The sequence below is a fragment of the Dasypus novemcinctus genome, chromosome 11, assembly GCF_030445035.2.
Source record: "Dasypus novemcinctus isolate mDasNov1 chromosome 11, mDasNov1.1.hap2, whole genome shotgun sequence".
Lineage (NCBI taxonomy): Eukaryota > Metazoa > Chordata > Mammalia > Cingulata > Dasypodidae > Dasypus > Dasypus novemcinctus.
This window is the reverse complement of record NC_080683.1, coordinates 52,213,162-52,357,340: the sequence shown is the minus strand read 5'-3', so window position 1 is coordinate 52,357,340 and position 144,179 is coordinate 52,213,162. Positions and strand designations below refer to the sequence as shown.

At 37.3% G+C, this 144,179-nt stretch overlaps 1 protein-coding gene and 1 pseudogene across 3 annotated transcripts; one reads left to right on the top strand and one right to left on the bottom strand.

Moving 5' to 3' along the window:
• Nucleotides 1-33,042: 33,042 nt before the first annotated feature.
• LOC101419404 (dnaJ homolog subfamily A member 1-like) lies at nt 33,043-34,214 on the bottom strand (annotated as a pseudogene).
• Nucleotides 34,215-48,963: 14,749 nt separating this feature from the next.
• On the top strand, nt 48,964-89,464 carry LCA5 (lebercilin LCA5). 3 transcript variants are annotated; one of them, XM_012522243.3, is made up of 9 exons: nt 48,969-49,213; nt 50,181-50,277; nt 53,031-53,417; nt 59,245-59,774; nt 79,154-79,291; nt 80,190-80,283; nt 80,995-81,137; nt 84,051-84,174; nt 86,597-89,464. In XM_012522243.3, the coding sequence occupies exons 3-9, from the start codon at nt 53,222-53,224 to the stop codon at nt 87,445-87,447; spliced, it is 2,076 nt and encodes a 691-aa protein (XP_012377697.1). In that variant the 5' UTR covers nt 48,969-49,213; nt 50,181-50,277; nt 53,031-53,221; the 3' UTR covers nt 87,448-89,464. The 3 variants fall into 3 exon arrangements, with proteins under 3 accessions (XP_004450637.1, XP_012377697.1, XP_004450636.1); XM_004450579.5 differs by having other exon boundaries at nt 48,988-49,213; nt 50,128-50,277; XM_004450580.4 differs by lacking the exon at nt 50,181-50,277 and having other exon boundaries at nt 48,964-49,213.
• Nucleotides 89,465-144,179: the final 54,715 nt, after the last annotated feature.

Below are 144,179 nucleotides of genomic sequence, written 5' to 3'. Positions count from 1 at the left end.
CCATATGTTTCTAAAGACAGTGTGGGGAAAGTTGTAAAACAGGAGTGGGGGAGGGGATGATATTTTTAAATAGTAGTCACGCAGTCCATGGCCATTCAACATAAAGGGGACATCTCTCTATTCCTGTACAGGGCTAATATAACACATTCTAGCCCTCAATTTCAGCAGAGCTACTCTCCCTCCTTTCTGCATGTTCCTTTTGATTTTCCTATTCCATAGAGTTTAGGTAAAAATTCTCTATGAAGGAAGAGAGAGCTGAAGTGAGGTAGGTTAGTATAGGGAAAAGAGGAAAGACGAGTCACAGCGGGGACCTGGCAGAGAACATGGCCATGAGACCCTGCCTGGAAACTCCCAGAGGGAAGGCCATTACTAAGAACCAAGCTGGAAAGACCCTGCCAAGACCCCGGCCACAAGGTCCCATTTGGAAGTCCCGGATAACTCCAAACAGGCCTCCCCATTGGCCCTGGTTGACCCTAAACATTCGTCTCATCATTCTTCTCCTGAGAGTCTCATCATTCGTCTCCTGAGAGCTAACAGGTGGGGACTGTAAGGCAACCAATTAGAATAGCAAACAGCTAGGGCTCCTCTGCAACATTGGGAAAGGGGAGGAAAGAAGAATGGCACAGGTGCTCCTCTTTGCCTGAACATTAGGAAAGGGGAGGAAAGAAGAATGGCACAGATGCTCCTCTTTGCCTGAACGTAGCCAACATCCATGTCTGGGTGTGTGCTTATCTATTGTTTCTCTCAGTAAACTTATTTTACAGGCCTAATTAAACCGGCATGTTCTTAAATTCTTTAATGTGGCATAGTCTAGAACCTAGAGTAATCCTGCACCGTCCGACTTCAGTAGAGAGCAAATTCTCTTTACAGTCATTGCAACCATGTATATGAAACAGACATTTGTGCTTACATTGTAGGTACTTAACCAGACAATTTAGACGAACAAATAAACACACTTTAGAATCTGGATACAAACTAGAAGCAGAGTCATTTAGTGAAACATCTATCCCCTACAGTAGCCAAAAAAAAATCATTTTGAATTATTTCATATATAAAAAGAATATATAAAATACCTAACTACAGTATAAATAGGAAAAAATAAAATGAACATGTTCATGACCACCACTCAGCTTAAGAATGCAAACCCAAGCATATTTTTTATACCATCTATATGTACCAACCCCCTAGCATCACCAAACTTTTCATCTCTCCCCATTTCTTGCTTCTAATTGTTAAAAAAAAAACATTAGACAATACAAGATATTAATTTTGGTAGTTTTATTTGAGCAGTTTATGAGTTATGAATTGGGCAGCACACGGAAAGGAAATCCAGAGAGGGTGAATCGGGAGAGCTTATACAGGGCAAATGTGGAAGCAAGTGAGGAAATGTTCTGATTTGCTTATGTTAGATTTTCATTTTACATAGGGGAGGTCTCACAAAGTGGAGAGCAAATATACATTGATGAGTGTAGTACACTTGTCCTTTCTGACAAGCTATCTCTACTGGAAAGAAACTCGGTTATCACCAGTTTTGCTTATCTGCAATTCCATAGGGTGCATTCCATCAGTCAGTTTTCTCAGAAAGCTCCTGCAGGTCAATTGCTTTTGTCTTCTAGAAAATTGTTTCTCATAAAGAGGTCCCTTCCCTTCAACAATGCCCAATGCAAGCTGGCATTTTGTTTTACTTAACACTAGGTAAACATTATTTTAATTTATGGGTTTATGATTCCTTTATTTTTCTTGGTAGTTTTTAAAAAAATGTATATATTCCTAAATGATGTGTTGCTGGGGTTTCACATGTGTTTTAATTTTATATAAATGAAACTGCAATCTATGTATTCTTCTATCACTTTCTTTTTCACCAGCATGTTTGATTCACTCAAGGGGATGCATGAAGCCATAGTCCATTCATTTTCCCTGCTGCATATTCAGTATTCTATTGTATGAGTAGACCCCAATTTAGTTAGCCAGTGTCCTGTCAATGTTCCTTTGGGTTGTTTCCAGTTTTTTACTATTAAAAATAGTGCTGTGATGGATATTTTATTACTTGTCTCCTGTTGCACATATATGAGAGTTTCTCTAGTCAAAGGTAATATCTAGGAGTGGAATTGCTGGGTATTTGGTGGGTCCATTCAAATTTGCTAGAAAATGCTAAATTATTCTCCAAGAGAGTTTGACAGATTTACCCTGTCATTAGCAGTATAAAATTTCCTGTTGTCCCTTTTCCTCACTAACACATCAATCCACCAGGCTTTAGAAAGTTTGCCAATCTTATGGGTATAAAATGGTATTTCAGCCTTTTCCTGATTACTAGTGAAGATGGATATCTTTTTGTATGTTTACTGGTCATTACTCTTCTACGAAATGCATATCCAGCAGCAGAGCTCAGAGATGTATTCACCAAGTGCAATGAATGTCCCATGAGGATGGAGGAGGTTGTGGTTATGGGAGGAGTGGGGTGAGGGGAGGGGGGTATATGGGGACCTCATATTTTTTATGTAACATTTAAAATTAATTAAAAATAAAATAAAATGCAGAAACTCACCAGAAAAAAAAAAAAAGAAACATAAGACTGTATAGCACCCTGAATCCTGTTGTGGTCAATGAGTGTGGTCAACAGTAGAAATATAAGAACGTTCATCCAAGAATTAGAACAACTGTATGTTAGGATAACAAGGTGTAAATAATAGGTTAGTTTATGGACAAAAATACACCTAAAGCAAAATGCAGAATATACTGAATAGTAATATATTTATATTATTCAATCAATTGTAAATAAATTAAAACAAAAACAAAAACACCATGATGTCAGTTAAAGAACCAGACACAAAGTACTACATACTGTTGACTACATTTATAAAATGTAAATAGAAATAAATTTATAGAAATGGAATTAGATTAGCAGTTACATATGGCTAGAGAAGGATAGAGGCAGTGAGAAGTGAATGGTAAGGAGTGGGGGTGGTTCTTTTTGGAAAAATGAAAATGTTCTAAAATTGACTGAGGTGATGAATGCACAACTCTGTGATTATACTAAAAGCCACAGGTTGTACATTTCAGGACAGTATTATATGTGAATATATCTCAAAAAGTTTGCTTTGAAAAACAAACTACAAAACACTCAGAAATTTAACAAGACCTAAATAAATGGAGAGACCTAATTATACAAAAAAAAAAAAAGAAGAAATTCATACCCATGTTTCTCACCCATTTTTCTATTGGTTTGCTTGGATTTTTACTGGAATTCTTTGTTGTTGTTGTTGTTGTTTTAGTATTTGGCTTGTGTGTTTGTGGAATATTTGTGGACTTCCTGAAATTAGCAATCATGTTTTGGTTATCTCAGTCCCATGACCTAAATCAGAGTCTGACTCATTTATGGATGTCCTACTGATATTAATTGGATAAATGAATAAATTAATTTAGAAGCCAAATATATATTTAAAGACTTCATAAATAATATGATTTTAATCCCTCATTTCTCAGTGTAAATTCTTTATTTAAATTTTTACAAATACTCTTCCTGGGAAGTGGATGTGGCTCAAGTGATAAGGCTGCTACCTACCACATGGGAGGACCAGGTTTGATCCCTGGGGCCTGCTGGTGAAAAAGAAGAAGAAAAAGAGTGCCTGCATCACAAGCCAGTGCCCGTGTGGCTAGCCAAGTGCCCACACAGTGAGCCAGTGCCCAACCACGTAGGCACTGGCTTGCTGCACAGGCACTGGTTCACCATGCGGGCACTCACATAGGCACTCGGCTAGCCATATGGGCACTTGCATGGGTACTTAGCTCACCATGTGGGCACTTGGCTATTGTGAATAATGCTACTATAAACACTGGTGTACAGGTATCTGTTTGCAACCCTGTTTTTTGCTCTCGTTGGGAGTAAACCTAGAAATGGGGCTGCTGGGACAAATGATAAGGTTATATTTACCTTTTTGAGGAAACACCATTTTGCTCTCCAAAGGGCTGTACCATTTCACATCCCTACCAATAGTGCCCTAGAGTTCCAGTTACTCTGCATCCTTTCCAACACTTATTTTCTGTTCTTTTAATAATAGCCATCCTTGTGGATATGAAGTAGTATCTCATTGTATGTTTGGGTTTTTTTATGATTTATTTATTTATTTATATTCCCCCATTCCCCTCCTCCTGCCCTGCTGTTTTTGCTGTTTGTGTTGTCTTCTCATTTTCTCTCCTCTAGGATTCACTGGGATTCGAACCTGGAGACCTCTGATGGGGAGAGAGGTTCCCTGTCAACTGCACCACCTCAGTTCCTGGTTTCTGCTGCACTTTACCTTGACTCTCCCCTTGTCTCTCTTCTGATGTATCATCATCTTGCTGCATGACTCACTTGTGTGGGGCACTGGCTCACCATGCAGGCACTTGCACAGGCACTGGCTTGCCATGTGGGCACACTTCCTCTTCTTCTTTTTCACCAGGAGGCCCCAGGGATCGAACCCAGGTCCTCCCATATGGTAGGCAGAAGCTCTATCACTTGAGCCACATCTGCTTCCCTCATTGCCGTTTTAATTTCCCTAATGAATAATGATGTCGTTCAGGAATGACCTATTTTCAGGTGTTGGACTTCTTTATATATATATACAGATGAACAATCTTTTGTTCCAGTTAATATATGTTGGAGAATATTCTTCTGTTTTTGGCTTGTCTTTTCACATTTTTATGCTGTCTTTCAATAAATAGAAGTGGTATTTATTCATCTTTTGAGTGGTATTTATCCATCTTTTGAGGATTCTTCCCTTTTTTTTTCCTTAAGAAATCCTTTGTACCACAGGTTGCCGAGATAGTCTCCTATAATTTTTTCAAAAAGTTTAAAAGTTTTATCAAACTTAATCCATTGGGAATTTATTTTTCGCTTACTATGTCCATATAAAAATTAATCATCCGGGCATTATTTATTAAATTGTCCATTGCATTCACATTACTCTAAAATTCTGACTTCTGACTACAGCTTTGACTTTGATTAAATTTTAATATACATAAGGGTCTTTCTCTGAAATTTCTATTTTTGTTTCATTGGTCTATCTCTGTACCAATAACACACTGCCAAACTAGTGACATTTCAAATAATCTTGAAAGTAATGGTGGGCAAATTATTTCCACCCTCGATATATACATTGATTCTTTAAAGGTGTATAGGCTATTCTTTTTTCTTCTTGGCTATTTTTGGCCTTGTGATCTATCATATACATTTTAGAATTAGTTTATCTGATTCCACAAAAGTAATTTGATAAAATTTTTACATGGGCTTACTTTATTATTTTTTATAACAAACTGAGTCTATACAAATAAGTGTTATATTATCTTAAAGGAGTACTAAGAGAATAAGGAATGAATTAACTCATGACAACTATTCTAAAAAACGTAATTAATGAGATATCTTTTGGTTTAAAAATCATGAAACATAATGGCCTATAAGAAACCAGACAAGTCAATGAATGGAGATCCTATATATTCTATTGCAGCTGGGTCATTTAAAAAAAAATCAGGTCTATCTATCTTGGACAAATCTAAGCTTTTCAATAAAATCAGTGAATAAATATTTTTTCATAAGCAGTTCCTATGTACACAGCCCTATTTTAGATACTGTAGAAAATATATAAATGGAGTAAAATATTATTTCAGTCTTCTAAGGATTTATAATTTATTGTGAAAATGATAGACAATTTCAAACTGCAGTTTTTGACTATAAATGTTGTGTAATAAGGCTTAGATAAAGCAGAGAATGGTGTGGATTGAAGTAATCAGGAAAAACTTATTAAATGGGTAGTATTTTAAAAATGAGTACTCATAATAATAAGCAGAGGAAGTGGAGGGGGAGAGGGAGGAAAAGCAAGGTAATATACATAACAGACATTAACTAAATATTTTTTAAATGAACAACATCAAGGAATGGTTGGCCAAATAGAGTCAGAAAGTATATATGGTGATCTGATGGAAAATTCATTTGGATAGGTTAGGTGGAAGGCAGAATGAATCAGAGAAACTGATTCACAAGGCAGGTGATTGATCCAAAAGCCTGAAAAAAAGTGTAATGGCAACATGAAGAAAGCATAATTTAGCAAATTTGTAACAATATGTATAAGGGAATCAGTGAAATTGGTGATGGTTTAGGTTACTAAAAATGAATTCTTAATATCTAATAATTCATACCTTATACGAAATCAGGAAGGGAATAGTCAAATATTACATCAAATTACTTCAAATGTCCTCACCTGGGATATATAAAGAATGATTATACTACTGATTCATCACCCTGCCCCCACAAATTAAGAAACTGGGAAGACTTTCTAGCAGATTTGAAGGGAAAGATAATACTTTTGTTCTGGACATTTTAACCTTGAAATAATAGAAGAATATAAGCATTTGGAATCAAGAGATGAGAATAGATTTGAGAGTTCAACCAAGTTTTGTGTTGTTGTTTTTTTTAAAAGATTTATTTATTTATTTAATTCCCCCCCTTCCCCAGTTGTTTGTTCTCTGTGTCTATCTGCTGCACCTTGTTTCTTTGTCCGCTTCTGTTGTCGTCAGTGGCATGCGAAGTGTGGGCGGCGCCATTCCTGGGCAGGCTGCACTTTCTTTCGCGCTGGGCGGCTCTCCTTACGGGGCGCACTCCTTGCGCGTGGGGCTCCCCTATGCGGGGAACACCCCTGCGTGGCAGGGCACTCCTTGCGCGCATCAGCACTGCGCCTGGGCCAGCTCCACACGGGTCAAGGAGGCCCGGGGTTTGAACCGCGGACCTCCCATGTGGTAGACGGACGCCCTAACCACTGGGCCAAGTCCATTTCCCTCAACCAAGTTTTGAAAATCTAAAATTATAGTAAGATCTCAGCTTGAGAATTTTAAAAATAATTTTGTTTTAAAGAAGCTTTAGATTACATAAAAAATATTGGGAATCCCACATACCCCACCCCTCACCCTCCACCTCTTTTCCCATTAACAACATCTTTCATTAGTGTGGCACATTTGTTACAATTGATGAACACAAATTGAAGCATTGCTACTACCCACGGTCTATAGTTTACATTATGGTTTACAGTTTGCCCTGTACAATTTTATAGGTTTTGACAAAATGTGTAATGGCCTATATACATCATTCCAATGTCATGAAGGACAATTCCCCCAAAATGCCCCATGTTATACCTACTCTTCCCTCTCCCTCCCCTCAGAACCTCTGGTGGCCACTACCTTTATATCAATGATACAAATTCTTCCACTGCTACAATAATAATAAGTTTACACTAGACCTCCTTATGTTTGTTCATTCCTCAGTATTGAGGATTTGGCGATGATGATGCCCACTCTGTTTCTACTGATAGGGGTGTTAGATCCCACGGGGCAGAAGGATGGAACTGTCTTGCTTGCAGTTGTGGATACTAGCTGGAGAATTTAAATAGGGCTGCATTTGGATTAGGGGCATATTTTCAACTACCCAGAGTTCCCATAGGGACTGATGCTCAATTCAAGAGGTTTAACAGTTGATTTCAATTTAATTCTAAGCTACAAAAATTTGAGTGCCTAGGTTTTGTGCTTCAGAGGCCCTACCCTCATGGAATCCCTAATCTGTAGGAACTGAGATGCTCATGGGAAGTAACTCATTCTATGAGACGAATGTATTGAACACAAATTACCTTTTATCCTCCTCCTACACAGGGAAGGAATTTCTTATCTAGTGCTCAGATTCCCAGACAGTGACCGGGCTATGCTTCACAGAGATTGAGATCACTCTGCAAAAATTCATATATTGAGTTTTACTCTTTCTTAGTGTTTCTAAGGAAACTGCTTCCTCCTCCCCCAATCCCTTTATATTTTGGGCCTTGAACCATGTGCCCCAGACCATTTTCTGTAAAGTTCTTCATTAAGGGTTTCAGGAACAATTCCAGTTAATGAAAGTGGTTCTGTGATCTAACATTGCGACGGTTTGCTCGGTTGGTAGAGGTGGGGTCTGGCTGCGGACGAGGCGTCGGTCCAGCTCTGGACGAGGGGTCGGTCCCGCTTGGGACGAGGGGTCGGTCCGGCAGCAGACGAGGGATCGGTCTCACAGGGGTTGCACGGTTTAGCTGACGGGGTCGCCCGGCGAAGCCGGCGACGAAGGGGTCGCCCGGAGAAGCAGGCGACGAACTGGGGACAAGGGAGGCCAGGCCCTTGTCAGGGGCTCTCAGGACTGGAGGGCGCATGGCAGAAGAACTACCGCGGAGACAAGGTAAACACACAAGTCCACTTTATTGAGGGAGAGGCAACAGTTTTATAGGGGCTGGGGAAGGCTGATTGGTCGAAGCCACGCCCTGTTCTGATTGGTTGCCGGAGAAAGGTCAGTGGGCGGTACTGGATGGGGGAGGGGTGGTGATTAGGGATTGGCTGTTGCTGTTGCTGGGGGAAGTGGCAGGGCTTAGTGATTGGTGGCTGCTGTTGCTGGGGTGGAGGGCAGACTGGATTTTTCCGCCCACGCCTGGCTGTTGCTGCTGTCAGGGGAGGGGAAAAGGGCAGACTGGAATTTTCCGCCCTGCGCCTGCGCAGGGAGAAAGAAGAAGGGTGCCGCCCCACAGGCATCATGTGGCGCCATCCGGGAGGAGGGGCGGCCGCGGAAGCATGGCTGCCGAGAAGGGGAGACCCGAGGGCACTCTGCGCCCATGCCGAGCTCCCTTCAGGGGTGGCGGTGAGTCCGACCAGCCACCCTATTATGGGGGCAGCGGCTTGGCCTGCCGCGGCCGCTCCCCCGCCAGGCCAGCAAACCACACTTCAGCCCGAGGGGTGACCGCATAACATTGTCTTCTTTGGCTTTATCTCTCCCGGAAACTCAGGAACAAAAAGAATGCATGTAGGCTGGGAGAGAATATAATCATTCTTGATTCTCCCAGTCAAATTTTACCATCTAAAAATACCCCAATCCCATCATAATCCCTAACAATCATATGTATCAATACAACCTAACAATATGGGCAGTGGTTAGAGGAAAAGGATAATTTCAAGAAAATATCATAGCTGCCACATATATTTTCTCTTTACAAAGCTCCAATAGTCTCCTGGATTTCATGTGTGTATGTGAACATGTGTGTGCATGAGTGTGTAAGTGTGCTGGGAAGTGAAAGAGTCTTCAATGGTAAATAAAGAGCCTATTACTAAAATCTCTGTGAGACATTATAAGAGCAAGGCATACCACTCACTTAATTTAATACTAACTATAGGAATTCAGAGGGAACATGTAGGTTCTGAGCATCAAGCAAGTTGTACCAATCTGTTACCATTGAAATTGTGCACCCCACCCCCCAAACAAAATGAAAAAAAACAAACATATGTTGAAGCCTTAACTCCTAGTACTTTAGAATGTGACTTTATTTGGAAATAGGGCTATACCAATGGAATTAAATTAGGGTGTAGTCACACTGGAGGGGGGTGGGCCCTTCATTGTATATGACTAGTGTCCTTATAAGAAGGGGAAGGGAGACATGGACACAGGAGAAAAGAAGGCCATGTGTGCACATTGGCAGAGATTGGAGTTAGGCTGCCACAAGCCAAGAAATGGCAGGTATTACCCTTACCCATAACTCCAGAAACGAAAAAGAAGTAAGGAAAACTTCTGCTCTACAGGTTTCAGAAGGAGAATGCCCTTGCTGACACCTTGATTTCAGAATTCTAATCGCCAGAGTGGTATGATACTACATTTCTGTTGTTTTAAGCCACTCAGTTTGTGATACTTTGAACAGGAACCCTAAGAAACTAAAACACAATCTAGATCTGGAAAGAGATGTAGCAGGAAAAAGTACCAGCAGTGATGAGCTGGACATCATCCTAAAAAATTGAAGTCGTATGGAAAATGAGAGGACTACTTCATGAGTACAAATGAGACGTCCCTGAGACTCCAATAACTAGTTGGGGGAAATTTGGAGGTGAAGAGAGTTTTGGATTTCTCAAATTTGCACTAGACCACTGAATCTCTACTGGGGATAATACCATACCCCCCAAGGGTGTCTGTAAATGTGTGTAGGCATTTTTTATCTCAATCACTGTGATGCTCTACAGGCATTAAGTGGGTTAGGCCAGGGGTGATAAGCTAATGCAGAGCTCAGACCAATTCCACACAAAGGAATTATTTTCCTGCCCAAAATGCTAATAGTGCTTCTATTGAGAAACCTGGAACTATGACAATAGTAAATTTTATGATGAACTACAAGGTTGTGCTCTAATTCTTTAACTTTTCCAGCAATATTTAAGACACTTGATTAGTTTTTCTAATAAAATATAATGATTAAAGTAGTATAAGACAAAGAATTTACAGACTCAAATAAATTACAAACTAATATTGAATTTTAAAGAATCTAAAAACTGAGCAAAACGTTCTACAATTTTATATCCTTAAAGTTTCTTATGCCAGGAACAAAGGTCACTGTAGGCCTAATTATTATTGAATACATGTTTTAAAGAGATGCAGAATTTTCTCTTTTCCACATCCCAAGAGGATGGATATTAGTGTGGAAATTCAGAGAATAAATGACTTAAAAAGAAATTCTCTGATTTCAGGGAAGCTAAGACATAAAGCATTCTAAGAATAGAGTCCTCTTCCTTTGCAAGAGAAAAAAACAAAAACAAAAAAAACACAAAGCAGAACAAGGCAAAACACAACCCAAAAAAACCCTAGCAATTATCTTAACTAAATATATTCCCTCCCTTCATAAGTAGGTTTAGTATTATATCCTCCTATTGTTAAAGACATATTTTTTCTTTGTTCTCTTGCCAGGGAAAATTCCATTTCATTAATCTAAATGGGAATTCTCAGAATGAAAAGAGAGAAAAGGCTTATTCAGAAAAAGAGGAAGATACTAAGCCAGAAACAGCAGGAGATGTTTCAGGAGAGAATTATATATAGGTCAGATATCAAAGAGAGAATCCATGTTCAATGACAGAAACTTCTGGATCCACAAAAGTGCAAAAAATATTCTCTCCCTTCACATATAAGGTATCATCCTATCACTCATCTTGAATATTTAAAAGAGTTCAGTCCTGTGCAATTCTTATGTCTTTTTTGAAAATCGTTATGAATGAAAATACATAATTTCCTTTAAGTTACACAAGTCATTGTAAATTGGAAGGCTCTCCTGGTGTAAGAATTTGGTAAACAGGGAAGAAGGAGAGGCATTTTGGAAAGAATGCTAGCTTTGAAGCCAGAGAGCTCAGGAACTAATCTGGGCTCTACAACTTGCTGAATAATTGGGCAAATTTCTTAGCTTTGGTTACCTCCTCTGTAACCTCAGAGCTGTTAAGATAAGATATAATGTATAGGAAGCACTAACCATAATGCTTGGCTCATTGTAGTCATTTAATAAATGATAATGATGATAAACAGCTTATAAATTTTTAATGCACAGAAAACATCTTAGCTTCACTGCATTTGTGCTTCACTGAGAAATGCTTCCATGAGGGAAATTTAAGACCAGCAGGAAAAGAATTTATGGCAGCCACTGTGCAAATAATCTGCCACAGTCTGCCTTCTGGTCATAATAATTCATACCTCTCTGACATGTAAAATACACTCACCTCCTCCCCTGAAAGTCTTGTCCCACTATGGTATCAGATTCACAATCCAGGATGTCATCATATACAATTAGATCCAGGTGTCAATACTTGGATAAAACTACGTGGGTGTGACTCCTTGTGTGAGACTTCTTTTGAATAAGAGACCAGTAAAAAAAACTAAAGAATAAGTTATCTGTCTCCAATATACCCAGCATACAACGGTATTACAGAGATGAGATAACCACAAAACACATTCCTACTGGAAAAAGGGTGTATGGAAGGTATATGGAATCATTGGTCCATAATAATTCTGAAATCCAGCTCAACACATATTGCCAGATGCCCCTATTCTGAAGGAAGGGAATGCTTCTTAATCTTGACCTAGTTCCCCGTCTTAGGATTGGTTCCCTAGTTCATTGTTCTCTATGGCTCCACCCTCTCAGTTTTTAATTCTACCTTCTGTGATGGTTTTCCTTTTTCATAGGACATGGCCCATGATTACTATTTAGGAGCTTTCTCAGCCTACTTCATATAGATAGAAAATAAGTTCCAAAGATCTCTTCAACCACAGCAATTAGTCTCTTTTTAATACAAGTTAATACAAAGGTCCTTAAAATCTGTATGGGTTTTCTATGTACTGAAGTATAGTCTACTCTGTCAGTCAAAAGATACCCCTACATCCTTTTTGATAAAGTCTTCTCTCTCCTTTAGATTCCATGTCAAGTTTCTGTAAGACAGTGCTGTCAAGAGTCTTGGAAAACAGTTTATCTAGCTGGCAGAATAAACTCTGCACCAACTTAAAATTTTCCAAAGGGTCTTACAAACACAACCTTGATTTGATCTTTGAATTCAGCCTTCTTTTTGAGAAACATTTTTGAGAAAAATTTTGAGAAACATAACCTGGGGATGCTGGGGATGAGAATTGTCTCATTTTTGAACCCCCACAAGTGTTAGGTTCTATATTTTAGTTTCCTGGGCTGCTGAAACAAATACCATGAAATGGGTTGTTTAGCTGCAGGAGTACAAAATTTTGTTACAAATTTATTTTATGATACTGACAAGGTGTATGTTTTTCAACATTTTACCTCTGTAACCTAGCTGATGAAACAGTTGCTCCAAACAATCATAATTCAACTTTGTGTGTCTTAGATCTCTCATGACCTGTGTGACACAGTGAGAGTTTTCAGAAGAATGTCATACATTGAAAAATCAGTGAATTACTAAACTCTTATACCTGGAGACCTACAAAATTATGATTATTTTTTTGGCAGGGACATGGAGAAATAAACCTTAGAGTATTTGCAGATTGGAAATACAGGTTGACCTTTCATTTTAGAGCTGCAGGAACTTATCCTAATGTGCTAAAAGAGTTAATTGCAGGGCTGAAACCAGAACCCAGCCCACCCCTCTTAGTCTACATCATACAGCCCCTGATCACAGTAAAGTTTATGGTAAAAGTAAATCACCATTTTGTAACTATTTCAAAAAGTTACTTAAATATTAATTTGGTGCTTGGGAAGACAGTGAACAGGAATATAGTCCCTGCCTTCATCTAGTTGATATCTAGTTAAAATAATCACATAGCTGATGATTTTGACACCAAGTAAACTTTTTGCCTGTGCATTCACTCATTCAACAAACATTTAATGAGGACCTAGTAGCGGCACTTTTCTATGCATTGGGGAAATGTCAGCAAATCAGAAAAAAAAAAATGTGCTTCCATGGAGCTTATACTGTAGCATTTATTTTAAAACATATGATTTTTTAAATAAATAGATATTATACACATATAGATAATATGGTGTACTGCACAGGGCATTTTCTAGTAATCAGGAGATGATTTTAATCTTGATTTTGCCTCTAAGGAACCATATGATCTTGGAAAAGTTACATAACTTCCCTGGATCCTAGTTTATTGGTCTTTAAAATAAGACAAATGAACTAAATCTGCACTGTTCAATATAGTAGTCACTAGCCACAAGTGGCTATTTAAATTAGTCACACTAACCACATTTCAAGTGCTCAGTAGTCACATATAGGACCTTTCCATCATCACAGAAAGTTCTGGTGGGTAGCAGTGGAGTAAACAATCTCTAGGGACTATTCTAACTCCAAAAGTTAAAGATTAAATAATATGAGCAGAAACCAATCATTCTGTCTCTTAGATGCCCAGCAGAGAGAGAAATTTTTGTGTGTATAGAAGAAGACATTATTTGGAAATGATCTAATCTAATCATGCATTTGCTAATAAAAATGAAAGGGAAAGTCTCAATTCCTAATGTCCTGAAATCACAAGCAAGTTAAACAGAGCATGCTTGAACAAAAGGAGAGCCAGGTCATCTTCACCAAATGAATATTTTATAGCTATGATCCTTCCATTTTCCTACTGAGGATTATCCAACAAAACACTTCAGAGGAGGAGTGGAAGCCTCACTCCTGGTGGAAAAGTGGCTGGCTCCCTTCATTAAAACAAAAGCTGTTTTGCAGGAGTGATACTCTGGTGAAATAATAATTTTGGTTAAACCGTAAGTCTTTTACTTTCCTCTCAATGTAAATTTGAAGCTAGTTTCCATGTAAAGCTGAACTTTTTCCTGTTATGCTTGGAACTTGGTATAGACAAGATGAAAAAGACTTCTGCAGCCTTTTTTCTGGAACTCCTATATTTGAGAGTGTGAGAGAATGAGTGTGTGTATGTTTATGTTTCCAATAGGGGAGGAGGATAAGGCATAATAAAGATAATATTTTAGGGAAGAAAAAGCAAAACAAAAATCCACAGTGATACAGTTAACTACCTTCTCCCTATCTTTCAAACTATCTTGATCTTTATAAATCTGAATCTTTATAAATCTGAAGCTAAACTACTACATCTTTACCTAGAATATCCCAGATTTCTGACCTGGGGCAGGGGTAGGTGGTGGACTCATACAGGGACCAAGTTGTTTAATAGTTGGTAAATTATTTAAGTGAATCTAAAGAGAGAGATTCTATGTAGCAATAGTTTTATAGTATTTTTTAAGTTTAAATATGCTTTGTAATAAAGGGAGATAGGAATAATTAATAATCAACACTTATTGAAGACTTAGCATATGTTAGGTGCCGTAGGTGTATTCTTTCATAACAACCTTACAAGGTGGGAAATACCATTATCTTCATTTCACAAGTAAGGAAATTCAAGTTTGGAGAAACTAAATAACTTGCACAACTGGTGGATCTAAGATTGAACCCCAGCAGTGTGAGGCCAGAGACCATGATCTTGGTTACATCTCCTTTCTTTTGAGCGTGCTTCTGAAAACTACACAACTGCCTTATTCTGAGTATGTTTGTGACAAGGTCCAGACACCTTAATAAAAAGCAGGATTGTTGGACAGATAGGGGACAACAATACAGAAAGTAATCCCAGGAAGTAACCGTGACATGTAAATGAGAGTTGTCAAACCAGCTTCTCTTCAATTTCTTATCCTCTTCTGTAAATTTCTTAAGTTCTCCTTCCCCAAAGAGTCTACTTGCAGGTACCTGTGACTTGTCATGGAGTTGACTCTAGCCCCCTTCTCGAAGTGCCAAGACCCTAAATTATCTGTCTTTAGTTTAAATTCTCTATCAGAAGGGGGCAGATGTGACTTAAGAGGTTGCCACATGGGAGGTCCTAGGTTCGATCCCCAGTGCCTCCTAAAAACAAAAAGCATAGTTTAACAACAGGTTGTTTAAATTTCCTTGCTAGCTAAGGAGATATTTTGGATATTAAAAATGTCTTAAAAATAAATAAATATAGTTTCAAAACAAAAAGCAAACAGAAAACAAACAAAAAAAAAAACAACTCAGGGGAGCCAATGTGGCTCAGTAGTTGAGCACCAGTTTCCCACATACCAGGTACCTGGGTTCAATACCCAGGCTCAGAACCTAAAAAAAAAAAAAAAAAGACTAAATTCTCTATTAGAGAAGAATCTGATTAGCTGAACTTGGGTCAATGTCTATACGTGGTCCAATCAAGTGAATCCCTTCGTGGCAACTTGTCTTGTGTGAGGGAAATGTCATGGCAGGATATGTGAGGAGCCCATGGCAGCCATCTCTAGCACAGCAATGAAACTAAAATACCTCTTGCCTGATCCAAGTCCAAAGCATGAAAACTTTTGTTGTAGTTTTTTTGGATGCACACTTGCTTTCAAGAATAACTGGAAACAATAACTTAAAGTAATCCCATTTGTTGTGTATAATGTTATAATCCGTAATACACCTTTTAATTGTATAGCAGTTTCACAAGCCTTTTTGTAATTCAAAAGCTTATGCTAGGCAATTAAGAACATATGGTTGGTGATTATAATTGTTCCCTATCTAATCAACTTGATAACAGATATACGAAAAGAGACACCCCATCAAATGTTACCCTGTTTACATATTGATGACATGCTGAAATAAAAATATTTTTGATATATTGGATTAAATAAAAAACATTATTAAAATTAACTTCTCCAGTTTCTTTTATATGGCTACTTGAAAATTTTAAATTATATATGTGAACTGCATTGTATTTCCATTGGACAACACTGGCTTAGGCATTATGAGTTCAGTTCTTTGTTTCTTGCAGTTTTAAAACATGTAAACAGATATACTTGCTGAACTGAAAAATTTTAAATATTTATTATATCTTATATTCTCATATACACAATAAACCAAAGTTCTGATATCTTTTCCTTTTCCCATTTCATTAACACTTTTTTCCACATTTCTGTAGGTGCTTCTAGTTACCTTCATGCTGTTTGATGCTATTGCATCTTCAATAACACTTTACTATTGTTAGGTTACTTACTCCTTCTAGACTAATTCTAACCATTTTATTTCTTTGCCTTTATGTACCTTTCCACTAGTCTCAATGTCTATACTTCTCCCTTCCTGATTTATGATTTATGTCCCAGTCCTGCAATCAACCCTCGACGCTCTGGCTCCTAAGATCTGGGCACTAGGGGTACTTGGTGTTAGTGAATGTCTTTGCTTCCAGGCCCTTTCACTGGACAGAGCTCTCCCTATCTCTTTTCCTTGGCAGTATCTGTCTTCTCCCATTTATTTCACTCATCCCTAGCTACTTCTGATTTCTTCATCCTGTTTGCCCTGTCCCCACCTTTTCTTGCATCTACTACACACTAATGTTATTCTGTCAATCAGTGCTCATTCCTGATTTGCCCTTACTTTACAGATCTGAAATAAATTCTGTTTCTCTTTGGAAAGTTGATAGTTGCTGAGTTGTTTCATTTCCCCTTTTATTCTCAACCCTAGAAGGTAGATCAACCTACTTTTTTTTTTTGGTGGGTGAGTGATTAGATCTTGATTTGTTTGTTTCACACACTCTTTTCATCAGTTCTTACATCAAATTGGTCTACCACTTAGAGTATAATATTCTTCCAGCTTTAGTCTTTTTCCCTGTTATATTTTTTCTGGATTAAATCCTTTTATTTTCTTTTATCTTACGTTTGCTCATCAAAGCATTTATTCATCAAATATTTATTTAGAACTTTGATGTGTTAGGATGGTGATAGTGTGACAGATAACACAGCAAGAGAGAGACACACCCTACAGTGATAAAGCTAATCAAATTCAATGCTATCAAATTATCAATAATTGTTTTCATGGGGTGATAGATATGTGGTAATTCATTATATTATTCTATTTTTCCACATGCTTGAAAAACTCACATAATAAAAAAATATCAAGTACCAAGAATGCATCCTTCAAGTTCACCTCAATTTATCATCAGAATCTTTTGCTGAGTAACGACTGTCTCACCAATAGGTCTGAAGGTCAGTTAGGGAGGCTCTTGTGGTACATTTTCTCTGTTTCACAGAGAAAATACGTAGCATTTTCATTTGTTCTAAATCAACATTTAACTATGTTTAATTAATGAATTTTGCAGTTTAAATACCCTCAAACTGCCTCCCCCTTTCCAAAAAGATTTTTAAAAATCACACTTATAGAATGTACTTTATATAACCATAGAAAGCTGGACTCAGTGCCAGGATCTAGTACTACCCTGTGGATGCAACATCTTAAGCAGTCACCTACTTTATCCTGCAGTGGTTGACACTTGTGTGTATAGATGACCTGAGCCCAAGCTGTGCTCTCTCTGCATTCAATCCATCTCTGGAGCCACTTATCTGCAGGAGGTACAGTAGACCCCACACCTGTCCTCTTACATGTCATCCATTCTCCACATCCTTCCCAGCATGTCACTAATTCAAGTGAAACTAATTTGACTCCCAGAGCAAAATATAGGAGATTCTCATTTATGATGTACATTGCGTTGCAAATATTTTCTCCCTTGATGGTTCAAAGGAAAATAATAGCCCAGTAAGATCTGAATGATCCTAAGTCTTAAATCAATGAGATTCAAAATAGTAAAGAGTATTGTACATAATAGTCTTTCTGTTCTAGCCTGATTGATTCCAAACTCACTGCAATCAGGGTAACTTTTCTCCTGTAACATTTCTGGAGAAAGTTTTCCATGCCAAATGAGAAATATAAATGAATAATTATCTCATAGCAATTAAAATTTACTTAGGAAAAAGCATTTTTTGGACATCTAATATTTTCTGGCTGAAACAAGGTTATGTCCTAGCAAGCTAACCCACTAATTGCAACGTACTTTCTTCTAGTATTCATTTAGTCCAAATGTAAATATTCCAAACATAATTACCCTTGGAAGGCTTTTGCATGGTAATAGTTGCTACAATCTAGGAACAGTCCCAATGGATTAGCTGCAGTTTTCTTATTTCTCTATTAATAGTTTCCCATGATTTTTCTTCATGTTACAGATGTTCTTTAACAACCTATGCTAGATGTTCTTTGTTATTTAATAATAATTTAAATCTTTTATATTTTAATAATAATTCGGAAAATTCAATATCTTCCCCAAAATTACAAATTTTAATTTTTTCTTGTCATGAACCACTCAAATGATCATGTGTTAAAAAGGCAAAAAATAGATTACAGATATTAATTTAATAAAAATTGAAGTATGACCAACGGTAACAATCCTGCATGACTGTTTCTTTCCCAATCATTTTATCACTTACTTTTGAAATGATCTATAAAATTTATAAAAATATAAGATGCAGAAGCTCTTTTAACATGCTGAATAAATCTAAGAAATTTTCCTGTTTTTTAAATAAAAGTTTTTTGAAATGTATATACTATTCTACTTGGGCACCTAAGAATTTAAACTTAATGCATTCAGTTCAGGGAAAAAATATAAATTGACAATTTTTATCTTGTATTTTTCATACAGGCAGAAAAGTGTGAATAGTAATAAAAAATAAAGATATTATTTTTGGCATTTTCAAAAGCACCTTATTTTCTTCTAATCATAAAATTTAAACATATTCATGATAAATGAATCAGAACATGTATTTTAAAAAGAAATATAAAAAATTCCCATAGTTTCATCATCCAAAAAAAAGAGTTAATGTTTATGCATATTTATTTACTTTTACATTAATTTGCATCTTTGATAAATTATATTTATTTTCCCTCATAATTATAAATTTTATACATATTTTTAACACTAACCAATATTTAATCATATGCCATAATATAGTAAATTGTATTTATTAGTCACCATATCTTTCATTTCTTTTTATAAACAATTTTGTGATAATTGTATTTTTAAATATTATAACTTTCGTATTTAAGAATTTTTTCAAAGAAAATAATCCTAAAAATGGAATTACTGCTATAAGGAAAACAGCAATTTAAAACTTTTTGATATATTTATATATCAAGGTTTAAACCAAGTTATACCCTAGAGAGTGAGGGCCCGTTTTATGAAAATTTTACAAGCATTCAGAATTTTCATTCTTGAAATATGAAATAATTGGAGAGATGAAAGCAGAACCTAGTTGTACCTTAGTAGTTTTGCTTTGAAAAATTTTAGAGGTTTCTAATGACAGACTTGACCACATTTGTTAAGAACCTGTCAATTTCTTGTTGGGCAATTGTCTGTTCATATCCTTTGTTCATGTTTTTAGTGAAGATTTTGTATTTTTTTGATCAAATTGTATTATCTTTTTATATTAAACTTTTGTCATATTTAATATGTCCATTTTCCTCTGTTGTTTGTCATTTAAAGGTGATTCTCAACTCTTTTGGGTGACTTCATCACTACTTTTAATTTCAGAAAATTTTCCTCCTTGCACAAATTTAATAAATATTTACTGTTATTTTTTTCTTACATTTTATATTTTTGAATTTTTACATCTAATTCTTAAATTCCCTTGGTATGTGTTTGATGAAATGGTATAAGGTACAGATTATAAACAAAGATGCCCACATCCATAACTTCTCCTAGAGTCATTTAATAACTAATTCTTTCTTTATTCTTTGATTTAGGAAGTTTTCTTTATCATGTATTTTTAATTTTTCTTTTAGTATTAATTATTTTTAAAATTTTTGAGCTCTATAATATTTTAATATTTGGCATGGTAAATTTCTCCTAATAATTATTATTTTCCTGTTGATTTTGCCTACTTACTCTTCTAACTATATTTTAAGTTAAAAATATGGTTTTTGGAATGTCAAATAAGCCTATAATTCAGTTTGGGGTGGCTTACCTTTAAATGAGGCAATTTCCACTTCTAGGACATGTTATATTTTTTAGTTTTTTCTTTATGTTATGGTCACAGACTGTGACTACTGTGAATTAAATATCTTGTCTTTTACATTATCTGTCTAGATATTGCTAGACCCAGCCATGATAATATTTACCATAAGTGAACTATCTTGCCTTGTCTAGTTAGATATTGCTATATTCATTGACTATATTGTTTAACTGAGCAGTTATCTAATTTAATCTTCAAAGCAACCTGAGGAAGTGGACAGCATGGTTTATATTTTACAAATAAGGAAACTAAGGCTCAGAGAGTTTGAAAACTTACCTTGAATTGCAACTTCTGCGTGACAGAGCCAAGTTTCTCTGACTTCAAAGTCTGTGATCTTAACCACGCCACTCTGCAAAATGAAAGCTACTGAATTTTATATTTTTACTTATGTTCAGATTGAATTTTAGGATTTAGAGAAAAGTATATTTGAATTACAAATTTTTAAAATCTTTATTCCCTGTTACAGACCACTCGATAAATCCTCTATTGAATTTCAAAGGACACTACAGAAACAAGAACTCTCAAGTGGCTGTCAGCAGATTTTGCTAAAAGAAGATTAGAAAAGCTCTATTAATATTTTTGCATTACATTATATCATTTAACACAATCTCTATAATTTAAAAAGTATGTCATCCCCGCCACCCTGCCTCATCACCCCTGGAATATCTTATACAAAAAGACTTTTTAAAAGTCTCTAGAAACTCATACTTCATTTTTAATACATTAGTCAATTAGAACAATGATATAAGTATTAATTCACCTACTGTGGTCAAGACAGGAAAAATAAGAGGAAAAGACGTGTCGTTTGCCTCTTCCAGGACCACTGACAATCGTCTCATGAGCTGGAGTTTCTCAACCACTCAGCTCAGGTGATTACAAAATAAAATATAATCGTTAAAAAGTGGTTTGCAACATATCCATATCAAATAAAAGCTTATGAACAATACTGCAGCATTTACTCAGGATGAAGAAAAGTCCTTACAAAATGGGACCAGACCATAAAATTTTGTGAGAAAACTGTAGATTATCAGAGATACTTAATGGAAGAGGAAGGAAAATGGTTCTGTTTTACCAAAACATGTCCTAAATATTGTTTGTTTTTGTAAGATAAAACAATTATCTAACCAGGCAACAGTTAGTTTTCTTGCACACAAATATATTGTCAACCCCAGGATCTTTGGTGTTCTGCTAGTTGCTGTCCATGATGATTGTAAGAGTCACTCTACTTGTTTTGCTGTATCATGTTTGCATGTTTGTGCAAGTGGTAAAAAAAAAAAACAACCACAAGCAGAATATTTGGGTCCTTGCTATTCACAGAGGGCACAACATGGATTATTTACATTGGGATTATGAAATCTTTATACCCATTAGTTAAGCTTGGAATGTGTGTATCTGGTCTAAAGCTGTGGTTTTCTTGTGATTTTGTAAAAGGTTCATCAGAATTCAGTCTTGCAACGAATTTCTTTGTGTAACAAAACACACGCCATCTTCCTTAATATTCTACATTTTAAAAAGTCAGAGTATTAGGACCACAGGTACAAGCTCAAAGATATGGCAAATGAGATGGTAAAGTATAAATTTGTTTCTTAGCTTACATTACTCTGACATTACTCTTACATAGAACTCTGTTGTTTAGTTCTGCATTTGGATGTATAGATTACATAAATGCTTCTCACAGAAATAATCCAGCAATAACTACAAAGCAATTTCCATACTAAAAATTGAATACCCTTTGGTAGATGGAATCCTTGCTAGTCTACTGCAATCACAGTTAAAATGTTCTAACACCAAGGCAATGAATAGATTGATTCCAAACCATGGAGAAAGCTAAGTTTGAGGCTGTCCAAGTCAGAAAGAGGCTGGGAGCCGCCATCTTAACTCCGTGCCTGGGACAGGGGGAAGCGGGGCGGACTGAGAATCCCAGTGCTGGTGGGGACCGGCTTCTTTCCATCCAGATCATATTGCAGCTCTAGCCTAGACCCCAGTGCCACCTCCAGCAGGGAGGAAGCTGTGGGGACCTGTACCAGCCTCTCCAGGAAATTACCGGCCAAGCCGTGGAGGCTGGTGATTATCCTACTCTGGCGGCACTAGCCGCCCCAGGAGCTGTTCTGTGACAGGAATTGGAAGCTCCATTTCCCAGAAATAGGGGAGGAGAAGACGGTTGGCTGCCGATTTCAGCTACTGATTGGTAGACTTGGCTGGCTAAGAGATAACCCTGGGAACAGCTGGGGTGTGAACCAGCCCAAGTCAGAAAGAGACCAGTAGCCACCATTTTTACCCCACCCCCAGCCTGAGGGGAAGCCAGGCTGACTGAAACTCTCAGTGTGGGCAGGAACCAGATTCTTCCATGTAGATCAGCCTGCAGCCCTAGCCTAGGCTTCAGCCCGGCCTCTGACCGGGAGGAGGCTGAGGAGCCCTGCACCAGCCTATATAGGAACGTGCAGGTAACTTTGGCTGGCATAGACTGAAAATTCAGAAGTCTTCCAGGGCAACTGTGGTCATCTTGGACCCGCACTGCATAGATTGCTGCCCACACTTGCAACTCCATCCCAGCCCAGGCAGGGGAGAAAGGGATGTGAAGTTTCACCAGTCTCTCTGGGCAACTACAGTCTAGGCCTGCACGTGGATTATTCCGCAGAGCTGTAACTCTGTCCCTACCCTTGGCAAAGGAGAAAGTTGGAAGAAGCTTCATTGGTCCCTGGTGCAATGATGGCAACTTGAGCCTCCACAGCTTGCAGCACCAACTACGTGCTTGGCTCCGACTGCACAACCAGCAAGGGAGAAAGGATAGGGAGCCCTAAGCTAAAGAGAAAAACTGCACCCAGAATAAATAGTCTAGTAAGCCACATGTGAAGACACCAACGAAAAATTACAATCCACACCAAGAAACAGGAAGCTATAGCCCAGTTAAAGGAACAAGATAAGCCTCCAGATGACATAAAGGGATTGAGACAACTAATCATAGATGTTCAGACAAATCTCCTTAATAAATTCAATGAGATGGCTCAAGAGATTAAGGATATTAAGAAAATATTGGATGAGCACAAAGAAGAATTTGAAAGCATACAGATCTTATGGGAATGAAAGTTGCAATCAATGAAATTTAAAAAACATTGTAATCATATAATAACAGATTTGAGGAGGCAGAAGAAATGATTGGTGAGCTTGAAGAAATGGCTTGTGAAAGTGAACATACAAAAGAACAGATGAAGAAAAGAATGGAAAAAATTTAACAAGGTCTCGGGGAACTAAATGACAGCAAAAGGCATGTAAACATAACGTGTCATGGGTGTCCCAGAAGGAGAAGGGAAAAGGGGCAGAGGGAATATTTAAAGATGTAATGGTAGAAAATTTCCCAACCCTATTGAAGGACATAGATATCCCTGTCCAAGAAGTACAACATACTCCCATCCGAAAAAATTGAAACAGACCAACTCCAAGACACATACTTATCAGAATGTCAAAGGCCAAAGACAAAGAGAGAATTCTGAGAGCAGCAAGAGAAAAGCAATGCATAACTTATATCCAATAAGATTAAGTGCCGATTTCTCACCAGAAACCATGGAGGCAAGAAGACAGTGGGCTGATATATTTAAGATAGTACAAGAAAAAAATTCCAGCCAAGAATCTTATATCCAGAGAGACTGTCTTTCAAAACTGAGGGTGAAATTAGCATATTCACGGATAAACAGAAACTGAGAGAATTTCTAAGCAAGAGACCAGAATTTCAGGAAATACTAAAGGGTGTGCTAGAGCCTGAAAAGAAAAGAAAGGAGAGAGAGGCCTGGAAGAGAGTCTAGAAATGAAGATTATATCAATAAAAGTAACTAAAAGTGTCAAAAGAGTGGTGAAAATAAAATATGACAGATAAAACTCAAGTAGTCGGGAATAAACTTAACCAATGGTATAGAGCACTTGTATTCAGAAAACTGTAACTCAATGTTAAAACAAATTTAAAAAACCCTAATCCCCTAAATAACTGGAAGAACATTCCATGCTCATGGATTGGAAGACTAAATATCATTAAGATATCAGTTCTACTCAAATTGATATACAGATTTAATGCAATCCTGATAAAAATAACACCAGCTTTAAAGAAAAAATTGAAAACACGATCATTAAATTTATTGGGACGGGTAAGGAGTCCTGAATAGCCAGAAACATCATAAAAAGGAAGCGTGAACCCTCATCTCCAGGCTTTAAATCATAATACCTACCTATAGTGGTAAAAACAACGTGGTACTGGCCTAGAGACAGACACAATAGACCAATGGAACCAAATTTATGGTTCAGAAACAGACCCTCACAGGTATGGTCAAGTGATTTTTGACTAGCCTGTCAAACTCACACAGCTCAGGCAGAACAATCCATTCAACCAATGGTCCTGAAAAAATTGGACATCCATAGCTGAAAGAAGGAAAGAGGACCCCTATCTCACTCTTTTTCCAAAAATTAACTCAAAATGGATCAAAAAACTAAAAATAAAAGCAAGAATCATAAAAGTTCTAGAAGAAATTATTGGAAAATATCTTCAAGACCTGGTGGTAGGTGGTGGATTCTTAAAGGAGATAAGAGAAGGACTGAGTGGACTACTGATGTTTAATGTATGTAGAAGTTTTAATTAGCTTTACTGTAAAATTGTGGAAATGTATAGAGTAGATGGTAACACACAGTGAGTAACAGCTAGTTTATAAATGGGGATGTGAGTGGAAATGGTAGACTAGTTATGTAAATGCCAGTTGAAAGAATGCTTGAGAATAATCTAGGAACTGGATAGCACAGTAAACCAAGAGGTAGGCGAGAATTGTGGTTGATGATACAGATGCAAGAGTGTCCTTTGTTGGCCAGAACAAATGTATATCACTACTGTAGGGTGATGGGAATGTGGAGAAGCATGGGAAAAATACAGCTGGAGTGACCTATGGACTGTGGTTAGTAGTAATAATATAATATTCTTGCATCTATGCTAAAGAGGTAGTGCGTTGATACTGAGGCAGTATGGAAAATGTGAGCCAAATGTACAATATGGACATGGTAACAATCAGATGATATTATTTTTCCTGTAGCAAATGACACACCACATTGTGATGGAGGGGTGTTGTTTGGAATTCTGTACATGTGCATGATTGTTTTGTAAGTTTACAACTTCTGTCATAAAAAAATATATTAAAAAAAATAATAGGGTGGTTTGGGGGAAAACACACCAAATGTAAGATAAGGACTATGATTAGTAGTAAGATTTTGACAGTGTTCTTTCATAGTTTGTAACAAACATCTCATGACAATGCAAGGTGTTGGTGGAGGGTTGATGTATGGGACCCCTGTATGATGTTATGCATGTTTGCTTTGCGAGTCCACAACTTTTACTACACACTTAATTGCTTATGGATGTTTACTATACACTTAATTGTTTACGTATGTATGTTTATGTACTATACACTTAATTGTTTATGTATGATATAAAGATAATAACAATCGGATTGGTTAGGGGAAAACTACTTTGTTTAGTAGTAATATTTTGATAATGCTCTTGTCAAAAAGAATGAAGTTGGAGGACTCTCACTTCCAGACTTTAAAGCATATTACTTAGCTACAGTGGTAAAATAGCATGTTACTTGTATAAAGATAGACATATTGGCCTATGGAACCAAATCAAGAACTGAGAAAGAGATCTCCACATATATGTTCAAGTGATTTTTTACAAGGTGGTCCAGCATTCCAGATGAGCCAGATCAGTCTATTGAACAAATGTTGCTGGGAAAGCTGGATATCCATATCCAAAAGAAAGAATGAGGCCCCCTAGCTCATACCTTATATAAAAATTAACTCAAAAAGGATCAAGGATCTAAACTTAAAAGTTACAAACATAAAACTTCTAGAAGAAACTGTGGGGAAACATCTTCAAGATCTTGTGTTAGGTGGTAGTTTCCTAAAACTTACACCTGGGAAGCAGATGTGGCTCTAGTGATTAGGCTTCTGCCTACATATAGGAGGACCCAGGTCTGATCCCTGGGACCTTCTGGTGGAAAGCATGCCTGCACAGTGAGCCAAGTGCCCGCATGAGTGCCCATGTGGTGAACTGAGTGCCCACATTGCAAGTCAGTGCCTGTGCAAGTGAGTCACGCAGCAAGATGATGATGTAACAAAAAAGAGACGAAAGGGAGAGTCAAGGTGAGGTGCAACAAAAAACCAGGAACTGAGGTGGTGCAAGTGACAGGGAACCTCTCTTCACATCAGAGGTCCCCAGGATCGAATCTTGGTGAATATTAGAGGAGGAAAATGAGAAGAGAAGACAAAAGAAAAAAAAAAAGAAATAGATAACAGAAGATCACACAGTGAATGGACACAGACAGCAAAAACAGCAGGGTGGAAGGGGGAAAAAATTACACGCAAAGCATGAGCAATGAAGGAAAAAATAGAGATAAATGGGACCTCTTCAAAATTAAACACTTTTATTCTCCAAAATACTTTGTCAAGAAAGTGAAAAGGCAGCCTACTCAATGGGAGAAAATATTTGGATACCGCATATCTGATAAGGATTTGACCTACATGCCATATAAAGATATCATACAACCAGTGATAAAAAGACAAGCAACTCAATTTAAAAATGGGCAAAAGACTTGAATAGATATTTCTCCAAAGAGGAAATACAAATAACCAAAAAGCACATGAAAAACTGTTGAACATCACTAGCTATGAGGAAAATGCAGATGAAAACTACAATGAGTCACAATTTTACATTTTATAGAATGGACATCATAAACACACACACACACACACACACACACACAGAGGGCTACTAGTGATGGAGAGGATGTAGAGAAGTAGGAACACTCCATCATTGTTGATGGGAATGTAGAGTGGTATAGCCTCTGTGTAAGAATATTTGTCAGGACCTCAAGAAATTGAATATAGAACTGCCATATGATCCAGTGATCCCATTACTAGGAATACATTCAGAAGAACTGAAAGCTAGGACACGAAATCACATTTGCATACTGATGTTCATAGAAGCATTATTCATAATTGCTAAAATATGGAACCAGCCCAAGTGTCCATCACCTTTTGAATGAATGGCTAAACAAAATGTGCTATATCTATACAAAGGAATACTATTCAGCTGTAAGAAAAAATGAAATCAGGAAATTTATGACAACATGGATGAGCCTTGAGGATATTGTGTTGAGTGAAATAAGCCAGGCAAAAAGGACAAATATTCTATGGTCTCACTAACATGAACTAAATACAATGAGTAAACTCATGGAGGTAAACTCTAGAGTATAGGTTATTAGGAGATAAAATGTGTGGTGGGAAGGGGAGCAGGTGATTAATATATGTAGAATATTTTTTCTTTTTTTAAAATTTATTGAAATATATCACTCATACATAAACATACATAAACAGTAAGTGTATAATAGTTGTGAACTTACAAAGCAAACATATATAACATCAAACAAACATATATAACATCTCACCCTACCACCAATAACTTGCATTGTTTTTAAGCCTTTTTAATGAATGATTAAAGAGCATTGTCAAAATATTACTACTGAACAAAGTAGTTTTCCCCTAACCAAACCGATTGTTATTATCTTTATATCATACATAAACAATTAAGTGTATAGTACATAAACATACATACGTAAACAATTAAGTGTATAGTAAACATCCATAAGCAATTAAGTGTGTAGTAAAAGTTGTGGACTCGCAAAGCAAACATGCATAACATCATACAGGGGTCCCATACATCAACCCTCCACCAACACCTTGCATTGTCATGAGATGTTTGTTACAAACTATGAAAGAACACTGTCAAAATCTTACTACTAATCATAGTCCTTATCTTACATTTGGTGTGTTTTCCCCCAAACCACCCTATTATTTTTTTTAATATATTTTTTTATGACAGAAGTTGTAAACTTACAAAACAATCATGCACATGTACAGAATTCCAAACAACACCCCTCCATCACAATGTGGTGTGTCATTTGCTACAGGAAAAATAATATCATCTGATTGTTACCATGTCCATATTGTACATTTGGCTCACATTTTCCATACTGCCTCAGTATCAACGCACTACCTCTTTAGCATAGATGCAAGAATATTATATTATTACTACTAACCACAGTCCATAGGTCACTCCAGCTGTATTTTTCCCATGCTTCTCCACATTCCCATCACCCTACAGTAGTGATATACATTTGTTCTGGCCAACAAAGGACACTCTTGCATCTGTATCATCAACCACAATTCTCGCCTACCTCTTGGTTTACTGTGCTATCCAGTTCCTAGATTATTCTCAAGCATTCTTTCAACTGGCATTTACATAACTAGTCTACCATTTCCACTCACATCCCCATTTATAAACTAGCTGTTACTCACTGTGTGTTACCATCTACTCTATACATTTCCACAATTTTACAGTAAAGCTAATTAAAACTTCTACATACATTAAACATCAGTAGTCCACTCAGTCCTTCTCTTATCTCCTTTAAGAATCCACCACCTACCACCAGGTCTTGAAGATATTTTCCAATAATTTCTTCTAGAACTTTTATGATTCTTGCTTTTATTTTTAGTTTTTTGATCCATTTTGAGTTAATTTTTGGAAAAAGAGTGAGATAGGGGTCCTCTTTCCTTCTTTCAGCTATGGATGTCCAATTTTTTCAGGACCATTGGTTGAATGGATTGTTCTGCCTGAGCTGTGTGAGTTTGACAGGCTAGTCAAAAATCACTTGACCATACCTGTGAGGGTCTGTTTCTGAACCATAAATTTGGTTCCATTGGTCTATTGTGTCTGTCTCTAGGCCAGTACCACGTTGTTTTTACCACTATAGGTAGGTATTATGATTTAAAGCCTGGAGATGAGGGTTCACGCTTCCTTTTTATGATGTTTCTGGCTATTCAGGACTCCTTACCCGTCCCAATAAATTTAATGATCGTGTTTTCAATTTTTTCTTTAAAGCTGGTGTTATTTTTATCAGGATTGCATTAAATCTGTATATCAATTTGAGTAGAACTGATATCTTAATGATATTTAGTCTTCCAATCCATGAGCATGGAATGTTCTTCCAGTTATTTAGGGGATTAGGGTTTTTTAAATTTGTTTTAACATTGAGTTACAGTTTTCTGAATACAAGTGCTCTATACCATTGGTTAAGTTTATTCCCGACTACTTGAGTTTTATCTGTCATATTTTATTTTCACCACTCTTTTGACACTTTTAGTTACTTTTATTGATATAATCTTCATTTCTAGACTCTCTTCCAGGCCTCTCTCTCCTTTCTTTTCTTTTCAGGCTCTAGCACACCCTTTAGTATTTCCTGAAATTCTGGTCTCTTGCTTAGAAATTCTCTCAGTTTCTGTTTATCCGTGAATATGCTAATTTCACCCTCAGTTTTGAAAGACAGTCTCTCTGGATATAAGATTCTTGGCTGGAATTTTTTTCTTGTACTATCTTAAATATATCAGCCCACTGTCTTCTTGCCTCCATGGTTTCTGGTGAGAAATCGGCACTTAATCTTATTGGATATAAGTTATGCATTGCTTTTCTCTTGCTGCTCTCAGAATTCTCTCTTTGTCTTTGGCCTTTGACATTCTGATAAGTATGTGTCTTGGAGTTGGTCTGTTTCAATTTTTTCGGATGGGAGTATGTTGTACTTCTTGGACAGGGATATCTATGTCCTTCAATAGGGTTGGGAAATTTTCTACCATTACATCTTTAAATATTCCCTCTGCCCCTTTTCCCTTCTCCTTCTGGGACACCCATGACACGTTATGTTTACATGCCTTTTGCTGTCATTTAGTTCCCCGAGACCTTGTTAAATTTTTTCCATTCTTTTCTTCATCTGTTCTTTTGTATGTTCACTTTCACAAGCCATTTCTTCAAGCTCACCAATCATTTCTTCTGCCTCCTCAAATCTGTTATTATATGATTACAATGTTTTTTAAATTTCATTGATTGCAACTTTCATTCCCATAAGATCTGTATGCTTTCAAATTCTTCTTTGTGCTCATCCAATATTTTCTTAATATCCTTAATCTCTTGAGCCATCTCATTGAATTTATTAAGGAGATTTGTCTGAACATCTATGATTAGTTGTCTCAATCCCTTTATGTCATCTGGAGGCTTATCTTGTTCCTTTAACTGGGCTATAGCTTCCTGTTTCTTGGTGTGGATTGTAATTTTTCGTTGGTGTCTTCACATGTGGCTTACTAGACTATTTATTCTGGGTGCAGTTTTTCTCTTTAGCTTAGGGCTCCCTATCCTTTCTCCCTTGCTGGTTGTGCAGTCGGAGCCAAGCACGTAGTTGGTGCTGCAAGCTGTGGAGGCTCAAGTTGCCATCATTGCACCAGGGACCAATGAAGCTTCTTCCAACTTTCTCCTTTGCCAAGGGTAGGGACAGAGTTACAGCTCTGCGGAATAATCCACGTGCAGGCCTAGACTGTAGTTGCCCAGAGAGACTGGTGAAACTTCACATCCCTTTCTCCCCTGCCTGGGCTGGGATGGAGTTGCAAGTGTGGGCAGCAATCTATGCAGTGCGGGTCCAAGATGACCACAGTTGCCCTGGAAGACTTCTGAATTTTCAGTCTATGCCAGCCAAAGTTACCTGCACGTTCCTATATAGGCTGGTGCAGGGCTCCTCAGCCTCCTCCCGGTCAGAGGCCGGGCTGAAGCCTAGGCTAGGGCTGCAGGCTGATCTACATGGAAGAATCTGGTTCCTGCCCACACTGAGAGTTTCAGTCAGCCTGGCTTCCCCTCAGGCTGGGGGTGGGGTAAAAATGGTGGCTACTGGTCTCTTTCTGACTTGGGCTGGTTCACACCCCAGCTGTTCCCAGGGTTATCTCTTAGCCAGCCAAGTCTACCAATCAGTAGCTGAAATCGGCAGCCAACCGTCTTCTCCTCCCCTATTTCTGGGAAATGGAGCTTCCAATTCCTGTCACAGAACAGCTCCTGGGGCGGCTAGTGCCGCCAGAGTAGGATAACCACCAGCCTCCACGGCTTGGCCGGTAATTTCCTGGAGAGGCTGGTACAGGTCCCCACAGCTTCCTCCCTGCTGGAGGTGGCACTGGGGTCTAGGCTAGAGCTGCAATATGATCTGGATGGAAAGAAGCCGGTCCCCACCAGCACTGGGATTCTCAGTCCGCCCCGCTTCCCCCTGTCCCAGGCACGGAGTTAAGATGGCGGCTCCCAGCCTCTTTCTGACTTGGACAGCCTCAAACTTAGCTTTCTCAGGATTACACCGTAGCCTTCTGAACTTTCTCATCAGTAGCTAAAATTCGTGCCCAACTGTCTCTTCTTTCCCCGTTTTGGGGAAATGGAGCTTTCAATTCCAGCTGCAGAACAGCTCCCGAAGCGACTTGTGCCTCCAGTGGAGGATGGGCACCGGCCTCTGGGGCGTGGAGTACTCTACTTATGAGTCTTCTCTGCAGATGTGCAGTCTCCTCCTTCCACTCCTTCAAGGATGTTGCAGGATGCTCTTCTGGTCTCCTGGAGCCCCCAAACAGGTGCTTCAGCTAGTTTCAGAGAGCTCTGGGTATTTGCTAATTGCCCTGTAGCAGGAGTTGACTGTAGGAGCTTCTTACTCCGCTGCCATCTTCCATTGTTCTTGTATGCAGAATTTTTAATAAGGTTTATTGTAAAATTATGGAAATGAATAGAATTGATGGTAACACATTATAGTGAATATACTTAACACTGTGAAAATATAATGAGATTGTGGACATAAATGTCAATTGAAAGGAAATTAGAGAATAATCTAGGGTATGTATAACCGTGATTTCAGTGGTAGATGAAGTTTGTGAGTAATGACATAAATATAAAAATGTTCTTTCAAAAAGTGTTAAGAATATGGTGATACACAGGAAAATTACAACTAATGTAACTTATGGACGATAGTTAATATTGTAATATTTTTGAAGCATTGGCAAAGAAGATTTTTTGTCAATTCTAAGAGACAACTTTAGGGAGGTATAAAGGTATATGGGTTTTTCTTTTTGGAGTAATGAAAATGTTCTGAAATTGAGATGATGAGAGAGCACAACTCTTTGATGAAAATGAGAGCCTCTGTGGATCAGGTGTAAGCCAGTGGTTGAGTGCCTGCTTTGCACGTATGAGGTCCTGGATTCAATCTCCAGTACCTCCTAAAAAAAAAGTGAAGGCCACGGAGTGTACACTTGGAACAGATTGTACAAGACAGGCTGTATAATGCAGGGAATCTGGTGGTGGAAGATGGACTATGGTTAACAGGACACATCTGAGAATATTCTCTGATGAACTATAACAAATGTATAATACAAATACAGGGTGTTAATGATCGGGTGGCTTGGGGGAAAATACACCAAATTACAGCAAATACATCAAAATACTATAATTAGTATTAATATTTTGATGATGCTAATTCAAAGTTTATAAAAAACATTTCACAACAATGCAAGGTATCCATGGTGGGGTGATATATGGGAGCCCTGTATGTTTCATGTTTGTTTTTTAAGTTTACAACTTTTACTATACAACTTATTGTTTATTTTTATTCATGTGTGAATGATATACTTCAATAAAATTTTATTTTAGAAAATAAATCTGGGAATCATTGCACAAAAATCCTCAAATGACCTTCATTCATGTTCCCTGAAATGGTGGATATGTCTAAAGGGCTCTTTCCCCATGAGAGGTTGGCACACTATCCCCCCCCCTTTTTTTTTCTTTTATATTTGAGTTTATTCTTTATTTTACTGTTAAAAACACTAATATATTTGAATATTAAAACAAAAAAAAAGAGCTAATAGTGAGCATGTTATGATTACAATCCTTCACTTATTCACTACTGCATTTAAATACCAGTAATGAGTTAGTCGCTGGCCCCCACTAAGAAGTTTGACACTGAATACCACCTCTGGGTACTGTTCATCATCCTCATATGCTTTTCCATTGTAATGGCACCATCTTTCATGATTGGGATCAAAGTCCACCAGTTTTACCTGATCCATTTCATCAGTTTCTTCTACTTTCCTCTTAGGTAGAATTTTTTCCAGCACAGACAGTGTATCAGGAGAGAGAAAACCATTCTTAGAAAAGTTTACCTTAAATTCTATGATTAGGCAATCCTTTTTCCATGGCCTATGATAAACTAGCATGCCTTCTTTTAACACACACTTGATATCTCCATGCTTGACAATCTGACCTGGAGGAGAGGTGATGACAATGGTACAGTTGTCAAGAGTGGATATCGCCTTTTGGAAGCCACACAGTGCTTCAACCAGCTTATGTCCATACACATGAAAAGGTCTTCTCCTCATCTAGTAAAAACAGCATGATCCTTCTGATCTAAAGCAATAATAATATCTCCTGGCTCAGGTCTTGGTTCTTGGTCTCCTTTACCATGGAATATTATCTTCTGGCCATCTTTCATGCCTTTATCCATATGAACTTCTAGAATCTTCTCTTGAACTATCTTCCTTCCATTGCAACCTTTACATCTATCTTTAGGACTGATCCAGTTAGCACTCCATGCAAACAGACTGAATTTGCTGAACCATGCTATATCCTATCTGATGAATTCTTATTTGCATTCCAGTACCTCAGCAATTGGGACAGCACTCTACTCCTCCTTTCTTACCACCTCAGCCTTCACATTTGTCACAAATCACATTCTTCTGCAGAGCTAGTTTTCTGGTTGCAGTTATATAAATCTCCTAAGGTTACTGACAACTGATGTACAACATTTTTACTTCTCTTTTCTCTCTGCATCCTTCCAGCACCTCCAAAAAATATATCAAAGGTGGCCACTGGGAAGCCAAAACCCCCATCTGCTCCACCCTCTTTGATGGCCTGTTCTCCTCCTTTGTCATATAATTCTCTTTTCTTTGCATCAGAAAGCACTTCATAAGCTTGAGAAATCTGTTTAAACTTCACACCTTCATTTGGATTCTTATCAGGGTGGTACTTCAAGCCTAGTTTCCTGTAAGCCTTTTTCAACTCCTTCTGGGTGGCATTGGGTTTGACCCTAAAACATCATAGTAAGTGGTTTCTTTCACCATTTTCTATATAAGGTGAGCAGGCCGAGGGCGATGATGAGGAGCTGGAAGGAGCGTTCTGGAAATTTCCCAGCATGCTACCCTTTTGATCTTTAAGTAACACTACATCTTTACCCAATGACTTTAAATTAATTCTTTGCTCAATTTTACATGAAAGAATGTGCTCTTCTGGGGCACTGGCAGAAAAAGTATGAAAAGAAAGGCAAAGAGACAAGCTGCCATGGATATGACATTGAAGTAAAAGTAAGGCAGGTTTGCAGGACACTAATAGTTAAGCCAGCACTGAGGCTGCTATGCAGAGGAAGCTCCTACAGTAGCCAGGACTTTCTGTTAATGTTCTGTACCAACCACACTATATATGTAAGCACAGTAGGCACCGCTACTGGGGTGAGCATCCCATAGAAGATTTCAACAGCCTGCACAGCCCTGAATCACAGAACAATTAAGAGCAGCAGCCAAGTGAGATCATGAAAGTCAACTCTCCATGAGATCATACCTGGTCTGTGGGGGGCATGATCAGTAAGTCCAAAAGCAGGAAGCAGTACCTCCAGGCAGGAGGAGGTCCTAGTGGGAGGATCTCATTTGTGAAGTCCCTGTTGGTCAGGATTTTATATAGATGTGATACATAAGGAAGGAAAAATGGATCAGAAGTTCTCATGTAGAAAAATGCCCAGATAAACAGAAGATTACAGTGGGGTGGGGCTGAGGTGGGGCATCCAGGAGCAGCTCAGTGGGTGGTTAAACTTTCCATTCCAGTGTACAGCCAGAATTTATTTATTTTTAGAGCCCTGCCTTCAGTTCCCACTCCTGCCCCTTCCTGTTACCAGTAGCTGCGAAGTCTAGGCTTTCTTATGGCTTCTTTAATGTTCTTCTGCAAAATATCTTTTAAAAGTCCTTATTTGCTTATACAATGTTTTACAAAAAATGTTTAAACACACGGTTGTAATATTTTCTTAAAATTTTTCTACTATGAAAGTAATGGAGATAGAAAACTTGGAAAATATAAAATTGTAGGAAAAAAAACAACAACCCCTAATTCCTACAGTAAAAAACAACTGCTATTAACATTTTAGTGCATTTCCTTGTTTTCATACTAAGCATTTAAAAATTAATTTGTTTTTATTAAAGTAGTATAAAAGCATAGAAAACCTTCTAAAATATACAAACATGTCTGTATAATACTCTCCTCCTCTCCTCCCAATGCAAGTCTCACTCCCCAAAGATAGTTATTTTCATCAGTAGCCCACTGAATGTTTTTAAGGGATTTTTGTTTGTTTGGGTCTCATGGTGGTTGCTCTTTGACCTCAAATAATATATTTCACTTCTATTTTTTTATTTATTAACTTTAGACACATTTATCAGCTTTTTATGAAAGATGAGGAAATTAGGGTACTTATTCTACTTCCTTCCTGTCCAACAAACGAGCGTCTTAGCAAAGCAGAGTATCTCTGTCACCTTCCTCCTTCCTTCTTGATTTTTGTTGCATTTTTTAGTTGTCAAAGTTCATACTTTTGATATTATTTCAGATTGTAAGTATCTCTTCTATGCTGTGCTTACAGTTTGATTGGAAACATAAACCCTGGGGGAAAATGGGAAAAAGGAGTGGGGAGAACTGGATTGTCTCAACACTTATTAAAATAATTACCCTGATGACTGCCCCATCCTGGGCTGACCCTTTTGCAAATGTTACCTCTGAACTTGGAATTGTTCTTCACCTCCTATATGAAGGATTCTTCTTACCTATGAAGTCTTGGGTTATAGGTTTTCACTCCACAGTTTCTTCTTTTTGTTTGATTCTATTTAATTTCTATCTTTCAGAATTTCCTCAAACTTTTGCTAAGCTGCCGTCTCTATTCCATGCTCCTCTCGCCCTTAATGTTATGCTTTTAATCCTTAAAAATGTTTTCTATTTATTTAATGGCTATTCTGTTATTTCACTGGGTCTTTGGGAGGCAGGGGTTAGACATATGTGTTCAGTCTACCACTTGGCAACACTAGGACTAATTTCCTGATATGGTCACTGTTTGGTTGCAGCCTTACTGTTGTCAGCCTACTATCTTATTAACTGAATTAAATAATTTAGCTCTTAATAAGAACAAAGCTATATGGTCAAATGGATATTTGTTCAGATGACAGGGTCCTGAAGTTTGCTCTTCCCCGTTATCTCTGTCTCTTTTCAGTGTTTCTCCTATTAGATCTATTCTTGCCCTAACCAATGTCCTTTGTGGTTCCCATATACCCAGTCTACAAAACCAGAAGGGAAGTTTAGGATTAATGGTGTCCCACTCCTACTTAAAACAACTTTCATTTATGAAGTTACATAATGCCTACCCTGTGTTGGGGCTCTATTCTAAGTGCAAGGCATATATTGGAGGATGAAACAGAGAAAAAAAACTTGCCCTCGTAGTGCTTATATTCTAGAAGACAGGGACAGGCTATATCCTATAGGACTACAACCATCAGCTCCACATACATTTACAAACAGTGGAAGGATCAAACCTTGTGTAATGCTGTCAGCATAGTAAACACATCATCAAAAAACTCTTGGCTGACTTACCAATACCACAAACTGTCTTCTAACGAAATATGGGTAGTGAGACCTTCTTGTCCCATGGACTGGTGTATATTTAATAATGATAATAATCACATTTAACGGAAAAAATAGATATATTATAATTCACATCTTAAAATTTAACATAACATCAATGTGTTACAATAGAGTAATGGTTAAATAGATTATGGTATATCTATAAAATGGAAATATGAAACTATTATATATTATATTTATGAAGATTTTCTAAGCTGATGAGAAAATTGTGTTATTACTAAGTAAAAATCATGATATAAAACTATGTATATAGTTAGACTCTATAGGTTAATTGGATAATAGGGTATTAACATAATATCCTTTTTTTCCCAATCCGTCCTTCACTTATGCTTTGCTAAATTCCAGGTTCCCAACATTATAACATCTTGGACAGATTCCATAACATTCCAAAATATTTCAGTTTTTGAAGCAACACAGTTTTATTTAGAGTTGAATGTCCACTCTAATTTTTATTTTATTTATTTATTTTTATTTCTATTTATTTATTTAGGAGGTACCGGAGATTGAACCCATGGGAAATTGGAGCTCTAACCACTGAACGATACCGGCTCCCCAAAACAATACAATTTTAAAACCTCAGTCTTTTTTCTGATTCCCCATGCCACACAGACCAGAACTGTGAAGACGACTGTTTAAAGAAAGAGGACCAGTGCTACAGCTACCTCTGGTGGAGGGAGAGAGAAGCCATCTGCTTTTTCACATGAATGGCCCATGGGCCAGAGGTGGGAGATATCACCTGGTACAGCACGTTCAGGTGTGATGCCAGTGCTATAGTGGGTGAGATGGTTTCCAAGCAGCTTAAGTGTGGTTCCCATGGACAATGCTGAGCTTTCCCCAGGTCCCCTCTCTTGCTGTGAGGAAGAGAGGGGTAAATTAGTTTTCCCTCAGCTCTACCAGCAGTCCATCCTCCGTTTCTTCTCTGGGTTGTGCATTCACCACACAGCAGCCTCCTGGGCAGTCCTATTCCCTGCTTCTACTCTAACTCCCTGCTCCTTCATATAGAGTCATGAAACCTCTGAGATCATTTGCATGTTCTAAAAGGGTATGGAGAATGAGACTGAAGGCAGGAGCCCTCTTCTTATTCTCAGGCATACTATATTTTCAAGGTTTAATGGCAGCAGTTTTTCTAGAGGAATTCCTACCTACAGAGATTTCTAGACTAGAAATGGAAATTAGTCTCTATGGACACCCCAGGGACATACAGAAAGCGCTCCCAAGAACTGTCTCAAATGCTTTATTCCAAGGGCAGCACAACGTTACAAGGGGCTGCATTAGGCAGGCAACAGAGAGTGAGATGCCCATCTCCCTTCTTCAAAGCACCTTATGAACTCTATAAATAATGATCTCGGATTTCCTTCCCTGTGGGCCACTCCCCAACCCCCATTTACTAGGCCTTGGGAAAGTTAAAATCCTTTCCAGAAGAACATTTCTTCCCTCCATTCCGCTACAAAATTATCTCCTTTGCAGAAATACATGTGAAGAGGGGAGTTTGCTAGGATAGTGGTTGATGGTAGTAAGGTTGAATCTGCAACATTTAATGAGTTCTGGTGGAAGAAGAATTAATTACGGCTCTTTAGAGAATGATTTCTGTTTTGGACAATAGCCACAATTCTGGGAAAGCAGGAAAACTCCTACTTAACATTCCACTCAGCAGGAAGTGGGAAGGGGACCTCTGCAGACGCTTTCAAGCATAATAATTTTTACTCCACTATTTGTATTGTTTAATTTGTATTACCTGAAAAAAAAACAACCCTCTTCTTAATTAGCCAACTATTATGGTTTCCCTAAATATCTTGGGTAATGTTGTAGTGTTAGGGTCTACCTGGTTTCTTTTCCCAGTTTTTAATTTTGGTGTTATGAACAGGACCAAGGACATGAAATTGCTGCCCTGTTCTCCCTACCCTGCTAGTTGGTATAGATTCTAAGATCTCGATCCTGCACCTGTCTTGAGTCAGGCACTAAAAGCAAGCAGTTGGTCACCATGCCCTTGATATGAAGACATAGAATTCATTTACATCAAGTAGGACAAGTGGGATATTGCTTCCCAATATCTGATTTCTTACCTGCCTATACAGCCAGATCTTTCATTCTTGTGTCAGGATGCCAATGTAGGGAATTTCACCTTTCATGATACTCAATCACAACTTGGACTTGTCACAGGTTCTGTTTTGTGCCTGATTTTTTCAGGTAGGGCATCCTGTGCATGTCAGCTTTTCTAAACTCTGATACCAAATTATGACTCATCAGTAGCTTCTGACCATATCAATCCATTAAAATTTCTTTCCAAGGGTAACAACAGACTATGTATTTTTTTTCCTCACTTCATCCACCTACAAGGAACTATTAAGGTGCCTATGACATCTAAACTGTAGATTCAATTAGATAATTGTTTAATTGACCTTTCTTTGTCTCCATCAGTCATCTCTTCCTTATTTTAAATGTTTTCATCAAATTTTCTTCTCCCTTGTCTTTCAGGACCCAACACTTTCTCCTATCTCTGTGGATATACTTACTAGGCCTACTTCACAGCCCATTTTCTTTCTTTCTCCTCCACCTTGCAATTGAGATTCTCTAGTGCTCAGTTCTCAGTTCTTTAATCTTTTCCTTCATTAAACATCTCCTCCATCAGTGGTCTCCAAAGTGAGAACTACTGCCCTAGATGACCTCAACCAGGACAGGCTATATCATTTCAATACAAAATGAGAATGTAGGACCCTTGTTCAAAAATTATTAAGAATTTCAACATGATCACATTCCTTCCTTCCCTCCCTTCACTCCTTCCTTCTGATTAGCAAGTGTAAACAAAGAGCTATAAGACTACCACCTGGCTGAGATTTTCCCTCTCCTGAGTTCAGTAAGATCTGAAGCCAATGTTACTTAATAGCCTATCTCTAGACCATTCAAATAATTTCAAGTACCACTAGTGGTAAGCCGCCAACCCTTTTTGGCAACACTACTGCTGGTAGAAACCTCTGGGTTCTGGGTTTCTAGGTTCTTGGCTAAGCCGCATAAAAGAAGTTAAAGACACGCCATAGGGTAGGCAAGGGAGTAAAGAGCTGATTTAGAAATAAGAAAATGAGAAAAGTACAGTCTGAGGCAGGGACCACAGGTGTGCTGCAGGGTGAGATGTGCACATGGGGGCCCCAGGTTAAGTCTTTTAAGACTTTTACTCCTCCCTCTGCATAATGTTGGGGAGGGGCCCCAGTTGTTTGTTGTTCTGAATAGTTGCCCCACCTGTTAGTTCTCAGGGTGCCAATGGTGAGTTCTTTTGAGGGTATCTGGGCCTTTCCCTTGACACTGAAAAGGATCTCCTTCCAATCTTGTTCCAAATGGGATTCTCATGGCCTGGGTTTTGCAGGATCACCCCAGCTTTATTCTTGACTGGGTCTTTCCCTCAGGGGGTTTCCAGGCAGGGTTTCACCGTAATTTGTCTGGTGTCAATATTTTCTGCAAGGTCTGAGCTGCAACTCATTTCCCTTTTCCTAAACTAACCTGCCTCAGTATTTGTAAATGTTTTACAGTTTTTGTCATGCTTTACCTGGTCTAACACAAGTTACTTATATTTATGTAATGAGAAGGAACTTTAAATAATATCATTTATAATTTCTTTTCCTTTGGAATTTTATTTCTGAAATTATTTTCCTATTGATTTAATAATTTAAAAAAGTTTAGGCATTGAGATAAAAAAAAGATTATTTGAGTTTAACAAGACATAAATAAAAGGTTAAAAAGAAAAAAGTAAACATGTTAATTTCTTTAATACAAGATTTCAGTGACCTGAAAATATTGAGGGGGGAAGGGAGAAAGAAACCCCACCTGAGTAAGAAAGCATTCATCATTTGACTGGAAGAAAAGCAGCTTATTTTGCATCCATCACCATGGAGACAAAAGGACAGCTGAAGTGCAGGCATCTGACATCACAGGCATGCCCAAACCGGCCCAGAGGAAAGCCGCAGTGCTATAAAGGATAAGAAGAAAGGCAGCAAAGGAAGGGAGGTATAGGCAAAGGGAAACGGGTCATTGTTAAGACGATGAGTCAGAAGCTCAGTTGGGAGGGATTAAATACAAGGAGACATGAGACCAACAGAGAAGCTTTAAGACTTCAGCAGTTGTTTATGCTGACCTTTTAACACCTTCTTAGCCAGAAATAGAACCCAGAGGGAGACTGAGAGAGAAGGTATCAGATCATTCCATATTCAAACAGCAGTTTCCGTAGCTTCTGCTATTTTCTCCTTATTTTATGCTTAGGCTTTACTTTTAATAATATTCAAAGGGTTTGATTTTCCTGACTCACCTAATATTAAAAATTAATCCCCACAGCAGCTGGATATTCCAAATACCAGCTTGAAAGAATCAAAGGAAACAGTACCCATTTGACAATAGAAAATCATAAATATTGAGAAAAACAAATGATATTGTAGCTATTAATTTCTTATTAACAGGTACAATTTCTAATTTGTCCTTAAATTAAAATTTTGTTTCCTAGTGAAAGGCAGTGAGTGCATCTATTGTCAAGTTTCTGTACAGTATATAAAGATCTGGGCTCAGAAACCTTTGGTTCAGAGGTGTGCTGGTAAAGGTTTAACAAGCGGCTTTATCAGGGAAAGGCTAGATTTGTAGTACTTGCTTATTTCCATGGTGTAAATATTTTCATCTTGGCTACTTTCAAGTTCCTAAAAGCAGTATGTGAATGGGTTTATAAAATTTCTGAAAATGAAACAATTGCTCTTGTGAGCTAGTAGGAGGAGGCCTTAGCATATCTCTGACGTTTCATCTCAGCTGTGACAGTCTTGCAGTGGGACTTTTTGTACCTCATCAGGCCTCGGTTTCCTCTTTTGATCACTCAGTCTTTGGTTGCTGAAATTGTACATCAGGTTGCCCTAGGCATTTGAGAAAGGAATCTTGAAAGTAATTTACAAAATAGGATATTTGAGGAGGTTCTACCTCCATGTATCCACTTCAACTATGCAGAGCAGCTCTGATTTTAACCATCAGAGTATTTCGGTACCATTTAAAGAGAAGGGTATATTACTAACAGAAAAATTGGAAGACCCCTCAAACATTTGATCTTAAAGGCCCCCTTCCAACAGTAAATTCTGATGACTCTTGAAATTGAAAATGTGAGTTAAACACCAATATCCCAATGCCAGTGGTCATTGCATTACAATCTTTCTTTCTCTTCCTTACACTTTAAACTAAACCCAGGCTGAAAGAGGCAGTCATACTAGCGTGAAACTGTGTTCACAGAAATAAAAACTTTTTGAAAATGAGGATTTTAAAGTTGATTTATTCCAAGAGTTTTCCATCATGCCCAGAGAGTTCACAGGGCCCAGAGCTTGCCTCTGTGTGGCTGTGTGGCATGTGCTGGCTAAAGAGGCTATACCACTTGTGCCCCCTCCCCTGCCCACTGTTATGCTGCCTTCAACAGAGAAGCAGTTCTGCTCCCTGTGTTTTAAATATGGGGCTTTCATATAAGATTTCATTTGAAGAAAGGGTCTGTTGTGGGGCAAAAGGAGGGGGAGGAAAAATAACTGATCTATGCCATTTGCTTCATTTAACAAACCCAGATGCCAAGCTTTAAAGAAGAATGCCTTGTCCACTGTTCTACAAAGTGGCACAGTCATTTCTGGAATCAAGATCTCTAGATTTCCAGACCCACGTTATTTTCCTTTTCTGAAACTGGCAACATGGAGTCACTATTTCCTTTTATGTCTCTGGGTAAATTATCTAACTCTGTGCTGTCCAACAGAGTAGCCACGAGCCACATGTGACTACTGAGCACTTGATATGTTACTGGTCTAAATTAAGATGTGTTCCAAGTGTAAAAGATTCACTGAGTTTTAAGTCTTATTACAAAAAAAAAGTGAAATATCTCATTGGTAATTTTTAAATATTGGTTACATGTTGAAATGACAACACTTTGGATATATTGTGATAAATAAAATATATTATAAAATTAATTTCATCTGTTTATTAATATGGCTACCAGAAAATTTAAAATTAAACATGTGACTTGCATTATATTTTTATTGGACAGCTCTGATCTAAGCTCAAGATCAGTTTCCTCATGTATTAAAAGTGAAAAATATCTGCCCTTCCTATTTCTCAGGGTTGTTTTAAAATCAAATGAGGTAATCTCTGTGAAAGTGTGCTGCAGAATGCTAAACAACTATAAAACTATATTCCAAGACTATTTTGTAGCTTATTTGGTCACCAATTCTATTAGTTGCCCCCTGAAAAGTGGAAGAGTTTTGAGGAGGTTTTTCTTTGCTGTTTTTATATGTTTTTGGGTGGGTAGGTAAAGTGATAGTGTCAGCTTAAAATACAAGACATATTCATTTGGTTTTCTCATTTATATTCTGTGGGAGTTCTGACTCTATTAACTCAATAGCCTCAGTACTGGGCCTTGTAGGTGCTATTTACTTGCAGTGAGGACCTCAGTTCGAGGCATAGACCTGAGAATACTCCTGGGAAAGAACTTTTCTGTAGGAAAAAGAACCAAGCACAGCTATCCTGACCAAAATCTGTCATTGCTCTCCAATGTAACAGAATTAGACTCATTTATAATATTCCCTACACATGATTCTCTTGCCTCTTTTATTTGAACCCGTAATTAGCACTATACTCATTACATATATGGCCCAGAGGCTTAAATCTTCGGTCTGTTCACATGCTGGTTGAGCCCTAAATCTCAGCAGAGCTGTATCACCTACTCTACAGTTAAATGGATAACTAACAAAAGGATGGTGATGGACAACACCCATCCCACAAAACAGAATATCTATAACTGTAAGCAAGACAGTGCCATCCATCTGTCCCATGCGATTTAAGACCCCTCTCAATTAGAAATAAAGTGAGCATCACCATCCCCAAATCCTCAAGATTGAGGAATGAACAAAAATAAGGGGGGAATGCAACTATGGACTAAAGTAGACTTACTATTATTCTAGCAATGGAAGAACTTGTATCACTGATATAAAGGCAGTGGCCGGGTGGCGGACTTGGCCCAGTGGTTAGGGCATCAGTCTACCACATGGGAGGTCCGCGGTTCAAACCCCGGGCCTCCTTGACCCATGTGGAGCTGGCCCATGCACAGTGCTGATGCGCCCAAGGATCCTGATGCATGCAAGGAGTGCCCTGCACGCAGGGTTGTCCCCTGCATAGGGGAGCCCCATGCGCAAGGAGTGCACCCCGTAAGGAGAGCTGCCCAGTGCGAAAGAAAGTGCAGCCTGCCCAGGAATGGTGCTGCACACACGGAGAGCTGACACAACAAGATGATGCAACAAAAAGAAACACAGATTCCCGTGCCGCTGACAACAACAGAAGCGGACAAAGAAGACGCAGCAAATAGACACAGAGAACAGACAAACGGGGGGGGGGGGGGCGGAGGAGAGAGAAATAAATAAATCTTAAAAAAAAAAAAGTGGCCACCAGAGGTTCTGAGGGGAGGGAGAGGGAAGAGTAAGTGTAATACGGGGGCACTTTTGGGACATTGGAATTGTCCTGCATGACATTGCAATGACAGATACAGGACATTATACATTTTGCCAAAACCTATAAAATTGTGGTGCAAAGTGTAAACCATAATGTAAACTATAGACCATGGTTAGTAGCAATGCTTCAATTTGTGTTCATCAATTTTAACAAATGTTCCACAATAATGAAAGATGTGTTAATGGGGTAAAGTGTGGAAGGGGTAAGAGGTAGGTATATGGGTATCCCCTATATTTTCGATGTAACATTTATGTGATCTAAAGCATCTTTAAAAATAAAAAACTTAATAAAAAGGTGGTTACAAGCCATAAGGTGATTTCATGATTCATAAATGAGTCACAACCACAGTTTGAAAGGCAGGTGTTGAAAGCTCAGTTCTTGGAATCAAATAGATAAGGGTTTACATCCCTACTCCTTTATATCCTAAGTCTAACTGTGGGTAATGTAATCAGCCTCCTTAAGTCCTAGTCTTTTCCTGTAACAAAGAAATAATAATACTATATCATAGGGTTGTAGTAAGGATTAAAATGGGTTACGGTAAGGATTAAAATGAGTATGTAAAACTCTGAGTTCAGGGTCAGGAAAAGAAGCTGCTCAGGCTTTCATTTGTGTCCTCCCCAGCCATATCTCTGGCCATACCCTCTCCCAGTAACCCTCCCGCCCCAACCCCCCCCCCCCCACATCTTCCCACATCTTATCTCATCAAACAATTTGCCCAGCCTGTCCAGGATTAGGGTATATACTGACTTTTTCTATTTTATGTATCTTCCCACTTCTCTTCTGGTTAGTGCTTAAGTAACATAAATTCCAACTCAAGTGTTACTTTCTGGGCCACCAGGCTGGGAAGCATGCCTGGGCCCTCAGGCTGAGTTAAGAGCTACTTTCTAAGTCCTCTTAGCACTCTATGTATACCTTTATAATCACCCTCACTACATGATCCCTGGAATCAGGGTTTGACTAATGTTTTTTTATTCATTTGGCAGTGAGTTGATGAAGGACAAGGACTTTTTTTCCTCTTTGTATTCCCCAAGGGTACCTAATAAAATATTTGATATATATATTTACTTAATGAATGAGGTTTTCTAACTTACATATTCTCCATCACAATTCTGCTATGCCATTTTCCTGTTTGCACCAGAGAAATAACTCTTTTAATACGCTGTAACACCAAAGTAATAAAAACATTTTTCCTTTACCTAGCATATTTATTGTCAATTAAAAATGTTGTTACTCATTTTAACAGAAGCTCCTGTGGATTATTTTCAGTAGAGAAAAGGCAGCTGTCTATAAATAAAAGTCACATTGACATTCTCCCTTCCAAATCTAATGCTGTAAATTCAAACAGAACTACTATGATTTTCATCAATAGGGTTTGATCTATGGGTCAACTTAAAGATGTAATTGTGGAGTAACAAAACCTGAAAACATGCATTAAAAATTAGCTTAAACCAACTTTTGATTTTGTTCTTTCTATGTAAAATAAAAGCAAAACTTCACCCAACTCAAATAAGCTCCATGAAATTCACCCAATTATTAAATAGAGAAATATAGTAAACACCACAGTTGTTTCATTTCTTTCTCCACTAACACAATTACTAATTTCTAAGTTTCATCAAGTGATCAAAAAAAGATTTAATTCCCAGCTAAAGAGAGCAATAATCAAAGGGTACCAGCTTTCTGTACTGCAAAGGCAAACAACATAATCAGATTAGACTAAATTTGCTTTTATAAGAGCAGACCACTTTTTGTGTTTTCAATTTTACTGCTGTTTATAGGCAGCTCAAATTTTCCTAAGCCTTTGATTTATTTTAAATACCTGGTATATTAGATAATGTTTAAAGTTAATGTTATATCCTGACAACCAGCTATTTACCTGGAATCTATTAATACATTGAAAAGTTTCTAGCAATTCTAGCAATATGGATACCAAGTTACATTTAAAATTGTTGAATTGTTTGTATTTATCACATTCTTCAGTAAAAGATGTAAAATTGTGACAGTGCTTCTCCTGTGTGTTTACTTCCCAGGGTTCCAACATCCAAAACTCCAATCTCCTTTCTCTGGTGCACAGTTTCTCTGTGAGGCCCTACCCACTGTGGGGGTGAGGACTCAACATCCTATTAACATGGCCCAGTCAAAGCCCTAATCATAATTTAATCACACCCAGAGGAAGAGACCAGTTTACAAACATAATCCAGTATCTATTTTTGGAATTCATAAATAATATCAAACTGCCACATACAGCAATTGTAATTTCTGGACTGTCAATAGTTGTAAAGTCCGCTGAATATTCTGCCTATTAATTTTTATGAAACTTCTAACAAATCATGCAAACTCTAGTTTTCCCATAATGGGGAAAGATTTGTAGGGTAGAGAGATTTTTAATTATTATTGCCTGCATCATTACTAGAATGTACTAAATAAGACAACCAAAGTTTTGTAGAAAATTTACATTTAGTTAGCAAGATAAAAAATCTGGAGGTACACCAATATCAAATTAAGCTCAGGAATATTAAAAATAAAACTCTGAAGTTCTTAATAACCATTAGTAAAGTTGATTTCATAAATATAATCTTTAAAAATAAGAAGCATGTTTCCTGTTAAATATAATTTTAAGTGGCAGTAATATAACAATGTGGTTTTATTAGCTTTCCTTTTTCCTGAAAACAGATTTCCTCAAAATCTTATATAGTACCTAGTGTAATGAAATGGCAAATGGTATATAATCTTAGAAAATCTATTCCTATAAAAAGAATATAACAAAATCATGTAAAACTATATAAACACTTTTGAAATTGAGATCTCGTATTTTAGGCTAACCTATTAAAAACTATTCAGTAAACTGGTTTTTATTTCTGGTCTTGTTTTCAAGGTCAAATAAATTGATAGTCACTTATTCTTAATATGACAGGGTGAAACATACTGTAAGAATCTTGAAAAAAATGTTAAACAATTTTTTTGGAGAATCCCACCTTTTAATTAGTTTCTTGCTTATCAGCAACTGTATTATTAACCTGTATGTGAAACACATTAAAGACATTAAATTTAAAACAGTGAAATTTGGAAATAGGCAGATCTAGGCTTGAATCCTGGGGCTATAGTACCTTGTGGTAAACACTTTAACCTCTCCGAATCTGTTTCTCAAGTATAATCAATGAATAATAATTGCTGTCTAGGGTCAGGAATGAAGATGGAATGAAATTACAATGGCTGGCACATTTTGAGTGCTAAATAATTACTTTCATTTCAGTTGTCCTTGAGTGCCAGCAATCATATTTTGCCACCGTGGAGAGACATTTGTTTTACCACGTATATACAGTGTATTTCTTGACTCTACTTTTCCACGTATATACAGTATATTTCTTGAATCTATCTAGAAAATTCCTCTAAAAGTAATCCACTGGTGTTTATTAAACTATACAGTGCTCACTCTAACGGAATTAGTAACCAGTGAGCTATTTTAACAAAGAGTCTTATGAGCAGAGATAGATCAATAAACTGGTGAAAAATTACTTCAGTGCAGTTTAAGGGATTACTCACCTTAATTTATTTTCACTAACATAATTGCTATCTTTCACAGACATTGTGCATACAGAAAATTACCTTTGATTACAATATTGTTTAGGTAGATGAGTTTAACTTGAAGTAAAATATACTGACCGGATAAAAGGAAAACATTGGCAATAGGGTAAAGTTGGAAAAACGAGGTCAAGCAAACAGGAATTACCATATTTCATGGTCAGAAGATTGATTAGAAGCATGTCTTCAAAAATTAGATTGTCTGCAGAATGGCGGTAAAAACTTGCTCTCGATAAATGAACAATGGTGAGAACAGTGGAGAACGGTGTTAAACCATTTTGATAATCAGAGGCTCAGAGACACTTAAAATAACCGTCATCAAAGAGAAGATGTTCGTTTTCTCTTCACTGGCCCCCTGCAATTAATGTCATTCAATGCAGGTCGATTTTTAAATGTATCTTACTTTTAACTGTATCTTAATTCGTTAGTGATATGCAGCATGGAACTCTTCCTTTTTAAAAAATTGTGTGCAAATGTGTTCCAAATATTCCATTCCACCCAAACGCTGGGCATTCAACACCTGTTCCAAAAATCTAAAAATCACTGTTTAGCCAAAATCAGCGCGATCGCGATTCATGAAGGCCAGGACTACGAAGCAAAAGCTTTAGTGCATCGACACCAGCAATTTCAGTGTTAAGAAAGCGAAGCAACGAGCTATTTACTTATACTTTATAACATGAAACCAAGTTATTTCCAAAAGGAATTCGAAACAAGAACAAGGGGCTTTGTTTCAATTACGGAATTGCCAAATTCTACAGTTCTTCTCACAAACCCCTTCCCTTCCGCCCGCGTCCTTTTTCTTCACACGAGGCCGGGGCCACCCCGCTGCCGAGCCTGGCTGCGCACAGCCAGAAGGAGCCGGGCTTCCTCCACCAACATCTCGAGGGACAACTCCCCTTCCCCTACCCCTACCCTAGGCCGCCACTACAGCTAGAGCGGGCGACCAATGGCCGCTTCCTCTCTGAATAGTCTTCCGGCCTTCCAGTTCTCCTGAAGCCAATAGAAAGGGCTATCTGGTGACAGGGGCCAATGGGAGCTGGGGGAGAGGTGTCATTGGCCGCCTTCTCCCGCAGTGCAGTCTGGGTCTCCGCCTCCGTTACCCTGGAGCCGAAGCCGCCGCGCCGCTGCCACTCTGGAGCCACCGCCCCCGCCCCTGTCCTGGCTCTGCGTTCAAACTTCCCGCAACCCGGCAACCTCGGCAATCCGCCCGGCGGCCACTTTGGGGGTCAGTCACTCACTCTGGCGTTCAGACGTCGAGGTCCTGGCAGAGAGTTCCGTAGGGGAAGAGATCGGAGGGAGGCAGGACGCCGCCTGAGCTTAGGTGAGGGGCCGAGTGGCACTGGGGGTGGGTTTTAGGGTGGGCGTGGAGACTGTCGGGGAGTTTGGGGTTCGAGGGGAGGCTGAGACTACAGCGTGGGGAAGCAGGCGATGGGATGTTCGTGGATAGCGGGGCATGTGATTGGGCCGTTAAAACTGGGAGGACGAGGAGGATGAAAGGATTAGGATGGAGAAGGATTTGGAGGCGGAGGCTGGGGCGGGGGCTGGGAGTAGAGGGAGAAGAGAGTTCTAGGGAAGTTAGTCAAGAACCCGAAACAGATGGAGGGCTCTGAGGAAGGGAGGCAGACTGACAGGTGGGGATTGGGAATTCTGAAGTAACTGGGCAAGGGTTACTGGTTTATTGGGCCCGCGAAGAGAAAGAAGGGAACGCCGGGGAGGCGGATCTAGAGAAGGGGTTGGGAATTATTAGAGAACTGTGGCAACAGGAGGTAGGAGAAGAGGGACGGGCTCAGAAGGGGAAGGGGGATATGAGGATTTTAGTAGTTCTGGGATAATAAAAAGCGTTTAAGATTGTGATTGGCAAAACATGTGTCTCCTTGGCATAGGAGAGTTGCCCCGGGTGCTTGGATTCTTTTGTTCACCTTCTGGTTTTGGGCAAATTACTCATTTACTTAACCTGGCGTCATCCCCTCTCCCACCCACTCCCTTTTGGGGAATGGGAATAGTAGATTTATTGTTGTGAGGATTCGTTTTATTGAGATGTTTGTATACACTGGGAGAGCTAAATGGAAAAAAAAAATGGACAGCTTTGTTGAAGTAGATTTGTTAGTATTTGGTTTGTGTGAGCTATTCATTAGGCTGCATTAAAGTTTCCTGGAGATAAAAATTAAATTAACTGGTGGTTTTCCTAATTTGGGGAGTCTTGGCCCTGAAGTAAGTTTTGGCTTCTCTCCCTAGGGAAGCCCACTTAAGCATATACATGTATGCTTGTATTCATCCTTTACCTTCAGGTTAAGAGCTTTGGATTGGATATCTCTTTGAGATCAAAAGTCATCATTTAAGTGATTTTTTTTTAATGAGGAGTGTCTACATGCAGTCTGGAAAAAGGTAAAACTGAAAAAAAATTTTCTCCTTTCTTAAGGAAGCATGGTTGTTATTGTAATCTGTATTTTTCCCCGTTGTAGTTTTACATTTGAATTTTATATTGCTAGTTTAAATATTACTCTTTGGGATTTGGCTACTTGTTGACTTGTATGTTTACCCAAACATTTAATAGGAAATAACAGTTTTGATTCTACAAATTGACAGAGTGTTATTTCAAATATCAACAAGTAATTGGTGACTGTTTTAGTTTCCCAGCTGCTAAAACAAATAACATACAATGGGTTGGAATAAAAACAGGAAATTTTTGGCTCAGGATTTCTGAGGCTAGAAGTCTTATTCCTCCTGGAGTCTGTATCTTCTGGCTTGGGGGCAATCATTGGGGTTCCTTAGCTTTTCTGTCACATGGCAGTGCACATGGCATCATCATCTCTTTTCTCTTCTGGGTTCTATTGACTTCCAGTTTCTTGCTTACCTTGGCTTCTCTCTTTTGCATCCAATTACCTTTGCTTATAAGGACTTTATAAACACAGTTTGGGCACATCTTAACTAATAATATCTTCAGAGGTCCTATTTACAAATGGATTTACACCATAGGACCAGGGGTTGGGACCTGATTATGCCCTTTGTGGGGAATGTGATTCAGTCCCCAACAGTGATCTTGGAAAAGAGAGTATTTTCCATTCATTAAAGGCATATCTCTTCTGTTGAACAAGTCATGGAACCATTATTCCATAAGCACAGAAGAAGCCATTGCAGTACAGATGCTCTCCTCTTGGTTTTTCTGCCTGCCATTCTTAAACTCCTTTCCTCTGTCCACCATTTAATTATTTTTGTTTTTTCTCATAATTCAGTCTTCAGCTGCCTTCTCTTTTCACTCTGTGTTTTTTGCTTGGCTGAGTTCATCTTTTCCCTTGACTTTTACCATCTGTACTTTATTAATGCACTCCCAATTTTTTTTTTTTTTTCTGTCCTGGAGTTCTGGAGTTAGCTCCAAATTTATATAGCTAATTTTTGGTATTTCCACACAGATTTCACACAGCTATACCAAACTCAGTATACCCCATATTGAACCTATCTCCATTTTCCACCAAAACTATCCTGTTGTATACCAAGGTACCCATTGTATCAACCCCACACTTTAAAATTCACCCAGTCTCTTTTTTTCCCTATTATATCTGACATTTAATCTGTTATCAAGTCCAGTGTATTTTACTTGGTAAACAATTCTGAAATAGTTCTGCATTTTATAGCTCTCATTTCTACTACCTTAGTTTAAATTACTGTTGCCTATCATCTGACACCAAGACAAACTTGTCTTCTTCCTCCAGCCTTATGGCCCTATAATTCTTGTGTAGGAGATTGACCTTTATATTTAAATGTAAGATCTGATCATTTTTAATTACATGTGCAGAGTTTCCATTCATTCTTCCATATTCCTCTTTCTAAAATATCAATGGACAACCAAAAATTACTGTCAAATAAAACCAGCAGTACATAAAGATAAAACAAGAACAGAATCATTATTTTAAAAAACTTTCCAAGAAAAAGGTCTTAGAATGAAGACTGTGTTTGCACCACACTGTGCAGGCCAGCACTCCTGCATGGACCAACACCTGTGCAGGCCAGCACTCCATGTGGGCCAACACTCCATGTGGGCCAGCTCTCCACTCGGGCCAGCTTGCCTTCACCAAGAGGCCCTGGGTATCGAACCCTGGACTTCCTTTATGTTGGATGGGAGCCCAATTGCTTGAACCATGCTGCTTCCCTGTCCAATGAACTTCTGACCCCACATTTTTCTTATGGGGTGGTAAGAGGTATTTATTTACATGTTAAGGATACTAACCATTTTTCTGTCATATTTGCCAATGTTTTTCATCAAATGTTTTTTTTTTCCTTTTAGTTTAGTTGTGTTTTTTTTTTTACATAATTTAGTTTGACATTTTTAAGTAGTCAATCTCAGATATTTTTCTTTGTTCTTAAATTGTTCTTTTTTTAATTTTTTATTTATTTCTCACCCCTTCCCCTCTCCCCCTCCCAGTTGTCTGCTCTCTGTGTCTATTTGCTGTGTGTTCTTCTGTGACCGCTTCTATCCTTATCAACAGCATCGGGAATCTGTGTTTCTTTTTGTTGCATCATCTTGTTGTGTCAGCTCTCCATGTGTGTGATGCCATTCTTGGGCAGACTGCACTTTCTTTTGTGCTGGGCGGCTCTTCTTAAGGGCACACTCCTTGCATGTGGGGCTCCCCTACACGGGGGACACTCCTGCATGGCATGGCATTCTTTGCGCGCATAAGCACTGCACATGGGCCAGCCCCACATGGGTTACGGAGGCTCAGGGTTTGAACCGCGGACCTCCCATGTGGTAGGCGGATGCCCTATCCATTGGGCCAAGTCCGCTTCCCTTAAATTGTTCTTTATTGCCCTCTCCTCTCCTTAAAAATCAGCATTTTTGTTTATTATAAATCTTGTTTCAAGGGAGTCAAATCCAGTTAACGTTTATTGAGGAGCATTTATTTGTCAGGCACTTTACATGGTATTTTATTTAACATTGCTATGACAGAATCTGTTTTTTTTCTCCAATTACTGTAAACAATTAGGTGAAAATACATATAAATTAAATTATAGCTTCTTGTAAAAAATGTATGCAACGTATTATTTTGCTTTTAGTATCTTTCTTTGTAATTATCTCTAGAAAACTACAGATGAACTATTTTATGACTGTATGATAAGTCTTCTTCCCCCTTCCTTAATTAAAGGGAAAAAGTATATTTTGTGGTTGCCAATGTGAATGTTGGACTGCTGGATATGTGGAGAAGACAAATTGCAGAGAGATGAATATTATCACCAGAACCTGAAGATTATAAAAATGTGCTTCAGTGTTGTCATGGGCTCTTCTGGAGAAAAGAATCAGTGAAATTATGTGTGAATAGAAACATTTTTCAGAACAATGGGGGAAAGAGCAAAAAGTCCAGATACTGATGATGAAAGTAATTCAGACAAACGCCACTATTATGAGTCACCTGATTTTAGAACTACACCACAATCTTCTCGCCAGTCATCACTGACCAATCCTTCTTCACCTACAGCTATTAAGAGAAAAAATCGTAAAGGACAGATTTCAGATAGCCAACTACTTCAGCAAAGTAAGTATTCTTTCCAAGAGTGTGGTAGTCTTAGAAGACTCATTTAGAGTGCTTAAGGAAAACATGTGCAAATGAAACTCTTCTCTTAATTATTACATGCTTGGAAATGAATAAAATATATTTCTTATAAATTTATGTAAACATTGTTTATGGTGCTATATGTATTACTCTTTGCGATATTTGAAGTCATGCAATGTAAAAAGAAAGCAACACAGCTAAGGCTTATCATTTTGTTTTCTCTCTCTAAATAAATACTTGTCATGGGGTTTCTGAGGTATTGACCAAAAAAAGTCAAAACATTTGTACCTTTTTGTATATTCATTTTGAAAAACTAGTGAAATGCATTCATGTGAAGTGGTTAAGAGGCATTTTTATAGATTGCATAAAATTACTCTCCATAGGTAATGTAGTGCTTACTATAAAGTACAAAAGCTCAAATTAAACATTTGAGTGGAATTTGGTACTTGGAACCACCAGTCTAATTTATTTTCTAGCAAACTCTGTTTTTTATGGAAATAGATTCAATCATTAGAAGTAATTTTTCTTATTAAAATATTCCTGGTCTGGAATGAGATATTATTATATACTTGACTATGTAATGTTCTCTACAGCACTTCATCTTAAATCACTGGTCAAGAAAACCCCAATGATAACAAATGTTCCATGCCAATGCAAGAAGTTAGAATCAGGGTGGTGTATGGGAATACTATATTTTATTCATGATTGTTTTGTTAACCCAGAACTTCTCTAATAAAGAAGAAAATAAGAAAAAAACCTTTATGTAATTAGTAAGCAAGTATGTAAGAGCTACAAAAATAACCATAGAAAAATAAGCTAAGGTAAGTGAGGTAATTATAGTATACATTAATAAATGGAGCATGTTTATAACAGCAGGAGCTTAAGAATGGTGGGAGTTTAAGTCATAAGGCAGGAGTAGGTAAAATTGGGAGCTGAAAGGGAAAACAGGGCCGGGTTATGAACTCCTTGCATCCTATGCTAGTATACTGACTATTCTCTTTCTCTGAGGGAATAGTTAGCCATTGAAAAGATTTAAGCAAGAGCATAATTAGATTTGCCTTTATAAATTTTACCTTGAATACTAATTCTTATTAAAAATCTACCAAGAATATGTATACATTTTCAGGGACCCCTGTCTTCCTTCCCAAGGATGTCCATACTATTAACAATTAGGTGTCTTTTTTTTTTCCAAAGGGCAATGCTGCATGATTTTTTTTAGTGTCGTGCTCCAGATCTCTCACAGTGAAGGCCTCCTGTTCTGATTTTGTGGTTGAGAGCATGATTTTATATTAAAATTTGCTGTATAATTAATAACAAACAGACCTTGAGGTTTGAACCTTAGAAAATGCCTATTTATTCCCACGAAATAATTTACATATCTAGGGTATTACTGGTAGGAATATTTTAATTTTAGTCTTTCCCCAGAAGCAAACTTAGGAATCTTTCCATTTATAGTCAGGACCTCTTAAACCTTGCCTTATTTCATTAGACAGTTGGAAAAAAACTGTGAAAATTAGTTCCAGCGTCACCCAGAAAAACTTGTTACTGTCTTCACTCTGATTTGCTCTGTGTTCTGCTTTGCATGGTCTTCTGAGTTAAACTCTGTGGTAATTTGTCTGCCTTAGATCAGCTCACAGGACCAAATTAATACCTTTCCTTAAACACAAAGTTTCTCTTGGTTTAAATTATAATAACCAGTGTAGATTAGTCTAAGGAAAGAATACATGTGATTAAAACATTATCCTGAATATTTGAATTTGTCTATTTGTATGTTAGATATCACACTCTTCCCCCTCCTTTTTAATATTCTACATATTTTATTATTTTTAAAAATTGGTATTCTTAGCATTTATATGTATAAAATTTAATAACAGTTTAGGTTATACATGTTTGTATATTACACATTTAATCCATTCCCTGTTTTATAAGTAATATAAACCTATCTTGATTTTGTGGTAGATATATAGTTTATCTTTACTATACATTTTTAAAATGAATCATAGTTTACTTTTAATACCTGAAGGAAGAAAAATAGTATTTTTCCACCTACTTTTGGGGGAGATGACAGCCAGTCATCTTTCTTCTTAATCCTATTAGCACTATATTTAATCTTAACAGTGCTTTAAATGAAAATTAAAATGGTAGTCAAAACATGGGAAATATTTTTGAGTTTTGTTTAAGTGCACTTTTATTGATCAGTTCTTAGTCATCATAATAGAATATGCTAAAACTTAAACGTTCAGATTTTTAGGGTATATAAAAGTTAGTTGCAGAAGCCCTTTTGCATCTGATTAATTGCAGTAAAATATTAATGGAAAATTGTGATCTTGATTCCTATATTTTGTAGGAACTATCTTTTTCAAATAAAATTAGTCAGTTCTATGAAATCTTATTCTCTGAGCAATGCAATTTTATATATAAAAATCAGAGATTTGGAAAAATTAGCATTCTTCTTTATGAATAATCACTTTTGTGTATAAAGTTTCAGTCACTGCAAGAGCTAATATATATTCCAAAATAGCATATATATACCAAAACTTTGTTAACGCAAAATGTTGGGAAAGAAAAAAATTAACATAATGGATTCTCCAGATTTTAGGATTACACTCTAAATCATTGGTATCCAATGGAAATATAATGCAAGTCACAATGCAAGCCACATATGTAACTATGTATTACATGTTTTCTAATAACCACATTTTAAAAAGAAATAGATTAAATTAACTGTAACGATTTATCTCGACATATCAAAATGTTATTTCTACAATAGTTAATATAAAATACTGTGAACTATTTTGCATTCTTTTTTTTTCATAGTAAGTGTTCAAAATCCCGTGTGTATTTCACATTTACTGTGCATCTCATTTTGGATTTCTCAAATTTCTCAATAGCCACATACAGCTAGTTGCTACCATACTGGACCATATAGTTTCGAAGTTGGGATTAGGTATTCCCGAATTGCTTTTTATTACCAGTTCCTTTCATGTATTCGAGCATATATAAGCTGGAGTCCTAAATCAATACACATTAAAAATAGCTTCAATAAAATAATTTCTTTTAAACGAAAATTTATAATATGAAATTGTAAATATTGTTATTCTGTGCCTATTTAGATAATGGAATCATGGTATCCATAACTGGTGAAGTAGGTGGGGAAAGGTTATATCTTCTCCTTTTTCTTCATTTTTTTTATTCTGGAATATATTTCCTCCTTGAAAAAACGTAGTGGGAAACGGACTTGGCCCAGTGGTTAGGGCATCCGTCTACCACATGGGAGGTCCGCGGTTCAAACCCGGGGGCCTCCTTGACCTGTGTGGAGCTGGTCCATGCGCAGTGCTGATGTTCATAAGGAGTGCCCTGCCACGCAGGGGTGTTCCCCGTGTAGGGGAGCCCCACGCGCAAGGAGTGCGCCCGTAAGGAGAGCCGCCCAGTGCGAGAGAAAGTGCAGCCTGCCCAGGAATGGCGCCGCCCACACTTCCCGTGCCGCTGACGACAACAGAAGCGGCCAAAGAAACAAGATGCAGCAAACAGACACAGAGAACAGACAACGGGGGGGGGGGGGGGGGGGGGGGGGGAGTGGGGGAATTAAATTAATAAATAAATCTTAAAAAAACAAAAAAAAACGTAGTAACCTTGGAGATTATTCTAGCTGTGGCAGACTTCCAGATGTTTCTTTTAAAGGGCAGGTACTGTGTTAATTAAACTTAAGATTAATGAACTTTTAGCAACAATAGTAACATTATTTAGAATTTCCATGTAATATGATTTGATATATAGCTTTTAAACATTTCATATCCTTATATTTTTAGGGTGTGATTTTTTCTGTCCTGTTCTCAAACTGTGTCAAACATTATTTTATTTGAATGGTCACCAAAAAAATCTCCTGAGAAAGCATTTTGAATTGCATCTGTACTGCTAAGTGCTTTCCATTTTCATGTACTGATAAATAGGATGTAAGCTCTTATTACTAACAGAAAATATTTGTGTAACACTTTGTTTTACAAACATACTTCATTTAATCCTCACAAAGGTCTAGTTTTATAGGTGGTGGTATCCCGTTCTATGGGTGGGGAAAATAGGCATGCAAAGACTTAATCGAATTGCCCAAGGAGTTATTAAGTGATAAATCTGCGTGTAAACTTAAATCTTCTAGCCATATGTATGCTATCATCTTGTTTCTTCAAATAAAGAAAAGAATCATGATTAATTTAGAGAAAACAAATTTCCATATTTCAAATAATGTTGCTAAATATCTTGGCCAAATGACTTAAATATCTCTTTGTTTTAATCTGTTTTTTTAAATGCATAATGCTAATGCTGCTGGCCCATGTTTGAATTCTGGTTTGCCATCTTATATATATATAAAGTTAAAAATGGTTAAACCTAATACTGCCTTCTTCTTTAGATTTTTTAAAAGGTTTATTTTATTTGTTTATTCTCCCCACCCCCCCACCCCCCACACACACGGTTGTTTGCATTTGCTATGTCTGTTTGTTGTGTGCTGGTCTTCTTTTTCTTTTTTAGGAGGCACTGGGAACTGAACCTCGAACCTCCCATGTGGGAGGGAAGCAGCTAATCATTTGAGCCACCTCTGTTCCCTACTTTTTTAAAAAAGATTTATTTATTTATTTTTTATCCACCCCCCGCCGTTGTCTGTTCTCTGTGTCCGTTTGCTGCGTGTTCTTCTTTGTCCACTTCTGTTGTTGTCAGCGGCATAGGAATCTGTGTCTCTTTTTGTTGCATCATCTTTGCATGTCACTTCTCCGTGTGTGCGGTACCATTCTTGGGCAGGTTGCCCTTACTTTCACTCTGGGCGGCTCTTCTTACAGGGCGCACTCATTGCCCGTGGGGCTCCCCTACGCGGGGGACACCCGTGCATGGCACGGCACTCCTTGTGCACATCAGCGCTGCGTGTGGGCCAGCTTCACACGTGCTCCCTACTTTTTTGTGTCTCTCATTATGTTTTCCTCCTTCTATCTCATGTTGCATTATCTTGTTGGGTCAGCTCACTGTCTTGCTCATCTTCTTTAGGAGGCACTGGGAACTGAACCCAGATCTGCCATGTGGTAGATGCGAGCTCAATCACTTGAGTCATATCTGCTTCCCATACTGCCTTTGTTAAAGAAATGTATAATAATTCTGTTCAAACTATTTAGATATATTTTTTAAGATTTAATTTAATTTATTTATTTCTCCCCTTTCCCCTGCCCTGGTTGTCTGCGCTCTGTGTCTATTTGCTGTGTCTTTGTCCACTTCTGTTGTTGTCGGCGGCACAGGAATCTGTGTCTCTTTTTGTTGCATCATCTTATGTCAGTTCTCCATGTGTGCAGCAGCATTCTTAGGCAGGCTGAACTTTCTTTTGCGCTGGGTGGCTCTCCTTATGGGGCACACTCCTTGCATGTAGGGCTCCCTCACGCAGGGACACCCCTGCGTGGCACGGCACTCCTTGCGTGCATCAGCGCTGCTCATGGGCCAGCTCCACACGGGTCAAAGAGGCCCAGGGTTTGAATCGCGGACCTCCCATGTGGTAGACGGACGCCCTTAACACTGGGCCAAGTTTGCTTCCCTAGATATCACTTTTGATGGATTAAAATGTTCTTGATCTTCCTTAAAAGGTAGCAACCTTTTTAAAAATAGAAATAGATTATATTAAAAACTCTGAATAAAACCAGTATTAAGCTAAATACTATAAAATCCTTTCCTAAGGAAAAAAATGACTAAAGAATGCTAAGAATCTACTTGTGTTAGAATGAATAAGTGCTACATTTGGTACAACTTTCACTTTGCATTATTACTGTTTCTTTTTTAGCCTCTAGGAAACCAAGCCCTAAGGGTCTACCAAACAGAAGGGGAATCCAAGTGGGATATCGTTCCCAGAGCCTCAATAGGGAGCCACCTCGGAAAGATACCGATCTTGTTACAAAACGGGTTCTTTCTGCAAGACTGCTAAAAATCAATGAGTTGCAGAATAAAGTCACTGAACTCCAGGTCAAGTTAGTTGAGCTGCTAAAAGAAAATAAGGCTTTGAAAAGGCTTCAGTACAGACAAGAGAAAGCCTTGAATAAGTTTGAAGATACAGAAAACGAAATCTCACAACTTATTGCTCGACATAACAATGAGATTACAGCACTCAAAGAACGCTTAAGAAAATCTCAAGAGAAAGAACGGGCAACTGAGAAAAGGGTGAAAGATACAGAAGGTGAACTATTTAGGACAAAATTTTCCTTACAGAAACTGAAAACAATTTCTGAAGCTAGACACCTACCTGAACGAGATGATTTGGCAAAGAAACTAGTCTCAGCAGAGTTAAAATTAGATGACACCGAGAGAAAAATTAAGGTAAAATTTCTGCAACTTCTAATTGTGCTGTCTTGTGTTGTTTCTCATTGGGCATTTAATGTGCTTTGTTTCAGCTGTTTATTGCAGTTCGGCATTTACTTGGAAATTAAGCAATCTTTAGTATTTCCTTCCTAAGTAAGAAATTAGAAGAAATTTAGGATTGTATGAGCAAAGGCTTGTGTACATTAACTGACCACATATTGATGGATTAATGCTTAACTCCACAGAACTTAGGCATTTTGGGAAAATATGCTATTTGATTATTTGATTGTTTCTTTGATATTGAAAATGATGCTATAATTGCCATAATGTGTAAAACTGAAATTTTGGGACCATTGTATAAAAAATGCTACAGGATGTATTCTGTTTTTTTATTTCTTTGAATGTTTGTGAATGGCTAAATTGGTTAAGGTACATTTTGGGGGGCAATGTATGCCCCATTCCCCAAACTACAAACTCATATGGGGGAGCTGATATAGCTCAGTGGTTGAGTGCTGGCTTCCCACATGCAAGGTCCCAGGTTCAATCCCCGGTTCCAGTACCTCCAAAAAAGAAAAAAATTCTTGTGTGAGGGATGAGTTGGAAAATGTAATGTTGAATAAGTAGTCTGAGAATATAACAGATCTTTTAAAAGTATATTTTTCTTGATTTGGAGAAAGGTAAAGAGGACTACCATGTGACTCTTTCATAGGGAATTCATAGTAGATGTCACCTGCTATAGATATAGATATAGATATAGATATAGATGTAGATATAGATATCAAACAGAAGCCCTGAGTCAGCTTCTAATGACAAGTAGTTTGGAAAGAAAAGTTCGGGAAATAAGTATAGGAATAATGCGTTCTGTGAGAGTTGTCTGAACAAGGGAAGCTCAGAACTATAAATAAATCTCAGCTTTCTGCACTATAGTAATTAGGTGGTTTTAAAGCATGGTATGTTACAGTAATTTTTAGTCTGTATCGTATAGTATTCCTCATATACCAATGTGAGGCCCAGAGCAGTGGCTTTTTAAATTCAGTGTACAACAGTGGCAAGAAAAAGTACATAACTTATTCTCCAAAGTTTGCAATCATTATCTTCTGTTTAATTGCACAGAAGGTATCCTAATCTATAGGCTCTAGCAGTGATCCCCTCAAACATTAAAGCAAACATATGGAGACATATTTTAAGGGCCATGTATCCGGGGTGGGGTGGGGATAGAAGCTGGAAGCAGTTAGTAATCATAAATAACAAATAACAGACATTTTAATTATTTTTAAAGAGCGGTATTATAATGTGCCATACAATGTCTTTTAAATTAGAAACAGCAGGATGTGAGTTAAAATATGGTAAATAACTACATGTCTCTGTGTGTAACATGGAACTGCAATATATACATGCAAACATTTATATACATATACTGCAGTTATCTATTATAGCCCGTTATAAGGGGATTGGTGAGTGGGATGCAGGTAGGAAGGAATAAATCTGTCCAGATTCTGAGTTTTAGGTTTAGGTAAGTTGTGCAGCTGCTTATTTGGGAACATAAAAATCAGTTTCCTGTAATAAATCTTGGAAATACTTGTTAAAGGCAGTTTGGCATTTGTTTGGAAATTAAAATGTCCTCAATTCTTTTTTTTTCCCACAATAAATTTAAAATTTTTTTCAACTTTTTATTTTGAGATAATTGTCAATTGACGTAGAGTTGTAAGAAAATAATAGAGTCCATATACCCTTCACCCAGTTTCCCCCAATGGTAATACAGTGCATAAATATAATACATCATCAAAACCAGGAAATTGGTATTGATACAGTCCACCAACCAATCTCATTCAGATTTTACCAGTTTTACATGAACTTACTTGAGTGTGTGTGTATGTATTTATTAGTTCTATGAAGTTTTATTGCATGTATACGATTTGTATACCTGCCACCCTAGTCAAGATATAGGACAGTTGGATGACAAGGATCCCTTGTGTTAACCCCTATATCATCATGATTACATCCATGCTTCCCCACCTCTAACCCCTATTAACCATTAATATGTTCTCCATCCTTATAATTTTGTCATTTCAAGAATGTCATACATATAATATATAACCTTTTGAGATTAGCAGATTTCAGTTTTTTCCTTGAGCTCCATCCAGGATACTGTGTGTACCAATAGTTTGTTCCTTTTTATTCCTGAGTAGTATTACATAGTATGGATGCACCACAGTCTGTTACAGTCCATCCTGTTGAAGGACATTTGGATTGTTTCCAATTTTGGGCTACAGATTTTGATAGGAATTGCATTAAATCAATTTGTAGAGAACTGACATCTTTCCTATGTTGAATCTTTCAATCTTGAACACAGTATCTCTCTCCAATTATTTAGGTTATCTTTGGTTTCTCTCATCATTTTGTGTGTACAAAATTTTGTAATTTTGTAATTTTTAGGATATAGATCTGTACATGTTTTGTTAGGTTGATACCTAAGTATTTAATTTCCTTTGGAGAATTTTAAATAGTCTAAATTCTGTCTGGATCAGAAATTACTCTTGATCTTTTATTTTTAAATTTCAAAGCTTATTTTTTGGTAATAGTTGTTTTCAAAAGAAGTTATGAATGTTTTATGTACATGAAGGAGTGACTTGATTTTAGAATTCTCATTTGTAGGAATGTTGGTTTTAATATACTTACAGAAGGCTTTGGCTTCTTAATTTTTTTTTTTTTTAATTTTTAATTCCGCCCCCATCCCAAGATGGCTCCCTTTTCTCTCTCCTCATTGTTTGCTCATCTTCCGCATCTGCTGGTTGTGGTGTCTCCTGGTTGTGGTGTCTGCAGGTTGCAGTGTCTGTTCATTAAGACATCTGCAATGTCTGCTGGTTGCAGTGTCTGCTTTAGGAGGCACTGGGAACCCAACCTGGGACCTCTCATGTGGGAGACAGATGCCCAGTTGCTTGAGCCTCACCCACTCCCAGTCTTTGGCTTTTGACCTGTTATGTTTAATTGTATGTTTCATAATCTCAATAACCAATCTAGAATTTGACATACTTACTATTGAGATTCTTATTTAGTGTGAAATTTGACTTTTGTTTTTATGCTTCATTCAGAGATCAAATTTTAGTTCATCAAACATTAAATTCCTCTTTTTACTTCTCAGTAGATTATAATCAACACCACTGATAGGTTAAGGGAGTGATCTCAGAGCTTGATTGTGATTTTGAAAATTAATTATTTTGCAAATTAACTAAGGCCCAAGAAAGTCACAGGTAGTACTTGAAATTGAAATTGCAGTAAAATCCTAGTGGTGCTATCTTCAAGTTCTGTGCTGTTCTTTCTTAATGATGGCTGCCTATGTGGTGTTAGTGTTTTGCTTTTCTTTTCAAGTAGCTTTTTATTTTAGGCTTTTTTTTTAAAGATTTATTTTTATTTATATCCCCCCCTTCCCCCCATTCTCCCCGTTGTCTGCTTTCTGTGTCCATTTGCTGTGTGTTCTTCTGTGTCTGCTTGTATTCTCATTAGGCAGCTCGGGGAACCAATCCTGGGACCTTCTGGAGTGGGAGAGAGGCAATTATTCTCTTGGGCCACCTCAGCTCCCCTATTCTGCTAGGTCTTCTTACTTTCTCTCCTCTGTGTCTCTTGTTGCATCATCATGCTGCACCAGCTCTCTGCGTCAGCCGGCACTCCTTTGCGCGGTGGCTTTTCCCACGCATGGTGGCATTCCCACACAGGGTGGCTGTGCTGCGCAGGGCTGCATTCCCACATGGGCCAGTACTCCACTTGGCCCAGCTTCCCCTCACCAGGAGGCCCTGGGCATTAAACCCTGGACCTCCTATATGGTAGACGGGAGCCCAATTCGTTGAGCAACATCGTTTCCCTTTATTTTGTTGAAAAGAACCTGTCCTTAAGCTGGAACTTGCGGTAGGCAGCTTTTTTAAATTTGTTAATAGCTTGTCTCATTCTGGAAAAGATTTCAGGCCACAATGTTTATTCCCCTTGTTAGTTACATTTCCTTCTTACGATGAAAAAAATTCTTCAAGGTTACTATAAATAGTTGAGCAGTGAAAACTTTTCCCCCAGTTATCTTAACAGATAACTTATCTTAAGTTATCTTTAACTTGTAAGTTGGGTGCAGGCTCATTTTATTAGTTAGTGGAATAGACAGAACACGCAGAACCTCAGTGATTTATGCTCGAAGTGGTTTGGAAATGAATACATGGCTGGGGAAATAAACAAAGGTTTGAGTGCGGAGAAGTGCCTGTGACAGTTGTCTTTTCCTTTTCAGAAAGAAATCAGATGACTGTGCATTATGGTCTCACTGGTCCCCGCCCTATTGCAGAAATGGAGAACTACTTAATGGGGTTAAATGCTCTGCACAAAGGGAGGGTGTTCAGCTAAATTAGACCCATATTTACTTCCTTATTTAGAGGACACTTTATACCTTTAATTTGACTTTTACTTCAATACATTTTTTGAATACAGTTGTGTCAAAATAGCAGCTCCATTTTAATGTATTTATTTAATATTAATCATACATATTATTAATTTGAGATTAATATTTAACTAAAACTGCAACATATTCACAAACTAAATTTTATAGCAGAATAACGTTCTTAGTCTTATACTGCAACAGTTGCCAAACTTTTCAATATCAAGGTACCTTTATGCTCTTAAAAATCCTTGAGGATTTTCCCCCTATATTAGTTAGGGTTCTCTGGGGAAACAGAATCAGCAAGAAATATATGTCAATAGTAAGAGGTCTATCACGTGACCGTGGGGATGCACAAGTTCAGGTTCCACAGGCAGGCAGCAACCAGGGGCTCCAATCAAAGTCCAGTAAAGGTTCTTAATGTCCAAAGACAAGCTGGGAAATTTTCTCTGAATGCTGGAATCACTTCCCCTTTTAAGGCACTCAACTGATTGGATAAATTGTCACTCATTGCTGATAGCAGTCTCCTTGATTGATGTAATCAGCCATCTATGCAATAAAGTCAGTGATGACTAAAGTCCATAAATGCCCTTGTATTACAGTTAGCCCAGTCCTTGCTTGACCAAACAACTGGGCACAGCTACCTGGCCAAGTTGACACATTAGCTTAACCATCACAGCCCCCATCCTAGAATTTTACTTATGTGGGTATATCTACTGATATTTACTATATTATAAATTTAAATTGAGACTCTTAAAAAATCTTTCTTAATTCACTTAAGAACAATAAGTCATTACACCTTGTCATAAATAAATTCCCCTTATTAAAAAAAAAATCTAAATTTTCCAAACAAACAAAAACTCAGGACAAGAGTGACATTGTTTCATATTTTTACAAATCTCTTTATTTTTTTTTAAATTTTTTTAAATTTTTTTATTTTATTAACTTTGTAATAATATTACATTAAAAATATATATGTGAGGTCCCATTCAACCCCACCCCCCCACCCCACCTCTCCCCCCCCCAGCAACACTCCCTCCCATCATCATGACACATCCATTGGATTTGGTAAGTACATTTTTGGGCACCTCTGCACCTCGTAGTCAATGGTCCACATCATGGCCCATACTCTCACCCATTCCATCCAGTGGGCCCTGTGAGGATATACAATGTCTGGTGATTGCCTCTGAAGCACCATCCAGGGCAGCTCCATGTCCCAAAGACGCCTCCACCTCTCATCTCTTCCTGCCTTTCCCCATACCCATCAGCCACCATGTCCACTTTTCCCAATCCAATGCCACCTCTTCTATGTGGACATTGGATTGGTTGTGTCCATTGCACCTCTATGTCAAGAGGAGGCTCAGATTCCACATGGATGCTGGATGCAATCCTCCCCCTTTCAGTTGTAATCACTCTAGGCTCCATGGTGTGGTGGTTGTCCTTCTTCAACTCCATCTTAGCTGAGTGTGGTAAGTCCAATAAAACAGATTGTAGGTGCTGGAGTCTGTTGAGGCTCAGGACCTGGCTATCACATTGTCAGTCCAGAGATTCAAATCCCCTAAATATATCTTAAACCCCAACATTAACTGCACCTCCAGCACATTAGCATGAAAGTCTTATGAAGGGAGATCCCATCTGAGTCCAGATTCATCACACATAAACACCATTTCCAAAGAGGGGCCATCTGACGTGGTAGTTAACCCCATCGGCCATGACCATAACTCCCATGGGTCTCTTTAGCCCTCAAAGGAACCAATATCTGGGGGTTGTATCTGCTTTATCTGTCTCTCTGACTCTGCTCAGTTGTGCATAAGGGCAATCCTTCTGCCAGCCTCCAGACTCTTTTTTAGAAACTTGTAGCCATATAAACTCATTTCTCCTTCCCATTTCCCCCTTACTATAGGTCAAACAGCATACAAATCTCTTTAATGTCTGGCTTAATAGAAGACAGATGGATCCTTATATCTACTTCTGTGTTCAATTTGTTGCAGTATATTGTTTAGGTTAATAAATATGAAGAAAATTCAGCCTCACACAGCTGTGTACAGTAATTCGAAAATGGTATTTTAATATCCTTTTCAGCTAACTGGATATTTTTCTTTAATACTACACCAAAACTTAATAAGTGGAGTTTCTTAAAGATTAATTACAATTAATTACAATATCAATGAACTTTTTGTCCTCTGTTCCAGTAAAATCCACTGGTCTTTCTTGCCCTTTGAAATGGATGTTACCCATGCATGATTTTATAACGTTATGCATTGGTCATCTGGAAAGTATTGTTTCATCAAATTATGTAGATTTTCCATATGTTCACACATTTCCTTATATAATATATCATGTAGCCTTTGGAAAACTCCACTGTACACTCAGGGGAAAATAAGAGTGAAAACAGCAAATAATATTGCATTATTGTATTACTATAAAATATCGTAGACCCCAAAAGTGTCTCCAGGTCCTTTCTGGATCTTCATGCCACTCTTTGAAAATTACTGATTTAATATTCCATTTTCAGTTCCATTGTTAGCAATTTTATTAGTGATTCCCATGCACACCCCCATGTGTCTTCTTGTAGTGGCTACCAAACCGTACCAATGCTTACTGAGCCTGGAACTGACCTCTATTAAGAGCTGAAATTAGAGGTACCAATTCTGTCCTAAACCCTCATAAAGACCCAAAAGATTTACAGTTGGGGTTACATTCATGCCAAGGATGCAGTAGTGGGCTAATCATTGGTGTGACCAACAGTATACTATAGAGCAAATATCATAAATTGCAACTATCATTAGAATCTATAATCTTTAAATGGAAAATCATTTTCTAATTTTTATGGAAAGACAATAAATGTAACAGCATATACATGATTATTAAAAAGACTGCAGTAAACTGTAATGTATACATGTAGCACATAAAAATAAATTCAACTCTAATTTTTTTAAAAAGATTTATTTATTTTTCTCCCCGTCCCCCCCACCCCAGTTGTCTGTTCTCTGTGTCTATTTGCTGCATCTTCTTTGTCTGCTTCTGTTATTGTCAGCGGCACGGGAATCTTTGTCACTTTTTGTTGTGTCACCTCTCCGAGTGTGCACACCATTCCTGGGCAGGCTGCACTTTCTTTCACACTGGGCGGCTCTCCTTATGGGCGCACTCCTTGCGCATGGGGCTCCTCTATGCAGGGGACACCCCTGCTTGGCAGGGCACTCCTTGCACGCATCAGCACTGCACAGGGGCCAGCTCCACACGGGTCAAGGAGGCCCGGGATTTGAACCGCGGACCACCCCTGTGGTAGATGGACGCCCTAACCACTGGGCCAAGTCTGCCGGCCCCAACTCTATTTTAACATCAAATTGGTCAAGTGAATTACCTTGTCAGGAAAACTTAATGCAAATACCAACAAGAATTTCTTTTGCCATTTTAGAAATTCTAAGATTTGGGGGAATGATTTAAGTAGCCTCAGAATCATGGGGCCATCAAAGAAAGTTTGAATAGACTTCTTTTTCTCAACAGATTTTCCTGTGAGAAACTGGCATTCAAATTCCCTTGACTTAGAGCTGTCCTCAAGTCGGTATTTGAAAGTGTTTCTTATTGATAAAGATGATTTCATCCCTCACTGTAAACCATTTTCAAAAGTAAGCATTAATTCTGTATTATCTTAGTAAAAGTCATTAGGATGGAATAATGGTCTCAAACCAGGAGGTCAGCTCTGAGCTTGTCCTACCCTGACTTTGTGCAGCCCTCTTAACTCTCAGGTTTCAGTTGCTTGACTTGAAAAATTAAATTGAACGACTTTTGAGGCCCCTTTCAGTTCTGAAATCTGACAAGCCTTTTTTTTTTTTTTTATCTGAGAAGTCTTAAATCATACTTTTAAGTCTTTTATGTGCCAAAAGTATTTTTACCATGGTTAACCATATTTATCCCTCCAAAATATTAAGTCCCTTATTATGTCTAATATTCAGTATTGGAAAGATGAAAGAGCCCTAGCGTTGAAAAAGAAGAACTTGTAACATAAAATCTCATTCATTTAAAGCTACTGATTTTTAACATATAATAACCCAAAGATTTAGCTAGATTTTATTTATCATTTATATATATACATACATATATGCTACCATTTCTTGAGTGAGAAGATTTAAAATGAACTTAGGAGATCTATGATTGAAAGGTAAAAGTTTAAAACCATTTCAGAAAATAAATTTTGCAATGTCCTTAGAAACTACCCATTTAGATAGAGTAATTGTTAAAACGATTTTTAGTTGATATTTAAAATAATTTTTCTATTGAAAGAGTAATACAAGCACCAAAGATTTCAAGGAATACAAAGAGGTACACAAGGAAACATCAATTATCCTTCTCTACTGTACTTGTAGGCCCCTTCCCAAGAAGCTACCACTGAAGCTTCCACATGGAAAAGCACATATATGTATGTGTATGTCCTTTTTTTTACCCTCCAACCAAAACAGGAAGGTACTCAATATCTTGCTTTTTTTATTTTCCCCACTAAAAGGTGTATTATGGCACTCTTTACATATCATTGTATATGTATACGTAAGTGTGTTTATATATGTATGTTGTACTCACATAAAATCTGTTTCATTCTTTTTTAAAGACTGCATTCTATTCTATTGCATAACTATAGTGAATTGAACTCTTCTTTATTAATTTAGGTTTCTTGTTTGGGGCAGTATAAAGGATGCATGGCATTAAACTTTGCATACATATGGAAGTATACTAATGGAAAATTTCTGGAAGTAGAAGTTCCTGGGTCAGCAAAACATTTTTAAGTCATTTTTGGCTATTGGTTAAAATAAGGTTTCTAAAGAATTCGACTGGATAATGGTTTTTCTTGGAGTAACTAAAGTTAAATTCTATTTTTTTTAAAGAGAAGTATTCCCTCCTTTTTAATTTTTTAGAAGAATTTGAGCAGGTGTTAATTCTTCTTGAAATGGTTGGTAAAATTCACAAGTGAAGCCATCTGGTCCTGGGCTTTTCTATTTTGGGAGGTTTTGATTACTTGATTACTGATTCAATCACTTGTTATTGGTCAGTTGAGAGCTTTTATTTCTTGTTGAATCAATGTATGTATTTGTGTGTTTATAGGAATTTCATCTAAGTTATCTAATTTATCTAATTTGATATAGAATAGTTTATAGTATCCTCATTAATCCTTCTTATTTCTGTGGGATTAGTAGTATTATACACCCTTTCTCTTCTGGTTTTAGTTATTTGCTACTTCTCTTTGATTTCTGTCAATCTAGACAAGAGTTTATCCATTTTACTGATCTTTTCAAAGAACCAATTTATGATTTTGTTAACACTTTTTATTTTGTTTTTTGTTTTCAATTCTCTGTTTCATTTGTCTTTGCACTTATCTTTGTAATTTCCCTCCTGCTTGCTTTGGGTTTAGTTTGCTCTTTTTTTTTTTCCTAGACCTTCCAGTTTTGAGGTTAGGTCTCTGATTTGAGATCTTTCTTCTTTTTTAGTCTAAGCATTTAGAGCTATTTATCTCTCTTTCAACACTGCCTTTGTTGCATACCATAAATTTTAGTAGGTTTAGTATGTTGTTTTTTCATTTTCAATTGCCTGAAGATATTTCCTAGTTTCCCTGGTAATTTCTTCCTTGACCCCATTCTTTGTTTAAGAGTGTGTTATTTAATTTCCACATATTTGTGAATTTTCCATTTTTCCAATATTAATTACCAGCTTCATTTCATTGTGGTTGTATGATTTCAGTATTTTTAAATTTAGTAAGACTTGTTTTGTTACCTAATATATAATCTATCTTGAAGAATAAGCTCTGTGTATTAGAGAAGAATGTATACTCTGCTGTTTTTGGGCAAAATGTCTTTGTTAGGTCTAGTTGGTGTAGGGCATCATTCAAATCATCTATTTCCTTATTGTTCTACTATTTAGATATTCTATCCATTATTGAAGTATTCTATTAATGTAGAACCATCTATTTCTCCTTCAAAATGTCAATATTTGCTTCATATATTTAGGTACTGCAACTCTACCATTAGTTGAATATATATTTATTAATTGTTGTTTTCTTATTGAATTTGAACTTATTGAATGTTGTTTTCTTATTGACCCATTAGCAGTATATAATGACCTTCTTTGTTCCTCCTGATTTTTACTTAAAGTTCATTTTATCTGATAATACTCTAGCTACCCAAGCTCTCTTTTGGCTATTACTTGCTTGGTAAATTTTTTCCACCCTTTCACTTTCTTATTCCTGTGCCTTTGAATTTAAGGTGAGTCTCTTGTAGACAGTGTATAGTTGGGTTATGCTTTTTTAATTCATTCTTCCAATCTCTGCCTTATTTACTAGAGAGTTTAATTCATTTATATTTAAAGTAACTACTGATAATGCAGGGCATCCTAAATCTATAACAATCATGTTTGATTTAATACCAACTTAACAGCAATAGCACATACTTACCCTGTTTCTGTACCTCTGTGTCTCCCACCTTTTTTTGTACTTGTTATAAATTACATCCTTATATGTGTCTTCCCTAAACCATAGATTTATCTTTACTATTTATGCATTTGCATTTTTGAACTTGTAAGAAGAAAAAGTGGAGTTATCTAACCAAAAAACAATACAATAGTACTGGCATTTACAGTTACCCATATGTGTACCTACTGGAGGTCTTTATTTCTTTCTCTTTCTTTGATCCCTTGTCTAATGTCCTTTCCTTTCAGTCTGAAGAATTCCCTTTAGCATTGCCTGTAGTGATCTAGAGGCGACAAACTCCCTCAGCATTTGTTTATCATGAAATATTTTAATTCTTTCCTCATTTTTGAAAGATAGGTCTCACTTGGTTGGAAATTTTTTTCTCTCAGCACTTTAAATATTTCATCCCATTGCTTTCTTGCCTTCAGGGATTCTGATGGGAAATTAGCATCGAATCTTGTTGAGACACCCTTTTAAATAATGTTGCTTTTCTCTTACAGCTTTCAGAACTTTCTCCTTGTCCTTTACATTTGACAATTTGACTACCATGTATCTCAGCATATTTCTCTTCAAGCTTATCCTGTTTGGTGTGCTCTGGGCTTTTTGCATGTGCATATTCACATCTTTTGCCAAGTTTGGGGAGTTTTCTATCTATTATTTCTTTGATTATTCCTTGTGCTCCTTTTTCTCTCTCTTCTTCTTAGACTCCCATAATGTGTAAATTAATATACTTGATGGTGTCCCACAGATCTCTTAGGCTATTTTCACTTTTTCTAATTTTTTTTTCTTTCTGTTCCTCAGCCTAACTCATTTCAGTTTTCTTGTCTTGAGTTCACTGATTCTTCTTACTGCCAGGCTCATTCTGGCAGTTATTGTGATCTTCAATTCCAGTAGTTCTCTGTGGTGATTTGAATCTCTATGTACCCCAGGAAAACATGTGCTGAAATCTAAATCATTTCTGTGGGAGTGAACCCATTGTACATAGACCTTTTAGGTTACTTCAGTTAAGGTTCAGCCCAGCCCAATCAGGATGGGCTTTAATCCTATTACTAGAGTCCTTTGTAAGCAGAATGAAATGTATACAGAGAGAAAGTCAGAGGAAGTAAGAAGCTGAACATCATTGGAACCTGGAAGAGAAGGGAGAGACTAAGAGATGCTGCCATATGCCTTACCACGTGACAAGCTAAGGACCAAGAATTGCTAGCAGCCAGCCACAGATGGCTACAGTCTTCAGGTAGAAAGTATCACCTTGATGATGCCTTGATTTGTGCTTTTTCCCATCCTCAAACCATGAGTGAATAAATTCCTATTATTTAACCCAATCCATTTCATGCTTTATTTGCTTGAGCATCCCAGGAAACAAACAGATTTTTATACCAGGATAGAGGTGTGCTGCTATTGCAAATACCAAAAAATGTGGAAACAACTTTGGAATTGGTAATGATCAGAGGCTGGAAAATTTGTAAGCTAGATTGCTTTGTAGAGACTATTCGTAGACAAAAGCTTTCTAAAGGTACTTAAATGAGGACTTTGACGAAAATGATTAATGTATTTTAAAGTAGCAGAGAACTTGGTGAAATTAAAGATGCAAGGCCACATCAAAACTTAATCCTGAGCTGGATGGACCCCAGAAAATCGTGTTCTTCATGCTAATCCATTCCTGTGAATATAAACCAATTGTGAGTAGGGCCTTTTGATTATGATACTTCAGTAAGGTGTGGCTCAGAGTGGGTTTTAGTCCTCTTACTGGAGTCCTTTAAGAAAATGAAATTTAGATGAAGAGAAAGAGAAAACCAGAGGAAGCCAGAAGCTGAAGAAATGAATCCTGGAAATGAAGAGAGAGATGAGTAGATATCACCATGTGCCTTGACTTGTGACAAAGGAGTCCTGGATCGCTGGCAGCTGGTCTTCAGGTAGAAAGCATTGCCTGATGATTTGGACATTTTGCTCAGCCTCAGAATTGTAAGGTTGTCAGCTAATACATGCTCATTGTAAAAGCTTTTTTACAATGTATATTGCTTTTGACAGCTTGGCAGACTAAAACAGATTTGGGTAGCAAGAGAACAGGGTGCTGCTATTGGAAATACCAAAAATATTTTAAAAAGGTTTTTCAAATGGGTCAGGGGTAGATTCAAGAAGAATTGTGAGATGTTTAATAGAATAGCCCTAGACTGCTTTGAAAAGACTGTTGGTAGAAATATGGACAGTAACGGTAACTTTTGATAAGGCCTTAAGTGGAAATGATGAATGTGTCATTACAAACTGGAAGAAAGGTGATCCTTGTTTTAAAGTGGCAGACACTGTGGCAAAATTGTGTTCATATGTCAGATGGAACACAGAACTTGAAAGTAATGAGCTTGGATATTTAGCTGAGGAGATTTTCAAAGTAATTGTGGAAAGTGTAGCCTGGTTTCTCCTTGCGGCTTACAGTGAAATGTGAGAGGAAGAGTTAAGCTGAGAAATGAATTCTTGGGCACAAAGAAACCAGAAAGTGATGGTTTGGAAAATTCTGTGAAAGTGAATTCTCAGAGAATAGTGCTCCACGTGAGAGTTTAACTGATCATAGAACCAGTTAGCCATTTCAGTGGAACTCAGGACTGGAAATGCGATTATGCAGGACAGCTCTATGGAAGTCCTTCTTTCTGATGTACTGTACCCCATGTGAAGTACATGCAAAATTGTCATGTTTTTTGCAAAATTTGTCTGAACACAGCCTCCGCCAGCCTGGAATGAATAGAACAGAGAAATGAAAATTAAAGGAAGAATAACTTCAAGTGCTGAACCATGGTATCCGAAGTCTGGACCAAAGAGATCTTCTTGGGCCAAGAGAGCAGGCCCAAGTATGTGTGTGTGTAGGGTGGGTCTACCTCAGCATTTGTAGAGTGCATGCTTTCCACCCCTTTGTTTAGGAAGAGTGCGGCCACCCCAGTGCTTGGAGATGGTGTGGCCTGTACCTCCAGCATTGTGGAGAGCCTGGCTGCCATCCGATGCACCCTTCCAGATCCCCTCCTCAGGGCATTATGGAGCTAGTCTGCACCCTCTTCATGGGCCCCTGGCCATATTTTGACTGGGAAAGACAAATATGAAATACTCTCCAATTTGCCCCCCTCATTCCCTAAACGTGCCTTCCAAACAAAAGCAGCTTGGTACAGCTAAAACAGTGTAAGAAACAATTAACTTTCTTTACCTTGGGCTGTTTGACTTAATTGTTTCTTACACTGTTTTAGGTCATCTGGAAGGGTGCCAAGAGCTTCTACTACAGCTTCCAAAGCTGAGTTTTCCTGGCCTGCCCAGCAAATGCAGCCCTTTGACTAACTGTTTCCCCTAGCCTGAGGAAGCGCAGCTTAAGTCTTCACCACCTCAGCCCCTGTCTGGGGCAGGTTGAAACAATGACTGCTCTCAGAGCCGGCCCCCAGTGATCTGAAGTCACTAATCAGAAACTGGATTAGTGATTGGCCACACCCATCCCTGGTCTTGCGGGGGGAGGGGGGGTGGGGGGAAGGTTTTTTTAAAATCCCTTTTTTGTCACCAGCAAGTTAGCGAGGGGCTGGACCCCATGGCAGCCTGCTGCAAGAGTGAGGGATGGGCACCCATAGCCACCATGTGTGGAGGGGGCAGTTTACTGTTCTTTATTGTAACTTATTAGCTTCTTCCTTGGATGTTGTACAGTGTTCTTCTGGACTCTGGAGTTTCAAAACAGTTGTTCAGACAGTTCCTGCTTATTTAATAGTTGTTCTGGTGGAAGGACTGAAACCTTTAATTCCTTCCTCTACTATCTTCTCACAATCTTCTCTCCTCATTGCCTTTTTTTCCCTTCCCCCTTTCCTTCACCTTGCTGTTTTTGCTGACTGTGTCCATTCACTGTGATCTTCTGTGTCTATTTCTCTGTTTGTCTTCTTTTCTCTTTTTTCTCCTGTAGTATTCAGTAGGATTCAATCCTGGGCGCCTCCAACGTGAAGAGGTTCCCTGTCACTTGTGCCACCTCAGTTCCTGGTTTCTGTTTCACCTTGCCTTGACTCTCCCCTTCCTCTCTCTTTTTGTTGCATCATCATCTTGCTGCGTGACTTGCCATGTGGGCCCTGGCTCTCTGCACAGGTACTTGGCTCGCTGTGTGGGTACTCCTTTACCAGGAGGCCCTGGGGATCAAACCTGGGTCTTCCCATATGGTAGATGGAAGCCCAGTCACTTGAGCCATATCTGCCTCTCCTCATTGCCTTTTATGATTCACATTTTTTAAAGAATACATTTTCATTTAATACAACATTCTCAATTATTCATTTTTCTGATGTTTCATTGTGATTGGGCTGAGGTTTTTCCTTCTTGGCCAGAACACTAAATAGGTGCTATTATTTTATTTTCAAATATCACATCTGGAGGTACATTATATTCATCTGTCCTTCAGTGATGGTGTTAATTTTGATCATCTGGCCAAGGTGTTACTTGATATATCTGTCTACTATACAATTATTTTTCTACCCCTTCCATCCATGAGACTAATAAGCAGTCTGTGGGGAGACACTTTAAAATAATGTAAACATTTTATTCCTCATCAAAATTTACCATCCACTGATGATTCTTGCCCAATTCAATCTTTACATGATGATTTTTCCAACTTTATCTCTTCATAGCTTCAATTTTAGAAAAGTTCTAGCATTTTTGTTTTGTTTTTTTCAGTATTCTCTCATTTCTCAATATCTCTTTCTAGATTCCTGTTATATCAATGTGGACATTCTCATACTATCCTCCCAGTATTCTTTCATTTTTTCCTCTTTTTTTCCTCCATGACACATTCTTTGGTAATTTTCTACTTTTTTCATCTAGTTTTCTAATCTCTTTTAGCTGTACCTATTCTGCTCTTTATTCTGACCATTAATTTTTATATTTCAGTGAATATAAATTTCTTCTTAGGAATTATATTTGATTCTTTTTCTTACCTACTGTTTTATTCGTAATGTATTGTTCATTCTAAACATATATATTTAATGGTCTCTTTGTATCAGGTTTTTCTAATATTTCTACTTCTTTGTATATTATAATACCTGCTTGTTTTGTCTGCTGACTTGCTTTCATGTGGTTCACTTCCTTCTGTGTTTCATAACTTCAATTGTGAGTTCATGTTCGGCAGGAAGGGATTTTTTTTTTCTTGTGTAAGTTCTATGAGCCCTGGATCATAAAAATGACCCCACAGAGTTTAATTTTTGTTACTGTAAGATATTTAGGGTTTTCAATAGAAATAGACTGAATTTTAAATTAATTTCTAATTCTCCACAGGTAGTATAAATTCAGATGCCATGCCTATATATGGCATTGAGCTACAGTCTTCATTTCTCACAGAAACCTTTTTCTTTTCTTTTGAGTTTTTTTATTTTTATTTTTAAAGAAGCTTTAGAATACATAAATGTTACATAAAAAATATAGGGGATTCCCATATACTCCACCCCCACCCTTTCCCCCATTAACATCTTTCATTAGTGTGATGCATTTGTTAAAATTGATGAAGACATATTGAAACATTGCTACTAACCATGGTCTCTAGTTTACACTATATTTTACACTTTGCACCACACAATTTTATAGGTTTTGATAAAATGTCTAATGGCCTGTATCTGTCATTGCAACGTGCACCACAATTCCAATGTCCCCAAAGTACCTAGGCCTCAGGAAGAAGGCACGCCTTTTCTCCTTCCTGGCATATCATTGCTGGACATTTTTTTTAGTCTTCTTTTCTCAGTAGAAGGTTTAATATCAAATTCCTCCCATGCCCCTGCTGGTTTCACCTAAGCCCTAGGCTATATCATGGTTCCCTGGTAGGGGTAGAGCCCTAGTTTCTAGTCTTTGGAGACTTTCAGGCCATGCTCTTGTGGACTGCTGTAGCAGGTCTGCTGTGATTTGCATTTCTTACTTTCCTTTCTAGTACAAGAATATCCTTGCCTGAGGAGACCCAGTCTACATTAGCTCAGTCCAACATGATGCATAAATGTTGGTGTTCTCCTTTTTTTAATACTTTTTTCATAATCACATTTTTGAAATAATGCTGTGATGAACATGTTTATAACATTTTCCCTATTAATTAGGAAATGGAATTATTAGTCCAAAGCGTAAGAATTTGTATTTTATAAACTATGCATTTGGAACAAATTGTAGTATGTGTGTCTTCAAGACATTTTATTTGCCTCTGGACAATACTTGGTGTTCATAAGAATTAAGAAATACCTTATAATAACTGTCTAACACACTCTCCATTGATAAGTTGGGTATCAGGGCCTAAGCCCTTTTTAAGTTTCCTGATGTATACCATCATATTGCTTTCCAAATAGGTAATAATGATAGGTAGGTAGGTAGATAGATAGTTTTCAAAAAATTTTATCAGTAATGTATGAACACTAGTGGCAATACTGGGTATCACTTATTTTTAACATTTGCTAATTTGGTACATGATGTTTATTTTCTAATTTGTCATTTTAGTTTTCATTTATTCACTTAGAGGTGTACATTGAGAATCACATAGCCTAAACTCAAAGGCAAGTGACAAAGTATATGTGCGTTGGGGAAGTGTATTTGTAATATATTTGAAATTGTGTTAATATCCTTAATATATATGAACAACACAGATCAGAAAAAAGAAAAGAATGAACACACTTTTTTTTTTTTTAGATTTGTTTATTTATTTCTCTCTCCTTCCCTCCCGCCCCAGTTGTCTGTTCTCTGTGTGTATATTCTGCATGCTCTTCTTTGTTCGCTTCTGTTGTCAGCAGCACGGGAATCTGTGTTTCTTTTTGTTGCATCATCTTGTTGTGTCAGCTCTCCGAGTGTGCGGCACCATTCCTGGGCAGCCTGTACTTTCTTTTCGCGCTGGGTGGCTCTCCTTACGGGGGGCACTCCTTGTGCGTGGGGCTCCCCTATGAGGGAACACCCCTGCGTGGCCCGGCACTCCTTGCGCGCATTAGCACTGTGCATGGGCCAGCTCCACACGGGTCAAGGAGGCCCGGGGTTTGAACCGTGGACCTCCCATGTGGTAGGCGGACGCCCTAACCACTGGGCCAAATTCTCTTCCCGTGAACACACTTTTAATAAAATAAAATGACACACTATGAAAAACCAATTCATAAAATTTATATATGGCCAATAAACATAAAAAATGAACTATATTAGTAATGAAAGACAAATTAAAATAATGATATACTTTTCAGGGGCTTAATCCAGTAAATTAAAGAATTACATTATCCAATTATAGTAAAATAAAGAGTACTAGACTTTGGAAAAGAATGAAAATTGTTACAAGTTTTCCCGAGGGCAGTTTTATAGTGCCATTGAAAAGCCTAAAATTGTACAAATGTGTCAACCCAGCAACTTCATTTCTAAATATTTATTCTGGAAAAAATAAAAGATATACTGAAAATCATATATACTATGATGTTTGCCAGGAAAAATTGGACACACCTTAATATTTAATAGCAGAATTCGCTTAAAAGTTATGTTAAATCTACAAAATAGAATATTATTCTGTTTAAATTCATGGTATTAGATATTTGACATAGATGTTTATGATATTATTTAGTGAGAAAAACATAAAACTTTCAAATTAAACTTTCAAATTATTAAAAAATGTTGGTAGTAATTGTCACAAGGTGAGAGTATTACAGCTGCTTTTTTATTTTCTATTTTTATAATACTTTACAATAAACACTTTTTTTTTTTTTACATTTGTAGTAAAAGTTTTTTGTTTCTCAAAGTTTTTTTAAGTAATCCAGAAGTTAGGAATGGTATATTGAAATTTAATTTATTTTAAAAGAAATACTTTAATGTATATTCTTTCATAAACTTCATCGAAATTTCTACAGGTAATGGAAATGGCTGTTTTTATCTAAAAAAATGCTTGGTGAGCGGATGTGTCTCAAGCAGTTGAATGCCTTCCCCCACATGGGAGGTCCCAGGTTTGGTTCCCGGTGCCTCCTGAAAAAAACAAACAAACAAAAAACAACAAGCAAAACAAACAAGGAAACCAATTCAGGGATGCCAATGTGGCTCAGTGATTGAGTGCCAGCTTCTCATATATGAGGTCCCAAGTTCAATCCCTGACCCTAAGTACCTCAAAAAAAAAAAAAAAAAAAAAAAGCTTTATGAGGTACACACTGCATCTTGAATAGTGCTGTGTATTTTTGGTTGACTCAGCATTTAATGCCCAAGCAAAAATTTCCAAAAGCTTTAATTTCTTATTGTCTCCTTTTGCTGTCTTTTTTCCCGTAACTTCAAAGACTATCCGAGAATGCTTCAGGCAAATGCTTAAGAATTTATTTGCAAATCATTATGAAAAGCAAAGAAAGGAGTAATAAGTTAGGTACCTTATTAAAGTGTTGGTAAATAGATTCCCCCATTTATTTTTTGTTCACAAACATTAAGTCCAGCCTGATTTGCATGTCTTGTACAGTAACACTACAGACATATTTTGATACTGCTAAATGTAAGTGTTTAACTGCTGGATTATTTTTTTAAGTACTATTTTTTAAAAATCTGTTTATAAACACATCGTAGGAGCTATCAAAAAACCTTGAACTGAGTACAAACAGTTTCCAGCGACAGTTGCTTGCTGAGAGGAAAAGGGCAAGTGAGGCTCATGATGAAAATAAAGTCCTTCAAAAGGAGCTACAACGACTATATCACAAATTAAAGGTAAGTACTTTATTTTAAATTCCATTATTTTTCCTTGTAATATTGGATGAAAATTCAATATTTTAAAACAGTAACTGTTACTGATTTTCTAAACTGATATGCTATAATTTACAAATTTCTAATATTGTCTTTGGTACTTAGAAGGAAAAAGTTTTTTATAACTCACTGTAACATGTGCTAAAAGTGAAATATTGACTACAATATTTGGAATGATATAACTGAAATAAAGCTTAAAATCCAGGAAGAAAATTAGGGCAACTAGAGTTTTTCTGCCTCACATAATCCAGTGTTCATGATAGCTTGTTTTTCAAAGTTGTTTCAGATAATGCCCTTCATTTTCAGTGTTTTGTGTTAAAGCAGATGTTCTTAACTCTGTATAGAGGTCATTGAGGGTTGAAATTTTGTGCAAAATTGAGTAGTTATGTGCTATCCTTCATAAATTTCCATTTTGTTAATCAAATTGTCAGAGAGAATCATAGCCCAAAAATGGCTAAGAACATTTGTGTTAAAAAAGACATCTAATTTTTAGCCCATTAGTAATTAAGATCCCACGTTTGAGACTTCCTATCTAAATTCTTTGTCCCTGTGGTTAAGCCTGGAAGGCAGTTAAGATGTACCATGTCTGTCAAGTAGGAGTGGGTAGAAAATAGACTTTGCCCTATTTGCTCTCATTTTCTGGCAGGACATATTGAACATTTAGAGAGAATCATTGCTCCATCCCAACCTAAATGTACTGGAGGCCTTCCTTTGTGTAGTTTGGGAATTATGAAGGGAATCTGAGCCAAGTATATTTCGATTTGGCAAGGAAAGTACAAGTTGACAAGGTGAAGGTTTTGTTTTGTTTTGTTTTAAACTGAGAATCCACATCCTTGGTTAATTGTATTGGGTTTATTTTCAGGAAAAGGAGAGAGAACTTGATATAAAAAACATATATTCTAATCGTCTGCCAAAGTCTTCAAAGAAAGAAAAAGACCTTACACCAAGAAAAAATGGTTAAGTAGCTATTGTTGAAAAAAAAGCATTGTAGTTATTTATTAATAATTTAAAAATTAATTCTGAAGTAGAAGAAGGAGCAAGAAAGAACCTCACTGAAGTAAATTTCAATGTGTTTTTTACAATGTAAATTTACTTATAGTTGATTTTCAGAAATCCTTTCAACTTTCTCAGTTGTTTCCTTGGGAGAGGTTACTAGAATTATGTTTTATATATATTTTTAAAAGTTTTCTTGTTTAAATTTATTTTTTTAACTTTTATGAAAAATTGTAAACATACCCCTAAGTAGAAAGATATAATTAACCTTCACATATGTATCACCTAGCTTTAATAGTTATACACTTTACCAATTTATTTATTCTGTCCACTTTTTTAAAAAAGTATTTTAAAGCAAATCCCATGTACTTCATAATTACTTTGCTAATGTTATACATATCTTTATTTTTAGCAAAAATATAACTTCCCTCTCCTGTAAATTGCAAAAATTTTGAAACAACCTTGCAGTTTAATAGGATTGACCGTCAGAATTGTGCCCAAATCATGTAATTGCCTGTAAATCCTAGAAACAAAAATAATAATAGTGAACATTCATAGAGCTGAGCAAAACATGCATTATCTCATTTAGATGGTGAACATCTACCAGTTGAATTCCGTATTTCTTGCCATTGTTCAACACAAATGGATAAGTTCTTCTTTCATTTTTATGGTAGCCGCATGCCAGAGTGATTTCACAGACCAGTGTACGAAAGGAGTACAAACCAGTGAAGACTTGGAGCTGGGAGGATTTCCTATAGTGCCACAAACTGTTATGTGTTATGAAAACAGATGGGAAGACCCTGAACAACTTACTTTGGTGAGTGTAGTAGCAAGATGATTAGGTACCAAATTCCAGGTTTGAAGTAATTCCTAAAAACACAATATTAAACATTTCTGAAATTTCAGCTCTGCAGCCAGTACTACATCTGTGTGAATATGCAACTAGTCTTTTAAGGAAAAAGAGATAACATCTATGCATTTTATTAAATTTCTTTGGATTGGCTCTTTTAGTTCACATTGCATCTTTCAGATATTTCAGAAATGTTGATTGCAACTTCTGTGTCGGAGGTAAGAAAGGAGACTTTGCCTTCTAAGTTTCTGACATTTTTTTTTTTTTAAGATTTATTTATTTTATTTAATCCCCCCCTCTCCGGGTTGTCTGTTCTCTGTGTCTATTTGCTGTGTCTTGTTTCTTTGTCTGCTTCTGTTGTTGTCAGCGGCATGGGCAGTGTGGGCGGCGCCATTCCTGGGCAGGCTGCACTTTCTTTCGAGCTGGGCGGCTCTCCTTACGGGGCGCACTCCTTGCGCGTGGGGCTCCCCTACGCGGGGCACACCCCTGCGTGGCAGGGCACTCCTTGCGCGCATCAGCACTGCGCATGGGCCAGCTCCCCACGGGTCAAGGAGGCCCGGGGTTTGAACCGTGGACCTCCCATGTGGTAGACGGACGCCCTAACCACTGGGCCAAGTCCGTTTCCCAGTTTCTCACATTTTCTATCCTCAGACAGTCTTGAAAAATCTACATTGCTTTTATGTTTCATAGCAAACTGTAGTAGTTTTCAAATGACTTATTAGAATTTGACTACCTCTAATTTCTTTAGCCTCCTATGTAGGAGAAGTTTACAGTTCAGCTGAATGCTCAACAAGGCAATTGCAGTGGTATTTGACTTTATACCATTCAAATTAGAGTAGAATTCAGGAGGTTAGTGCTGGACCTTCATTGAAAAGAGCTTACATACTGAATCATTGGTCCTTTTCTCTAAGAGGATTTTATCTTTAGTATTTACAGTTCAATGTACAAGGGATCCAGCATATTTTATATAATCTTATATTTTTGTGTCTTGTGTTTCCCAGTGATCCTAAGATCTCTTCTTATGTTATAAAACAGAAAAGATAGTTTGGTTCCCCTCTGTACTCTAGTTTTTTATTTTTTTTATTTTTTTATTTTTTTCATATTTTCATATTACATTTTAGACAAGTTAGCTGGGTCTGCTAAATGTTTCTCCCTATGTTTACACTATCATTGAGATTATAGATCATGTTGATTTGTCTCTTTGAAAATGATAAAGTGGGATAAAAATTGAAAAGTGTTCTTAATTTCAAAAGGATAAAATTTTTCATCCTGGTGTTATTTATGAGATTCAGCAGGAGAAGCAGTTACCTGGTATAGTGAAGGGTGGCACTTTGGAGTCATACCACCATTTAATTCAGTTCTGGTTCTAGCATTTTAGTTATGTGACTTTTTTTATTTTTATTTTTTATTTTTGAAGCAGTTTTAGATTATATAAATGTTATATGGAAAAAATAGGGGATTCCCGTATACCCCACACCCTTCCTCTCCCACTCTTCCCCCATTAACAACATCTTTCATTAGTGTGGTACATTTGTTACAATTGATGAACACATACTGAAACACTGCTACTAATCATGGTCTGTAGTTTACATTATGGTTTACACTTGCACCGCCCAATTTTATACGTTTTGACAAAATGTGTAATGGCTGGTATCTGTCATTGTAATATCATGCAGAAAGATTCCAATGAGTTATGTGACTTCTTGGAGTCTCGACTTCCTTACCTATAAGATGGGGGAATGGGGGGTGGGGCTGGGTTACCTTTGAGGTTGTGGTAAGGGTTAATCAAGTTTATAAAGTTCTAAAGACTGATCCTGTCACTTTCAAAGGCCTCCCAAAATGGCTGTACTATTTAAGGTACAGACTAAGTTGCTATTGCAAAAAGACCCAGAATACAGTGGCTCCAGTAACATACACATTTCCTTCTCTTATGATAGACTGAAGGTCAGTAGGAAGTACAAGATAGGTAGACAACTTCTTTCCATGGTAGTCATCTCTACCTTATTGTTCTACCATCTTAAAGAGTGCAATCCTTCCCCATATGGTTGGAAGTGGTTCACCACTTTTGTGGGAAGGGGGAACAAGGAAGTGGAAGGCAAGCAGCTTTTGTTTTTATATAAATGATCAGAAGTTGTACACATACTTCCACTCATATCCCATTGGTCCTGTCTGGTTGCAAAGGAGGTTAGCAAATGTAGGGTCCAGCTGAGCAACCCTACGCTTTCCAAAATGCAGAGGATTCTGTTACTAAAAGGAAGAAGGAGAAAATGGACCTTAGGGTACAATCCACATCTCTCCTGATAATAGCTTACTGTTATTTTACTTTTATTAAGAAAAATTATCCATACATTCATGTGTGCATACACACATATTTGAAAGGATCCATAAGAAACAAGGAATTTTAAGTTGATAACATTTTTATTTGATTTAAGTATTGTAAAATTAATCAGTTGGAGGCTTTGGGCTAGTATAAACTTGAAAGATGCACTGCAGTTGTCACTGTTAAACCCAACTCACTTGGCCACTATAGTTGGTTAATAGCCTTTTCTGGATAAAAGAATTAAACAGATTTGGGTTACAAAGCAAGGATACTTTTGAAATTTGTTTCTTCAGAATTTTGTGATGAGTATTAACTTTCCTTTCATTATATGGGTTCTGATATGTCTTATAAATACTTTAAGATTTTAGCTAAAATAAGAACTCATCCTCTGTTTCAGAAGCAGCTTTCAAAGCGTGATAACTAGTGACTTACTGGTTTACTAATTGAAAACTTACTTGAATTTTTTGGTAATCATGCATAATGGAAGATAAATTTATGATACTTAAATAGTTTTTTCCCCTTTCCTACATGTGAACTTGAATATAAAAACTGTATAATAGGATCTGAAATCTCAAGAGAGAGATGAGGATGAAGAAGCAGAAATTCTAAATCCTATTTTGGAAAGAGAAGAAAAATTCCTAAAAGATCAAGGACTCCATGTTGTAAAACAGGAGGTTGAGAATGGTAAGAAAAAGAGTTTGTTAAAGCAAAGTGATGAGTCACCATCCCTTGGGAAAGAGTTGGCATCCCCTAATATACTCTTTTACTTGTTAATTGGTAATACAAAAGAAGAAAAGGTTGGTACAATGATAAGGAATAGTATATCAAGAATTACAGAAATTTGAATGAAGTTATTAAGGAAAAAAAATTAAAGACTGTAGCTTATTTACTATATGGATAAGGAATATGGGTAAGTTTCCTTCAGAAAATTCAGATAAAGTGTGGAACTCCGATGAAGGGAAAAAAACATTCTTTGTGTTTTAAGTAAAGCTGGATGAAGAAATGTCTGAAAGATAACCTTCTTTATTGGTTTAGCCAATAAAGAACCAGTGAGGTTCTGAATATATTCCTGTAATTTTCTTTAGTTTTAGTATGAATGAATGTTGTAATATGTTCAACAATTACTTTGATTGTTTGGTGAACCAAGTCACATAATTTCAGATACTGGAAATAAAGTTCAGAAATAAGTTCCTTTCCAATTGGATAAAATGTCTTAAAGGTATAAGGGAGGGTTATCCCAAACTCAGATCTATTGAATTTGTTCTAGTAATTCTAAATAGCTTCTTACAGAGAAATTTTTTTTCTTGAGCCAATGTTAATGAAATATGAAATTATGACCTAATTGTTGCTTAAATTAGCATATATATTTTAACAATGTAACTGTTTAAATAGAAGTTATGTTTACAACACTGTTGGCTAATGCCCAAAGCAATATGCTTTCACATGTTAAACTATAGAACAGAAAATTAGAAGAAGAAAAAAATTAGATATTGCAATTAGTTATAAGTAACAGGAAGAGGTATAATATTACTGAAGATTGCCACTTTTTAAAAATTTCATTTGATTGATTTTTTTTCCTGGAGTCTATATGGAATGATCTCTCATGTCAGTGAGAATGTATACTATTTACTAAAGCTACTGGATTTGTAGTGTTCTTGCATGTATTAATATTTTTATTTTCTCATTTGGAAATAATTTCAGAATTATAGAAAAGTGGCAAGATTAGCCAAAGAACCATTTTAGAATAAGTTGTGGATGAACTTTGAAGACATCATGTCGCATAAATAAGACAGACTCAAAAGGACAAATATTGTATAATCTCACTGATTTGAAATAATTTGAGTAAGCAAACTCCTAGAGTCAGAATCAACAATTGAATGGGATGAGTGGGGATAGGGAATAGGAAGTTAAGGCTTAAATTTTACAGGGTTTGTATTTGGAATGATGGAAATGTTTGGTAATGGAGGATGGTGGTGATGGTAGCACAACATTGTGAGTGTAATTAATAGCACTAAAAAGTACATGTATATGAATGTGATTAAAAGGGGAAATGTTAGATTGTATAGATGGTAACAGAATAAATTTTTTTTTAAATCCATGGAGCTGCACGACACAGTGAACTGTAAGTTAAACCATGGACTACAGTTAAAAGTACAATTATAAAAATGTGCTATTATCAATTTTGTAACAAATGTTCTAAATGAATGCAAGGTGTTAGTTATAGAGTGGTGCATGGAAATCCTGTGTTTCATACATGATTGTTCTGTAAACCACAACTTTTCTAAAAAAGGGGTAAAAAAGTACATTGTATACCTCATGCCCCACATTCTTAAATAGTTCCATGTGTATTTCCCCAAAACAAGGGTATTCTCTTCTAGAACTACAATATAGTTATCAACTTCAAGAAATTTAACTTTGAGACACTCATTTATCTAATGTGCTGTCCATATTACAGTTTTGTCAGTTGACACAATCATGTCCTTTGTAGAATTTTTTTTTCTTTCATTTTCCCCCCCACATGGTAATGAATTGCATTTAGTTGACATAGCTCTTCAGTCTCCTTTAATGTGAAACAACTTTTGGTCCATTGTATTTTGTGAGATCAACATTCGTGATGCATACCGCCCTATTTTTTTAAATAGAATGTTCTTCATTTGGAGTTTATTTGAAGTTTTCTCTGAACTAGGTTTAAATTATGCATCTTCTGTTGGAAGACCATCTAAATGATATTCCCTTTTCAGGATATGACTTCCAAAGATTTAATTTACTTTTTAAAAGTCCATCCACCCCACCACCTACCATTTAGTTGCACAGCTCTATTTTAGCCATTTAAAATAGGCGGAGAAACTGCTTCCTCACCCCTATCTTGAAGAACAGTTTTTTTTCAAATAAATATGAAACATTGATGCAATACGTATTAAATATGCTCTCTTGGAATCCCAGAATATAAAAAATAGAAATGAGGTTTATATTATTATCCATCCTCACTGTATTTATAGTACCCAAATTAAATAAAGACTATTTATAAAAGCTGTTAGTTTGAGTTATCCTATTTAAAAATATTGACTGCTATAAAATCCTATTTTTAATATTTGATTTTGTACAGAATGGGAAAGAGAAGACTTTGAGAAAAGGCAAAAAGAAAATACGTTTTTGTTGGAGGGAGAAAAACCAGAGGTGGAAACTGGAAGATACCAAATAGAAATGTACCAAACTCAAAAATTTAAAGAAGAGGAAGAAGAAAGACTGAAGAGAGAAATGCTACTTGCTAAACTGAATGAGATTAATAGAGAACTCCAAGATTCTCGGAACCTGAAATGCCCTCTTCTTCCATTGTTACCTGATTTGGAATCAAAACTGGGCTCCCCAGTGAAAAGCCCTAAAACATACATGCTCTCTGAATCCTCAGAGAGATTATTTAATGGGCATCCATTACAAGACATTGGTTTATTAACTGCAAAAGGAGAGGGTCAGAATCCAAGAGATATTAGAAGCCCCCTCTCTCCAAGTGAGTTTGCATTTGGTAGCTATGTGCCTTCATTTGCAAAAACATCAGGGAAGTCAAATCCCTTTAGCCAAAAAAGTGGCCTTTTAGATTTCCAAAGAAACAGTATGGAAAAACTTAGTAAAGACAATGTAGATTTAATTACAAGAAAAGAGAAAAAAGCTAATCTGATGGAACAGCTGTTTGGTGCCAGTGGCAGCAGCACCATTTCCTCTAAAAGCAGTGACCCAAATTCTCTGGCTACCAGCAGAGGTGACTTTGACCCTCTAAATTTTCTCCCTGGGGATAAAAGCAGCAGAGGCAGAGAACAAGAAGAAGATGATGACTTTTTCCTCAGCGAAGGAAGAAGTTTTAATCCAAATAGACATCGATTAAAACCTGCAAACAGCAGACCAGCAGTAAAAGCAGTTGATTCTGTAGAAGATGAAATCGAAGAAGTAGCTCTGAGATGACTGACTAGAGTATATATTTTTTTCCAATTGTAAATATTAAACTATTTTAATACAGTATTTATTATAAACATTTAGACTTTAATGTTAGTATTAATAAGTCCTTATTAAGGAGTAATTTTTCATAGTAAACTACAGTGCAAAGTTTAAAAGATAGGTCATATCTGTGCCACATAGCTAGTCTGCCAAGAGTTAAAGAGGCTCTTTTAAATGAAACCAGAAATAGAGGGATATCTTACTTGGATTTGACTTTTTACTTTCAAATATGTTTTACCTCTTAAACAAGCTCATTGGGAAGCTTTATTCCATTAGAGGTCATATTCGTGTCCTACTTTTATCCCTATTTATATTTTTGGTCATATCTTTACTGAACTAATACAGTCTTAATGGAAATTAAGAGAAAAAGACTTCCTGTTGGGAAGTGTAGCTCCCAGGTGATGGAGAAAGTGCTTTTTAGGAGTCCTGTCCTTTGTGGATAGGAGTGTGGGAGTCCCTGTCTTGCCTGGTAAGGCAGAGGCACTCTTTAAGTAATAGCAGTGACAACACTGGAATTTCCCGTAACTTTGGAAGTACCCACAGTTAAACCTTACTCATTCCTCAATTACAAGTCTCATTAAATCACTAATGTACAGCTGTGGCGGCTATTAGGTTGACTTCAGAAGACATTTGTCTGTTTGCATGGACAATTCCCCAGTCCTGGCTCCTGGAGGGTTTAGTACAGTGTAATCAGTAATTCTCTTCCTGTTCTCCTATAATCTTTATATATCCATAACTGGGTGTGAGATTTCATACCAACTATAAGGAATAGAAGAAATTTCATCCCAATATAGAAAGATTCTCAACCCAATTATGTTTCCAGAATAATGTAATTTGGAAATTTTAATATGTGCTTTTTAAGAACTTACCCTCAAACCAAGGAGACAACAATAGTGTAATACTATTGGATTTAAAGGGCTAATTTTAAAGCAATCTTGTATGAAAGTCTTTTAGAGGTGGGGCTTCTGCTTAGCTGAGTATGGTAGATGGTTTTCTATTGTATTGCATTGATCATTTTTTTGGCTCTTTGTAGTTCACTTCAGCTATAAAGGAATGATGACCTTGGACTATGTTGGGTATGATTAGCCTTTGAGAAGTAGTAATATGCCACCAACCAAGGAGAAAGCACTGTTAAAATGAAGCGTGGTGGAAATAGTATGTCAGGGGAAGAATAAAAAATTTAAATGGGCACTTATTCTAAAGTGAGTCTCTATTTTCAGGAATTTTTTTTACTGCAAATTGTTCATAGTTTGATTTCTGTTGCCAAGCATATATTCTGATGATGAGACTGGAATTACTATTTTATCTTGAATTCTTATAAACATTTATTGTTGAAAAATAATATTTCATAACTATTTGACAAGACTTATCTGGTTAAGTCTCTAATTAAAAGATGTATCACTTATCATCTTCTAAAATTGTGTTCCTGTCATTTATTGGGAACAGAACAGAATCCCCCCAAAGTGCTGAACTATATTAAAAATTTTTCTTAATAAAGAGATTTTTGTGTTTGATATAAATAAGATTTAGTATTCTACAAATCATTCTATGCATGAAACTATTATTATAATGCAGTTCTTGATAAAATATAATTATTATGTAATGTTAATTTTGTTCATAGCTATTTTTTCTACCAAAAGTAGTCTAATTTTTAGCTTGCTTTGTTTTAAATGATTTTTTAAAGCCTTTAAAAAAGATTTATATAGGGTCATTTACAGTAATCTCTTGCGTTTTCTAACTTGATGTTTCCTTATCTCTTTAACTAAATGCAACAAGACAGAATTTTAAAAATTAAACCTAAAATTAAATTAAGTCATAGGCTTAAAAGCATTATGGTGTTAAGCATTGCAATTGGAGATTAATATGTATAGGACAGTTTTTCTTTATGAACAAAACCTTAGAGGGTGAATCGATTTTTTTCTAAGCATCAAGTTAAATTTGTTATTTGTATTCAGAACTCTTATTAATAAAAGTTAAAAACATATTATGACTCTTTATTTGAGTGATACCTTAGGCTACTTGTAGTGGAGACAGAAACCACAGGGTTAATTTTATTTCATTATTCACATTTTTTCTTCTTTTGCCTGTCTAGTATTTTTAGGTGAAAAAGAATTTGAAATAGAATTTTGGTTGAATTTGCCCTAAAACAGGTTAGAAAGAATGTTAGTCCTATCAGATAATTATAGTTTTAATTAATCCTTTCATCCTTGATGGCATATTTTGCTAATAATAATAATAAAAGAGATGGCAGTAAGGAGGATTAAGTATTCCTGAAATAAAAACAAACTTATTTCATGACTGACTTGCTGCCTTTCTTATGCTCCTCTCCATCTCACTTTGAGACACACTAAACTTCTGGTCTCCCTAATTGAGTGTTAGTTGGATAGAGCATGCAAATCTCCCTGTTGAAAAGAGGAAGAGAACTTTATATTATGGTGACCATATAGAATTTTAGGACTAAAGAAGATATAGTAAATTGTCAAAAGACCTGCCTTTTCATTTTAAAGCTTTTTACCTAATCCACAATAAATGTTCCTGTTTATGTTTAAGTTCCCCTTTTATATCATTTGAAAGAGCACTCCCTTTATGAAACCATGTTTATTTTATTCCTTAAATATTTATTGAGTGCTTCCTGGGTACAGGAGCCTTGCATTCCATTAGGTGCCAGGAGAGTGGGGTGAGTAAGACAGATCTGGCCCCTGCACACATGGAGGGCAGCATCAAAAACTGGATGAAGAACAGAGTTGAGTTGGACTTCATATGGTTCCATAACAGCCTTCCCACCCACTCCCTGTGTATCCTTAGACTACAACTTCCTCAGTTGTTACTGGGTCTCATACTACTTCTTACAATATTTCTTAAGGTTGTTATAAGGAGTAAGTGAAATACTTAGGTTAAACTTGGCAGAGTATCTGCCACATTACAAACACTCAGTAAACATTAGCTCTTATAAGCAAATTATGAATTTCTTTTAGGAATAATTGAAAGACAATATAAAGTGAAGGTATATCCATATAGCACATTGACACTATACTCCTTAGAAGGTATAAGCAGAAAAAACTTCTAAAACTGAATTAGCTATCACAAAACATCACGCTAAATATGTTGTGCCTCTTAGGCCTGTACTTAGAATTTTCCTTAATTTATTCAGCGTTAAATGTGAAGTAAGCATGATGAGCTTGTTTCCTAATTCACAGAAGAGTAAAACTAATCTTTGGAAAGATTTTCTGAAGAAGGTTCAGTGCTAACAGTAGAGGAGAGAGTTGAGGGTCTCAGAGCAGAGAATACAAAATCCAGAAAAATATATGACTTCATTATTGCATAATGTGACAGTTTGTATCCTGGTTCTCCCTCAATGTCCGAGTTTATCCTTGGGTAACTTACGGAACCTCTCTCTGTTTCCTCTGCTATCTCATTTATGGTAGTTGGATACATTAAATGAGTTACTACCTGAAAAGTGCTTAGAACCATAAGCACTCAGACACTAGACTGCGGTTTTAAAAAGGTAATTGGAAAAGGGGAGAGAAAAGTGATATTTGTTAAATGGTACCTGGTAGTTTTAATGTACTTTAGCATATATATTTATTCCTCACAAAGCTTTTTTCTGAGTAGATACTTTTTTACTCCTATTTTACAATTGAGATTACAATATACTATAATATATGGGTGATAAATTTTCCAGACATTAGATTATACAGGTAATAGAGTACATTCAGTAGTCTCAATTTAAGAAGTCCAGAGATATAAAATATTTTAGAAAGAATTTTGCATTAGCGGTCTTTTAAGTTGAAATAGGAATATGAACCGAGCTAACTAAAGCAAAATAAGGAAGTTATTTTTGGCACAAATCTGGAAAGCTCAAGGAAGAGTAGTTGGATCTGGAGGTTCAAGTCGTATCATTAGTGCTTACACTGTAGGCCTCTTAACCCTGCTGGACCTTATTTTTAGATAAATTTTATATTTGGTAATGGTATTGCAATTGGAAGCCTCAAACTCACATCATCCCTTAGGCTGGCAGCCCCCCCCCCAAAAAAAAAAGTGTTTCCTGTGGTGCTGGCAGAGGTCTGATAGGCCCAATATGTGTTATGTGCCCATCTATAGGACTGGTGGTATTGTGCAGGGGCAGGATGAACTCCCAAATCTAACCCCTCTCTGTAGAATGAACAGTATTTCTGTGGAATGGGAGGGGTGTGGTCCCTTGTGGAAGAAATTTAGGTACATTAAAATACATTTTCTGTATTTCCCAATTGCAAACTTTTTAAGTTTTGAAAGACATGTATAGGGAATGAGCATTAGTTACTTAATCGACAGCCCTATTCCTTGGAACGAATAACATGATTATAACCCTGTGTCTTGCACTATGAAGTGCAGTTGTTCCTAAAGGGTAGCCTATTTTAGCTATTTCAGTAGGTAAAACAAGTATGCACGATGTCGAAACTATGCTTTAGAGTTCATAGAAAAGGCTGAGACCTAGATACATATTTTTCCCATACTACATACGTACATACAAATGCTACACTTGTTAATATATATCCACATATCAGAGAACATCTTCTATTTCAATGTAAAAACAAAATAAAACAAAAATTTGAAATGGGCCGAAACACTGGAAATGGGGATCAAGAGATGGGTTCGAGTTTGCCACTTACTAATTACAACTTTGGTCAAATAATTTAACTTTTCTTAAGTTTCCTCAGATGTAAAATGGGGATGCTCATTATCTTAAGGTGGTTGTGAGGATTAAAATGAGATGATGTGTTTTTGAGACAAGAGAGTAATATTATGAGATAAGCCATAGAGGGAGAGCATTACCTATTCAGCTTTTTTTTCTTTTTTCTTTTTTCTTTTTTTTTTGTAATTTATGTATCAACACCCCAAACTGTTTTTAACAGAAGCTTGTCAATACAGAATTTTAAAAGCTAAATGAGCATTAGCTTATCCCACAATTTGCCATCTTTGAAGTGCCCCTTGCTTTTACAGACCCAGGCAAAGGTTATAGTCTTCTATAGAAGGGACTTTAAGGGCTGCTTTTGTGAATAAGTAGCCTGTGGGAGAAGCAGTTTTACACATGGTTTTGCTTCACTGGAGGAAGCCACTTCCATGGAGGATTAATAGATACAAATCCGGAGTCCACACTGTGGTCTGAAGGCAGTTCATTAGAATTCAGGATGGAGCCTCTGAGTCAATAGAGCTGAGGGGATGTCCTGAATAGCAAGGCCAAAGGGGCTGCTTTTCTCTCTTTTACTGACCTAAATATCAAATTTCAGAAGTCCTATTCCAGTTGATACTGATCCTAGTTAGGTAGACTTTTCATACAATCTGTAAGAATATACCATAGATTTCAGATTTTTTATCTACCCAAGAGTTACCATACAGAAATTGTGGATACTGAAAACTTCTGGATACATCTAGTAACAAAGGTTAATTGAACCCTTTTTTTCTTCTATTAGAACTTGCCCCAAAATCTTAAATTTAGGTCAGTATTTGTTCTAATCAATGTGACATATGCAATACTTAACTCTTCTAAGCACTTAATGGAAGAGGCCCTTCAAGTAATCAACCCAAACATGCATACTCTTTATCTGAAATATTTTACTGTAGAAAAATAATCAACTGAACCAAAGAATAAAGGCCAGGAAAAATCTATTAATGTTATTGCTTCAAACGTTATCACTGGAATCCACAAGATAGAATAATGAGGCCCATAACGCTGAAGTCTAATGTAATAAATGTTATGCACTCACTAGTCCTAGACAGGAAGTGGTGGCTTTTCCCTGGATAATAACCGCCCTCTTGAAGAACAGATTCAGTATTATTTAAATAGCCAATTTTGCTTTCTACTGTAGATAGTAATTCCCCAATGTCCCCATACCCCGGGCAAAGCCACAGCAGTAGTAGTGTCTCCTGGAAAATCATTAGAAATGCAAATTTTCAGGCAGCACCCCAAATCTAGTCCCTGAAACTCTGAGAGTGGGGCCCAACAATCTGTATTTTAACAAGCTCAGGCTTAAGTCCACTTATATAATATGTGGATATATGTGTGGGGAATATTTTAAATAAATGACAAAAGTAAGGCAACTTCACCTCTGCTAGTCAATTTCTCATGTCCACTCCTTTGCATCTGTTAAGACGTATACATATAAACAAGAATTCCTGTATACATCCAGAAGAAGTGTTTATTTACAGACATGAGTATAGGTTTTGCTTGCTATAAAACTTGTCTTTATCTGTCTTCCTTGATTTATGTCTATTACAAACAAAATCAGACCTGTTCCTGTATAATCTGTTTATACAGTGCCAAGTATCAAGGCATGTAAAATAATGGTAGCGATGATGGGGTGGAGAAATGATGGTTGGTGGAGGTGGTGGTAATGAAAATAGGAATTTGCAAATATGTACTTATGAAAACATGTTAGGGTTCAGGTCCCATCAAATGCATCACCACTAGCAACTGTTGGGATGGGCCAATAAAAATGTAGTAGGGCTGCAAGTTTTGAATGTATTTATAAAGCTATGATTAGCTAGCTTTATAGATATGTATTGGCTCTGGTACTAGCAGTACCTTAGAGTAATTAATATATTGGTTCTGAGACCCCCATCAGAATCATAAACCAATTTTTATGCTTTTCTGTTCATAAATAAAAATGTTCTGGAGTGGAGAGTTCTCACTTTGGTTATGAAATTCTCCCTTACTCCCTGTCACCAACCAAATTCTTTCAGCTGTGGCTTAATTTCTCTTTCTATGAGTGTGCATATGATTGAACCTAGGATCTCATACATGGGAAGCAGGTGCTCAACCACTGAACTACATCTGTTCTCGTTTCTGTTTTTAAGTATGTTTTGGATTAACTGTGAAATTTGATGGAGACCAGCAGCATAATTAAATCAGTGTACATTGTCAGATGTGTCTTTCCTTAGCTGCTGAGAGGTTGCAGAACATTCTTAAAGCTACACTTCTCTTAACTGCAAAAGCCTGATTGCCCAAGTTATATTTTTATTAAGTCATAAAAATACAGGTCAGGATTGCATTTAAATTTATAGCAAGATGAGTACTATGTATCTTTGAATGCCTTTAGCCTCAAAGAAATGTGTTTAGTTTACACTTATAAAGAATGTGCTTTGAATAACAATTTAATGAATGAGAATTAGTCATTTTATTTTAGGAGGAGCATTCTTTTGTGTTGTTCATTGTAGATGGCTTGGAAGCTGGAAGAATTCCGAATTTTAAATAACCTCTAGAAAATAACATCCCCATTGTGTCTGTAGCCTTGTAGAAATCCTGTTATGGTTATTATGATTTGCTATTTATTCAATTCCAAAATTTCACAATGTGATCATTTTCCCTGATCTTGAAAATGCAAGTCTGGAACTTGGTCATTGCTATTTTCTATATCAAAAATCTGCTCAACAGATATATTACAAGGTTTATGGTGTTATAGCTTCAGCATATGCTAGAGCTTGAATCTGTTGTTTGGAAATACTGTTTTATCCTAGAGAAAAAAAACTAAGAAATTATATAATTTTTGTATCAGATTTTATTTTTTATGTTATCTTAAAAAGGTCCTCAGAGGAAACTTAGCACTGTTTTAATAAAATTAAATTGAGAAGCTTAAAAGAAAAGCAGAACTCATCTATAATAGTTTGATGTGATATGGACAGTTGTTTCGGAGGTTAAGGACTGGCAAATGGCTTTAACCAGATGGCATTTCTGCTAACAATAGTCTGAAATAAATGTACCTGGATCTACTCAGTGCCCATCATGCAGTCATCCATTTCTTCATCCACTTAACAAGTGTTTATTAAGCTTCTATCATATATGATACAATGTACTAGACATCATAAAAAGATTTTTGATGGCAATATGGCCTAAGATTTTCATTTTGGAAGTTACACCTATGCTAATGTGAAAAATGGAGTGAATGATTCAGGAATTACAGATAAGAAATAAAGAGTCAGTGGGTATACACTGTGGATGAATGGTAGAGTAATTCATGAGAAAGAATTGACAGCACTTGGTAATCAAATGGATGTCGAGAAGGGAGAGAAATAAGCCCCTAAGCAACTGAAAAGCGGCAGTGACACTGAGATGGTGACTCCTAGAAGAGCAGTTTGGGGTGGTGGGGAGTGGGATGAGTAGTTCCATTTTAAGCATGTTGAATTTGCTGTGGGATGACCATATTCATGTGCAAAGCAGACAGAAGGATGATCCCCATCAGAGATACTGATTTGGGATTCAATTTCACATATTTAGAATTTATAACTGTGGCTCTGCACAAGGTTACTCAATGTATAAAAATTGTGAATAGAAACAAGTCAATAATAACAAAGAAATGGTCCATGTCAAACAGATTCCACTTTGGAAAAATGGAGTTACCCTAAAGATCATTTCTCATTTAAATTCAGAGTCGTACATGCACCTGAACTGTACAATTAATGAAATTGCTGGACCTTTCTCCATGCTTTCCTCACTTCAGATCCTTTGAGATAAGAAATATATCCTTTTTTTTTTTAATAGGAGAGGTTATCAGTTTTTAAATATTTTTAGGTAGAAGAGGAATTCTCTCATTTTCAAAAGGCTTTGATCCTCAATCATTTGTCTCTGCTAAACTTTCCAAAAGAGATTAAAGACATTTTAAATTGTTTATTGTTAAAGAAGAAAAAGTGCATTGAGGAAATAGAACATACAGGTAGGCAAAAGACCGTAAAATTTACCTTTAGATCTACCACTCACTTGAAATGCCACTTTCATAATATTCAATTTTTTCTATTTCCTGACTATGTATCTTATTCTATTGAATTGTCTTTTCCTACATCTGTACCACACATATTATTGGTGCATATTTTTAATTAAATATTTTGCCTAAGTAATATACTCCATGGCCCAAAAATTGGTATTATAAAAATGTATACAGTGAATTCTTGCTCCCATCCCTGTCCCATCCCTGTGCTCAGATATATGAGCACACATGTAACTCCCCTTCTTATTGGCTATATTTTGGTTTCTGAAGAATCCTTCTAGAATTTATACAAACAAGAGATACAAATTTTATCCTTCCATTTTGTACATAAAAGGTAGCATATGTCATACTCTGTTGTGTTCCTTGAATTTTTTTCACTTAATATGTTCCTTGAGGTTTCATATCATTATGTGTCTTCCAATTTTTTTATACCTTAATGATATTCTATTATCACAGATATATCAGAGTTAATTTACTAGTCTTCTATTGATGGGCATATGGGGTGCTTTCAATCTTTTGCTATTGCAAACAAGTCTTCATAGACCGTCTTTGTACACACAGTTTCATAGGTGTGAGAGTATATTTGTAAGCCAAATTCCAAGAAGTGGAATTGATGGGTCAAAGGATGTATCATTTGTTATTTTAACAGATACTACCAAATTATCTTCCATGGTTTTAACAAATCGACACAATTATCAGCAATGTAAGTGCCTTTTTTGCGCATCAATGTCTTTTTAATTTGCATTCCCCTTATTAAGTGTGAGATTGAGTTTAAGAGCCTATGATAGGTTGAATTATATACATCAGAAAAAAACATGTTCTTCATCCCATTTCTGTGGGTTTTGACACCCCCTTTGGAATCATAGTTTTACTGATTTTCTTGCCTTTCTGTTCATAAATAAACATGTTCTAGAGTGACGAGTTCTCACTTTAGTTACAGATTCTATTATAATGGTGTGAACCCATTATAAATAGCTCCTTTTTAGGGCACTATTTGCATTTAAGGTGTGGCCAACTGCATTGGAATGGGTATAATCCTATTACTGAAGACCTTATAGAGAAAGAGCTATGGGGAGAAGCAAGAAACCAGTGGGAATCCAGAAGAGAAAGGAGAGGACATGCCATGTGATGGGAAAGCAAGGTAAGCCAAGGTGGCCAGCAGCCAGCCAGAACACTACCAATTCCTGGAGGAAGCAAGTCTTCCAGCCTCTGAAACTGTGAGACAATGAATTTCCTTTTTTTTTTTTTTTTTAAGATTTATTTATTTTTTTCCCCTTTCCCCCAGCCCCTCCCCAGTTGTCTGTGCTCTGTGTCCATTGCTGTGTGTTCTTCTGCATCTGCTTGCGTTGTCAGGCAGCACCAGGAAACTGCATCTCTTTTTTGTTGTGTCATCTTGCTGGGTGGGCTGCACTTTTCTCATGCAGGACAGCTCTCCCCACCCCCCACCCCTGCCGTGTAGGGGGTGCCCCTGCATGGCAGGGCACTCTTTGCGCATGGCAGCAGTGCGCGTGGGCCAGCTTACCACAAGGGTCAGGAGGCCTGGGTATTGAACCCTGGACCCTCCACGTGGTAGGCAGACAATCAGTTGAGCCATGTCCACTTCCCTGAGTTTCCATTGTTTGTTCCAACTCATTGTGTGGTATTTGTCATAGCAATAGGGAAACTAATAGAGAGCCATTTGCATCTCTGAGCTGTCTTTTCATATATTTTCTCCATTTTCTATTAGGTTATTAATCTTTATTTCTAGGAGTGATTTATAAATTAGAGAAATTAGCCCTTTATCTGTAATATGACTTGGAAATTTTTTCCCCAATGTAATTGTCCCTTGCCTTTCATTTTTGTCCCTTGCCTTTTGATTATGTTTATTGTGATTTTTGTTTTTCACCATGCATACTTTTTTGATTTTTATGTAAAATTTATCGATTTTTGTTTTGAATCATGATTAGAAAGGCCTCCCTCACTTTAGAGTTATAAAAGAATTCTCCCTTATTTTCATATAACACTTGTTTAGTTTCATTTTCTGAAATTTATTTTTTGTATATACTGTGAAATATGGAAAAACTTAGTTTTTTTCCAAATAGCTATCCAATTATAATGACACTCTTTGTTAAAAAATCCATCTTTGGACTTTGATTTGAAATTCCACCTTTTATTATATACTAAATTATTGTATGTATCTATTTCTTGAATCTCTATTCTATTGGTTTGTCTGTTCATGTGCCAATATCATACTATTTTAATTTTAAAGGCTATAAAATATATTTTAATATCTAATGGCATTAGACCCATCACCTCACTACTCATCTCATGTTTTTCAGAGTTTTCCATATATATGTTTGGGTTTTCGCCTTATGAACTTTGGAAGAATTTTATTCTAGTTGTAAAAAATACTTTTGGTATTTTAATTGATTAACTAATTAATTATTTTTGAGGTACCATAGGCCAGGGATTGAATCCAGGACCTTGTATGTGTGAAGCTGGCACCATATTAGCTCCCCTGAGGTGTTCTTTTCATTTGTTTTGCTTGTTGTTCATTTTTGCTTTTTTCAGAAGGCACCGGAAACTGAACTTGGGACCTCCAATACAGGTCCTCAATTGCTTGAGTCACCTCCGCTCCCTGGTATTTTTATTAAAATCATATTAAATTGGTGCTTTTTGATGTTCAGCCTACTTATCTAAGAATAGACTATGTTTTTTCATTTGTTCAATTTTTCTGTATCCTTCAGTAATGTTTTAAAAGTTTTTGCTGTTTTGTATTATTTTTGGTATAAGTCTTACATATTTCTTTTTTTGTTTATTCATAGGTTTTGAATCTTTAGTGTTGATATGGTAAATGTGGCCTTTTCTTTGTCCTTTTTTTTCTGGTTAATATTCTTATATGTAAAAGTTATTCCCTTGAGTTTTCCAAGTATGTAATCATATTCATAATGATACTTTTACCTTCTTGTTTTCATTTTACATATATCTAAATTTCTTTCTCTTGATTAATTACATTGGCTTCTACCTCAGCGCAGTGTATATAATAATGATAGTGGGAAAAATTGTCTTGTACATAATTTTAGTAGAAATGCTTCTATTTTTTTCCCCCTTAAGGATGATGCTGAGGTAGATTTTATCATGTTAATCAAATAAATATCTTTTCCCGTTTTACTTCAACTTTTTCATCAAGAATGGTTGTTCACTTTTTTTCCCAAATGCTTTCTTGGTGGTTATAAATGGGACTTTATGATTGTCTCTTTAGGTCTAATAATTTAATGACTTATATTAGTAGAGTGTGTGCCTGTCTGTTTCTCCTCATGCATTCTGTAATTTCCGCTTTATGAAACTTGCAGGAGTGTTATTTGGTGCATAAAAGAAATTCACAATTATGCCGTCACTGTGAATTGTGCTTTGAAGCTTTAAGAAAGTCTTTGTGTGTGTTGTTCAATGATTTTTGGTCTGAATTCTACCTTTTTTAATATTAAGATCCTGAATCTTTTTGGGGGGGTGGGCAGAAGGCATTTGTCTGCTATTTATTTTGAACCTTTGGGGATCACTTTGTTTTAGATTTGTTGAATAAACTGTTGAATAAAGTATAGATTTGCATCCTGTTTTTGTGGTCCAGACTGTGAAAGACTGAAAATCTGTCTTTCAATGTATAAATTAAGTACCCTAACCTTTATTACTCTTAGATAAGTTTGATATTTTTTCCTCAGTCCTCTATTACTTTGAACAGTATCCCTAACAATTAAAAAATAGCTTCTTTCTCTTGACTACTTTTTCTCCAACAAAAAGCTTTTGTTTGATAATATTATCTTTCTTATTCTTTTTCTTTGTTTTGTTAAATATTATTATATTTCTACCACTTGATTTGTTAGCTTTAAATGATATCCATTAATCGGAACTAACACTGATGAGGTTGTTAATGGACTTACTGTAGCTCCTAATTCTATTTCCCTTCTTTCCCCCACTTTTATTAATTTGATCATTTCTATAATATTAGGACATAGAAGGTTTGCATTCTGTTCTTATACTTGATCTGCATTTACTTCAGTCTTAATTCTGTAGTTAAATATATCCAGTGCTCATGGACAGTCCTTTTATAGTAATGTCCCCAGTCATCTTTCAATTACCTGAAGTCATTCACAGCTCTCCAGAGTTCTTGTTGCCAGCTAACTAGTGAATTGGGCTCCAGATCCCACCCTGAGGGTCTGTTCTCTGGGAGCATTCCTGAATTACCTCATGCTCCTGGGAAAGGGAAAGGGAAAGGGAAACCTGAGATGAAAGCTTGTGCATAAGTAATTTATCTGGGAGGTGATTCCAGGAAGTAGGAGTGAGGAACCAGGAAGTGAAACAGAGAAAGGAGGGAAATCCACTACATGTATGCACTCACTATTGAGTTGATCATCATTGTCAGCAAATGGTCCTTGACCCCACCAGGACATTCTGAGGATTGTACAGCATTTATCTTAGAAATGTACCTACAGGGACAAAGGAGAGAAGTGCTTCTCCATTGGCTTCCATTTCCTCGTGGCTGAGAGACTTAAATTTGCCGACACTTACTAGTAGAGAATTCATGAGTGCTGAATATGGCTCACCCTTGAGGTGAGCTACTGTCTGCATAAAACAGGTTGAAATGTGTGTGAAAGTATTCACACAGATAAGTCTGGCACCAGAGGTGAGACCAAGAGGATTTGAGATGGTACTCACGAGGCCTCTGATACAATTTTTAATTACCTAAAACTATGATTTTAATTGCCTCTTTGACTCAACATTTTAGGATAATTTAATATTTCTAATCTAATTTTATTTTATGTTTCTGTTTGTGTTGTTAATTTTGTTTTCACAGTCAGAATATTTCAGGTATAATTGCCCCCTTTTTGGAATTTATTGAGATTCTATTTGTGGCTTAGTATATGATCCAGTTTTGTGGATTTCCCTCCCATGAATGCATGAAAAGAATTAGAATCCCCTCTGTTTGTAGAGCACACAGTCCAATGTATCTTTTCATTCAAATTCTTTTTAATCAAATCATTTATCTCCTGTTCTGCTCTTAGTCCGTTTGCCCACTTCAGGATTGAAAGACAGTGTTTAAGTCTCTTTTAGAATGTGGTTTTGTCAATTTCTTCTTGTATATTACTTTAATGTATTTTCATTAAAATAATGGCCCACTTTTTGGAGTTCAGAGAGTGTTAATTACCTACAGCTCTCTTCTTTTCCATTTATAAACTAATTGAAAAATATACTTAAATCAGATTGAGATGAAATAACAGCTTTGTTGCGCACTGAACTGAATTGGAGGATTTAGCTTGGACTTGCAGGCAAAATAGACATTCTACTACTCACCCACTTTAACTGTTCAGTCCTCAGTGGAGTAACTAGGATGGGAAAAGGCAGTAGTCTTAGAATTTCTATATAGCAGGGATAGGGGCAACTGTGTGGTTAGAAGAGTGTGAAGCTATGTTTGTACAGCAAGCCAGTATTTCACTTGTATGTTCATTTGTGTGGCTTGGGCGGGGAGAGGTTGAATTTCTCCTAAGCTGCACAGCAGTGATGCCAGGCTGTGTTCCAGAGAGCTTTCCACACCAAGCTCATGCTGTTTTTAGGTAGGTGGCTCTAAGAGAGTAGACCAGAGAGAAGAGTCCATGAACGCCCAGTGGCCCTTTTCTAACATCACTGATCAAATAAGACATTCCTATGGAAAGAACAAATGAGAGAGAAAGAGAGGCATTTCTGGAGGCTTGAGTTTAACGTGCCTGGAGGCTTGACTTACTTCTGAGAGGTGGAGTGTTCCTATTTCATGAAAGATAGGCACTCATAGAAAGGGAGTAGATGGTGTCCCCTTTGTCATTACTGTGTAGTTTTAGGCAACAACAAAATCTCCCTTTTGTTCCATTTTTTTTACCTTGAGTTTTATTTTGGTGTTGAGATCAAGATAACACTACTTCTCTTTGGTTTGCATTTCTCATATCTGTCCATCTCTTGATTTATTTTATGCTTTCTGTATAATACTGTTTTTGCTAGATTGCCTATAAAGAGCATATATTTGGATTTAAAGAAACCAGTATAAGAGATTTTGCTTTTCATACTTTTAGTTATCTCTTGTTGGGTTTTGTTTTACTTTGATCAACCACTATTAGGATTTCTTGATGTTTCTATTCTTCTCTCTTCAGGTTTTCTTTTATTCTCTATTGATTTGAAAGTTATCAGTTCTACTACTTTTATGTTACTTAGGCATTAAATAATTATTTATTTCCTAATTTTTTTCTATCAGGATATAAATCTGTTGACCGCCCATCCAATGAAAGATATAAAAATTAGCATATTTCCCCCTCACCCCCCCTTTTCCATAACTTAGTTTTTGTTGAAATGATATAGGATTTAAAATTCATATTATTATTATTTTACTTTATATTCCCTTTCGAGACATTTGCTTAATGTACATATTAAGTTTAATAATCATATTAATAATTCTTTAGATGTTACTCTGTTGTATTTGTTCTTCTGCTTACTGACATTTCTTCTGTATCATGTTGTCTACCTTTATTAAAATATTGATTTGCTTTTTAGTGTCCTAAATATTTTCTTAGTAAGTTCTGTCAACACCATACTTAGTCCTCAAACATAAGTAAACTAGCATTTCCCAAATAATGTTTGTCATTCTGAAATGAGTTTGGGAAACATTAGGTTAAACAAAACCAAGCATGTTTCTTTATTGCAAGCTTCTCAGAGTCTGTACTATGCAATTATGAATTATGAATCTCTAAGTGGGGCATGTATCATTTCCCAAATTTTATATCACCCCATTTCTTTTGGTATTTAGTGTTACAGAGAGCAACTGTTATTCTAATTCAAATTTCCTCCCCTTAGTAAATTCTTTGCCTAGATTTTGTGTTCCTTACTACTGAAATGAACATGTCAACAAGGCATGTTTAATATAGGTCTCTTCTATCTTTCCTGGTACTCTAAATATCAGAGAGAATTCAGTGCATGAAACAAAAACCACTCTAGATATTTTCAATAGAGTGGATTTAATAGGAATGAGGTGCTTGTGAAATTGGAAGAACTGGAGGAATAGGCTTTAGACTGGGCTTCCAAAGGGAAGTGCTTCTGATCTCCCATTGATGTTAGTAATTTTAGCAGATTGCCTCATTGATAGGAGGCACAGGGTCAAGAGGAATGTGGATAAATGACATAAAGGAAAGAGTATTGGCTTAAAGGGTGGGAGCTGAGGGTCCTTAGCTAGCAAAGTGTCCTCAGAACCAATCGTTTTAACTTCTCCCTTAGTTTCACTAGCAGCAAAATGGGGATGATAATACTTGCTGGGCCTGTCATGTGAGTTGCTGTCCATGCCAAATGTGAATGTGTCCAAATACTGACAACCACACAATGCAATGTATTAATTATAGTAATAGTTAACAGAAAAGGTGGAACTGGGTTGTGACAGTGATAAGACTCTTTAGTTCTGGAGGTGGGGTCAGCAGGAACATGGGAGCCCCCTTCTCCTGGCCACAGACTGTGGCTGATGGCCAAGGGCCTGAAAGCAGATGGCTTCTGACACTGCGTTATACCTAGGCTGTGTTCTTACTCATCCATCCAAAAGCCCACATCAGCAGCAGAGTTTATTGAGAGCCATTTTTCCTGACTCTGTGCCTTAACTTAGCCCCAGAAGGGAATTCTGAAAATGCTGGGACAAGGCTGTGCATTCCCACCGCACACTGGAGACAGGGTGGCCAGATGTAACGAGCTCTCTGATTCCTGTCCACTTTGGCATGCTATGGTGGGCATAGACTCCTTAGAAGTATGTCTTTGGCACATACTTTAAAATAGCCTTTTAGCTAAAAAGAATAAATCATAGGAGGGAGGTCTTTTGTGTTATCTCCTGCTCTAGAGATTTAAAGGAACCTATACTTTCTGGGATCTTTTACAAGGGTCATTTGGAAGAAACATCAAAATGAACATTTAAAAGCCCTTTTAACTCCAGCCTGTGAAGTTCAAAATGCATCCTAGGAGGCCTGGGAGTTGGCGTAGTGGAAAACAGTCAACAGCTACTCCTGCTGCTGTGATGACACACCTTTTAGCTTTGTTCTTATTTTGAAGAACCTGCTAAGAATGACTCTGCCATAATTCTCAGAATTTTTTCAGACTTATGTGTCACCCTAATTAAGATGGTGCAATCTATCGCCTTGCTCTACTAACCACAGCTGTCTCTGCTGAAACGTGCCATTTAACCTGGATTGTCCCAGAAGCTGGTGAGCAGCTTTGCTGACTGCAGCAGTATCATCATGGCAGATTTTAAATTTCCATTAATATTTAACCTAATATATCTTCAAGTGTTTTAACATTCCAATCAATAAGTAGAAAAATGGATATTGGAAAATTAATTTTCCCACATAATACTAATCATTCTCCATGAGATTTTTTCTATGCTCTCCTATTATATTACTTGCTCTGCCTCCTTCTCAAGGTTATTCTGAGGCTCAGATGAAGTAATATATTTGTTTGTGCAGTGTAAGCTGTTGTGCAGCTACAGGTGTATGTGCTAAGTGTCAAACCAACCTATGATCTTTCTTAATAAAACTGGATCTGAACTCTGAAGAGGAAGTCTTAAAAATGAATGCAGTGCTCTGTACATGTAGTTTTGGTAATAGAAGAAACAAAGTATTTTAACTTCACTTTCAACCATCTCATTATGACAATAATAAAACTGCTGCAGCAATCCATATCTGGGATTAACGACCATCTGTATATATTGACTTTTTATGTCTCCAAGGCAGGTATTAATCTCTAAGACTTTACCCTGCTCCTAATCAATAATAACAATATAAGGTTTTGCCCAACATCTCTTATAATGTTATCAAGCAATTTGTGGGTAGCTCTCTATGCATGATGCAAAATGGACAGAGGGGGAAAATGTAAGGTTAAATCATGAAATTAGATGGACAAATAAATGCCCATAAATGTGCCCTATTATCTTTTCCTTTTAATTCTTATGTAGTTATTCTTATACAGTCAGACTACACTGCCCATCCTTTTCCAATTTGGCTGATTTGGCTGTCTTCCCAGGTTTTCAAAATTGGCTGGGAGCAAAAAGTTGACAAGGCTTCCTTCATTCACTTCCTTTCTTAGTATTTAATTCTATACATTTTTCCTTCAATGTAGCAAACTTTCCCAAGACACCTAGTTGGACCTGTCTCTGAGTTTCCTATCTTTCAGAATGCAGGATGTCCAGCCAGCTACTCAGGAACCATTGCCTGTGCCCTTTCCAGGAACTTTCCACAGGATGATGACAACAGTTCACAGTAAGCAGAAGCAGTGAGGGCTGAAGAATGGTGTTTTTGCTCTACAAGTCAGTCCAGAATTGGTGTTGGCATCTACTTATGACAGTTATGACTGGGGCTGACCTGTATTCTTTTTATAACTTTGAATTCAATCCATAGTGTGAATTACAATTAAATGGTATTTTGGCAGAATAAATACTGAATTAAATCTGGTTATTGAATGTACCGCACATGGATTTCCTTTAGAGGGCACTATTGATTCTCTGAAACCATGGGAACCTTTCTTCATGTTTCCTTGGTAAAGTTGGCCAATGTTGAAAACATATTGGGTTTCTAATCTACTCATATAATAAGACGTTAATAGTATAGTCATTAATAATTCTTACTTTGAAGAAATTGTCCATGCACAAAATAATTCAGAAGGTAAACCAGAATGCTAGGTTTTTATGACAAGTCATAAATGCAACACCATATCATTCTATACTTGGAAACTTCAACTGGTTTATTTGCTTTTGAAAATTCTCCAAATGGGAATTTCCTTTTGTAAATTGATGTGAAATTTAAATTAAACTATTCATTTTTGTTTAGAAAAAAATTAGTGCTTCTTTGTTAAACTAATGTCTCATTCTAGAATAGATCATTATCAACATATTTTTGAAAGAAATCACTTTCCTTCAGACATTTGTTATGGTCTGGAGATATTCCACTAAAATTTGTTCATCAAATTCCTTGACTTTCTCAGACTCTCTCAATTCATAGAATTTTTTCTATAAACACCAAAGGGAAAATATATTTTCTCTCTTTTTCCACTCTCTAAAGTTAACAGAAATAGAAATTTGCAACTGGCTCTTTGCAGTCTTTATCTAATTCCAAAATAATGGAAAACCCAAAATATTCCAAAACTCAGAAACATAATTTTTCAGATGTAAATATATTCACACTACCATTTACCAGGGTTTGCTTAGTTTTCCTATTATAAGGTACACTTCCAATACATGTGCGTTGTAGTTTTTTTTACTAAATTGCCAAGGTTCTAGATTTTGTAGTGGGTAGGAGTCTCACAAGTGTTTTAAAAATAAAATAACAAATAGAAAGGTCATGTAGGAGTGGATATAGCTCAAGTGGTTGGGTGCCTGCTTCCCATGTACAAGGTCCAGGATTCGGTTCCTGGTACCTCACAAAAACAAAAACTAAACAAACAAATGAAAAAAAAAACTAATTTAGGGGAGCCAATGTGGCTCAGTGATTGAGCGCCAGCTTCCCACAAATGAGGTCCTGGATTCAATCACTGGTGCCAGTATTTCAAAAAACAAAAACAAACAAAAACTTTGAAAAGGTCATGCATATACCAAAGATGAGAAAAAATGATGCACTTCTATTGCCTAATCAATTACATATAAATTTCTCAAACTGACTTTCAAGACTCTACACAGAATGGCCCCAGTCTACCATCCTAGCCTCAGCTTCCTCTACAAGTAACCTAAGTTTCAAGCAAACAGCACCACATGCTATCAGCTGGATATTTGTGCTCTCTCACAATTCCTTCCTTTACTCATCCAGTATTCCACTTGGGATGCACTCTTCTCCTCATGTGTCCTTCCCACATCCAAACATAAAAGTCCAATCCATCCTTTACACAGCATTTTGAATACCACTAACTCAACTGAATCCCCTTCAGAAGTGATCTCCCCATCCTGTGAATTTCCACAGCTCACTGGGTACAATTTTCTTGTAGCATTTAACAATTTTTCTCTGTATTCAAGTGATTATTCCATTCCTCTAAATTATAATTTTTTTAGAGTTTGTGTTGTAATCTGTCCCAAATCCTAGTGCCCAGCATGGTGTAAGGGCTTCATACGCATTTAAAAAAAATGAATCATGTTGAATTGAGACACTATTGCCATTTGTCAAAAGAGGGGCATTGAAGGCTGAAATGTTGACAGAGATGGGAATAGAAGGGTGAGGATACATGTCAGAGACATTGAAAGTGGAGCAAATGCATTTTCGGGACTTGGAGTTGTCCTGGGTGGTGCTGCAGGGATAGTTACCGGACATTGTATGTCCTCCCACGGCCCACTGGATGGAACGTGGGAGAGTATGGGGTATAATGTGGACCATTGACCATGAGGTGCAGCAGTGCTCAGAGATGTATTCACCAAATGCAATGACTGTCTCATGATGATGGAGGAGATTGTTGCTATGGGGGGAGGAAGGAGGTGAGGGGTTGGGGAGGTATATGGGGACCTCATATTTTTTGAATGTAATATTAAAAACATAAATAAAGACAAAAAAAAAGTGGAGCAAATGAACATAGCAATTGATTGGATGTGGAAAGCAAGCACTCTGTCATTCTTATACTCCTTATCCTGTTTTAATCATTGTACCTTCTCTATCTGATATAATACAATATATAATTCCTCACTAGAGCTAAGTGCCATACAGGCAGGAACTTTGTTTAAGTCACCACTATGTCCCTGGCACATAGAAGAGATGAAGGCAGATGTTAGGTGCTCAATAAGTATTGGGTAAATAATGAATAAATTAATAAGAATTCAAAGGTGACAGCAAAGTGTCTACTAGAAGGATATCATCATCAACAGTTTAGTAAATACAAGAGAAAGAGTAAGTTTGGGGAGAGGATGATGGTTTCAACTAAGTTAAAGATGCATAGATGGGCATCCAGTTAGAGGTGCTGAGTAAGAAATTGAAAAGTGGCATTATAATTTGAGAAAAGAAGTAAAATATGTAGATTTGGGTTTATGATCCAAACTGTGATTTCTGAAGGCATAAGATTAGATGATTTCCTGAAGGGTAGAGTGTTGGGAGGTCTGTCCCAGCTACATCTTTGGGGAACACCTTTGTTGAGGGCAGGAATAAGAGTCCAAGAATGAGTAAGAACTTGTCAGAGAATTAAGGAGAAAACCAGAAAGATCCTGTGCCCTGTTTTTGATTGAACTCTTTGCTCTATTTGACAATATTGAGCCATTTTTAATTTCTCTTCTCCTTTGGTTTCACCATTTTTTTGCTGGCCCTTCCTCTCATCCCACACTAAATGCTGTAGATTTGTTGTTCCTAAATATCTCTTGCATTTATTCTATTATATTCACACCCACCACCATAGCTGTAGTTCATAAATTTCATCATCCTTCCTGGACTACCTAGAACCCTCTTTACTGGTCCTCTAGCTTCTGGCCACCTTCCTGCCTAGTCCATCCTCCACCATTTCACCAGAGTGATCCTCCTAAAATTTAAATCTGATATGTCACTTCCTAACTCAAAATTCTTCATTGGTTGCCCATTGTCCATTGTCCATTACATTGTCCAAACCTTTAATTGACCTGACCTCAATCTTTTTGAACACCTTCGTCTCCTGCCCCTGCCTCCTACTCTGTACTCCCACAACCATATCAAGTCACTGTTTGTTCTCAGATTGCATCATGCTGTTCTCTGTCCCATTGTCACTTTCCAATGGACAAATCTTTACTTTTCCTTAAAAACAATCCAAACATCACCTCACTGTGAAAATCTTCCCTGACTCCCAGCACAGCTAGATACTATCTCCTCTCACATAACTCCATTTTGGCCATTGCCTGCTGTTTCATTGGTTCCTTCCCCACTAGTCTCAATATCCTTGAGGGCAAGGATTGAATTTTTCAAATGTTTGCAGCCTCAGCTTTATCCTAGTGTTTTATATATTGTAGGTGGTCAGCAAATACTGGTTGAATAAAAGGACACAAAAGAGGAGACCCATGCATAGAGAACGATATGGTGATCAGAGCATTTGGAATTGGTCAATGGCATTTTAACTAGTCTACAGAGAAATGACTCAAGAGAGCAGATCCAGTAGAATGGTTGATGCAGAAGCAGGAACCAAAAGTGTCAGCAATGTATGTAGATTATGTTTTTCAATAACTGTGGTAGAGAAGCTAAAATAGACTGATGGGGTAGCAGGTTTGGGGAGACTTTGATTTTTATTTTATTATTATTTTTATTTTGGGTGGGGAAGAATGAGCATAAGCAATAGGATCCAATAAAAAGGCAGCTTTTACCAATTCAAGAGAAAGAGTAAATTAGCACAGAAAAGTTTCATAGTCATGAGGCACATGGTGCCTCAAATGCACATGGTGGAGTGGATCTTGTAATGATCTAACCAACATCCTATTCCCCATCTCATGGTATCTTTCCTGAATTTCAAGCATTTTCTAACTTCAGGGCCACCAGCTGAATAACTCCAGAGAGCATGCTTCCTACTGAATTATATGTGAATGGCACAGAACACAGTTCCAGAATACAAAGCCATATTAATGGTGTCTTCTGGAACTGTGCAATAGGACAATGCTGCCTGGTATCCCCTATGTACCAGGGAGAGTTGACTCCATCCTATTTCTTGAAATAGATATGGGGCTCTAAGGCACAAGCATAAAATAAGTAGCATGAACCTATCAATTGAACATAGTTATTTGGTCATTTAATTTAGGTATGAGAGGAATTGGGGGAAGCTTTTGAAAAAGCCACTTCTTTTCTCTTCTGGAAGAAGTTCTGGAAGCAACCCTGGTTCTCTGCTTCAATGTGAACAAGGAAGCATGTGCCCTGGAAGTGCTACAGCCATTTTGTGATCATAAGGGGCTCTTGCTGTAAGCTGAAGTTGATATTAACAAGGGTAGAGAAGAGAGCACAATTCAGTTCCTCACGGCATTGCTAAGCTACTGAAGCCCGCCCTCTCTCTGGTCTTCTGGTTACATGAACCTGCAGTCCCTATATTGTTTAAGCCAGTAACTGATACAAATGGGTGAAGATGCAGAGATATGTTAAAGTAGAGAAATATTAAGAAACTTTCTTATTTTTAAATTTTTGCTAATGTCTATTTGTGTTTTCTATGTGTCGATGTATTTAGTACTTTACAATTTTTATTTCACATATCCTAATAACAATCCTATGAGAATTATTAACCCCATTTTATATATGAGCAAACTTATTCTAAAAAATTAAGCGATAGGCTGGGTCATCTGGTAGCAGTAGTAAAACTCACAAATGAGTAGAAGTAAGTCCATGCCCAAGAGGCATTGTCATTTCTGCTCTCAGCCATTAGCTTAGACCACAGAGGTTTTCCCAGGAAATTAGGTAGCACATTACTCTGCAGAATGTATATGGAGTGGGCATAAAAAAGTTTCTGAGGAGGGTGAGAAAGCAGGGATTCAGTTTTGAGATAATGAAAGTATTGCTGAACAAGAGAGAGATGCTGGAAGTATCAATAGGCCCATTGGATTGTGACCACCCTAAGCACACCTGGAATACGGGGTCTGCTCTGGATGATCCATTGCATGAGGGTCATCCCGTTGCTGACAGCTGAAGGATCTGCAGGAAAGTGGCAGAGTTTGGGAGGAGTCAGGAAATCACAATGAAAAACAGAACGAACTAGGGATGTAACAATAAAGAAAGATTTGGGAAGAACTAGGAGTTACCTTCAATAGTTGAAGAGTGGTTGTACATAAGGAATGGGAGTTACTTCACATGTTCCCCAAAGGGAGAGATAGGAGCAACTAGTAGAAACTATGGGGAGGCAGACACAAGTTGCATTTAAGAAAGAACTCTCAAATATTTGGATCCATCTGTAAGTACAATGAATTATCTGGTGAAATTAGAGAGCAACCATCACCAAAAGTACTCAAGCAACATCTGTGAAAGGTAAAGATAAAAGAGATGCCAACATTAGGTGAGAAATTGAACTAAATGATCTCAAAATACCGTCAATTCTAAGGTTTTATGATTTATGATCTTCCAAATCATGTCTAATTCATACAGAGGGAACCACTATTAATCTAGTATAAATAACCTTCCAGTGCTTTTAATGCATATTTGTGGGCATTATTTATTTGTATTTTACATATTTTTCTGTAAAAAATGTTAATTTGTGTATACTATTTTATAATCTAATTCTTTTCACTTAACATATAGTAAACATTTTTCTATGTTATTAAACAATACTTTACAATCTGGTTTTTATAGGCCACGTTATAGTGGTAGTCCATAATTATGCAATTAGCCCACTATTTTTGGACACTTAAGTTGTCTCCAATTTTTTTAATGATTGTAAATAACCATGGAATAAACCTTCATACTTCCTTTTTCGCAAAAATGAACTCATTTTTAAGGAAAAGAGGTTTCATGAATACATCAAACAAACCAAAAATCAAACCAAAAAAGAGAACTAACTTGCTCTTGGCATTTTAAAAGCATCTATTTTTCTTATAATTTTACTTAGCCTGGAAACATTTTGAGGCAGGAATTCTTGCTTTTAAATCTTCTATATAGCAGGGAACACACCATTCATTTTATGCCTGGATGTGTGTTTTTCCATTTATAAAATTGTCCCCTTCGTGTTAAAATTGCCTCAGGGTACAAGTACAAAATATAAAACATTTAATTAGAATAAATAAAGCAGAACACTAGTATGGCAGTATAATCAATGTTAATGACAATATGAAAATATAATAGTGCCTTTTGAAAATGCAGATGAAAACTCTAGGTTAGTTTTAAAAATAAAGGATGTGAAGTATTTCATATTATTTCAATCTAAGTAAGAGTACTACACATGACCACAATAGATACAAACTGAATTATTTTAAAATAATGCTGTTTACTTTCCCTATTTCACTGTACAGTTCTGAGAAAACAAAACAATAATTCAAGGATTTTTGATCCAAGATTAAAAAGCACATGTGGGTAGGTATGAGCACATTTGGAAAGGTTTTCCCCTTTGCAACTAATGATTATTTTTATCCTTTCAAGCCCCTTTTATTTTTGTGTCCCACTCATCCCATCAAAATCCTGCCTGTATAAACATTTAGAAAGAGAGAGGGAAAAACTACAATGTCTAGGGAAATTATTTGAAATAAAATCAAGGCCAATTATAAACTGGAAAGACTCAAGGAGAGGCAACAGTTTACTGTCATTAATGGTGATGAAATTGTGTAATAGAGACAACAAAGGACATCACTGGAATCCATCCACAAGTCTCTTGTCTGTTTTACAGAATGAGCACAATTTGTTGATATCTTATTTAACTGGGTTCTGTGATTAGTCCTCTCTGCTCACAACTAGCATTATCTTCACACCTGGACAAATGGAGTCCGTAGAAGTATGTCTTGGACTTCAACTGTACTAAATTAATATTTCTGGATTTGAAGTCTCCTGATTACAAAAGTACAAAGTGGTTGTCACAATTTGTTCTACTCTGTTTTCCAAATGTTTTCTTTGCTTTTTCCCCCCTTAAAATGAAAATGCAGATTTATACATTTGCAATTTGATAATGCCAAAACATTGAAACATACAAACTACCTAGAACCATCATGGCATTTCTTTGATTTTTCATATTTCCTTGGCTGCCTGCCATAATATGCATAGCCCTGTCCTAGGTCTCAGATGACACTGGTGACATCAGAGACTGGTCATTTGCAGTCCAGATGATCCACCATCACTCCAAGCTGCACACTGCTACAAAACATTCTATCATTACAATAATGGTAGATATACAAAATGGATAATCATTTAAATGTCCTTTTGAATTAATTACATGTCTGCCTTGCTTCTAGTATTCCAAATCATAAAGAGATGATCTTGTATCATATCTGTACTTGTTTGTTCACTTTCGAAGTATCTTTATGATCTTTTCTTCTTTTTTTAAAAAAGTTCTTTTTCACCTTTGTGGTAAAATGAAAGTTCTTAACATGTCATATCCTGCCTTTAGTAGGATATTTACAGATTTTCCCTACTCCCTTTTATCTCAATATAGACAAGGAGAAGAGACACCAAAAAAATGGAAGGGCACTCTGCCTTGGATCTACTGGGAGTTCTGATTGGTAGCCCCCTCTTGTATTCAGGAAAACCCAAGTTCTTCAGCACTGGGGAAGATGCTTTAACACAACACACAGCTTTTCCATCTCTTCTCGTTCCAGAGCTGCTCCAAAGTTCACACGTCCTTAGGCAACTCTCAGATTTATCAGACAATGTATGAACAGGTGCCAGGTTTTTGCTAATCTCACCACTGCCTCAAACACCATTCAACTCCTACCCTCTCTCTCAAAGGGCTCTCTATCATATTTCTTTTTCCACCATTAGCATCGGCCACCTTCTTCGTTCCCTTCACCTGCCCAGCCTCTTCTACACCTGTAATCATAATGGTTTTCCACACCCACAACGATTCCTTTTTCTTGCCCCATCTCTTGAAGCTAGCAGCCCTTCAAAGCACGCCTCAATAACCTTCCCCATCATGGAGGCCCCTATGCTGAAATCCTTCTAATTTTAATTTCTCACCTCCATATGAAAAATTTAATGCTCATGAAATATTTAGTTGGAAGGAACTTTGGAGGTCTTTCGATCCAGCTAACTCCATTTGGAAATGGAGTAATTTGTCCCCACCCACAAATGAACTGGGAAGAGAAGCCTAGTACCCTCTTAGGCTGCTGTTCCGACTTTGGTCAGCTCTCCTGTTGGGAGTTCTCTCTTACACTGGGCAACAGTTTGCTACCTACCTTGCAAATTCTTTGTGTGTCTTCCATACCAAAGTTAAATAAATGAAGTCACAATTTGTGCAGGGGTTCGTTTTTAAAGTTAGTGGATAAAATGTGTTGAAAATTATGCTTGAAAATCCCACTTATCACCCAAAAATTATAGTAAATGTGGTTTTGTGTAAATAGTACCTTCTTTTAGAGTCATCAGGGTACTGAGACCAGCAAGGTAATGAAAAGTTTATCGTCGCTTCAGGATACATCTACTCCCTCTCAAAAATGATGGGTAATGTTTAGTGGTAACTCTTAGCCATCCAGATTGTTTTCGGTATTTTTGACACTTTGATTATCCCCACTGCCTCCCACTATTCCTCAGTGGTTTTAGTCTTTGCCCTGACAACTCTCATGTTGATGTTACAGCGTTTTTTGAATTTTCTGAGAAAGAGCATAATTTTCAAATTTAGATATACTGGGTTGAAGTGAGAGTGGGACAACCAAGCAGGAGGAAGATGGGTAGTTGAAATATTAGTGCTAAAGTTTAGGCAAGAGATCACAACAGAAAATCTAGAATTTTGGAGTCACTTTCATGAAAGTGACCTTCTTGATCTCAAAATTAGATTATATGATTCCTTGGGAGCAACGGTTATGCCATGTATTTCTTTTTTTTTTTTTTTTTAATTCTTTTTCTCACAGCATGAAAGCAGGGCTCAGCAATCACTACACAAGTATTTGTTAGATTACAACTCAATCCAAGTTAGAGGTAGACCAGAATATAAAAGAAAGTTCAGAAAACAGTAGGAAGGGAGGTATGAGTATGTTACATTTTCATAAATAATAGAACCATCTTCCTCTCCATCCCCTTCTAAGTAAGCGTTTGTGCACATGTGCGCACACACACACGCAGTGCACACATCCCTTGCAAATTGGCCTATGCAGAATTCCTCAGGTGTAAGGAGTGGCATGTGGTAAATAGGGAATAAATGAAGAGGGTTTCAGGCTTCCCACCCCACTTCAAGCAAAGCAGGTGTGTTTTTAATTTGTTGTTCATTTCACACCTCCTTGTAAGACTTTCTTTGATGAAAGGGTTTGGGGCAAAAACAAGTGAAGGAGTAGACAGGAAGAAATTAAAACCACTGCTCTATTCCACAGCATAAGACCAATATGAACGGGCCATCTGAGCACAAGAAGTCTCCTGGCTGGGACTATCCGAGCCATCATTCTCAGGGTTAATGGCTGAAGGACACTTGATCTGCCTCTTGCTTCCACTCTGCTCACTAACGATCCTCTTTTTTTTATTATTACTTTCTATATGCTGTCAAACTTATTATGTTCACCATGGGCATCATTGCAGGAGAGAAAGCAGTAAGATACCTTTGTCAAACCTAGTTTTTATACTTTGGAAAAACTATCATTTCTCTCTTTCCAGGGTCTGTCTAATGGCAGAAAAGTCTTGACAGTCTTCAAATATACTTAATGTATGGTTCCCATTCAGTGAAAATTCCAAATGCATCCTTGCAAAGAGAAATATATAAATGACAGTGGAGATGGGTGGTAGATGAGAAAACAATAGCTTGAGCAATCATGAGCAGAGGCAGGGTGTGGCTAAAGACGTCCAAGAGACTGTCCATCTGGAAAGAAGAGTAGCAATTAAAGCTGAAAGGTGGGTAGGTATCAGATGAGGAGACCCTGAATAGCCAGCAAAACAATTTGGACCTTATTTCCTATTCAATGAAGAGCATTGGAAGATTTCTCTTTTTTTTTCCCTAAAGAAATCATCAGAGCAGTGCATTAAAATGAATCTGATGGAGGTAGGAGGATGAGTAGGCAAACCATAACTCATGAGGTGTTTTGGTTCTGTTCTTAACCTCTCTGAGTCTCAGGTTCCATATCTCCAATTGGGGACAATACTACTTTCTTCAGACGGTTGTAGTGAGCATTGAATGAGAAGCTATTGTTGCCGTTACCGCTCTAGAGGCAGCGTGGCAGGAAGTTACACACAGTCTCTGGTATTAGACTGCCTGGGTTCAAATCCCAGCTCTCCTTATAAATTCTGCCACCTCAGGCAAGTTACTATAAAATAGGGATGAAAAGAATAGAACCTACTTCATAGGGCTGTTGTGAGGATAAAGATGAATAAATGTGAAGCGCTTAGCAAATGCAATGCTATTGGTATAAACTAGACCATTGCCAGGGGAAATGGAAAGGAGCAATTAAATGTGAGATACATACAAAATAGAATATGATACAAATGATTCTATGTGAAAGACAAGGGAGAGTAAAAATAATTGTGAGATTTCCTTTCCTAATGACCAAGAGAAAGTGGTATCATTAACAAAACAGAGACACCAGGAAGATAAGCAGGCCTAAGAGGCTAATTCATGACTTTGTGTTGTGGTATATTGAGTGTTTGACAAGACATCCATATGGAGATAATTGGCAGGTGATCAGTATTGCAGGACTAGAACTGAAGATCGAGGCAAGGCTAGAAACATAGAGCTGCGATGTTTATGTGGTTAGACTCAGGGGCTGAAATGATGATCCTGCATGAGATCACTAAAAAGAGAGGGAAGAAAAAAGAGATGACAGAGGGTAGAAATTTTAGGAAGCCTAGAAAGGTCCCTTGTAATACTTGCTCACTGTAAACAGTTCATAAATTCAGGAAAGTGCAAGGCAGGTGGGTGTGGAGAGGCCGTGGCTAACAACCATCCAAACTCTTTTTAACATTTAGGTATTTTTCCTTCCAAGTAACTATCTATTTCCATCTCAATCAGGCATTACAATATTTATACAATTTTGTATTATTTTCTTTTTCACTTATGACTAGATTCATTCACTCATGAACATTTTCTCATATCATTAAAGATTCTAAAGGAGCATCATAATCAATGGCTACATAATACACGCATGCCTCAAAACTGACAGGTCAACACTGTGATGAATAACTTCTATTCAAATTTTGGAGGGAAGAGTAGCAGCCAGGACTTCCTGTGGCATTACATTTCCCATCCCTGGGACTAGGCTACAGCTCTCTCACCCTAAGGAAGGATAATCACCACATAAAACATTTAACCTGCAATGAGCAAGAACAGCTCCTGACAAAACTAAATGTATTGTTTGCCCTAAGTCACTGTAAATTGGAATTGTCTTTCTAGAAACAACTATGGTCTCTTTAGAGCAGGGGCTCTGAACAAGCACTCCATGAGCTTGAATTGAAATTCAAAAAAACATTCTTGTGGGGATGTGCTGGTGTGTGGTGTGATATATTTATTAAATAATACACAATATAGTGTGGACTTAGTAAGGGGTCCATGGTTTTCACATGACTGGCAAAGGGGACCGTGGAACAAAAAAGGTTAAGAACCCCTGCTTTAGAGCTTGAAAGCCACGTTAAGCACTTCTGAAAAAGGTGTCTCTTGCTCTTTGACCAGAAAGATTCTCTCCCTTTAACATTAGTGGCAAAGGCTTGATCGCAGTAGGAGTTTTCAGCCTAACCAGGTACATAAGATAACTTATTACAAAATTTATAGCAGTAATAGAGAAAAAAAGAGGTTGATTTCATTTATTCTATTATCAGAATCTTACAAGCTAAACAGACTATTCAGGAAGAAGAAGTTAGTAAGTCGTTCCCCTAGGCTCATAAATTTGGGTTACCTGCAAAAGTGTAACATATCAATTTCCCCTATTAATCTCCTTATTAAGACAGTCTTCTTTTGTCTACTCACAGAAAACAGAAGAAGGTGAAATGAGAACTTTGCTGGTTTCTGATAATAAAACTTACAGGCCAAACTATGAGACGACACGTAAATACCCATGAATCCTTACTCAAATGCCCTGCAGCAAGATCAATCCCTCAATTAGCCCATGTGATGATGTGCTTTTCCCAATTATTTCTCTTCAGTAGATACGACAAAAGGCTCAGACAGTACAGAAGACAGGCTTACCACAAGAAGGGAAGAAAATTACATACAAAATGAACTCGGATCAAAAATCCAAGAAAAAAGACATTTCTCCACTCCCTTTTAATCATGTTGGCCCAGGTTCCCGTACCTTGCCTCGCAGAAGAGAAGCAGACTGTTTCAAAGAATGGATTATATCAGTGTTATGGCCTAAAGCATGAATTTGGTTCACAATCAAGGAATCTTTTTTATGTAAGAAAGTATTTTCTATTGAAATTTCAATTAAAATGTAAGAATTTACAAAGACATAAAACAAAAGAAAATTTAAAAGTTTAAGGAAAACTTTACTTCAAAGAAGGGGATTAATATCTCTTTGTGTTTCTGCTTTTTGCTAGAAGAACAACATGCCTTGGTTAGCTATTAGTCCAAGGAGGATGAGGGGACTCTTGGATGACGTAGCTCCAGGCAACCCTAACCAATTCCCAGGTGCAGAAGAAAGAAAGAAATGCTTATTTCTCTATGCAACTGAGATTCTGTGGTTGGTTGATGTGCAGGATTATTGTGACAATGGTTGATACAAACTTATATAACACTGTTTTAAGCTCTTTACAGTCATTAACTCATTTAATCCTAGAAGCAATCAGATAAGGGTACCGTTCAGAAGGCTGAGGCACAGAAATTAATTACATTCCCTGATATCCCAGCGCAAGTAAGTGGTGGATCCCAGGCAGTGTGGCTGCAGAATTGAGCTCTTATGCTGCCTACCATTACAACTGCTCAGTCTTCCACTCACTTCCTTGAAAATGCTAACTCCTCTGAAGCTAATTCCCACTCTCCACTGCCCCAAACTTCATTCTGTTTGGCAACTGCTAACTTACTCTCTGTCTCAGATCCTTTATATCATTGATTTTCAAGATTATTTGCTCATGTACCTTCTAAAAGAATGTGAAAAGCTATTACATTGAGTCATGAAATTGTGAATTTTTTTAAAAGATTTATTTCTCTGCCCCCCCCCCCCCCCGTTGTCTGTCCTCTGTGTCTATTTGCTGCGTGTTTTTCTTTGTCCGCGTCTGTCGTTGTCAGCAGCATGGGAATCTGTGTTTCTTTTTGTTGCCTCATCTTATTATGTCAGCTCTCCATGTGTGCGGCGCCATTCTTGGGCAGGCTGCACTTTTTTTGGCGCTGGGCGGCTCTCCTTACGGGGCGCACTCTTTGCGCGTGGGGCTCCCCTATGCAGGGGACACCCCTGCATGGCAGGGCACTCCTTGCGCGCATCAGCACTGCACATGGGCCAGCTCCACACGGGTCAAGGAGGCCCGGGATTTGAACCGGGGACCTCCCATGTGGTAGATGGACGCCCTAACCACTGGGACAAGTCTGCCGCCAAAACTGTCATTTTTGTAGATCAAAAAGGTCAAACACCAGCATTCTCATTGATTCAACTTACCCCGACACATTTTTAAAGTAATTTTTTTCATTCTAGTTTAAATTGTTGTAAAGAATGTACTTTCAAAAATATTGAAATTAAAATTTGCCACACTATCAATGTATCCAGTGGAATCTAAATACCACTGAAGGGGAAGCGAACTTGGCACAATGGACAGGGAGTCTGCCTACCACATAGGAGGTCCGTGGTTCAAACCCTGGGCCTCTAGACCTGTGTGGAGCTGGCCCATGCACAGTGCTGATGCGTGCAAGGAGTGCCCTGCCACGCAGGGGTGTCCCCCACGTAGGGGAGCCCCACACACAAGGAGTGCACCCCGTAAGGAGAGCCACCTAGCATGAAAGAAAGTGCAGCCTGCCCAAGAATGGCCCCGAACACACGGAGAGCTGACACAACAAGATGAGGCAACAAGAAGAAATATGGATTCCTGGTGCACTGATAAGGATAGAAGTGGTCAAAGAAGAACACACAGTGAATGGACACAGAGAGCAGACAACTGGGGGGAGGAGGGGTGGAGAAATAAATAAATAATAAATCTTTGAAATAAATAAATAAATATCACTGAAGTAAAATTTGCATAACACAAAATTCACCATTTTAGCCATTTTAAGTGTTCAATTCAGTGGCTTTCAGTACATTCACAATGTGGGCAACTGTCACTAGTCTCTAATTTCAGAACATTTTTGTACTCCCTAAAGAAGTCTTGTCCACACTAGTAGTCACTCTGTATTTCCCCAACAAATCCCTCAGCCCTACTCAACCACCAATCTACTTTTTGTCTTTGAAGATTTGCCTATTCTGGACATCTCATATAAATAGAATCATATAATACGTGGTCTTTTATGGATGGCTTTTTTCATTTAGCATAATGTTTTCAAGATTTGTCCTCCTTGTAATTCTTAATCAGTACTTAATTCCCTTTTATAGCCAGATAATAATATTCCATTGTACAGATATACCATATTTTGTTTATCCATTCATCAGTTGATGGGCATTTTGATTTTTCTACATTTTAGCCATCAAGAATGAACATTTATGTACAAATTTTTGCATGAGCATATGTTTTCAGTTTTCTTAGGTATGTTCTTAGGGGTGGAATTGCTGTGTTATATGCTAAGATGCAGCTGTTTCTTCTCGATTAAACATTTCCCAAGCTGCTGCAACATTTCAGTTAGATTCTAGAGTTCAAAAAAGGTTGATTCTGAAAGTTTTGCCAGTTTATTTGTTGCTTTTGTGGAAGGATGGATTTTCGAGTCCCCTACTCTGAATTTTCTGTGATGTTCATCCTACCACAGAAATATAATGAAAAAAAAAACTCAGAAGAGTCAGAAGTTTACATTTATAAAGTCTTTTATTTATTGCTCTACAAGCTCTCTATGAATGTATATAAATTAAGTTTCAAAATACCTTTGACTATATGCATTTTTTAACAAATCATTTCTACTGATAGATATTAATAAAGCATAAATCTATCCAAAGTATACAATCAATAGTATTTGGTAGAATCACATAGTTGTGCATTCATCTCTTCAATCCTTATTAGAGAATTTTATTATTCCAATAATAATAATCAACAAAAAACAGAAACAAACAACCACAGCAACAAAAATCTAATCACCTCTCAATCTCTTTATACTTCCCCAGGTGTATACAGCTGCTATTCTGTTTCCTTCTCTAGTTTATCTGTGTTTATATTTTGTAAAAACAGTCTTATGTATACAATATTACCCATATTCATATTTCATATGATGTTTCACTGTATTATACAGTCCCATGTTACAGTTTTTAGCTTTTCTTCTAGTAATATGCATGTCCTTAGGCTTTCCCTTTCAACCACTGTCATACCCATGTAACAGTTCTGCTAATCACAAACACCTTGATGCGCTCTCACCATTTTCCTTCATTTACAAAGATTTACGAAGAAACTTTTTACCAGTTCTGTACTGATTAATCCTCAACTTTCTAATCTCAACCTGCATTCTATTTTCTGTATTATAATTATTAACTCCATCAGTTTATACAATATAACTAGTTCATAGTAGGGCAATCATACAGTATTTGTCCTTTTGTGTGTGGCTTGCTTCACTCAACATAATGTGCTCCAGATTCATACATGTTGTCATGTGCTTCACAACTTCTTTTCTTCTTATAGCTGCAGAATATTCCATTGTGCGTATACACTGCAATTTGTTTATCCACTCATTGGTTAATGGACACCTGGGTTAGTTCCATCTTTTAGCAATTGTGAATAACACTGCTGTGAACATCGGTGTGCAGATATCTGTTCGTGTCTCTGCTCTCAATTCTTCTGGGTATATACCTAGCAATGGTATGGCAAAGGTCACATGACAAGTCTCTATTCGACTTCTATAGGAACTGCCAGTCTTCCACAATGGCTCTACCATTCTACATTCCCATCAACAGTGAATAAGCATTCCTATCTGTCCACAGCCTCTCCAACACTTATAGTTTTGTGCCATTTTAATAGTGGCCATTGTAATAGGTATGATATGATATCTCACTGTAGTTTTGATTTGTATTTCCCTAATCACTAGCGATGTTGAACGTTTTTCATGTGTTTTTCAACATTTTTATTTCTTTTTTCGGCAATTGTCTATTCCAGTCTTTTGCCCTCTTTTAATTGACTAGTTGTCATTTTATTGTTGAGTTGTAGTATCTTTTTGTAGTGAAACCCTGTATTTCATATATCATGGATATTAAATCCTTGTTGGATATGTGATTGCCAAATATTTTCTCCCATTGAATTGGTTGCCTTTTCACCCTTTTGACAAAATCCTTTGAGGTACAAAAGTGTTGAATTTTGGGAGGTCCCATTTATCTATTTTGTTGTTGTTGCTCATGCTTTTTAGGTGTAAGATTTAAGAAACTACCACCTACCACAAGATCTTGAAAACAGTTTCCTACATTTTTTCCTAGGAATTTCATCGTTGTCACTTTTATATTTAGATCCATTTTGAGTTAATTTTTATATAAGGTGTGAGATAGGGGTCCTCTGTCTTTCTTTAGGATATGGATATCCAGTTCTCTCAGCACCATCTGCCAAATAGACTTTCGGGTGCAGATGAGAGGGATTAATAGCCTTGTCAAAAATTACTTGGCTGTACATGTAAGGGTCTATTTCTGAGTTCTCAATTCATTTTTTCCCCATTCTCTTCCCTTTCTGTTCTCCTGTCTTTTCCATTTCAAATGCTCTGTCTTTGAAATCACTAATTCTGTCTTTGAGAAATTCAAATCTGCTCTTATGTGCCTCTAATATATTTTTAATCTCATCTATCATGTCTTTCATTCCCATAAGATCTGTTAATTTTCTTTGCAGACTTTCAAATTGTTCTTTACGCTCACCTAGTGTCTTCTTAATATTCTATATCTCTTTAGTCATATTTTCTTTCAATTCTTTAAATTGATTTAGGATAGTTGCATGACTACCATTGATAAATTGTCTTAAGTCCTGTACCTCTTCAGGTTATTTGGTTTATTCCTTTGACTGGGCCATCCATTCCTGTTTCCTAGTATGGGTTGTAATTTTTTGCTAATGTCCAGGCATCTGAATATGATGGTGAATTTACTCTGATGGTCAATTTCTCTTTCTTGCCTAGTGTTTTGTGTTTTTTTTTTCCTTAGCTCTTCTTTGATTTTTGGCTCAACTTATTCTAAGTCTTTAAAATTGCCCAGCCATGTACTTACTAATGGGGCATGTATTTTCTCCCAGAGGTTGGGTAAAGAGAGACCTAAAAGCAGTTTTTCTCCTCGCAACTTCCTGACTGACTGGTCAGATGATGGTATTCATTGGAATACCTTTCCACAGAGGTATTTTCTTTCAAACTCTGCCTTCCTGTGTTTCTGGTCTGTACAGATTCAAGATTCAAATTGGTTCTGCTGGCCAAATTCACTGAAGAAAAGCCTTCTGACTCACCCTCCCTCTTCCCTTGTAACAGCTGACAGGGAAAAGATGTCTGCTCCCCTCAATCGGCTCCAGTGAGCCAGGAGTTTTACCACAGCTTAATGTCTTAAGGGTGTGGGGTGGGAGCCCTTCCTGGCTGCATGAGTGGTTTAGTAACTCAAGTTTGTTGTTTTGGGTTCTTAGTCTCTCTGTCCCTCACCCTCCTGTGAGCTGTGCAGCACTGTCTTTGTCTGCTGCTCTCTAAAGCAGGTCCTTCGGACAGCTTTTGGCCCTTTCTTCATTATTTCTGTGAGAGAGTTGAGCCCTGTCCATCTACTCCAGTGCCATCTTCCCAAAACTCCTGACTAAAGGCTTTTGCCATTGAAAATTTTCCATGGATTAAATTATAATTACAATTATTATATCTCATCATTCATTAAAATATAGTAAATATATTAAACATTTGCTAGTTTTAATCATATTTTTTTCAAATCTATCTGAGATGGACAGGAGGTTTCCCTTCTACTCAGTTCATGTACCTTTGGATAAATCATTTATTGCTCAAGTAAGGTAGGTTCAGGGGTCAAACTGAAAAATCTTGTTCACTTAAATAAATAAATGGAATAGAAAGAGTATTATTACTATGTTGTCACTCAATTCTTTGAATTCTATTTGAGTTGGGTGCCAAAACACAAAATAATCAAAATAAAAATATTTATTTTTAACTTTCTACATGCTGGGTAACTTTTACTGATCCTTCTAGACCTACACCATCATTTTCTCCCCTACCTTCTGCCTGGAGTCTGACCTGTATGGGCTACCTCTGCATTCAGTTGGATTTGGCCATTGAGGAGTCCCTCATAGGAGATTGTAGGGAGAGAAAAGAAGGCTCTTTTTTCCTCTAGCTCCTTCTCTGCGAGATTACCTCTCCTTTCAAGGTTACTCTCTCTAAACTGACTTGTCTTCTTCTTGGTTGTAGTAAAATTTCCCTCTCCTTATTCCTAAGGTCTAAAGATAGTAGCAACCTTCCTGTTTCTACCACCAGGGTACTACAACTACCCTTTGGGTGCTCCCTACGTCTTGCTCAATTTATAAATTGCCCATTCACTAAAACCACCCTGGCCTATTGTCCTATTCTGAGTATGTTTCTTGCTGGGACCATGACCAATTCAAATCTATCTGTGGAAAACACAAATACGTTTTCTTCAATTCTGTTGAAAGCAAATGATTGTACACCATCTAATTTGCAAAAGGCTTTATTAGACCCATGCTGATCAGTATGGTAGCAACTAGCCACATGTATTACATTTAAATTAAGTGAAATTTAATAAAATTTAAAATTCAGTTCTTCAGTCACATATGCCATATTTGACATGCTCAATAGACACATGTAACTGGTGGCTACAGCACTAGACAGTGCAGGTAAAGAACACTGCCATCATCACAGAAAGCAATATGTTAGACAAATATTCATATGGTAACTAGGAAATTAAAACTATACACTGAGACAAAATTTTATAGTTTTTTTTGATATATTCATTTATGAACTGACAACTTGTTTTCCTTATATTTGTTAATGTATAAACCACTCAATTTATAAACTTTTCAAAAATAAAATTGTCTTAAAAGTAATAGTAATAGGGAAGTGGATGTGGCTCAAGCAATTGGGCCCCCATCTACCATATAGGAGGACCTGGGTTTGATGCCCAGGGCCTCCTGGTGAAGGCAAGCTGGCCCATGTGGCGAGCTGGCCCACATTGAGTGCTGGCCTGCATGGAGTACTGCACAGGGTACTACCCTGCTCAGGAGTGCTGCCCTGCACAGGAGTGCTGCCCCGTGCAGGAGTATTGGCCCACTCAAAGAGCTGGCGCAGCAAGATGATGCAACCAAAAGAGACACAGAGGGGAGATAATAAGAGACACAGAATATCAGGGAGCTGAGGTGTCTCAAGAGAATGATTGCCTCTCTCCCACTCCGGAAGGTCCAAGGAACGATTCCTAGAGCTGCCCAATGAGAATACAAGCAGACACAGAAGAACACACAGCAGACAATGGGGCAGAGGGATAAATAAATAAATAAATACATTTTAAAAAAAGTAATAATAGTATGTATTTGACTTATGTACATTGAAGCAAAATTTCTTAAAAGGATTCTCAGTGTTTATTATCTGAACATTAAAATATTGTAGGCACAATGAAGTAGATTTGACTTCAAACAGGGACATTTTATTAGTTCCCCATAGCTGCCATAAGAAATTACCACAAAATTGGTGGTTTAAAACAACGGCAGTTTATTTTCCCACAGCTCTGGAGGCTAAGGATGAAAATGAGGAATCAGCAGGGCCATGCTTCCCCTAAAGGCTTTAGGAGGGATTGTGTTCCTTGTCTCGTCCAGCTTCTGGAGGCTGCAGGCATTCCTTGGCTAGAGATTATATCACTCCAGTCTCTGCCTCTGTCTCCACATGGCTTTCTCCTCTTCCGTCTATGTTTCTCCTCTGTGTATCTCTTAAAGACACCTATAATTTGGCTTAGGCCCACCTAGATAACCTATAATGATCTTCTCATCTCAAGAGCCTTAATCTGCTTGCATCTGCAAAATCCATTTTTTCCTAATAAGGTACTATTCACTGATTCTGGGGATGAGGACATGAACTTATTCTTTAAGGGGCCACCATTTCAGCCCACAATTTCTTGCATTGCTGTATTCACATGCCACTTCTCCTATCAAGAGATCAGGTCTATTTACTCACCCCTTGAATCAAGTTTTGATTTGGGCATTGCTTTGACAGATAAAATGCAGAGGTGACATTCTAGGACTTTTGAGTAGAGGCCTACAGAGGCTATATAGCTTCTGCTTTTCCTCAGAGGGGATGAACTACCATGTAAAAAGGTCTAATTATTCTGTGTTACAGAGAGGCCACATGGAGCGAGAAAAAATCTGCAGGACGAAAGACTGAAGGAAGACAGAGAGAGGTCCATCAGCTACCCAGTCATTCCAGTCAACTCAGCTGAGGTTCTAGAAACATAAGTGAATGTTTCAGCTGAGCTTCCATGTGAATGGAGCAGCACAAATGACCACAGCCAACACCCCAAGAACAGAAGAACCACTCAGCTGAGCCTTGCTAACCCAAAGCATCAAAATAAATAATATATCGTTGTATTAAGGCATCTAGTTTTAGGGTGGTTTCTTATAAGCCAGTAGAAAACCATTACAGAAATCGGTATCTGGAAGTCAGGAACTGCCTTAATAAAATCCTAAAACAATTTGCATTGGGTTTAGGACTGGACTGCAGGTAAAAAACTGAAAAAGCAAATTGGGAATATTCATAGAGGTTAGAAGAGCAATGAGGAAATTGTTATTGGAGGCTGGAGAAAGAGTGATCTGTATTAAGTAATAGGGAACCATTTGACACTACTTCTACAGGAATGTGACAATAGAAATATACTTAATGAATGTGTGGGACTGGTTCAGCAACTTTCCAGGCAGAGTGGTGAAAGAGCCAAATGGCTTCTTGTACCCATACATAATAATGATAAAATGTTGCAAGAATGAGATTAACTAAAGAAGGAATTATTCAGTTTTCAAGTAGGACTTTATGGCTTGAAAAATAAAAATTTTTCTCTTTCAGGCCCTCAAACTAGAAGATATTCTCAAAGTATAAAAGAGCTCCAGGGAAAAGATCATATCCAGGACATTATCAATAAAGTGTTGCCTTAGGGTAAAGAGTAAATGAAAAGTATAGCTATAAGATACCTAAAAGATTTAATTTTTTTTTTTTTAAAGATTTATTTATTTAATTCCCCCCCTCCCCCAGTTGTCTGTTCTCTGTGTCTATTTGCTGCGTCTTGTTTCTTTGTCCGCTTCTGTTGTCGTCAGCAGCACGGGAAGTGTGGGCGGCGCCATTCCTGGGCAGGCTGCATTTTCTTTTGCGCTGGGCGGCTCTCCTCACGGGTGCACTCCTTGCGCGTGGGGCTCCCCTACGCGGGGGACACCCCTGCGTGGCAGGGCACTCCTTGCACACACATCAGCACTGTGCATAGGCCAGCTCCACACAGGTCAAGGAGGCCCGGGGTTTGAACCGCGGACCTCCCATGTGGTAGACGGATGCCCTAACCACTGGGCCAAGTCCGTTTCCCCCTAAAAGATTTAAGGCAGTGCATCACCAACCCTTCCAAGTGCTGCCTGAATTCCCGAACAATAGAATTGTAGCCATTAAATAGTGGTTTTAAGCCAATAAGTATTGTAGTGGTTTATCATGGAGAACTAACTGATCAGTCTCAATTTGACATACACCTAATTAAAATTTCCCATGTTTTCCACTGATGTTGCAGACTACTGGGCTTCATGCATCTTTCAGACAAAGGAACAGCTTGTTGGAAAATCAAATGTTAAGCTGGGGGCAGCAGCAGCATCATGTACTTCTAGCTATCACCTAAGACTGCAAGGATTAAGCCGTCCCTAAATCGCTTGTGTCCAGTAACATTTGGTCTTATCAGGAAGTACCTACATGCTGTCTTTGATAGGAAAGTGTTAGTTGTATTGAGTCTGAGAAGGGTCAGTGAAAGACAGAACTGGTTACTGCCAGTCAGTCATCTTTCAGATTTAACCCCATGTTAAAGTGACAGCTCTCTTCATTGCACATGCCTCTCAGAAGTTGGAAGTACAAAATAGAGGTCTACCAAACCCATTCCACCCGACTTCAATGGATCAATTGATGATACTACTTGGTTACAAAGTGAAAACGTCCAGGACAAATGCTAAACTGGATGGAAAGCTGTTTGAGTTTGCTAGGCTGCCAAAAGCAGGTAACATAAAATGGGATGGCTTTTAACAATGGGGATTTATTAGTTTAATAGCTTACAATTCTGAGGTTGAGAAAAATGTCCAGATCAAGGCATCATCAGGCAATGCTTTTCCCTGAGGACCAGCTGCTGGTGATCTTGGACAACTAAGGCACATGGCTGGTCTCTCCCTTCTCTTCTGGGTTTCATTGCTTTCAGCTTCTTGTTTCTGCGGCTTTCAGTGTCTCTCTCTCTCTCTCTCCCCCCCGCCCCCCTTCCACCCCATATTTAGCCCATTTATAAAGGACTCCAGTGAGAACATTAAGACCCACTCTGGGAAACACCTTAACTAAACTGAAGTAACCAATCAAAAAACCCTACTTACAATAGATTTATGGCTAGAATGGATTAGCTTTAAGAACATGATTTTCTGGGTTATACAGTTTCAAACTACCACAGATGCTGAGTCTGTAATACAGGATTTTGCCAGGTAAACCAAAACCCTTTCTATTTCTCACTTTATGGTAAATACACCAAAAAGAGCTATATCAAGACTTTCCAACTAACTGTTAGTTAGACCTGTTAGTTATATCTATATAGAAGCATCTTCTTTGTGGAGTTGGATTGGGACAAAACCTAGTAAAAACAACCCCATAAAACTGGAAATTTTAAAAATTATTTTCTTCACCTATGAACAAAAACTATTTATGCCAAATTCCAATATTTTAGGTTGATTTGAAGGCCTTAGAAAGGCATGACAGATGGCTCTAAAGACAGACACTTGAGATTTATTACCTAGAGATTGCTAGTCATTTCATTTCATGGTTGAAAATTATTAAGTTTGTGATTACACATTTGACAGTATTAAAATATCAATATCCAAGAGGAAGAAACTAATTCTAATTAAATAAAAAATATTTTCCAAAGTTCAGGGTATTACATCTAGATTGCATTTTGAGAATATTTTGTCATATACCCATACCTAAATAGATGTTCTACTTTGAAGCTGCACTTGTTTTCTTATTCTGTTGGGAATTAACATCAAAGCAAAGAGAAGCTATTGAGTCCCTAGTAATTGTAGGGTTTGCAAAAAATGACTAAAGGCTGTTAAGTGCATTATCTGCCGCACAGCAACATTAAGTACATGCATAAATGGAATGATTGATGATTGACAATAAGCAGTAAACTTATGCCCTTGTGAAAAATACAGATTTCTGTTATAGCATAATCTTTCGGAAAGATTTGACAATACTGCAAACAAACATGGACAGTTTGATCTCTTCTCCTGTGAAACCATGCAAAGTATACAGCTGAAATGCAGGCCAAGATACAGTAAGTAATACAATGCACCAAGCTCATTCCCACACTGAGCATCAAAAACATACTGAGAGAACACACTTTAGGCAGATTTGAAACTTCCCAGCATGCTTTTCACAGTTAAATATTCTAAGTCTGCGATAGATAAGAAAAACTATGATGAAAAAAATCTTTTCATAAGTTTGTCATTTGGCTGAAATAAGGTCCCTAGACTTTCAGTAGTTCTTGCCAATGATCTTTTCCCCTTGCTTTGGCAACATTTAATATTTTAAAGGTAACTTTTGTTTGATGAGAGGTTTCTTCATCCTGGAGAAAATGTGTCATGGTTGGTTTCAACACCGGTGAGAACTTTGTTTTCTTTAGTAAAGTGGGAGAGAGGTGACTGTGATGAGAGGAAACGAGAACCTGTAAGATAGGGTGAATGTTTTAGGAAGGAGTACACATTGAGGGCAAGGATCTGGAAAATGATTCCTTTAGCCTACCCAGGCCAGGCATCCTGTCTATGTGTACTCTGATGTACATATACCCCAGTTTGAAGAATGCTACTTTACCATGTCTTACATTTGATAACCAGGTCGTTTAATTGGTTGTCTATAATGGGTTAATATCCACCACACTGCCATAGCCTACAGTTTTGTGGTACTTATTTCTGCCCAGGAAGCCAAGAGTATATTTTGTGATTCCTATTTTTGTGACTTTAAATTGGATGAGAATTCAAATTCACACATTTTCCTCCATCTCTCTATGCTTTATTACATGCTTAAATGCTTTAAAATTTATTGAATATAGGTGTTTTAGTTCCCAGTAATTACTAGAACTCACCTGTTTTAATTATGCCACTCTGTTATTTTCAAGAATTTTTTTTTTAATCTCTTTTTGGGTTCATATTGTGTCTCTGTGGCTTTTCTTGATCTGAAACTATTTTAAAAAATTTTATCATCTTATGAGCGATCATTTGAAAGGATTTATTGAAGATTTGTTTTCTTATACTGTATCAAAGTTTAATAACAAAGAACAGTATTTGCAGATTAATATTTAAGGCAAATTCTCAAACACATTTCCAACAATGATTTCTACACTTTCCTCATGAATTCAAAGTAATGTGCTTCTGTTTTAATGGGCACAGAATTGGATAACACAGTGATGTAACTCCCCATTCAAAATATTGTTGCAGGTCCGTACTTAAAGCCTTTATACTTAAATAATTAACATTTTTGCTTTTCTATAAAAGAACCACATGAAATTTTAAAGAAAGTATTTTCCCAGATGACTTTCTGCATTAATATTATGAACACAGACATCAAAAACAAACAATATGGGAAGCGGATTTGGAGCAACAGATAGAGCATCCGCCTACCACATGGGACGTCCAGGGTTCAAACCCATGTGGTGATCTGGCCCATGTGCGGTGCTGATGTGTGCAAGGAGTGTCGTGCCACGCAGGGGCGCCCCATAAGGAGAGCTGTCCTGTGCGAAAAAGTGCAGCCTGTCCAGTAGTGGTGCTGCACACACAGAGAGCTGACACAGCAAGATGATGCAACTAAAAGAGACACAGATTCCCATGCCACTGACAACAGAAGTGGACAAAGAAGAACATGCAGCAAATGGACACAGAGAACAGACAACTGGGGGGGGGGAAGGGAGAGAAATAAATAAAATAAATCTTAAAAAAAAAATGAGACACAGATTCCCAGTGCCACTGACAAGAATACAAGTGGACACAGAAGAACACACAATGAATGGACACAGAGAGCAGACAATGGGGTGGGGGGAGGGAAGAGAAAATAAAAAATAAATCTTAAAAAAAAATTACTACTAACCAAAGTATTAAAAAAAAAATAGGGAAGCAGACGTGGCTCAAGCAATTGAGCTCTTGCCTACCACATAGGAGGTGCTGGGGTTCGGTTCTGAGTGCCTCCTGGAAGAGACGAGCAAGATAGCAAGCTGGCATGATGGGCTGGCATGATGAGCTGATGCAACAAGGAGACACAAAGAGGAAACACAATGAGAGAGAAAACAGAATAGGGAGCAAAGGTGGCTAAATTGATTGGGTGCCTCTCTCCCACATGGGAGTTCCCAGGTTTGGTTCTTGGTGTCTCCTGAAGAGAAGATGAGCAGGTATAGGAGTACACAGTGAATGGACAAGGAGAGCAGACAGTGAGTGCAAACAATGGGTGGTTGGATTAAATAAATAAAATAAATTTTTTTAAAACCCAATAAGGTGTTGAAATATGTATGTTGGGCCAAAATATTAGCCTTGAACTTTGAAGGCCTTTACAGTTTTAAAAGACAGCTCAAAGTGCACATGAAATCAACCTGGCTATGACTCTCACTCTGTTGTGTTTCCCTTTTTCCTGTATACATTTCCTTCCTTTGGAAATAGAATAATGATTATAACCATTCTTTCCCATTCTGGGAAAGATATAGACATTTGTTTGCCTGTTGTAAAGGGAAATAAAGAAAAGGCCTGTTTCAACAGTTATAGTGGAATCAGTTGTTTTTGTTTGCCTGGTAGCCATCTGCCTTTCTTCTAGTAAAAAAAGCATATTTTCCTTGGAGAGCCCTCTCTTTTTCATTCTTATACACGTGGGACTGATAGCTCCAGGTTTGGGCCTATGAACCAGGCCAGCCAAACACTCAAAATTCCTCTAGCCGTTGTGATTGGTTCAGGAAGGGCATATGCTCCAAACTGGCCAAGTGAACCTAAATACTGGAACTTTTATAGAACCAGTGGGAAAAGAAAAATTCACCTCGACTAGTTGCTGCTGGTGTCTCCACATGGCCATTACAGAGGAAATTACAGAGGAAAGCAAAGCTGAGATATGGGGATGGAAAGAGAAAGAGTGAGAGAGAGAGAGAGAGAGAGAGACCTGGTCTTGACTATTTCAACTGCATGAGCCAAAAATTCCTTCTTTGCTTAAGCCAGTATGAGTTAGGGTTTTTTGTCACTTGCTCCAGAATGAGTTCTGACTAAGACAAAATCTGTCCAGATGTGATCATGTTCAAAATGGAAATGTTTAACAGATGTGAGAACCTTCTATGTGCCAGCAATCTAATGGGTCCTGAGGACAAATGGGTATCAATAAAACAGAGTTTCCCTATATAGGAATGCTGCTCAAAACACTTGAACTTATTTCTATATTTTCAGTTACTGTAAACTTCATGGAATCTGTAATTTTCTAGGTAGATACCCTGAGTGTAGGAAATGCACAGAAGCAAAAACAAAACATTTCCAACACTTTGGGAGCTCATTGTAAAATTAGCACATGATGAGATCTTAATCCTTTTTGGAATTAGTCTGGACATATATTATGATGATGATAATGACAATAAAAATGAAGCAAAAGCTATTATGTATTAAACTCTTACAACAGGCCAGGCAAAGTATTAGTGCCTAAGTATTAGGTGACAAACTATTTCACACAGGCAAAATTCAGCCCACAGCCTGTTTTTGTAAATAAAATTTTCTTGGAACATGGCCACACCATACTAAATTATTTATGCAGTGTCTACAGCTGCTTGCATGCTTCAACAGGAGACTTGAATAATTTCAACAGAGACTTTATGACCCCCAAAGCCCAAACTTATTTACTATATGACTCTTTACAGAAAAGGTTTAATTCTTGTAACAAACCTGTGGGGGAGATTCTATTGTTAACTTCATATTACTGATGAGAAAACTAAGGCACAGAAAGGTTATATTACTTAGCCAGGGTCATAAAGCAAATCAACTGTTGGGCAGGGATTTGGATCCATCCATCTGGTTCCAGACCCTTGTGTCTTTGACACCTCATTTATACAGATCCTCCAGATAAGGGGAAATATATTCACAGTCACCTTAAAAAGATAGACACTAAATTGGTAGCTCCTTTGTAGGTGATAGTAATATATCTATAACTAAGGGAAGAAGATGCCACATCATGGAAGTGGTCAGCAAGAAACATAAAATATTAGAAATAATAATATCTGAGGCTATCTGTACAGCCCCACTCACTTATGCCTCCCCTCTTGCCCCAGTAGGAAGTTGGAAAACTCCCAAGACACCTGAACAGGGCCTTATTGAAACCACTTGCTACAGCCAAAGCCATCTCTTCCTGAATAAGGTTCATATACCCCCAATTCCATGGTTTGCATTCCTCAAGTTGTTCTCTCCTCCTCTAATGTCCTAATACCCACAACAAAAGAGGCAGGGAATTCAGACATTGTCTGGAAAGATACTGAGAATGGCCGGGGGGGGTGGGTAAGTATCAGATTTGCACTGGTGGCACATGACAACAGTATTCTCTTAATATTAGAGGTTCCTGGAAGGCAAATGTTTTGACAACTTTGTATGATTCCTGAGATGCACATGTGAACACAAAAGAAGTACAGCAAATGATTTTTTATCCAGGCTTCTATTAACTGGGCTGCTTCGTTAATTAGCACTCCTATATTTCTGTAGCGATGGAGCTTAGGAACTGTTGAGGTCGCTTCTTAATTAATCAAAAACTGCATTCACCTTAGTTTCAATATTTAATTTGTTTTGCTCTGTCTGATTCTTTCTAAAATGGATGATACATATATTATTGTTTTCTTTTAAACTGAAAACAGGTTACTTAGAAATTGTTGGCAATTTTCTGCCTCAAATGATGAAGATGTTAATTCACCTTTGGAGCTGGCTTCTTTCGAGGGAATGGAAATCCTAGAATAGTTCCCAGGTTATACAGATGTATGTAAAGGAAATAGTCACCAGGTGTGCTAAGAGGAGGAGATAACCTGGCCTTGGCAGGATCTGGCCCCAGGCAGCTGGCTCAGTGGGTTGATAGAGTCTCACAGCCATACCCAAGCCTATTGGTGTCCACTCAGAAACTCCTCAATTTTCAGGTTCAGAGATGTCAAAATGGGCCGAATGGGCCTCAGAAACCCTAGCAAAAGCTAGGTGACCGAAGAATAATTAAGTCCCAATATACAATTTACCATAAGGGAGAAGAGGGTGAACTGGTGACCCTGATTCAATCCAGGGCCTTACTCAGTTTAGGGGAGCCAATTCTAGACCCAGTGCATAGCCAATGACAAACTTCTTTGGATCAGTACTCTTGGCACTGTGGGTGTGTCTTGGGTGGAAATGGCTGAGGATTGATGGCAAATGCTGATTCCTGAAGGATCTGTGGGACATTTGTGGCTGAACCCTTGGAGGAAGGGGCAACCCTCACTGCTCCCCAAGGAGCTCTGTAGAGAAAATGGACAATAATAGTGAACACAGCACACTGACTTGTCCACTTGATTTTCTATCAGGGAGTGGGGGAGTGGGGAGTGTCAGATGGTGGGGGTAAGTGAAGGTGGTCACAAAAGCCCCTCTCAAAGATATACACAGACCTTGACAAGCTCTGATCTGGAGAAATGAGAATGTCTATTCATAATTCCCCAAATGATATCATTTCTCACTCTTATGGTACTAAAATACTTCTGTGTACGTGAACTCACCAGGTCCACTGAGTATCAGTCACCAGTGGCAATCCCTACTACTCCCCTTCTTTAAAAAAAAAAAAAATCAAAACACAACCAAAATCATCAAAACCCCAGATAACCTATACTTTAAAAATGTTTGAGCCAGGGTCTATGGCGGTTTTGAGGGGTTCTAGAAATCTAAATTTTACATTAAATAGACCATGAAGAAAACTTCCTTTCCACTGATATGGTATGTGTGGGAATAATTGGTAGTAAGGAATTTTACTGAAATATTCAAGAGAGATCTTAAGTAGACAAACCCCTTCATTTACATGACAGTAATACTCATATATATATATTATATGAAATCTATGTTTAGGGGAGGGTTTAACAGCATAATTTATTTTTTTCTGATTATGTGATATGCTGTCAGAGTGAATATGTAACCCATAACTTCAGCAGGATAATTTTAGATATTCCTCCCTCTTCAAGCACTGTTGCCTAAGGCTTCCATTTAAACAATAATTTTCTTTTCCTTCTCAATGCCCAAAAATAAAAATTTATTTAAATACTAGTAATTTCTCTAAGAGTTCAGGAATATGTTTCCTTTATAGTAAAAATACACAATCAGATTCTCACTATCAGAATCAGTCTTTCCCCCTTACCTGTAAAAATAACAAACATTCCACTAACGTCTCTTTGATGGCATAAGTGAACTCCCATCCCCTGGTTCTGGGACTGGCAATAGATCTAAAAGCAGAACATATCTTTGAAATGTCTTATTTTGTCTTAAACATTCATGTGACTTTTGCATTTAATCCATGTTCTGTTTCCTTTAATACAAAAAATGGTGATTAAATCATTCATCACTGAGTAGAACTGACCCTATTTACTATGTGTCTTACATAAATTCATTACAATATGAGAATCGTGCCCTATGATAACAGGATTTAAAAAGTGAGTTAGAGAGCTGGCCCTGGGGGAGAGGAAACCATTCATTGGCCCTGGGGGAGCCAGGAAACCCTGGGGGAGACTGGAGTAGCTGAGGAGTGATCCCATATGTGGACCTGTGGCCTGCCGAGGGAACTGAACCAGAGTTTTGGGTTGCTATTTTTTTCTCTTCTATAACAGTTTGATATTGTTTATGAATTCCAAAAATAGATATTGGATTATGTTTATAAACTGGGTCTATTAGACTATATTGGATTCAGAGGTTTCACTTTTACTTGACTAAATAATGATTAAGGCTTTGATTGGGCCACATCAGTAGGAGGTTGAGTCCCTGCCCCCTTGGTGGGTGGAGACTCACAGAGAAACCACACCTCAGAGAAGGGAGGTTGGAGTTTTGAGCTGGAACTCGGGAAGTGAACACATGGGAAAGAGCAGGGCAGCTAATCCTGGACAGAATCAATCCCCAGGAAGAGAGACAAAGCTTAGAGAGCCTGATAGTCTACAGCTGACCTTGTGGAGAGAACAGAGCAGCTGAGCCCAGAGAGAAATGAGCCTTGGGAGAGAGACAAGACTTACCCCAGCCTACAGCTGATACTGGAAGAGGTTGGGTCCATGGAGCCATAAGAGGAAGAGGAAGGCTGAACCCCTGCAGACGCTGGCAGTGGCAACAGACTTTGGTGAGGGAAGTAACTTATACTTTATGGCTTTATGGCTTTGTAATGGTAAGCTTCTACCCCAAATAGCCTTTATAAAAGCCAACAAATTTCTGGTATTTTGCATCAGCACCCCTTTGGCAGACTAATACACTTTCTCACTCTCTCTCATTTTTTTCTTCCTATTTCCTTTTTTTTTTTTTTTTTTTTCCTTTATCCTGTACTGACGGAGAGGCTGGCTATGGAGTGATTGGCAGGTACAAGCAGCTGAAGAGGAGGAACCTAGCAAGTCCTGGTAGTCTGAGAGGGAGATGCAGATCTTTGTTTCTTTTTGTTTTGTTTTGCTTGTTTGGTTCTTATCCTCTTTCTTATTTTCATTACTTCTGTTTTTCTTTCCTCTTTTCTCATTTCTCCTGTCTTTTATTTTTTCCTTTTTCTTTTTTCTTCTCCATTTAGCTTTTATTTTACTCTTCTCTTTCCTTCCTCTTTATTTTTTCTTTCTTCTTTTTCTTTCTTTCATTTTCCCCTCTTCTTCCTTCCTGCCTTTCCTTGTTTTGTCTCTCTTTCTTCTCTTTTCTCTTATTGGTATATTTACATATTTTCTCATTTATTTTTTTGCCTTTTAAATTTTTATTCCTGTTTACTATTTTTTCCTCTTATTATTTTTTCTCTGTCTTTCTTTTTGTTTTTTTTTTTCTCTTCCTTCTGTTTTCTTTTTCTTTTTCTCTTCTTTCCTAAAATTTTTTTCTGGTGAACACAGGCAACTACAAGATTATAGAATAAGTGGAACCAAGCAATAAAGAGGACTCCTAACACAAAGTCAAACAAAAATAGAACCCTCAAATAGAAAGAGAAACTAACAAACTGAATAAGTCCATCAAGATAAACAAATACCTAGATATAAGCAAAAAAATTACAAGCCATACTAAGAAACAGGAAGTTAAGGCCCAGTCTAATGAAAAAACTAAAAAGAAAGAGACACACAGAATGAAACAGCTAATCCAGGATGTCCAAACAAATATCCTTAATCAAATCAATGAAATGAAGGCAGAGATAAAGGGAGTGGATATGGCTCAAGCTGTTGAGCATCTGCTTCCCACACAGAAGTCCCAGGTTCAGTTCCTGGTGTCTCCTAAAAAAAAACAAAAACCCAAGCAAAACAAATGAAAACAACAACCCAGAGGAGCTAATGTGGCTCAGTGGTTGCACACAGCTTAAATCTCAGGTACTTCAAAAAAGCAAAAACAATAAAACACAACGTAAAAAATTAAAAACATAGAAAAACACAAAACAGCAGATTTGAACAGGGAGAGGAAAAAAAGTTACTGATGTAGAAGATAGGGCATCTGAAACCACACATGTAGAGCAGATGGACAAAAAAATGGAAAAAAATTTCAGTAAAGATTCAGGGAATTGAATGACAACACAAAACACACAAACATACACATTTATAGGCATCCCAGAGGGAGAAGAGAAGGGAAAGGGGGCAGCAGGAGTGTTTGAGGAAATAATGGCTGAAAATTCCCAACTCTCATGAGGGACATGGATTCATGTGTCCAGGAAGAGCAGCATACTCCAAGCACAATAAATCCTAGCAGACCTACCTCAGACACATACTTAACAGATTGTCAAAAGTTCAAGACAAAGCCAGAATCCTGAAAGCAACAAGAGAAAAGAGATCCATCACAGGTAAGGGAAATTTGATAAGATTAAGTGCTGATTTCTCATCAGAAACCAAGGAGGTAAGAGTGCAATGGTATGACCTCCTTAAGGTCCTGAAAGGAGAAAACTGTGAACCAAGAATTCTGTGTTCACAGATAAACAGAAATAGAATATATCAACAAGAATCCTATACTTCAAGAAATACTAAAGGGGGGAAGCGGATTTGGCCCAATGGATAGGGCATCTGTCTACCACATGGGAGGTCTGTGGTTCAAACCCCAGGCCTCCTTGATCCATGTGGAGCTGGCCCATGTGCAGTGCTGATGCATGCAAAGAGTGCCGTGCCACGCAGGGGTGTCCCTGTATAGGGGAGCCCCATGCGCAAGAAGTGCACCCCGTAAGGAGAGCCACCCAGCATGAAAGAAAGTTCAGCCTGCCCAAGAATGGCACTGCATGCACAGAGAGCTGACACACAAGATGATGCAACAAAAAGAAACACAGATTCCCATGCCACTGACAACAACAGAAGTGGACAAAGAAGAACATGCAGCAAATAGACACAGAGAACAGACAACTGGGGTAGGGGGGAAGGGGAGAGAAATAAATAAATAAATCTTTAAAAAAAAAACCAAGAAATACTAAAGGGAATTCTGCAGGTTGAAAGGGAAAACAAGAGAGAAAGGGTTTGAGGAGATTATAGAAAGGAATATTATTGATAAGAGTAACTAAAAGGATAAAAAATAAATAAAAATAAAATATGACATACTAAGTCTAAAGAAAAAAGTGCCAAAGTAAGCACTGCCTTTATAGTAATAACATTGTGTATTAATGGATTAAACTCTCCAATAAAAAAACATGAATTGGAAGAATAGATAAGGAAATATGACTCATCTATATGCTGTCTACAAGTAATTCACCTTAGGCCCAGGGACACCAACAGGTTGCAAGTGAAAGGTTGAAAAACAATTTTACAGGCAAATAGTAACAAAAAAGGGCCTGAGTAGCTATACTAATATTGAGCAAAATAGACTTTAAATGCGATACTCTTGTAAGAGCTACAGAAGGACAATATATATTAACAAAAGGAACACTCAACTAAGAAGAAAGAATAATCATAAATATTTATGCACCTAACCAGGGAGCCCCAAAATACTTGAGGCAAATACTGGCAAAACTAAGAGGAGGAATAGATGCCTCTACAATCATAATGGGAGATTTCAATAAACCATTATCACCATTAGGCAGAACACTTTGACAGAGGATCAATAAAGAAACAGAGACCCTGAATAATACATTAGCGAAACTAGATCTTATACAGAACATTTCACCCAAAAGTAGCAGTATATATATTCTTCTTGAGTGCCTATGAATCATTCTCCAGTATAGACCACATGCTAGGTCATAGAACAAGTCTCAAAGAATTTAGAAAGATTGAAATTATACAAAACACTTTCTGTGACCACAACAGAATGAGGAAAACTGGAATAGACACAAATATATGGAAGTTCAACAACGCATCTTAAATAATCAGTGAGTCAAGGAGGAAATTGCCAGAGAAATCAGTAACTACCTCTAAGTGAATGAAAATGAGAACACAACATATCAAATATATGGGATGCAGCTAAGTCAGTGCTGAAAGGGGAATTAATAGCTTTAAATACCTACATTGAAAAAGAAGAGAGCTAAAATCAAAGAACTAACAGCTCACATGGAGGAACTAGAAAAAGAACAACAAACTAAACCCAAAGCAAGCAGAAGGAAGGAAATAACAAAGATTAGAGCAGAATTAAATGAAATTGAGAATTTTTAAAACTACAAAGAACTAACAAAACCAAAAGCTGGTTCTTTGAGAAGATTAAAAAAGTTGACAAAGACTTAGCTAGACTAACAAAGAGAAAGAGAGAAGATGCAAATAAATAAAATCAGAAATGAGAGAGGGTATTTCACCACAGACCCCAAGGAAATAAAGAGTATCAGAAGAGGATACTTTGAAAATTGTATGCCAACAAGATGGACAATTTAGATGAAATGGATGTATTTCTAGAAATACACAAGCAACCTACATTGATGCAAGAAGAAATTGAATTCAACCAACCAATCACAGGTAGTAAAATTGAACTAGTCATCAAAAACTTTCCAACCAAGAGAAGTCCAGGACCAGATGGCTTCACAGGTGAATTCTGCCAAACATTCCAAAAAGAACTGATACCAATCCTGGTCAAACTCTTCTAAAAAATTGAGGAGGAAGGACCATTACCTAACTCATTCTATGATGCCAACATCGCCCTAATACCAAAGCCACATAAAGATGCCACAAGAAAAGAAAACTACAGACCAATATCTCTAATGAATTGAGATGCAAAAAGCCCTCAACAAAATACTTGCTAATTGACCCCAACAACACATCAATTGAATTATACACCATAATAAAGTGGGTTTTATACTAGGTATGCAAGGATACTTCAACATAAGACAATCAATTAATGTAATACACTTCATTAACAGAGCAAAGGGAAAAATCACATTATCATCTTTATCAACACAGAAAAGGTATTCAACAAAATATAGCATCCTTTCTTGATAAAAATACTTCAGAAGATAGGATTAGAAGGAAACTTCCTCAGCATGATAAAGAGCATATATGAAAAATCCACAACTAATACTATATTCAATGGTGAAATGCAAAAGGCTTTTCCCCTAGGATATGGAACAAGTCAAGGATGCCCACTGTCACCACTCTTATTTAACATTGTATTAGAAGTACTTGCTGAAGGAGTTAGGCAAGAAAAAGAAAGAAAAAATATCCAAATTGGAAAGAAAGAAGTAAAATTTTCACTATTTGCAGATGACATGATCCTATATACAGACAGTCCCACAAAATCTACAACAAAACTTCTAGAGTTGATAAGCAAGTTCAGTAAAGTAGCAGGATATAGGATCAACATGCAAAAATCAGTAGCATTTTGTACACTTATAATGAGAAATCTGAGGAGGAAATCAAGAAAAATTCCATTTACAATAGCAACTAAAAGAATCAAATATCTAGGATAAACTTAAGGATGTAAAGGACTTGCACAAAGAAAACTTCACAACATTGTTAAAGGAAATCATAAAAGACCTAAATAAATGGAAGAATATTCCATGATCATAGATGGGTTGGAAGACTTAATATCATTAAGATGTCTATCCTACCTAAATTGATTTACATCTTCAACATATCCTAGTAAAATTTCCAACAGCACTTTTTGCTGAACTGGAAAAGCCAAACATCAAATTTATTTGAAAGGTAAGGTACCCCAAATAGTCAAAAACATTTTAAAAAGGAAAAACAAAATTGGAGGACTCAAACTACCTGACTTTAAAGCATACTACAAAGGAACAGTGGTCAAAGCTGCACGGTATTTGCATGAGGTTAGACTACTTACCAATGTAACCAAATTGAGAGTTCAGATATAGATCCATGCATATGCAGCCAACTGATACTCAACAAGGCCACCAAACACACTCGACTGGGACAGAAGTGTCCCTCAATAAATGGAGTTTGGAGAACTGGATATCCATAACCAAACAAATGAAAGAGGATCACCATCTCACATGCTATGGATAAGTTAGCTCAAGATGAATCAAAGACTTAATATAAAAGTCAAGACCATAAAACTCCTAGAAGATAATGTATGGAAGCATCTACAAGATCTGGTAGTAGGAAATGATTTCATAAACTTTCCATTCAAAGCACAAGCAATGAAAAAAAATAGATAAATGAGACCTCCTGAGAATTAAAAACTTTTGTACTTCAAAGGAGTTTGTCAAGAAAGTGAAAAGGCAGCCTCCTCAGTGGGAGAAAATATTTGGGAACCACCTATCTGGTAAGGCAATACACACACACACATATATCTTACATCTAAAAATAAAAAGACAAATAACACACCCATTAAAAAATGGGTCAGAGATTGGAATAGACACTTTTCCAAAGAGGAAATACAAGTGGCTAAAGAACATATGAAATGCTGCTCAACATCACTAGCTCTGAGGAAAATGCAAATCAAAGCTACAATGAGATATCATCTTAAACCTATTGTTCTGGCTGCTATTTAAAAAAATAAAAACAGAAAATTACAAATGTTGAAGAGGATGTGGAGGAATAAGAACACTAATTCACTGCTGGTGGGAATATAGAATGTGCAGCCACTGTGGAGGATGGTTTGGCAGTTCCTCAGGACTCTAAATATAGAATTGACATATGATCTGGCAATCCTACTTCTAAGAACATGCCCAGAAGAATTGAAAGCAGGGACATGAACAGATATATGCATACCAATGTTCATCATAGCGTGGTTCACATTTGCCAGAATTTGGATGCAACCCAAGTGTCCATCAATGGATGAATGGATAAACCAACTGTGGTATATACATTTAATAGAATATCACTCAGCTGTAAGAAGGAATAAAGCATTGACACATGTGATAACATGGACAAATTTCAAAGACCTTATGTTGACTGAAGTAAACCAGTCACTAAAGGACAACTATTACATGATGGGGGTGGTTTGACAGTGGATGGGTTTGATGGTGGTGCATTGACATGAATGGGGTTGACAATGCTGGAGTGTGAGTGTGAGCAGAATTGGAGGGGGTGGGATAGGCTATCCATAGAGCTGGGGAGGGCTAGAGAAAGAAATAGGTAAACTCTGGGGAGGTAGAGGCCTGTGTTTGAGAACACAATTGTGGGAATGTTCTTTTGGCACCTATTGTAAGGAGGGTCACTGGTGCAAAGTGTCAGTGATGGGAGGATATATGGGCAAGAGTGCACCTGGGCATGAGTCTATGGAATATTAATGTGTTCATGTGGTCAGAGGTGTTATCTCAGTGGGTGGAGACCCACACAATAACCAACAAAATTTAATTCCCATACTGGGGAGCCCGGCTACATTCTCTAATAGAATGGCAAGAATATCTAGAGAATACAGGCAGTGCCTAATAAAACCAGACCAATATACCAAACCTTCAATATTAATGCTTCTATTTATAAGCTGTATTCTTGTAAAATTGCAACTTAGCCTAATAATATCTATTGTCTAAGACTTACCTCCTGAAAACCTCTGTGTTACTAAAATGTGGCCTCTCTCTAAACCAAATTAGTAAATGAACTCAACCACCTTCCTCCCAGGGTGGGACATGACTCCTGGGGATGAGCCTCCCTGGCACTCAGAGATTATTGCCAAGTGCCAACCAGCAATGCAATTGGAAAAAGACCTTGACCAAAAGGGAAATTTACATATAAAAGAGTTTTTTATGGCTAAGAGATATCACAGTAAATTGGGAGGTCATTCTAGAGGTTACACTTATGCACTTCTCAGTCAGATCTCACTAACTGCCACAGTAAACAAAGTCTCAAACAGGGTGCTCCCAAGGGTTCTAGAGACATCTGGACAACACAGACAAGGTAAACAACCACATGAAATCAGTAGCTTATCAGTGGGCCTTACCTTGGAATATATGATAACCTCTTTCCTCACTATTAAATTCATTTATAATTTTCCTACACATGATTCTTCTACCTCTTTTATTTGAACCTATAATTAGCAATGTACCTGTTAAATATATATCCCAGAGACTTAAATCTTTGGTGTCTTCATATGCTGGTTGAGCCCTGTATCTCAGCAGAGTTGCAGTCAACACTTACTCTCCAGTTCATCAGACTCACCCAGGACAACTAACAAAATGATGATGATGGACAACCCTCATCCCCAAAAGCAAATAGTATCTACTTCAATCAAAACAGTTCCATCTATCTGCCCCATGGGATCTAAGCCCCCTCTCAATCTGAAGCAGAGTGGGCATCACCATCCCCAAATCATCCTCAAGATTGAGGAATGAGCAAACATAAGGGGGGCATGCAGTCATGGACCAAAGTAGACTTATTATAGTAGTGGAAGAGCTTGTAATATTGATATAAAGATAGTGGTTACCAGAGGTTCTGAGGGGAGGAGGATGGAAGAACAGGTGGAACATAGGGCATCAGAATTGCTCTGCATGACATTGCAATGATGGATACAGGATACATTTTGTCAAAACCTATAAAATGGTATGGTGCAAAGTGTAAACCATAATGTAAACTATAAACCATGATTAGTGGCAATGCTTCAATATTTATTCATCAAT

What these genes read in the sequence shown, in the direction of transcription:
- LCA5 (XM_004450580.4), top strand. Translation starts at nt 53,222, where the DNA reads ATGGGGGAAAGAGCAAAAAGTCCAGATACTGATGATGAAAGTAATTCA. An exon ending in TAGCCAACTACTTCAGCAAA is followed by an intron (nt 53,418 to 59,244) that starts GTAAGTATTCTT and finishes TTTCTTTTTTAG; the next exon opens with CCTCTAGGAAACCAAGCCCT. An exon ending in CCTTACACCAAGAAAAAATG is followed by an intron (nt 80,284 to 80,994) that starts GTTAAGTAGCTA and finishes TTTTTATGGTAG; the next exon opens with CCGCATGCCAGAGTGATTTC.